This window comes from Oncorhynchus nerka, linkage group LG4 (assembly GCF_034236695.1).
Source record: "Oncorhynchus nerka isolate Pitt River linkage group LG4, Oner_Uvic_2.0, whole genome shotgun sequence".
Classification (NCBI taxonomy): domain Eukaryota; kingdom Metazoa; phylum Chordata; class Actinopteri; order Salmoniformes; family Salmonidae; genus Oncorhynchus; species Oncorhynchus nerka.
This window is the reverse complement of record NC_088399.1, coordinates 19686116-19830294: the sequence shown is the minus strand read 5'-3', so window position 1 is coordinate 19830294 and position 144179 is coordinate 19686116. Positions and strand designations below refer to the sequence as shown.

The following is a 144179-nucleotide window of genomic DNA, read 5'->3' as shown; positions in this document are numbered from 1 at the left end:
TTCCCATTAGGCTCATGCACAATCTGAAAAACCACAACGCATTATATAAATCTGAACCACATGTTTATGGTTAAGGGGTTACATAGAGAACAGACAAACTGAAAGATACTTAACGGTTTACAGACAAAAGTGGCATTTAGACCAACATTGAAAGGTGCATAGCACCTGTACCCTCCCAGGCCACAACGCTGACCCCTACTAGACTAGACAAATCTCCTCCCTGAGTAACATGGGTGGACTGAACAGATTTGGTCAAAATCGCATAAGGCAAATCCAAATATCCAAACCCGTAAGAAATCAAAATGATTTAATTCAAAGACTAACTGTTTTGCGTAAAAGGGACATGTTTGATTTAATTCATCATATGCGTAGAGTAAAATGACCCATCTCACTAAGAAAAAAAAAACATGAATCTAAATAAAAACCATTTGAGCATTCATGCCATTGTGCATTTAATCCTTTGTTTCTGGTCCATTAAGGCCTGGTGGACAGCACAGTGTAGCATCACAGTGTACTGGCAAATAATCTTACACATAAAGCCTATCTGTAAGCACATTATGTGATCAAATTAACACTGCTTTTTGGGCCGCATGTCATTATTGCAGGAGCCACTTAAAAACCTCAATTGACACCCCCCCATGGCTGTTGCAGTCAGGGTGGAGTGCACTAAAACAGGACATGGATTTTTGGGCTCTGGATCTTCTATGTGATGCTCCTAAATTAAAGAAACCATGCAGCGGGTGCAGACATTGCACACCTGCAGACCATCAACTATCTACAGTAGAGCAGTAGAGGCTGGTGGGAGGAGCTATAGGAGGACGGGTCATTGTAATAGCTGGAATGGAATAAATGGAACGGTATACAACCACGTTTGATGCTCCTCCCACCAGCCACTGCTTCAGAGGGATGCAGTGTCTCTAAAAAGGCGCCCATGCTCTGTCGTAACCGGCCGCGAGGTCCGTGGGGCGACGCACAATTGGCCTAGCGTTGTCCAGGTTAGGTAGCGGTTGGCCAGTAGGGATATCCTTGTCTTATCACCAGCGACTCCTGTGGCGGGCCGGGCATAGTGCGCGCTAACCAAGGTTGCCAGGTGCACAGTGCTTCCTCCGACACATTGGTGCGGCTGGCTTCCGGGTTGGATGCGCGCTGTGTTAAAAAGCAGTGCGGCTTGGTTGGGTTGTGTATCGGAGGACGTATGACTTTCAACCTTCGTCTCTCCCGAGCCCGTACGGGAGTTGTAGTGATGAGACAAGATAGTAGCTACTAAACAATTGGATACCATGAAATTGGGGAGAAAAACAGGCTAAAAATTCAACTAAAAAACTAAAAACAAACAAAAATATATTGGTGAAGTCATTCTTATAGACATTAAAGAGCTATTGCTCCCATCCTGTTGACTCTATCAATTTTTCTTCCTGTCCGTTGAGCTAAGCGTCTTATTATCAGCCTGTCAATTTTAATATTATATTAGGCGTACCCAAATCATTGAGGGTAAAACAAAGTCTGCAAAATTAAAAAGATCAAAATGGCTTAATTCTGTCTACAGCTGCAAAAATATTAAATAGTCTTGGAGTAATGGAGGACTTTGCTGCTGGTTTTCTCACATAGTGCTCTCTGCAACTGTCATTATTGCATTGAAGCTTAAGTGTCTATAGTATTATCTTTTCCAGACCCACAGAATTTGGCCAATTGCAAAGATGGTTTACTGAGATCCTGGGGCATGAGAGAAACCCATGAGATTGAGACCCATGTACTCAGGCATCGTTTGGCTGGGCTACGTGTTGGGAGGGGTTGGACCTGTTGCAACGACTTTAGCTTGTTGTCATCGTTTCAGCATGGGGGGGGCGAGAATATCTCACAGTGACATAATTTTCAAGACTTTCTCTCTCTCTCTGTGTTACTGTGTAGCAAAATGGCTGCCGTTATCGCCCACTGGCTGGGTCCGTTGTGACTGTAGCCCCATTCCCCTCTGTTCCAGTCGGTGTGCTAGGAGTGCGGTGCAGGAAGGCAGATAGATAGGTAGATAGAGATATTGCTGGGGCTGGATTCATGCCATCTCAGCCATAGTGTCAGGATGCCATGAATCCATAGGATGTCATCAGAGTAGTCCGCGCAGGACACACACACACAGGTGAGGGGGCTTTGGGCAGGGGGGCACAGTTAGAATGCAGCACATGTATGTTTGTTGTAAGGCAAAGTCATAATGCACTGTCTGGGGGGGGTTAGTGTGACAATTGTTCTTATTTTCTTATTTTGGGAGGGGGGGGTAATTATCTGAAGATGAAAATATCTCTGCTTCTCAGCATCTGCTCGTCTCACAATGAAAAACATCCCAGAGGATAATGCAGAAGTCAATGCTTTCCAGTGATTAATAATAACATATTTCACTATGGGTGCTACTAGCTAAAATAGATTGCATAAGAAAAGGTCTAATCGCTATTAGAAAAGATATTGCTGTTGCTAAGGTGTTACAAAACATCTTAGGAATGCATTGCAGCAACAGTGCATGGCTATGTGTGCATTGAAGCCCACAGGGTAGTAACTAATATTAAATATGACAATAACCCTGTGACATAACATGTAGAAATTATCAACATTTAGTGAAAATACTGATCAATAAACTGCATCAAGAGATAATTTTTGGTTTTTACTGTGATATCAGCAGATATCCAAGCCTTATGTAAGAAGATGCATGACCAGTACAGCTGAAAATCAAAGACAAAATCAAATAAAAGGGAGTACACTGCCATAAACAGCTGTGTATGGCATGAATGTGATGCTTCATTTTCAGAAAAATATCAAACAGAAATATCATGAGAATAGTGTCAATATGCTCGTGGAAAATGGAAGGCTGATTGCTATTGTTCTTTTCAGCCATTTAGCTTATTTTCCCCTTCATGCAGCAAATACTACAACCACTAGGCTACTCCCACATTTACACTGAATTACAACAATGACAGTATTAATAGGCCTACAATTATAACAATAACAGAGACATTTGCTTCACAAAATTGAAAAATATCAGGCTGTCCCTTACATTTCAACATTATGCAATTGTTAACAATTGAGTCTTGCAACCTCCTCTTCAGATGAATGGCACATTATTTGACTTGGGCCTATAGGCTACATGTAGAATATATTTCACAGCGCTTACCTTTTAATGTAGTTTTTGCCATAAAGAATCTGTTGTAAAAGTGTAACCAGTCCAAATGCGCAAATGAATATAAAACAAAGCGACCTATTGCCGAGTAAATCTCTACCCGACGTAGGGTCGGAGTATCCCATTCTTCGGCGCAGCATCCACTGTTGCCCAAAACTCCAGAATTAGCCTTCTCTCGGCGCAGCATTCAGAATCAATCACACAGGTTTATCGTGAAAGCATTCGTGAGGACATTGTCCAAATGTCTTTATGATATGTTTACTAACCTATCCTTCGCTGCGGTCACAGCATTGATCTCATTGGCCTATATAAATCATAGAAATATAGGCTACGATTCCGGACGGAAAGTGATTTGGTTAGAAATTGTAGAATACAAATATTCTGGTATTTTGCAAGGCTGATGGTACACAAAACATGAAATGTTTCGTCAAAAATGCCTGACATTTCTTTGAGATCAGGGCGATAACCTCTCGAGTGGGAGGTGCGCTCGATCGAGAGGCTGGACAGACAATGGCAGGCAATGCAGATGGATGGAATTCTTTCTTTTGCCCAACGCAGTTAAGCAAAAACCACGCCCGGTTATTCAAAGGGGCGTTCTACAACGCTGTGAGCTCTCTCCAGGTTCGGAAGTGAATATCACGTACCGCAAAATTCAGTCACTGATTAATATTAATAACGTGGACCGAGCTAGCCATTACCGTCCCTCAACGCTCAAATACATATTCAATGGCTATAACATAGCGTATTCAACTGAATGAGTTGTATTTGATTTAACCAGGCAAGTCAGTTAAGAACAAATTCTCTTATTTACAATGACGGCCAACGCTGGATCAATTGTGCGCAGCCCTATGGGACTTCCAATCACGGCCAGATATGATGCAACCTTAGTCCACTGCACCACTCGGGAGCCCATGATTAGCTAATAAATATTTGAGAAATTATGAATAATAAGCATATGCTTTTACCTGATAATAGAATATTAATGATAATATAACAACTTCCAATAACGTTAAGTAGCCTAGGTTCATTTAGCGGACCTTCAATTGAAGGAATTCAGCAGAGTTCTCAGACATTTTTACAACTTGAAACTCTGAAAATAAATACATGGGCAAATGTTACCAAATGTAACAGTATAGCTTCCGTCCCTCTCCTGGACTCGAACCAGGGACCCTCTGCGCACATCAACAACTGCCTCCCACGAAGCATCGTTACCCATCACTTCACAAAAGCCGTGGCCCTTGCAGAGCAAGAGGAACAACTACTTCAAGGTCTCAGCGAATGACGTCACCGATTGAAACGCTATTTGCGCGCACCGCTAACTAGCTAGCCATTTCGGTTACACAAACATAATAATAACAGGCCTGCTAATTGTTAAATTACACTTTCCATCCTTAACTTGTTAACTTGGAAGGTCACTGTCTCTGCGCTGAACGCCTGTGATTGAGACAACGCTAGCTAGCCAATGGGAGCGTAGTGGAACGTCCCTCTGAATAACGGGGTTTGGTTTTGGCTTAATTGCGTTGGGAAAAAGACGCAGATATTCCAGTCTCATTTACCAGTGTTCCTTCCACCGTGAGCATGGGCTAGCTCAGTTAAATACTTAAGACAACATGATCGAAAATAATGAAGTAGCCTAGCCTATATACGAAAGAGCTCTCCTCAAAATCAGGACAAACAAGAATGGCGTGAACTGAAGCACAGTTTGGTGATGCTGATAATTGCAGCTTCTTTCCATTACAGCAGACTGGTCCAGAGATGCTGATGCTGATACTCTCTCTTTCTCTCTTGCTCTCTCTTTATTTCCAAACAGACAATCATTAGCTACTCCTAGGCCTTTGACCTTTCACTCACTTCCGGTTGAACGCGGAACGAGGAAGAGCTTGGTTTTGTTGTTTAAAAAAAAAAGTTTGTTGTTTTGAAAGTGTATTGGAAAGTTCTTAGTAGCTAGCTAACCTTTTAGTTTGGATCTCGCGACGCAGTTGGCATCAGTTGCTGGGACTGCTAGGCTCTGTCCAGTGATCCTGCCAACCAAGGAAAGGGTCCGAGGAGCTATTTGGGCTTGCTAGCTGCATATCAAGCAAGCAGGTTTTCTTGAGTGCTTGAACGCAGCCCGTGACGCGGTTAGCCATTGTGACTGGGACCATGGATTGTCTCTGGTTTATGGCTGTGTAGATCCCTGCAGTTTGTTGTTTTCAATCTTCCCTGTAACCTGCCCTGTCATGTACTAAACTGACACACATTTCTGATGATTGGTTGAAATAATTGGAAAATAGGAAGATTGTGAGAGCTGTACTGTTAGATTTCAGTCCAGCCTTTGACATTATTGACCGTAACCTGTTGTTGAAAAAACATATGTGTTATGGCTTTTCGACCTCAGCTCTGAATCCACAAAAAGGCAATCTATCTAATAGAAATGAAAGGTTTTACTTTAATGGAAGCTTCTCTAATGTCAAACATTTAAAGTGTGGTGTACCGCAGGGCAGCTCTCTAGGCCCTCTACTCTTTTCTATTTTTACCATTGACCTGCCACTGGCATTAAACAAAGCATGTGTGTCCATGTGTGCTTATAATTCAACCATATATGCATCAACAACCACAGCTAATGAAGTCACTGAAACCCTTACCAAAGAGTGGCAGTCTGTTTTGGAATGAGTGGCCAGTAATAAACTGGTCCTGAACATCTCTAAAACTAAGAGCATTGTATTTAGTACAAATCATTCCCTTAGTTCTAGACCTCAGCTGAATCTGGTAATGAATGGTGTGGCTTTAAGGAAGTGGATGGCTGCAAATGTTCTACTTTTAAACTCGGACAAAACAGAGATGCTTGTTCTAGGGCCCAAGAAACAAAGAGATATTCTGTTGAATCTGACAATTTTATTTATTTCACCTTTATATAACCAGGTAGGCAAGTTGAGAACAAGTTCTCATTTACAATTGCGACCTGGCCAAGATAAAGCAAAGCAGTTCGACAGATACAACGACACAGAGTTACACATGGAGTAAAACAAACATACAGTCAATAATACAGTATAAACAAGTCTATATACAATGTGAGCAAATGAGGTGAGAAGGGAGGTAAAGGCAAAAAAGGCCATGGTGGCAAAGTAAATACAATATAGCAAGTAAAACACTGGAATGGTAGTTTTGCAATGGAAGAATGTGCAAAGTAGAAATAAAAATAATGGGGTGCAAAGGAGCAAAATAAATTAATTAATTAAATACAGTTGGGAAAAAGGTAGTTGTTTGGGCTAAATTATAGGTGGGCTATGTACAGGTGCAGTAATCTGTAAGATGCTCTGACAGTTGGTGCTTAAAGCTAGTGAGGGAGATAAGTGTTTCCAGTTTCAGAGATTTTTGTAGTTCGTTCCAGTCATTGGCAGCAGAGAACTGGAAGGAGAGGCGGCCAAAGAAAGAATTGGTTTTGGGGGTGACTAGAGAGATATACCTGCTGATATACAATGAATCTTGATGGTTGTACAGTCATCTCAAATAAAACTGTGAAGGACCTCGGCGTTACTCTGGACACTGATCTCTCTTTTGATGAACATATCAAGAATGTTTCAAGGACAGCTTTTTTCCATCTACGTAACATTGCAAAATTCAGAAACGTTCTGTCCAAAAATGATGCAGAAAAATGTATCCATGCTTTTGTCACTTCTAGGTTAGACTACTGCAATGCTCTACTTTCTGTCTACCCGGATAAAGCACTAAATAAACTTCAGTTAGTACTAAACACGGCTGCTAGTATCTTGACTAGAACCAAAAAAATGGATCATATTACTCCAGTGTTAGCCTCACTACACTGGCTTCCTGTTAAGGCAAGGGCTGATTTCCAGGTTTTACTGCTAACCTACAAAGCATTACATGGGCTTGCTCCTACTTATCTTTCTGATTTGGTCCTGCCGTACATACCTACACGTACGCTACGGTCACAAGACGCAGGCCTCCTAACTGTCCCTAGAATTTCTAAGCAAACAGCTGGAGGCAGGGCTTTCTCCTATAGAGCTCCATTTTTATGGAATGGTCTGCCTACCCATGTGAGAGACGCAGACTCGGTCTCAAGGTGAATGGAAAGGCACTGGAGCAACGAACCGCCCTTGCTGTCTCTGCCTGGCCAGTTCCCCTCTCTCCACTGGGATTCTCTGCCTCTAACACTATTACAGGGGCTGAGTTACTGGTGCTCTTCCATGCCGTCCCTAGGAGGGGTGTGTCACTACAGTGGATTGAGTCACTGACGTGATCTTCCTGTCTGGGTTGGTGCCCCCCTTTGGGTTGTGCCGTGGTGGAGATCTTTGTGGGCTATACTCTGCCTTGTCTCAGGATGGTAAGTTGGTGGTTGAAGATATCCCTCTAGTGGTGTGGGGCTGTGCTTTGGCAAAGTGGTTGGAGTTATATCCTGCCTGTTTGGCCCTGTCCGGGGGTATCGTCGGATGGGGCCACAGTGTCTCCCGACCCCTCCTGTCTCAGCCTCCAGTATTTATGCTGCAGTAGTTTATGTGTCGGGGGGGCTAGGGTCAGTCTGTTATATCTGGAGTATTTCTCCTGTCTTATCCGGTGTCCTGTGTGAATTTAAGTATGCTCTCTCTAATTCTCTCTTTCTTTCTTTCTTTCTCTCGCTTGGAGGACCTGTTCCCTAGGACCATTCCTCAGGACTACCTGGTCTGATGACTCCTTGCTATCCCCAGTACACCTGGCCGTGCTGCTGCTCCAGTTTCAACTGTTCTGCCTGCGGCTGTGGAACCCTGACCTGTTCACCGGACGCGCTACCTGTCCCAGACCTGCTGTTTTCAACTCTCTAGAGACAGCAGGAGCGGTAGAGCTACTCTAAATGATCGGCTATGAAAAGCCAACTGACATTTACTCCTGAGGTGCTGACCTGTTGCACCCTCGACAACCACTGTGATTATTATTATTTGACCCTGCTGGTCATCTATGAACATTTTAACATCTTGGCCATGTTCTGTTATAATCTCCACCCGGCACAGCCAGAAGAGGACTGGCCACCCCTCATAGCCTGGTTCCTCTCTAGGTTTCTTTCTAGATTCTGGCCTTTCTAGGGAGTTTTTCCTAGCCACCGTGCTTCTACACCTGCATTGCTTGCTGTTTGGGGTTTTAGGCTGGGTTTCTGTACAGCACTTTGAGATATCAGCTGATGTACGAAGGGCTATATAAATAAATTTGATTTGAAATTTGATTTGATTTGAACAAGTTGAGGAGACTAAATTACTTGGCCTTACCTTAGATTGTAAACTGTCATGGTCAAAACATGTAGATTCAATGGTTGTAAAGATGGGGACAGGTCTGTCCGTAATAAAGAGATGACACCACACTCCAAAAGACAAGTTCTGCAGGCTCTAGTTTTGTCTAATTTTGATTATTGTCTAGCCATGTGGTCCAGTGCTGCAAGGAAAGACCTAGTTAAGCCCAGAACCGAGCAGCACGTCTTGCTCTTCATCGTAATCAGCCTCTCTTGGCTAAAAGTTGAGGAGAGACTGATTGCATCACTTCTTCATTTTCTAAGAAACATTAATGTGTTAAATTCAAAATTGTTTGCATAGTCAACTTACACACAGCTCTGACACACACTTTCCCCATCAGACATTCCACCAAGGGTCTTTTCACTGTCCCCAAATCCAAATCAAATTCAAGAAAGCGTACGGTATAATGTGTGGAACTCCGTTCCATCTCATATTGCTCAAATAAATGTAGTTCTGTCCTTGAGCTGTTCTTTTCTCCTAATGTTCTGTATTATGCCATGCTTCCTGCTTTGTGTGGACCCCAGGAAGAGTAGCTGCTGCTTTTGCAACAGTTAATGGGGATCGGTATAGGTGAGGACGGGTGTTTACTGGGAACTATGGGCACACAAGTAAATCAGTGCCCAGTAAAAACCCGTCTTCACCTATATGTCTAATAGATCCTATTAACCTTACAAAGGGAAAATCTAGCTTTTGACAAGGAATTACATTCTAATTTCCAAATGTCTATATTTTATAAAAACAAACAAGAAACATTTAAAAAGCTTATAGAAAGACTATAGCCTCCTTAATGACAAAAAAGCATCCTGCAAAATCCACACTTGCATCATTCTTTTGATTAGACTAGGTTGTGTTTGGTTGTAGGTTGAAGTTTTGGTGTTTTGGGCCCGAATCATTTTCCTTCAACACTTCTATCCCATGTGTTTTTTACTCTGTGTGTAGGCTCACCCCATATAAATGTCATACCACTAGGTCTACGTGTATTTCCTCTTTGTGAATTGGCATATTCCTAAATATCAATGATGAATATTCTCAGTAGGCTATTCAAGGACTATTTGGGAGCATAGGCCTACTTAAAAAGGCTATAGGGAGGGAGAGAAATTGAGCTAGGGTAGACCGGGGCTAAATGTAACATAGTTACAGTGAGTAATGGTAGCTAAGACACATATATTGTTTGTATAAAATGTTTTTAATTGAACAAAAAAAATTGTACTCAAACAACATACATATCTCAGCTACCATTACTCACTGTAACTACGTTTCTGGGACATGCCAGTCGTTTACAATTCAAACCAAAAGTGTCAGAGGTGAAATGTTACAATTAACCCAGTAGGTGTGGTTAAATGTAACAGTCTTTGATCCTAAAAATACGGGGTAATAAAACAACAAAATTATTTGAAACAAATATTTGGATGAAAACACAAAATTGATAAACAAATTATTATATTTTTTTTACCAACTTTTTCTCCCCAATTTCGTGATTACCATCTCGTATCATCGGTGCAACTCCATAACGGGCTCGGGAGAGGCGAAAGTCAAGTCATGCTTCCTCCGAAACATGACATGCCAAACCACACTTCTTAACACGCGCTCACTTAACCAGGAAGCCAGCTGCACCAATGTGTCGGAGGAAACTGTTCAACTGATGTTCGAAATCCGCCTGCAGGTGCCCGGCTCACCACAAGGAGTTGCTAGAGCGCGATGAGCCAAGTGAAGCCCCCCCCAGCCAAACCCTCCCCTAACCCAGAGGAGACTGGGCGAATTTTGCGACACCCTATAGGACTCCCGATCACGGCCAGTAATGCCACAGGATCAAACCCCAGCCCCCCACACTGCGATGCAGTGCCTTAGACCCCTGCGCCACTCGGGAGGCCCCAAACAAAATATTTTAATTTGACCAAATATTTCACCAAATATATTTTTTATTTATAATTATCATTCAAAGGAATTAATTTGACTTTTTATATTTTTCAAAGTTATTAACTTGGTTGTACTGGGATAATTTATAGGAAGAAGTTACATTTTATATCACTATGTGAATGTGTCTAAAAACAATATAAAATACCATAGTATTTGTTGTAGGTGCACTAACCCCGATACAACTAATCTGAGTTTTGTGCGAAAATACAACAATAATTACTGTCAACTATACCACTCAAAATACCTTTTCTTACTGATAAAAATGATTGAAGTGATAATGCCAGAGAAGCCAGTGTTTGGAGGATATATTGACACTGGTGTTGTTAGGCCCGACACGAAGTCCAAGGCTGGCTAACCATGCAAATATATCCTCCAAAGGCGGTCTTCGACTGCATTATCGTTCTTATAGAATGGGTTACCAACATGTGATTTCTATATTTTAATTTTAAAAAATTATCTTGATTCATTCATACTATTTCATTCTTCCACAAGATATAGTACCGACACAAACCTAGGGTTGCTACCCAAGCCGGCTGGTCGTTTGTTCTATTGGTTTGGTTGTTAGACATTCTACGGCCAACTTAGAGCCAGAATAAGAGCAAAGTAGCTTCCTTTGCATTAGTTTAAGCTGTTTTCTAGTGACATTTGGATACATCCATAACAGGACAATGACTGTTAGCACACAGCCAAGACAATGCAGCAGTGGCTTCGGGACGAGTCTCTGAATGTCCGAGTGGCCCAGCAAGAGCCCGGACTTGAATCTGAGCAAACAGCTCTGGAGAGACCTGAATCGTGCTGACTTTGTTATGTCTGGGAGCCTTGCTTGTGGCACCTTGCTTAAAGCAACAATGTAGTTGATGCACCGTCTCTGAATTACCTTTTTGTCCTCTGGCGCAAGACTGAGTTGGTACACCGTGCTCTCGAAAAGGTACCGAAGGTATGGTGATGGACTGAGATGTCCATCAATGGCATCCTTCAGGACATCAATTTTTGCCATAGAGTTGACTACTCTGCTGCAAATTGATGTTAAGAGGTGTCCAAAAGCTTGACAGGATCAGTTTGCTCTCCCTCAAATGACTTCACTGCAACTTGTACGTCAGACAGGATTGATTTCAAGAATGTCAGGTAGACACATAGTTGGTCTTGTCCATGTACATGGTGAGGAGCACATCCACCATGTAGCAATGCTCACTGGCCTTGGTCACCTCAAAGTGGAGTTTCAGTTCTTCCCACCGGCTCAATATATGAGTTACCGCAGGCTCAATCGATAGCCAACGTGTGGCACACACTTTGGTGATATACAAGGGTTTCTGGCCTCAATTAATGGTGGCATACACTGCTTTGTACGCCTCGCGCCATTTTGGGGAAATCGAAAACCATTTGTAGGTTTCCCTGATTAAGTACTCAACACTCCTAGGGACGGTTTCTTTGGATGCTGCACTGACAGCCAATTGTAAAGAATGGCACACACAGCTGATGAGTACTGAATTGGGCAATGCACATTCTTCCTTTAAAATCTTGTGCACCTCAGTCATCACAGACGCATTATCAGTGCCAATTCCCTGAAGATTCTCTTTTTTAAGGTTACACTTCTCAAGAAACTCAACTGCCGCCTTTGCTATTGATCTGGCATTCGCTCCCTCCAATTCATTCAGACCAAGAAAGGTGGACACAACGGTTATTTCTTTAGCACTGAAATACCGAATCACCACACCCAGGTATTTCGAGACACTGACATCAGTGGACTCATCCAAAAGGAGACTGAACTTCTCATTCCCCACATCTGATGTTACTCTTTTGAGAAAATAAGGAGCCAATACTCCCCTAATCATTTCTGTGCAGTGCATTTGGAAGTTTGTTGCTGTCACGGAATCTGAAAATGCAGCTTTGCAAGCCATACATAAATGTTCGCATGCTAGCAGTGAACAATGCTCCGTAATGGCCATTGGCATTGTAGCTTCTGCTCTTTTGCAGTTATCCACTTTCTTAACCAACTGTGGTAATGTAGACTGCGTTGTGGGGTTGTACAGTTTTGATTGATTTATATGCTTTGCTGTAAAAACAATGTTTTTTTGATGTCATACATTTTTGCAAGCATATCTGATTTGCAGTACTCACAGTATGCCCAACAATCATCCCCAATTACTGACTTCAGCTACAGACTCCTACTCTTTTCTGTACTTCTGGCTGTACAGTTTTGATTGAGACATGTTGATTGATGTTGTAAGTTCTGTTCAAGATCAAACATTTGTGACCAAATATATTCATTGGGTTTGTCTCCTCGAACGCACACTACTGCTGCTACAGTCAGCAAACAATGATTTACAATTTGCTGAAATTGCTGCTGGCCTGCTGCTGCCTGTGCACGAGCTAAACGTCTGCTGCTGACGTCACTCACAATGCACTTTTGCAGCCAGGCACGTGTGTTGTGACTGAGTGTGTGACAGAGAAAAATCGTTTTTGTGTCATTTAGAGGGAAAATGCATTTTAGTGTTTGAGTAACTTTTCAAAAGTTGCTAAAAGTTCCAAATACATTTTTAAAAGTAGCTAAATGTGTTGCTAGGTGCTGTTTGAAACAAAGTTGCCAGGGTACTCTGAAAAGTTGCTAAATCTAGCAACAAAATTGCTAAATTGTCATCACTGGTCTCATCCCTGACTCTCGATATGTTCATTACTATGGGACAGCTGGAGATCGAATTTGAATATTTAAACATTGTTTTTAATGTCAGAGAGACAGACAGCAATGTTTACACAATTCTCGGGAGCATAATGTCACAATATACACGTTAGAAATATACATAATTCTGTTTGTGCCATTGAAAAACTAAATGCACAACATAAACTCAACTGAAAGTCAGTCCACATCACATGCTCATTCAGTGAGTCCATGTCCATTTATCCAGAATGGATCCCTGTCATTTTCCTCTCCTTCCGCTTTACAAATCTGTGAATAGCAATGTGGCGGATACCCAGCAGGAATGCACTTAAACTTTACAGTCAAATTGGTTTCAGATGAGGGAAAGCATACAGGAGATGAAGCTGCTTTTAGGTCATTGTCCCTCCTAGCCACCAGCAGCTGAATGGCAACATCTGGTGGCAAAAATATATATTACACTCAAAAGCATTTGACGTTGCAAACACATCAGTTATTAATATTTATTTTATTTTTTTTAATTTAACTTTTACATTACCTATGATGACCACAATATGACATTGATTGACATATTGAAATTTATTATTTGCGTTGTATGCTACTGCACTTTTGTAGTCTTTCAAAGCAGGACTTCTGTATTGACGAACATTGTGGACTCCTTATCTTGATAGGCTAAGGAAGAAATCTGTGAATTCATATCAATTTCAGAAGCAAACTATAGAAGTGGCCCAGATAGAATACTTTAAAAAAGTATATCCTTCCCTCTTCCTCTTTCCTTCCTTGGAGTAATCACTGATTCAACATGATTGGATGTGTGTAACAGTGAAGAAGGAAGTATGCATTTTAAAGTATTTAAACATGGCCCGTACCTGACATGAACAACAAAACAAATTGATCGGATTTGCCATGAGTAGTGTATTAAAATCAATGTTTACATCCTTAGTACTCTGTCGGCTATTTGTTGAAATAAACGCTTATCCTAATTAAGGGGGCTTATTTTACTGTTACACCGGAACAACCTCGATTGGGATTTAATGCAACACCAAACGCTTTTCCGGTCTCTTTTCACCCACCCATAAGAAGAAAATGGTGAGTGGAAAAATAGTCAGAGATGTATCGTACAACATCTATTTCTGTATCTGTTTATTTTACCATACATTGTTGCGATTTGCGACTTGTAATCACAAATAATGGTTTCTCATCGATATTGTTTTTGATGCAACGTTAGATGGTGTATAAAAACCTTGAATGTTTGCTTGCCTAAAAGCTTGCTGGCTATCTTGCCTATTCAGCTAGTTAGCTTGCTACCGGAAAAGTAATGTGCTCTTTCAACTAAAGCACACTTTATTTCGGGTGTGAAGAATTTACTATGCATTATTCACGAGACTTAAATAAATGTGAACATGTATATATCTAGCTAGCTCAATGCCTATCTACCGGTAGTTAACATGGCTAACGTCAACTTTCTAGCAAAGGAAGCATTGTTAACGTTAGCTACCTTGCCTCAAGCAAACACTGAATTAAGTTGCCAGGAATTTGACTAGAAACGTTCGTAGTCCATCTGGATTATTTTAGCATGCAGTCGGCAGTGCGGCAAATGACACTCTGCAAATAATTACTAGTCTTGTCAATTATGTTTTCAATACAAATGTCTTTACACATGAATTTCAGTGATTTATTTATTGTTGGCTGAGACATGATCCCGACTTCTCCGTGTATGCTCACTGGATGACAAAGATCTTTGGCTAAATTATGGACCTTATGTGTTTCAGACGAAGGGTACATCGTCCTTTGGAAAGCGGCGTAATAAGACGCACGCTCTGTGCCGTCGCTGTGGCTCCAAGGCTTACCACCTGCAGAAGTCGTCCTGCGGGAAGTGTGGGTATCCCGAGAAACGCAAGAGAAGGTGTAAGTGCCATTCCTTGAACAATCAATTGATTCATTGTAAAAACTGCTATATTGTAAACAAGATGTCAGACCTGTGGGCATTCTTAACTTGTTCTTAACTTGTTGAATAATGAGGGTTGTTACTGCATTGTCTTTTACTTTTTACCTTGTTGACTTGTTAGAATATTTGACACGTGCATGCAGCATCACTCAATTAATGTTTACTGCCCAGTGTCTTGTCAATGATGTTTTCAATACAAATGTCTGAACATATGAATTTCAGTGATTCTTTTTTTGTGACTGAGACGAGACCCCAACCTCTTCAAGTATGCACATTGGTTGACAGCTCTTTCCATAATGTGTGCCCCCACATCTGTTGACAGGAGTGAGGATGTTTGGGAATGTTTGCCTTAAACCTTTGATCCTGCTTTGTGACAATTTTTGTTTACTTTTTTGTGTCTTTCTGTAGACAACTGGAGCGCTAAGGCCAAGAGGAGGAACACCACTGGGTCTGGCCGCCTGAGACACCTGCGAGTCGTCTACCGCAGATTCAGGTGAGCACTCATATAAAGCCAGCGGTACACCGTACTGCTGAGATTATTTTCCTTTTTCTTCATTTCCTGGAAAACGAAGGTCGTAGGGCACATGGTAAAATGTTTGGATCTGAAAATTGCATTCTTACTGGACAAGTTCAAGTTGGCCGCTATTCCCCTTTCAAAGTGTTTACTCCTGTTTCCTGTACTCTCACTGCGACCCTGGTTTGTGTGGACTCCAGCCAACCGTTAGTGCAGGGGTGTCAAACTCATTCCACGGAGGGCAGTGTCTGCAGTTTTTTTTTTTATGAGTTTCTTTACTAATTGGTGACCTTGAATGATTAATTAGTTAGGGTGGGGGGAGAACCAGACACTCGACCCTCTGTGGAGAAATGAAAACCTGCAGGACTGGCTCTTAAGGGCCTTAGTTGATCACATGCTAAAGACATGCAGGTCATTCTACAATGTGAGTTCAATTGTGGTTGTTGATGCTCTGTTATATGTGAATCGATCCGAGTATGGTTGTGGCCAATAAGCCACTGCTATCCCCCTGTTTGCGCTGTTACAACTGTTGCTTTGAAATAATGCTAGCGGAAATGAGCTTGCCAATTATGTCACAAAATAAATGTCTGAACTGATGATGCCGGATTATTAAATAAAAAATTAAAAAATATCTTTACTAAAGCAAGCTTCACTGCCCCATCAGTTGTGACATAGGGGTCCCTGAGAGGAGTTCTGAAAACCACTGACCTAGGAGCCATGTAGAACTACGTATTCTGCCACATCTGTTTATGGCCATCTGTTACGTAGTTGGATCAGCACTAGCATATGCATCCAACAGACTTCCACAAACTGTGAAGACTACCTTAGTGACTGTTAGAAATGTTGCTTATTACCTTAGGTGATCCATAAGGTTACAATTAAAGTCTTCTACATAATGTACACATGTTTTCTTTCCCCATCCTTTTCAGGAATGGGTTCCGGGAAGGGACCACCCCAAAGCCTAAGCGTGCTGCAGTGGCTGCCTCCAGCTCGTCCTAGACACACTTTGAATTTACTTGTTTAAATAAATGTGCTGTTAGTTGAGAGTCGTCTGGGTTTTTTCTCAGTATAACATGAATCATCCATTAATTCTTTCCACAACAGATAAGCGTGAACTGTGCAGTGCACTGGGGTTCACCAATCCCAATTGAAAAAATATTTTCTTATCCTACCTTTTTTTATTTTTTAAAAACAGGTTTTTCTGTCTACTTGCACTTTTGCTCCAATTTAGTGCAAGCAGTCATTACCATGCCACTGCTTTAATCATTGGTTGACAGCCTCTTATGGAAATGGTATGGATAAGAACTTTTTTATAGTTCTGTGGTGAGATTATAAAATATGCCCTTTAGCAGACTTCTTAACCAAATTGACTTAGTCATGCATACATGTAAGTATGGGTGGTCCTGGTAATCAAACCCACAATCCTGGCATTTCAAGTGCAAAAGCTTTAGGTTCCAAGTCAAATCCAATTTTATTGTTTGTGTTCAGATATGTGATTATCAAGCTGTATTTATACAGCACATTTCAGACATGGACTGCAACAGGATATGCTTTACTGGGAAAAACAAACGCTCCCCAGTGGTGCAGTGGCCTAAGGCACTGCATCTCTGTGCAAGAGGTGTCACTACAGTCCCTGGTTCAAATCCAGGCTGTATCACATCCGGCTGTGGTTGGGAGGCCCATAGGGTGGTGCACAATTGGCCCGGGGTAGGCTGTCATTGTAAATAACAATTTGTTCTTGAATGACTTGTCTAATTAAAAATGACACTGAATGACTAAACCGCTGAAATTACGTTAGATCTCATGTCCACAGTTTTTGCCCCCCTCGGGAACTCTTGACAGGCTGTTCCAGAGCCTGGGGGCATAACTGAAGGCTGCCTATTGGTCCTAGGCTTTGGGATAGTTAAAAGGCCCGTGCCTGAGGGAACTACTGGGTACATGTACTTTTAAATTGTCTTGACATGTTTTGGGGTGCAAAATTGTGGATTGGTTTTAAGAATCTTAATGTATTCTAGAACTCACAGGCAGCCAGTGCAGAGACCTTGAAACCGGTGTAATGTGTGCTCTCCGTATGGCCTTGATCAGTACCTGTGCTCCACATTCTCTGTTTTGCACTTGACCAATAGCTTTCGTGGGTAGACCAAACAGGAGAGCATTGCAGTCAAGCCTGCTTGTAATAAAAGCATGGATGAGAATATCTGCCTGAGAAATTGCCGCAATGTTCCTCACGTGGTAAAAAGCTATTTTGGTCACGTTCCTAATGTGTGATTTGATTTGAAATTAAGTTCAGAATCTAAAATAACAGCTAGATTTTTTTACCTGGTATCTTCATTGCCCGTGAATGAAAATGTGCAGCTAGATTCTCAGCGGTTTGGCCCCCACAATAAGTACCATGGTCTTGTCTTGATTTATCTGGAGGAAGTTGTGAGCCATCCAAGTATTTAAATCACAAGAACAGTCATTTCTTTGTGACGCTAAAATCCTAACACTGCCAAAGGGTTAACATGTAAACTGACCCATACCATGTTAACCATACCAGACCCAAAATCAAACCTTGTGGAATGCCACATATGATTTCTTGTGAGTTATGTTCAACAAGGGTGACAACTCGACCGGTTAAATGGGTCCTAAACCCAAAGTCGCCAAACAGAATGTCCATACAGCTGAGAGCATTAGTAAAAAATATAGGCTGTCCCACCCCTTTTCTGATAGAGTATGAATAGCTGTAGTGTGGGGTGGGGGGGCTTCAGTAAGAGCGGCAATAGGTTCTGATGACAGCCATGTTTCAGTGAGAAACATGCAGTCAACTTTGCACTCAGTAATAAGGTCATTCACGGGAAAGGTTTTACTAGTGATTGCGCTAACATTTAAAAGTGCCATATTCAATGAGTGTGATGCCTGGGGCATCTGCCTCGAGGTAACCAATGGAATAACAACCACATTTATTAAGGTTACAACCATGTTTTCTATCAGAATTGTAGATGACCGTTTGTATAAACTTACTAGAAAGCGGAGTTAAAGGAACATAAATTAGGCTATTCACAATAACCATAGTGCCATTTCTACAGGAGTTGATATGCTTTCTAAGTCCTCTGTTGCTTATTCTGACAGGGAGAACTGGACCACTACCAGACCCTGTCCCTCAGTCTCTAAACTATTTGCAATGTTGCTGGAAATAATCCTGGAAACCCTGTCACTGTACTAGGTGCCACTTTCCCTTTTACACTCTAGATGCGTCATCACTTCAACCATGCACACATTATCTAGGTTCATTCTAACCATGTTTGATTTGGTATACTAAGCCAAATGCTGATCCCTCTGTATGGTGTCTGTGTGTGCTTGCTTGCACAAATGTGCATTGTGTATAGGAGTGTGTGTGCGTTTGTGTACATACATGCACACATGGAAGTGTTTGTGTATCGGTCTGTGTGCGTGTCTATGTTTGGCTGACTGTTAGTTCTCAGGTACTTAACGCACAATAAACCCCAAATAAACTGACTAATTTTCTTAATAGTGCGCAACAGTTTAGCCGACTCAAAGGAGACGAGACAGGAAATTGGACCGGCCCTGTTAATTTCTCGGATGATGGATCTCTGAAGCCTGCCAGAAATGGGAAGAAAAGGTACATTTCCAACGTGATTGACTGACTGTACAACACCCCTGTGAGAAAAAGAAAGGAAAAAAGAGAGATAGAGAGAGAACATGCCATTTCCTGCTGATGTCCCAGCCCCCTGCATGTGTGGCCTGGGCCTTAGAAGCCTCCACTCGTAATGCATAACCAGTATAACCAACCAATCTGCTGTACTAACTAACCAGTAGAGAGACAAAGTCAGCAACACATACTTTACTCTTTTTTTGCTTCTGCTTGTTTTGCATTTCTGAGGAATCCTGGTAGAGATGTTTGCAAGGGTGATGATGACACAGGACCCATTCACACTGACGTTTAACTAACTTACCTGTCTGCATGTTGACAGATGTTTCCGCCAGAATTTTCAGCCAGATTCACAGAGCTCCTTAAAGTAACTGTCCAGTGAAAATATCACTTTTAAAAGTTCATATTCTGTTAACTCATACCCAAATAATGTTGTTCCAAGGATAATTTAGCTATTGGATTTTGAATTTTAAGACCCCTTAAGATATACAAAAAATAACATTTATTGGATGAAACATTGAATTTGGCATTACTGCTATTAGCCAATAGAAACACAATGAATAACATATTCACTACATAGAACAACAGATAGACCCCCCAAAAAATCTAAAGGAAGTTTGTTCTTAAGTGTCTCTTCTGTGAGAAATATAAGAAAGATCAGGAAACTATTTTTATTTATATTTACATGAATTTATCCCTTATTTTAGTTTTAAATACAGTGCCTTCAGAACGTATTCATGCCCCTTGACTTATTCCACATTTTGTAGTGTTACAGCCTGAATAAAATAAAATGAATCATCCATCCCAATAATGACAAAGTGAAAACATGTTTTTAGAAATGTTTTCAAATGTATTTAAAATGAAATACAGAAATATCTCATTTACATAAGTATTCACACCCCTGAGTCCATACATGTTAGAATCGCCTTGGCAGCGATTACAGCTGTGAGTCTTTCTGGCTAAGTCTCTAAGAGCTTTGCACTTCTGGATTGTACAATATCTGCACATTATTCTTTTTCTATTCTTCAAGATCTGTAAAGTTGGTTGTTGATCATTGCTGGACAGCCATTTTCAAGACTTGCCATAGATTTTCAAGACGATTGAAGTCAAAACTGAAACTAGGCAACATTTAATGACGTCTTGGTAACCAACTCCAGTGTATATTTGGCCTTGTGTTTTAGGTTATTGTCGTACTGAAAGGTGAATTTGTCTCCCAGTGTCTGTTGGAAAGCAGACTGAACCAGGTTTTCCTCTATGATTTTGCCTGTTGTAAGGACCGACGCTGGAGATGAGAAGCAGGCACGGGAGTTGAACATTTAATGAGGAACAGACAAGTAACAGGAACAGCGTCTGCACATGGGCAAACAAGGACATATGACAATCAATGCAGAAGCAGGGAACATAGCGGTGAACCAGACAAATATAGGGAACGTAATGACAGAGGTGACTGAGTCCAGGTGAGTCCAATAATCGCTGATGCGCATGACGGGGGGGGCTGGTGTGCGTAATGATGATGGCAGGAGTGTGGAATGCTGGGGAAGAGCATTTATTTAAACAATAAAATCCCTTATCCTTGCCGATGAAAGCATACCCATAGCATGATGCCGCCACCATCATACTTGAAAATATGTAGAGTGGCACTCAGTGATGTGTTGTGTTGGATTTGCCCCAAACATAAAGCTTTGTATTCAGGATATAAAAGTTCATTTCTTTGCCAAATTTGTGTTATTTTAGCGCCTTGTTGCAAAATAGGATGCAAAGTTTGGAATATTTTTGGTTCTGTACAGTGTTATAACATCCTCAGTTTTCTCCTGTCACAGCCATTAAACTCTAACTGTTTTAAAGTCACCATTGACCTCGTAGTGAAATCCCTGAGCAGTTTCCTTCCACTCCGGCAAACGAGTTAGGAAGGACGGCTGCATCTTTGTAGTGACTGGGTGTATTGATACACCATCCAAATTGTAATGAATAACTTCACAATGCAACGTCTGTTTTTTAACTCTTTTTTATGTGACTTGTTAACCAAATTATTACTCCTGAACTTATTTAGGCTTGCCATAACAAAGGGGTTGAATCATATTTTAATAAAAACACTTCCGCTTTTAATTTTTTTAATTAATTTGTAAACATTTAGGCCAGTAACACACAATCTCAATTTAATACATTTTAAATTCATGGTTTGACACAACAAAATTTGAAAAAAGTCAAGGGGTGTGAATACTTTCTAAAGGCACTGTATATCTTTACAGCTTCAATATAATCTAAACATAACTCACAGGGAATAGTTATCATAAATGAACACCTTCCTTCATGTCACCAGCGTTGATGATGCGATGACGTCCTACTTCATGCTGAAATCCCAACGGGGACCCACTTCGTGTTTATGGGTAGTGTGTGCGCTCACCACGCAGGCAATGGAATAAGGATTATGGCATTGGATCGCTGAAGTTACAGTATTTTAATGGTAAATGATTTATCTTACACTTCACACAACCTGTCATCCACTCTAAATGTTTCACTAAGCTCTCATTGAGTACACAGAATGTGAGGGTTGAACTCTAGCCATAGTGTTAAGCGCTTTCTGTCATTGAGTACACAGAATGTGAGGGTTGAACTCTAGCCATAGTGTTAAGCGCTTTCTGTCATTGAGTACACAGAATGTGAGGGTTGAACTCTAGCCATAGTGTTAAGCGCTTTCTGTCATTGAGTACACAGAATGTGAGGGTTGAACTCTAGCCATAGTGTTAAGCGCTTTCTGTCATTGAGTACACAGAATGTGAGGGTTGAACTCTAGCCATAGTGTTAAGCGCTTTCTGTCATTGAGTAGCTAAATCATCATGGACTGTCATCGAGTATATGATTGTATGCAGAATTTTGGCAGTGGCATTTTGGCAGAGAGGGACTCGATCCAGAAAGAATGATTGATGTTGCAAAGTAGTTCTACCACAACTGTCATCATGAGTGTGCTCTTATTTGCATTTGGTGGTGGCATGATTCAAACCATTAACATGAAAGATTTATTTGGAATGTGAGATGTCATAGAGTAGTCATAGAGTAGTATGAATGTTAACTAAATACATTAATAGGCTATATTTGATTTACAAGTAAAACACATTACTTTAAATCAAAGTACAGTGGATTTTTTAAATATATATTTTTTCATTTAACTAGGCAGTTCAGTTAAGAACAATTCTTATTTACAATGACGGCCTAGGAACAGTGGGTTAACTGCCTTGTTCAGGGGCAGAACAGATTTTTACCTTGTCAGCTTGGGGATTTTATCTATCAACCTTTAGTTTACTGGCCCAACACTAACCACTAGGCTACCTGCCGCCCCAATGTTACATGGATAACGTGTAACATTGCTTGAATAATGTGAAGTGCTCCTGTACGACCATGAATTAGCCTAGTTGTTAAGCAGCAGGGATGGGCACTTAGTTTGGAAGCTGCTGTATTGGCTTGATCACTGGGGAGCTGCTGGTGCCTGTGAGACTGGATACCAAGGCTTTCCCTAAAGGAGTGAAGGTAACAGCCTCTAACAGGCTATTTAGATCTGCAATCCATCACAACAGACCCATAGAACTATACCCCGAGGGGCTTTAACATCTGTCATAATAACACTCTGAACAACAGAGACATTTCCTGTCGAGTCAGAAAATGTTCTATGCCAGGCGAAATCGCGCCTCATTAGCTCATTGTTACGGATTTATCCAAATAAATGTCACTAGAAAACAGCTTAAACAAATGCAAATGTGGCTACTTTGCTGTTATTCTGGCTGTATGTTTTGACATGACTGTAAGTTAGCAGTAGTTGGATAGCTATCAAGCAAGGGATAATGACGTTACCAGCCAGTATGGAACATTTAGAACGAACGACTGGGTCGCGTCTATAGATACAGAACAAAAAGACTGAACGACTGGGTCGCGTCTGTAGCAACTGAACCCATAGAACGAACGACCAGCCAGCTTGGGTAGCAACCCTAGATTTGTGTCGGGACTATATCTTGTAGAAGGATGTAATAGTATGAATAAATTCATCAAAATAACTTTGTCTGGGGCCCAACAACACCCTTGCCAATATATCCTCCAAACTCCGGCATTACCACTTAAATATTATACTTATAATGTGCCTTCGGGACAGTGTGGAGTCAGTGGTTGAATCTAATCTAATTGTTACATCACAGCTTTCGGATAATATTGAATTTCTTTATAGGCCTACATTTATAAGATGTTTCCTAGTTGTGTAAAATGTTAATTTAACAGTTTTTTTATAATGTAAAGTGAATTCACGAAGTCACCAAAGGTACAGTACATATGTTTTTACATTTCAAATATGTTTTATTAAGGAGCATACAACAGTGTAAACAAGTTCCCAAAACAATTTGTGGGCTACCCCTTTTACACACAAGACAACCACAACAACACGCATCAAAACAAAATGGACAACAAAACACAAAAACCAAATGACAAGGAGAAAAAATAATGAAAAACCAGTACCCCCACTGACCACCCAGCCCCTGGCCTGGTTTCTCTGCCTTGTAGTAGCTAGAATAATGTAAGGCTGTCTTAAGAATGGTTCAGTCCAAGTTCTCTATTTAAAATAAAATAGGTTTACTCTTCTTTGGCCTGTAAGAGAAAGTAATAGATATTAATGAGTATATCCAGTTCTGGGCTCAAGATCAACAATAACTAAAATTGTGGTTACATGAAAATTTACTTGGAATGAAATGCCTCTGATCTTTTAAAATTAAGATTAAAGGAACATTAACCTTAAATTCAATTTCTTCATGTTTTTTTAAGAACATTGCTTAGAAACGCCTAGCACGGCTTAGTACTTCTTCTCCATGGTCATAATCCTCAAAACGTCAGTTGCAGAGCCGTTAAGAAGTTTGTACTGCTAATTTTTTTGCTGTTGTGAACGTCTCAAACGATAACCAATCATAATTCGGGAAGTTGTACACAAAAGCCGGACCAGCTAGTCACAGTAAAAATGCTAATTAGCTGTAAAAGTGATATGCGGCCTTCTAAAAGGTATGTTTTGCTCTTGTGGATTTATATTGTAATTGACAGGTGGAATTGTTGCATATAGCTACTTTAATTGTGTCCAATAATAATTTTGGCCATGTTAATGCAGCCAAACTATTATTTGTTTTGAATTAGGTTTAATCGGAGTCTGTGACAGCCTTTATTGATGATGATGAAGTCTTACTTGAACATTATTCAGATGTAGGTTTAAAAGCAGATCTTTACCTTTCCAGAGTCACGGCTCTTGACTCTGAGCTTGTTGACCTGGGACTCTGCAATGTCAGCGCGTTCCTCAGCCTCCTCCAGCTCATGCTGAACCTTACGGAACTTAGACATGTGCTGGTTGGCTTGTTCCTCCTGGGAGGAGGGACAAAGAACAACATCAGTGGTTTATTCAGGATGGCATATTTGTTTCTTGCTTTGCTTACTATGGCCAAGTTCACTACACAACTTAATACAGGCTAAAACCATTATACTTGCTATACATTTTTGGCCTAACTCACCGCTTCCTCAGCCTGCCTCTTGTAGGCCTTCACTTTAAGCTGCAGCTTTTCTACTAGATCCTGAAGTCTGATAATATTCTTGTTGTCCTCCTCAGTCTGTGGGCGGAAGTAGATGTATCAGTGTCCATCCTTTCATACACATCTGTCTGTATTACTGTGTGTTAAGGTGCTTTTCTTACTTGGTATGTGAGCTCCTTGACTCTGCGCTCGTACTTGCGGACTCCCTTAACTGAGTCTACACCTCTTCTCTGCTCGGACTCCACCTCAGCCTCCAGCTCACGTACCTTCACAGATGAAATGGTCATGTTATTTTACGAGGAGGAATCAGTTTCAAATCACTGCAAATAAATAGAGGTAGTTCCTCCAGGCTAACGTCAAGACATGGTGTTGACGAAAGTTACAGACTTTGTTCAGATACTCAACTATCACAAAGTCTTTGTCTCTTCCTATGTCCTTTTTGCAAATTTAATGGGAGAGTTTCTAATGATAATGACAGTATCATTATCCACATGGGTTATTGAAAGCAAATTGTTTACCCCATCTTCTAAATGCCTGCATAACTCACCCTGGACTCCAGTTTCTGGAGCTGCTTCTTGCCTCCTTTCATGGCCAGATTCTCAGCCTCATCCAGACGGTGCTGCAGGTCCTTGACTGTGACCTCCAGGTTCTTCTTCATCCTCTCCAGGTGAGAACTGGTGTCCTGCTCCTTCTTCAGCTCCTCAGCCATCATGGCCGCCTGAAATATCATTAAATAGGTTTAATGAAGGTTAGACCTTATGGCAACACAGACAGGTTTTCCTGTAATGATCTGATAACTGCATGTCTTGACTTAGTTATTCTGCTGTTATTAACTGTTGCACTCATAAAATCTTATGAAAAAAACTGATTGTTAGAATTTGGTACAGATCAAACACTTTCATGTGGTTAGCCTGGAGACCTTGTACTGTGTTTTGGCCAAACATATGGACTCACATCAGTGATGGCCTTCTTGGCCTTCTCTTCTGCGTTTCTGGCCTCGTGGATGATGTCGTCCACCTCTCCTTGCACCTGCACCAGGTCAGACTCCAGCTTCTTCTTAGTGTTCAGAAGGTTGGTGTTCTGGAGGAGGAAATAAAGATCAATCAATGACTGGCTGAAACGCCTTCTCAAGACAATATATCAGTCACACCATGGAAACTATGGAAATCAATCTCCCATATATCAATCTCTTCAATGCTAAGATTGTGAAAAGAAAAAATATTTAAGGGGCTTTTAATCAAGTATTTAGGTAATTAATTTCCTTTGATGTACTTTATAAAGTATGCTATAGTATCTGAAATGGCATGGATGTACGGCGCATACGGAAAGTATTCAGACCCCTTGATGTTTTCCACATTTTGTTACAATTACAACCATGTTCTAAAATTGCCCCCCCCCCCCTCAAACTACACACAATTCTCCATAATGACAAAGTAAAAACTGTTAAGAATTTTTTGCTAATTTATTTTAAATTAAACTGAAATATCACATTTACATAAGTGTTCAGACCCTTTACTAAGTCCTTTGTTGAAGCACCTTTGGCAGCGATTACAGTCTCGAGTCTTCTTGGGTATAACGCTACAAGGTTGGCACACCTGTATCTGGGGAGTTTCTCCACTCAAGTACATTCAAGGACTTGTCCTGAAGCCACTCCTGCAATGTCTTGGCTGTGTGCTCAGGGTTGTTGTCCTGTTAGAATGTGAACCTTTGACCCGGTCCTGAGTGCTCTGGAGCATATTTTTATCAAGGATCTCTCCTTGATTCTGACTAGTCTCCCAGTCCCTGCAGCCACCACCATTCACCGTAGGGAGGGAGCCAGGTTTCCTCCAGACGTGATGCTTGGCATTCAGGCCAAAGAGTTCAATATTGGTTTCATCAGACCAGATAGACCATGAGAAACAAGACTGAGTGTCTTTAGGTGCCTTTTGGCAAACTCCAAGTGGGCTGTCATGTGCCTTTCACTGAGGAGAGGCTTCCGTCTGCAGCACTCCACCAATCAGGCCTTCATGGTGGAGTGCTGCAGAGATGGTTGTCTTTCTGGAATGTTCTCCCATCTCCACAGAGGAACTCTGGAGCTCTGTCAGAGTGACCATCAGGTTCTTGGTCACTCACTGACCTAGGCCCTTCTCCCCCGATTGCTCAGGTAGGCTGGGTGGCCAGCTCTAGGAAGAGTCTTGGTGGTTTCAAACTTCTTCCATTTAAGAATGATGAAGGCCACTGTGTTCTTGGGGGTCTTCAATGCTGCAAAAATGTTTTGATACCCTTCCCTAGATCTGTGCCTCGACACAATCCTGTTTCGGAGCTCTACAGACAATTCCTTTGACCTCATGGCTTGGTTTTTTCCCTGACATGTACTGTCAACTGTGGGACCTTATATAGACAGGTGTGTGCCTTTTCAAATCATGCCCAATCAATTGAATTTACCACAGGTTGACTCCAATCAAGTCGTAAAAACATCAAGGATGATCAATGGAAACAGGATGTACCTGAGCTCAATTTCAAGTCTCATAGCAAAGGGTCTGAATGCTTATGTAAATAATGTTTTTCTATTATTTATACATTTCTAAAAACCTGTTTTCGCTTTGTCATTATGGGGTATTGTTAATTATTCTCAAATCCATTTGCACTGTGTGTCTAGAATGAGCTAAAATAGGACATGACAAAGATTGTCATGAAAGGCACGTCGGAGACAACTGTTTAATTTGGTTCCATTAAGTGGAAGTTCCATTTGTCTCCCCATGTGCAGATATACTCCCTGAAACATCTTTAGATTTATGAAACCACTGTCTAGTCCCTTTTTACCTTATCCCCAAATAATGTTGTCACATACACTGGATAGGTGCTGTGAAATGTATTGTTTTACAGGGTCAGCCATAGTAGTACGGCTTCTAGGCATATTCCTCATATCATCACACTGCCAATGAGTGACCAGACCCGTACCTGAGAGTGGAGCAGTCCCACACGCTCACTGGCGTCCACCAGCTCTTGCTCAGCCACTTTGCGGCCTCTCTCAGTCTGCTCCAGAGCAGCCCTCAGCTCCTCAATCTCTGTCATCATCAGACCGTTCCTGCGTTCCACCATGGCGGCCTGCTCCTTCATGTCTTCTGACTCACGGACAGCATCATCAAGGAGAATTTGGGCATCCTGGAATTCAAAACGACAGAGTATTAGGACGTGTGAATGTTGTCTTTATGACAGAGTATTAGGACGTGTGAATGTTGTCTTTATGACAGAGTATTAGGACGTGTGAATGTTGTCTTTATGACAGAGTATTAGGACGTGTGAATGTTGTCTTTATGACAGAGTATTAGGACGTGTGAATGTTGTCTTTATGAAAAATGTGACTGCTTTTCTACTTTATTACATTGCTGGATTAATCTGAGACCAAAACAAATCAGTCACAAGTTTTGACATTCTTTACCTTAAGTTGTCCCTGGACATTTCTCAGCTGTTTCGTGGCATCAGTGGCCTGTCTATTGGCGTGGCTCAGCTGCATCTCCATCTCATTCAGGTCTCCATCCATCTTCTTCTTCACCCTCAGGGCGTCGCTCCTGCTGCGGACCTCAGAGTCCAGTGTGTTCTGCATGGATTCTATAATCCGCTGGCTGTTCTTCTTGATCTGCTCCATCTCCTCGTCCTTCTCTGCCAGCTTCCTGTCCACCTCACCCTTGATCTGGTTCAGCTCCAGCTGCACATGCAGAATCTTGGATTCCTCATGCTCCAGTGTTCCCTGGACAAATACAAGTGAATTGTCACAGAATTCTTGACATCGGAGGTTTTCCCAGCAATTAAAACATTATAAGACTTGGAGACAGCTAAAAGTAACAATTGTCTCTCACTTGTGTTTATAAGACCTAAAGCAGTTGCATAAATCAAAGTGCCCACTCTTCACAATGTGCATAAAGATAGCAGAACACAGATATGATGTCATTGTTCTAACACTACAATCCTAGTTTTTAAAACTATGGGGCACAACATGGTTCAATGTGCCAATAAATCAACACAATCTACTATCATATATATATATATGCCGATGTCTGGGAGCTAGAATCAGGATCATGTATACTGTGCTAATGTTTCAAGTTTTAAAGTCACATGCACAAGTACAGTGAAATGCCTTTCTTGCAAACTCAAAACCCAACAATGCAATAATCAGTAGCTATGTATTACTAGAAAAAAACACATGAGAAAAAAGAATAGGAAATATGAATACACAATAAAGTAAGTAAACATACTATATACAGGAAATATAAATTCAATAATATATTTTCATGTGCAGGGATCCTGTGGTGATGGAGGTAGATATGTATAGGGGTAAGGTGACAGGGATACTGGAGTGATGGAGGTGGATATGTATAGGGGTAAGGTGACAGGGATACTGGAGTGATGGAGGTGGATAGGTATAGGGGTAAGGTGACAGGGATACTGGAGTGATGGAGGTAGATATGTATAGGGGTAAGGTGACAGGGGTACTGGAGTGATGGAGGTAGATATGTATAGGGGTAAGGTGACAGGGATACTGGGGTGATGGAGGTAGATATGTATAGGGGTAAGGTGACAGGGATACTGGAGTGATGGAGGTAGATATGTATACGGGTAAGGTGACAGGATACTGGAGTGATGGAGGTAGATATGTATAGGGGGGGTAAGGTGACAGGGATACTGGGGTGATGGAGGTAGATATGTATAGGGGTAAGGTGACAGGGATACTGGAGTGATGGAGGTAGATATGTATAGGGGTAAGGTGACAGGATACTGGAGTGATGGAGGTAGATATGTATAGGGGTAAGGTGACAGGGATACTGGGGTGATGGAGGTAGATATGTATAGGGGTAAGGTGACAGGGATACTGGGGTGATGGAGGTAGATATGTATAGGGGTAAGGGGACAGGGATACTGGGGTGATGGAGGTAGATATGTATAGGGGTAAGGTGACAGGGGTACTGGAGTGATGGAGGTAGATATGTATAGGGGTAAGGGGACAGGGATACTGGGGTGATGGAGGTAGATATGTATAGGGGTAAGGTGATTAGGCAACAGGATATAAGATAAACAGAGTATCAGCAGCTTGTATGCTCCCGAGTGGTGCAGTGGTCTGAGGCACTGCATCTCAGTGCTTGATGCCTCACTACAGACACCCTGGTTTGAGTTCAGGCTGTATCCCAACCGGGCGTGATTAGTAGTCCCATAGGGCGGCGCACAATTGGACCAGCGCCGTGGGGTTTTGGCCGGTGTAGGCCGTCATTGTAAATAAGAATTTGTTCACTGACTTGCCTAGTTAAATAAAGGTTAAATAAAAATATATATAATAAAGTATGTGAGTGGGTGTGTAGAGTCAGTATAATGATTGAGCAGATGATGGAGTGAGTGTGTGTGTGTGTGAGAGTGGGTAGGGTCCTGTGAGTGTGTGTGTGAGAGTGGGTAGGGTCCTGTGAGTGTGTGTGTGAGAGTGGGTAGGGTCCTGTGAGTGTGTGTGTGAGAGTGGGTAGGGTCCTGTGAGTGTGTGTGTGAGAGTGGGTAGGGTCCTGTGAGTGTGTGTGAGAGTGGGTAGGGTCCTGTGAGTGTGTGTGTGAGAGTGGGTAGGGTCCTGTGAGTGTGTGTGTGAGAGTGGGTAGGGTCCTGTGAGTGTGTGTGTGAGAGTGGGTAGGGTCCTGTGAGTGTGTGTGTGAGAGTGGGTAGGGTCCTGTGAGTGTGTGTGTGAGAGTGGGTAGGGTCCTGTGAGTGTGTGTGTGAGAGTGGGTAGGGTCCTGTGAGTGTGTGTGTGAGAGTGGGTAGGGTCCTGTGTGTGTGAGAGTGGGTAGGGTCCTGTGAGTGTGTGTGAGAGTGGGTAGGGTCCTGTGAGTGTGTGTGTGAGAGTGGGTAGGGTCCTGTGTGTGTGAGAGTGGGTAGGGTCCTGTGAGTGTGTGTGTGAGAGTGGGTAGGGTCCTGTGAGTGTGTGTGTGAGAGTGGGTAGGGTCCTGTGAGTGTGTGTGTGAGAGTGGGTAGGGTCCTGTGAGTGTGTGTGTGAGAGTGGGTAGGGTCCTGTGAGTGTGCAAAGATTGAAATAAAAGGTAAATAAAGATAAATGGTAAACTCAGATAGTCTGTGTAGCTATTTATCAGTCGTATTGCTTGGGGATAGAAGCTGTTCAAGAGCCTGTTGGTGTCAGACTTGATGCACCGGTAATGCAGATACAAAAAAGAGTGACGGAGGGTAATTTGTGGTAACTACATGGAGACTGCCATCTTTATGCACGTCTGCTATTCCGAGGAGCGCACCACCTAGTGAAGAACTGGAAGCTATATTACTACAACAAGTACCAATACAGGAGTACTGAACAGCACTGTAGCTCTCATTCTGTTACATCCTTATGTAGTCGAATAATGTATCATATCTGCTCACTTCAGCCTCCTCCAGAGCGGTCTGGATCTCAGAATTCTCCATCTCCACAGTCTTCTTGGCCTTTTCCAGCTCATGGATGCTCTTGCTTGTCTCTCCGATCTGTTCAGTCAGGTCAGAGATCTCCTCTGCACAAACACCGAGAAATGGTTTAGAACAGGGAGATTTTCGTGAATGTTGCCAAATATCATACAGCTTTGCATAAAAGTATTTTGGTACCATAGATGTTTCAAAAAAATACATCTATAACTGATAACAATAAAAAAGTGATTGTAAACTGTACACTCCAAATGGGCCAAATAAACAACTCCTGTTGTTTACTCACGTTGGAGGTTCTTGTTCTCTCTCTTCAGAGTCTCCAGCTGATCCAGAGCCTCCTCATAGGAGTTCTTCATCTTGAAGAGCTCTGTGCTCATAGAACGAGCCTCCTTCTGAGCTCCTTCCAGTTCAGCCTGGCCCACCTCATACTTCTGCTTCCACTCAGCCAGAACCTATTGGATTTTATGGGATTTATTCTTGATGCATCTTTCCTTCTAGTCAGAAATAAGCCATGATACCTTATGATCACTGGAGACACATCAATCAAATGTATTTATATAGCCCTTCTTACATCAGCTGATGTCACAATGTGCTGTACAGAAACCCAGGCTAAAACCCCAAACAACAAGCAATGCAGGTGTAGAAGCACGGTGGCTAGGAAAAACTCCTAGAAAGGCCAAAACCTAGGAAGAAACCTAGAGAGGAACCAGGCTATGAGGGGTGGCCAGTCCTCTTCTGGCTGTGCCGAGTGGAGATTATAACAGAACATGGCCAAGATGTTCATAGATGCCTATCAGAATTGTTGTTGTTGCTATTTATTTTTCCAGTCCATTTAATAGCACATTTCAAAAGTCAGTATAGTGTGTGAAGTGTACTTTTTCACCTTGTCGAAGTTCCTCTGCTTCTTATCAAGGTTGCCAGCTATAGCGTTGGCCCTCTCTACATCAATCATGATGTCCTCCACCTCTCCCAGCAGCCTTTGCTTGGTCTTCTCCAGCGAAGCACACTTTGAGTTGGTTGCCTCAATCATTTCCTCAGCGTCCTGCAGACGCTGTGCCAGCTTCTTCCTGTTAGACAGGAAAGAGTTAATCTTGTAATGCTTCCACAGGTAATCAGATAAATGTATCATATAAACATGATGCCTCATAACTAAGTGAAATTAGGAAGGTGGGAAGACGCGCACATTTAGGATCCTAGTTATAATAAAAGGTTGTTTTAAGTGTAACTGCTTACTTGGCCTCCTCAAGCTCCTCTGTGCGCTGGATGGCATCCGTCTCATACTTGGTCCTCCACTGAGCCACCTCGCTGTTGGCCTTAGACATGCAGCGTTGCAGTTCTGCCTTGGCCTCTTGCTCCAACTCAAACTGCTCCCTCAGAAGGTCACAGTCATGGCGGGCAGACTGGACACCATGGGCCAGGGAATTCTTAGCCTGAGTGAGAGATAGCAAAACAGGTTACAGTAATACATTGCTGAGGATGGTTTAGTTATTATAAACATGACAAGAGGCATTTGACTCTATACTCTGTGCTTGGTAGAGCATTTAGATTCCCTTACTTTGACCTCCTCCTCAATCTGCCTCTTTAGCTCCTCCACCTGCTGTGTGAAGGCCTGCTTGCCTCTGGTCAGCTGAAACACCAGAGCTCCCTTCTCTTCCAGCTGGCGTCCAAACTCACCTGCAAGGGATGAGACTACACATTGTAAATTCTTCTGTTCTTAAAAATACTGTAGCCTTGTACAATAGCCCCTAACACATGTTGTTGGGTACTGATTTAGATTATGTATGGAAAATGCGTTGGTCATTGTTGTGGGTACCGTTCTCAGTCAGGAGTCTGGCCCTATGTCCACTGATGTCGTTGATCTGGCGAAGGTTCTCATCGTTCCCAGTCTTGAGCTCACTCAGCTGATCCTCAATAGTACGGCACATCTTCTCCAGATTGCCCTGTTAGTGAAATATAGATATGTCATTTTACATTCTTATGGTGTACAGCTTGTATACATTTCTGTCTTGCAGTAGGGTTTTGTAGATAGTAATTTGGGAGCGATGCTACTCCAGCCCTGCACCTTCCAGGTCATTGCACTACCCTATGTGCCTATAGGATTAACTCACTAAGTTGAAGCTGTGGTGTGCTTACAAATGTGTCCAACTTTAGAGCTGGACGCAATTCTGCTGTCTGGCAGCATTCCATTCATCCATTCATCTAGAGTATTTGGGGTTTCAAATACTCACCTTAGTCTTGGTGACAGCCTCCATGTTGCTGGAGAGGTCATCGATCTCCATCTTGTACTCGCTCTTCTCCTTCTCCAGTTTCTGCTTAACGCGCTGCAGGTTGTCAATCTGCTCTCCGAGCTCCGCCACACTGTCAGCCTGCTTCTTCCTCAGGACTGCGGCTGTGGCCTCGTGCTGCAGGGTCGACTCCTCGAGGTCGCGTCTCAGTTTCTGGAACTCAGCCTCACGCTTCTTGTTCATCTCGATCTGAGCAGCAGTGGCTCCTCCAGCTTCCTCCAGCCTATCACTGATCTCCTCAAGTTCCCTGGAGAGATCGGCCCTCTGCTTCTCAACCTTTGCCCTGGCAGAATGCTCAGCCTCAATATCCTCCTCCATCTCCTCAATACGAGCCTAAAACAAGGGAGGATGGGGAAATTTAAAATAACCTTGCAAAAAAAAAAAAAATAGGCTGGATAGTTGTGTATTTATACTGTTTTATTGCAACAACAGAAAGTTGCTAAATACACAAGACTGACATCTAGTATCTAGAATATGTAGACTCTAGAACATGTAGTATTTTGAACATTAGTATCTAGAACATCTAGTAATATATGGAATACTATACTAAAGCCGGGGTTAGATACTCTACTGTACCTGGAGTTCCTTGATTTTCTTCTGCAGCTGACCACCCAGAGACTGCTCATCCTCAATCATGCTTAGGAGCTGGCTGGTCTCAAAGTCCTTCCTATGGTAAGATAAATGCATCACTACTCAGTCATTTTTTCATTTAAAAGAGTCTTTCAAACTCCTAACTACAGAAAACTATTTTTTTAATGTACTTTTTGATCTTTTCTTCAGACTGCTGCTTATCATTCTCCAGGTCCATTATGGATTCCTGGGCTAGTTTCAGGTCTCCCTCCAGCTTTCTCTTGGCTCTCTCAAAGTCCATACGGAGCCTCTTCTCTTGCTCCAGAGAAGCCTCGAGCTACATGTTAAGATACTTGTGTCAGTTCATTTTAAACAATCAATGATTATGCCACTGCCTAGCTAAATGTATAATCTAACAATATATAAATCCATGACTCAATAAAGTGTGACTCCACTCACGTCATCAACTTGCTGTTCCAGCTTGGCCTTGGCCTTGGTCAGAGTGTTGACTTTGTCCTCCTCTGCCTGCAGGTCGTCCAGTGTCTGCTGTTGGGCCTCTTGGAGGGCTTTTTTCTCCTTGGTCAGCTTGGCAACGCTCTCATCTTGAGAGGCCATCTCCTCAGTCAGATTTTTGACCTGAACATTTGTATGTAAGTTGTGTGGTTAGTTTCAGTCATTGTTTAGGTTTGGTTTGATTCTACTATTGTTCAGCTATGTCAAAATTTTAGACCTTGTTTTCAGTGGCGTGTTTCTCCTTCTCCACTTTGGCCAGGGTGAGCTCCAGGTCATCAATGTCCTTCTTCAACTCCAAACACTCATCCTCCAGCTTCCTCTTCTTGGAGGTCAGCTCAGCATTCATCTCCTCCTCATCCTCCAGCCTTTCGGTCGTCTCTTTGAGTTTGGCCTCCAGCTGGATCTTGCTCTTGATCAGCCCCTCGCACCTCTCCTCAGCATCAGTCAGATTCTCTGATTCCTGGTTACACAATGATAGAAAAATAGGCAGACATTCATTTAATCAGTGCACACCTCCTGTCCATCGTCTTCTATAAAATATGGGCAATCAAGCCAGGCACTTGACAGATGCTCACAGATGCAACTTGGAGCGTCAGGTCATTCCTCTCCTGCAGAACGGTCACCATCTTCTCCTCAAGCTCTGTCTTGCGGGCCTCAGCCTTGGTCAGGGCGATTTTGCACTTCTCAATGTCCTCCTTCATGTTGGCTAGCTCCTTCTCAGTCTCAGCACTCTTCAGCAGTGGCTTGATCTTGTAATACACCTTCATCCATGGCCAGTGTTTAACATTCATGAATGAGCGAATGTTGTATTTGATGGTGAAGACAGCCTCTCTGAACAACAGGAAACAGGGGTCTTGGTGAGTATTATGGCTAAATAATAGTCATATGTTATTTACAGGACAACGCTCCAGCTCCTCAGAGAAAATAAAGTGAAATTAATTAATTTTAAAAAAGTATAGGATTTGTAAATTTAAGGTGAATATAACATGTTCAATTTGATCCCTGGAATCATTGGAGATTAAATGGAAACCACTGCAACCCTGTTAGATGAATTTGGATGAGCCTTTATCTTGAGATATCTTCTATCCCTCACCTCCGCTCCATCATCTTCACAAACTCCTTCCTCATGGCGAACCCACGACACAGAGACTGTATCATGCAGACCAGAGAGGCCAGTCTCTCGTCTCGCATCTCCTCCAGGACACCCAGCAGACCAGCTTTGAAGAACACCTGAGAGCATGTAACAGGAAGGTAAATGCCCGAGACACCGGTAAGAACTAAGAACACCTGAGAATAAGTCAACATTATCAATGGATGTCATCAGAAGTCAGAAAGCAGGATTGAATTTAAATGAGGGATCAACACGGCAAGATTTATTGTAAAAAGGCATTGAGTGGTTAGCATTTACATTGTTGTTTTACGTTTGCTTTCCTGAGTGTATTTGAACCCTGACCTTGGTGTGTCCAAACTTGTACTGCTCGTGCGCCACATTCATTGACCCAAGCAGATTCTCAGAAGCCTTCTTGTTGTCCATAAATGTTCCTTCTGGGATAACACTGGGATTCAGTACTTTGTACCTGGATTAGGAGAGACTAGCAACTGTTAGTTTTTAAGTTGTGGGCAAACAAAGCTATTCTGTTGCTGTGTCACAGTTCTACCACGGTTTATGAAATCAGCGGAACATTCTAGCCATTCTTCTTTTACATTTTTTTATGAACTCTAGCATAGGCCAATTGATGCCAAACATTGTTTTGGTCTGTATTTATTAAATCTCAGAATGTAATCTTTTAAGATTTCAGAATGTAATATTTTAAGCTCTCAGAATGAAAGAGTTTCTGAGTTTCTTCTTATTTTGTCAAATTCAGTTATATTCAAAAGTTAACATGGAGCCATGTTAGATAGATGACATTTCTAAAGGGTACCTCTGCTTGAAGTCACCGTAGGAGATTCTGCTGGGGAACCCCTTTCTACAGATCCTGATACCCTCCAGTACACCGTTACACCTTAGCTGGTGGATAACCAGGAAGTTCTCCATCAGACCTGAAAAACACAAAATATCATTAAAGCTAAGAAACACTGAAACATTGTAAGGGCTACAAATAGATTGTGGTGATGTAAGTGCCATTATTTCTGGTTAAATATATGGGAATAACTTAAACAGCTATCTTGTACCACATGTAAGTACAGGTAGTTACTTAGTACTTATTTTGTTTTAAGGTACTGAATCTCACTAGCTGCTAAACCATTGGGTTACAATTTTGTATTTCACTCGATGTTTCTTGTACCTGGAGTCTTTGACTCATTGGGGATCAGACAGCGCACAAAGTGAGGGTGAGTGCTCCTCAAGTTGGTCATCAGCTTGCCCAAGTTCTCCTGCAGGGCGGGGACACACCAAACAGCCGTCTCAGAAATCGTTCATACAAATGAACTTATCTGGTCAATAAGATGCGTTAAAAATGTTGACCAGATAACTTTGAATGCAGGTTTGAAAAGCTCACCCTGAACTGGGAAGACACTGTCTGCATGGAGCCTCCCTTTTTCTTGCCTCCCTTCTTGGATGCTCTGTCTGTAAAAAATAATTCAAATCATGAGTGATTTGGTAAACACCATATTTTATTTCGGAGATAATCTATTTGAAACTGCTACCAAATAGTTTGTGTAATGTAATGTTGATATCGGGAATATTGGCAAAAACGATTATTTAACAATGTTAAATGACCTTCAGCTGGAGAATCAACGTAGATAAGAACCAGCAGTTTGACTGAAGACTTCTGGTAGAGCTGCACCACTGACTCATTCAGGGGGTCCTTATTCTTGTCCAGCCAGCCACAGATGTTGTAGTCCACAATACCAGCGTAGTGCACCAACGAGAAGTGGGCCTCAGCCTTTCCCTTGGCAGGCTTGGGCTTCTGGAAAGTCTTTTTCTTGCCCATATGCTGGTCATACAGCTTGTTCTTGAAGGAAGTGTCTGAAGCCTTGGGGAACATGCACTCCTCTTCAAGGATGGAGAAGATGCCCATTGGCTGATGAAAAAATTTAACATTAATAGCAGCCATCTTGTATCAAAGGGATAATAATTCACTCTCAACTCCAACATCCGTCCCTGTCAACTCTGTTGTAGGCCATTCTAAAGTACATTATTTTTTAAGTAGAATTCTCAGTCTGCGTACCTTCTCAATAAGCTCAATGCAGGCAGCCAAGTCCATGCCGAAATCAATGAACTCCCAGATGATTCCCTCCTTCTTGTACTCCTCTTGCTCCAGGACAAACATGTGATGGTTGAAGAACTGTTGCAGTTTCTCATTGGTGAAGTTGATACACAGCTGCTCCATGGTGTTGAACTGTTAGTGAAGTTCAAAGAAGATTAGTTCAATCACCTTCTGTCATAAGACCTTAAAGCCATAAACTGTTTATTCTGTAATAATCACATACTTACATCAAAGATCTCAAACCCAGCAATGTCGAGCACACCGATGTAGAAGTTCCTTTGTTGCTTGGTGTCCAACATCTGGTTGATACGGATCACCATCCACAAGAACATCCGCTCATAGATGGACTTGGCCAGAGCCGAGACTGAGTTATACACCTGTGCAAAAACAGGTGAGACAATGCTCATGTCTTGCTGGTATAGAGCTTGACTTTTTAAAAATCGGACATAAAATGAATCGTGGTGTTGTAGCAATTATGTCATCTTGGATGTAAAGACCTCACCTGAGGCACGGTCTGTCCCTTGGTCACAAACTCATTGCCAACCTTCACTCTGGGGTAGCACAGAAGTTTCAGCATGTCAGCTGAGTTCAGACCCAAGAGGTAACCGATTTTATCAGCTACTGTAGAGAGAAAGAGCATCAGACTCATATACAGGGACAAATGTAGTGTTACTCTGACAGAGAAACCAGTTTCATTCTGTCTATTCCGGTGTTTGGAGAAAGGACTCACCCTCTGTGCCGTCTGGCTCGGCCTGCTCCTCACGCTGCTTCTGCTTGAAACGTAAGTTGCCGTGGTGCATGACAGCGCCGGTCAGCTTGTAGATGCCTATCTTCTCATCATTGGTGAAGCCCAGGATGTCAATGGCGGCCTGAGTGACGGGAACTCCATAGTTAAACTTAGTGTACGCACATACAGGAGATATCACAAGTGCAGGGAGTTTCAAACTGGACAAAAGTGTCATGGGGCTGCACTGCTTGGAGTTAAGTAACAACATAATTGTGCATTGCATTCAGAGGAGATAGAGACATTATTCATTCTTGTATATAGTTTGAGAGACTCACATCTGTGGCATCCAGCTCCTCTTTGTCATCGATAGAGGCCACTTTTATCTGCCCTTGGCTGATCATGGGGAAGTCGTAGGGGTTGGTGGTGATGAGCGTCATTTCTGTGGGGACAGAGAACCGGACAGAGTTAGTTCAACCAGATGGAATTTGCTTTCCCCTCCCTTTTCCTCTTTTGCATGAGATGAAGATTAAGGTTAGAAAGTGCGGACATAAAGGACGTACTGGATCTGCATTGAAGAGCCAAATGCAACTCAAAATACAAATGTAATGCAATGCAAAATAGAGTGGTCAAATGAAACCGTATGGATTTGATCATTTCCCCTCCCTATTCCTTCTAGGAGTCTATACCACAGGAATACGAAGCTGACTTTATGACTCACAGACACATTAAACTACAGGAAGAACCTTTATTGGTTTGCGCGACTCCAACTCACTGAGGCTGGAAATGTCATCTTTCACAATACCATTTAACTTGTCATCAAATGAGGGCAACATTTGAGTGGTGAATTGTCACTTTGTCGTGGATTGTTTGATTGATTTTACCCCATAATTTCCACTGGAGTACAGTCGTTCTCCATGCAGTCGTTCTCCATGCAATAGTTTGCCATGCAGTAGCCTAGTGGTTAAGAGCCAGTAACCGAAAGGTCGCAGGTACAAATCCCGGAGCCAGCAAGGTGGATAAATCTGCCACTCTGTCCTTGAGCAAAGCAGTTAACCCCCCAACAACAACTGCTCCCCGGGCGCTGATGATGTGGATGCCGATTAAGGCATCCCCCCCCCCACATACCTCTCTGATTCAGAGGGGTAGGGCTAAATTCGAAAGACACACTTCGGTTGAATGCATTCAGTTTTGCAACTGACTAGGTATCCCCTTTCCCTGTTTATTGAACTCTATCTCAATTAGAAATATTACAATAATCATGAGTAATACAACCCTGAACTTTATAACTCACTGTAGCACTTACACATTGATATGAGAAAACTGATAAGTTGATTCAGGTGCAATTTCCCTGTCAACTAAACGAGAAAAATAGTCAAACAGCTTTCTACTTTGTCGTACCAATCAGCTCAGGCTTGTGGTTGGTCATCATCTGGTAGAATATGTGGTAGCTTCTCTCATCGGGCAGCTGGAAGGTCACTCTGGACTTCTCCAGCAGGTCTGAAAGAGAAGAAGTGATCAAGTTCAGTGCTTGGTCTCCTTAAAACATAATCTCTGTGAATTTAGGTCATTGTGCATTCATGACAAACAATCCAACAAACAATCCACCCAACTTACAGGTCTCAATGTCAGCACTAGACAGCTTGCCATTACTGTGGAAGTGAATCCTGATGAATTTACCCTAAAGTAGAGCATGGGGGTTAGAAATGAGGGAATGAGTCAACAAAAGGAAACTGCCATGGTGTCCATCTCAGTACTCTGAAAATAGGGCTTTCCTTTATTTCTAAACCGTTGTTTAACACGGACATTTGGAAATACTGGATATGTCTCAATCGTACAGCCTTTCATTGTCATGTCATTCTAGATCAATAAGGAATATTTAAGTATGGCAAGTGTGTCCCTCATACTTACAAAACGAGAAGAGTTGTCGTTCCGAACTGTCTTGGCATTACCGTAAGCCTCCAGCAGAGGGTTGGCAGCAATAATCTGATCTTCAAGAGACCCCTGAAGGAGACGAACACAAGTTGGTCAGAAACAGCATGACATACAGTACTATAGAACACCCTTTTCAACAGTGGTGGAACTGTCTTAAAATAAGCAGTGATATATATATATATATATATATGGCTGGCCTACAGATGTAGGATCTTAATTTGAGCCAGTTTGACACTGCAGCAAAATAATGCTGCAGCAACAGGAAATGTGAATTATTATGTGGATTATACACTGAACAAAAATATACACACACCATGTAAAGTGTTGGTCCCATGTTTCATGAGCTGAAATAAAAAATCCCAGAAATGTTCCATATACACAAAAAACGTACTCCTCTCAAATGCTGTGCACAAATTTGTTTACATCTGTTAGTTTTTCTCCTTTGCAGAGATAATCCATCCACCTGACAGGTTTGGCATATCAAGAAGATAATTAAACAGCATGATCATTACACAAGTGCACCTTGTGCTGGGGACAATAAAAGGCCACTCTAAAATGTGCAGTCTTGTCACACAACACAATGCTACAGGTGTCTCATGTTTAAATAGAATATAATTTTATCGATGGAAATTTGAATGCACATAGATTCCGTGATGAGATCCTTTGGCCCATTGTCATGCCATGTTTGGGATGCTCTGGATCGACATGTACGACAGCTTGTTCCAGTTCACACCAATATCCAGCAACTTCGCACAACCATTGAAGAGGAGTGGAACAACATTCCACAGGCCACAATAAACAGCTTGATCAGCTCTATGCAAGGAGATGTGTTGCACTGCATAAGGAGAATGGTGGTCACCAGATACTGACTAGTTTACTTTTTTTTTTTAAAGGTACAGGATCTGTAAACAACAGATGCATATCTGTATTCCCAGTAATGTGAAATAGATTAGGGACTAATGAATTTATTTCAATTGACTGATTTCCTTATATGAAATGTAATTCAGTAAGATATTTGAAATGGTTTCATATTGCGTTTATATTTGTGTTTAGTACAATTAATGGACATTTTGTAGGGGTTGATACATTTTTCTTAAGGCGAAATCAAGTCTGAAATGTCAAAGTGGAAACTTCAAAAGGCTTTTTAAACCTAAAACACACAAGTTTTACATTTCCTGCATTGCATGGTAAGTTGTCCTGCAACAGGGTCATCAAATTAAGATCCTACACCTGTACCTGCATTTTGCCGGGTTCTGCCGCCCTCTTTCTTTCTCCTCCAGACACAGCAATGGTAGCAAAGTATTGGATGACACGCTTGGTGTTGACAGTCTTTCCTGCACCAGATTCTCCGCTGGTTTATATGACAGAGAATAAGAGGTTCATGTTTCAGTGTCAGACATTCAAAACATAATCACTAAAAAGTACACTTTGAGATCTTTCCTCATTTACTATAGTTCACGTATACGCTTAATAATTGTTATGATATCCAACTAACTATAATGTTAGATGTTAGTTGAGAACTTACGTAATCAGGATAGATTGGTTCTCCCTATCTGCAGGCAAAAAACAACAAAGAATATGAATATAAACCGTTTTGATACATTATGGCATTTGCCAATTATCTTAAAGTAGTAGATAGTGTTGCACACGCTTTTCACTAGATGTAAATAAAAAAGATATTATTGCATTGACGTTTCCAGCTAGTACCTTGGCTGCCCATATCTGCTTGTGTGAGCTTCTATCTATTTATCCATCAATCTATCCGTTCATCCACATGTATAAGATCATACCCGTCAACATGAACTGATAGGCCCTGTCAGAGACAGAGAAGATATGGGGTGGAGCCTCCATGCGCTTCTTTCCTCTGTAAGCGTTAACAACCTCTTCGTCATACACAGGGAGCCACTTGTAGGGATTCACCGTGGCACAGAAGAGCCCAGAGTAGGTCTGGATGAAGGGAAGGAAGTTAGGGGATTAACTAAATCAGCTTTTCTCTTAAACTGTATAGAGCTTCTATGGAACACTTACAAGTGTTTCTTGTATTCAGTTACATTATTTTTGCAAAGGTGTTTTTAATTTACAAACAGCATGTGTATTTTGGAGTTTGGGCATTTTACATTTCCCTTATATGGTGGTGTCCTATGTTCACTTATGAGTGTGTGTATATACAGTAATTTATATGTAGAATAGGTTTCTTACGTAGATCATCCATGCTGCATAACGCTCTTTGAGGTTATACAGGACAGTGGCTTCATTGAGGTAGGTCATCATGGCCATGTCCTCAATCATGTCAAACTTTGGAGGGTTCATTTCGAAGACATCGGCTTCTTTGAAGTCATTAGTCTGAAAATCAGTCGGTAATCTACATTACACTTGGATCAATTGGAAGAACTGTTACTGAATCTGTCGACACTGCTTTAATTTAGTAATTATCAAGACAGTCATATATTTTACTGTACAGATGTAGGATCTTAATTTGAGCCAGTTTACTACAGCAGTAAAATAATCCTGCAGCAACAGGAAATGTTCATTCTTATGTGTGAAATTACAATATTCAGAAGCCTTTTTAAACCTCAAATACACTACAAGTTTTAAGTTCTCCTGCAACATCTGAAGTTATTTTGCTTTGAGATATAATTGTGAATAAACAAACTTCAACTTGAAACTGAATTCTGTCCTATGTTGTAGGCTTACCTCCCCAGTGTCAAGGACTTTCACTTGGACCTTTCCCCCTTCTCTGCCAACAATGGTACCCTTGAGGTACAGCTCCTTAACATCGGTCACATAGCAGGCATTCTTTGCATCAAAGGGCTGGCTTTGGGCCTCAATCCTCTCCTTCTCAGGCTTACGGAGGTATACACCGGCTTTGCCATAAGAAGCCATCTCTGCGTCGGTACTCATGGTGGCGACTCACTGAGAAACATAAACAAAGCAAACAAATTATTGACTTTATTTTGAATTAAACTGTTTTTTTAAAATTCACTGTAATTTATTCAGGATAACCCAATTGAGACCAAGGTCTCATTCCCAATGTTGCCCTGAGTACAAACATTTTCTCACAACAGGAAGAATAATTTACATTACAATTAAAATAATAAGAATAAATATAACCATAAGGCACAACCTCAACACCACAATTTCAACAAATAAATTCTACAATCAATTGAAACAACTGCAATCCTCAATGAATTGATTCAACACCACAGTCCTAAACTGCCGTGACGGCACCAGGGAATTCATGTCCTCATGTTATTCCAACAACGGGGGGCAATAAAAGGATACCTCTTATTTACCTAAATTGGTCGAGACCAGACAGACCTCAAGAGTTAACCAATCCTGTGAGCGGGTTTGGTAGCTCATTCTTTTATACATTAGCAACAAAGTTAGGTAAGTAGTAAGCTTGTGTAGTTAATAAAACACTGTCTCTCATAGAATACTCTCCAATAGAAAAAATGTGAGTGAAAAACTCTAACAATTTCTCACCTTGTCTTCCTCTCCCAGATTAAATTGTGTGTTAGAGGGTTCTGTAAGACATTGAGGTGTCATGATTAAACACACATTACCAGTACTTAGTCTCATCCCACCTGAAGAGTTGTAAGAAAAGTTGAATGGCATCCCAGATTAATCCACTTAAAAACACATTCCATGCACAAAACACATTTCATACCCTGTCACAACAGACAAATAGCATTTAGAACAGATTGCAACTTTACAATACAACTACATTATCAGGTGCCGAGACATTAGAATAAACAGAGTTAAAGGAGTTAGTCTTACCACAGAGGTAGAAGCTGTCTGTCACTGATGCTGCTCTGAGGCTCTATTTATCTGGTTGAGAGTTTGGAGTGCTAACCAAGCAGAAGTTAATTATGGCTCCCCTAATCAAGGATGTGGATTGGAGGAGAGAATTGGGGGCCGACTCCTCTTGCCACTATGTATTTCTGTGATATTTGTCTTTGAATTGGATTTTGCTAACTTCATATAAAGGTAATGTGTTATAATAAGGTATCTTATTAAATCATTGCTTATAGTTGTTTGTCATTTACAAATCATTATCCATACATTTGTAGATGTTACTGTAGTAAGCTAATTACTACCAAACACAACCACAAACAGACAAATATAAGAATGAGTTAAATATATGTATATTTGTTTATCAACATTGCGCCAAAGCCTTACGAACAACTGTTTGCTGTCATTGAGTAAGAAGGTAAACCATCCCTTGCGGTAAGGATTATTGAAATGATATTGGGGTAGAACATTTTTGAGATCATAACTGCCAGCATGAGTTTATTGCCTCTTAGCATTTTATAATAACAAGATTTACATCATTCATGTCCCTGCAGTGAAAGTCAAACTTGGGATTTGCAACTCATAACACGGGGACCTGGGAGAGGCCTGAGTATGTTCCTGACAACATATCTGAGTGGCAAGTTTATTGCAGTACTGATTTCAGTATCGTGAAGGTTGGGATGACTAATATGGACAATTGACTGTGCTTCCCAGCACCGGATCTCTGTGTTACATAGTAGATCATGGGGCTTCAATAGTGTGTAGTCTACAGAAGACCAGTGTCGGATGTTCACTTTAAAGGGGCAATCTGCAGTTCAAACAATAACAAAGTGGACACCAGTAAACTGCTGAAGTATGGGCCTGGAGAAATGCAACAATTTTGTATATGTTGTCTTAACCAACAAATGCATAGACAGGGCTATGGATGCAAGGACTGACGATCTATGATATTAAAATGATAGTTTTAACCATGTATTGAGCCTATACAGTGTTTGTTTGCAATTGCATTGTTTACAAACAAAGCCATAAAACAAGCTTACATTTTGGGTTCTGATGGGTTAGACAGTTGAACAAAGCTCATGAGGCATTTATACAATGTGTTCTTCCAGAATCAATGGCTATATATTATGAACTTAAGTGTCCAACTAATAAATATACCCCTTTTGGTTTAGAAGAATATACAGTTGATGTAGGAAGTTGACATACACCTTAGCCAAATACGTTTGAACTGAGTTTTTCACCATTTCTGACATATAATCCTAGTAAATATTCCCTGTTTTAGGTCAGTTAGGATCACCACTTTATTTTAAGAATATGAAATGTCAGAATAATAGTAGAGAGAATGATTTATTTCAGCTGTTATTTCTTTCATCACATTCACAGCGGGTCAGAAGTTAACATACACTCAATTAGTATTTGGTAGCATTGCCTTTACATTGTTTAACTTGGGTCAAACGTTTCAGGTAGCCTTCCACAAGCTTCCCACAATAAGTTGGGTGAATTTTGGCTCATTCCTCCTGACGGAGCTGGTGCAACTGAGTCAGGTTTGTAGGCCTCCTTGCTTGCACATGCTTTTTCAGTTCTGGCCACAAATTTTCTATGGGGAAGAGGTCAGGGCTTTGTGATGGCCACTCCAATACCTTGACCTTGTTGTCCTTAAGACATTTCGCCACAACTTTGGAAGTATGCTTGGGGTCATTGTCCATTTGGAAGACCCATTTGTGACCAAGCTTTAACTTCCTGACTGATGTCTTGAGATATATCCACAAAATGTTCCCCCCTCATGATGCCATCTATTTTGTGAAATGCACCAGTCCCTCCTGCAGCAGAGCACCCCCACAACATGATGCTGCCACCCCCGTGCTTCACGGTTGGGATGGTGTTCTCCGGCTTGCAAGCCTCCCCCTTTTTCCTCAAAACATAACAATGGTCATTATGGCCAAACAGTTATATTTGTGTTTCATCAGACCAGAGGACATTTCTCCAAAAAGTACAATCTTTGTCCCCATGTGCAGTTGCAAACCGTTGTCTGGATTTTTTAATGTTGGTTTTGGAGCAGTGGCTTCTTCCTTGCTGAGCGGCCTTTCAGGTTAGATAGATATCGGACTCATTTTACTGTGGATATAAATACTTTTGTACCTGTTTCCTCCCGCATCTTCACAAGGTCCTTTGCTGTTGTTCTGAGATTGATTTGCACTTTTTGCACCAAAGTACATTCATCTCTAGGAGACAGAACGCATCTCCTTCTTGAGCGGTATGACGCTGCGTGGTCCCATGGTGTTTATACTTGCGAACTATTGTTTGTACAGATGAATGTGGTACCTTCAGATGTTTGGAAATTGCTCCCAAGGATGAACCAGACTTGTGGAGGTCTACAATTTTTTTATGAGGTCTTGGCTGATTTCTTTTCATTTTCAAGCAAAGAGGCACTGAGTTTGAAGGTAGGCCTTGAAATACACCCACAGGTACACCTACAATTAGCCAATCAGAAGCTTCTAAAGCCATGACATCATTTTCTGGAATTTTCCAAGCTGTTTAATGGCACAGTCAACTTAGTGTATGTAAACTTCTGACCCAATGGAATTGTGATACAGTGAATTATAAGTGAAATAATCTGTCTGTAAACAATTGTTAGAAAAATGACTTGTGTCATGCTCAAAGTAGATGTCCTAACCTGACAAAACTATAGTTTGTTAACAAGAAATTTGTGGAGTGGTTGAAAAACAAGTTTTAATGACTCCAACCTAAGTGTATGTAAACTTCTGACTTAAACAGTAACTTACTTGTACCTTCATGTACCACTCTCTTACCTTATCACAATTGAAAAACCTAATACGCCATGTTTTTGTTGTCATAGGTCACTTTAGACAACAATTATGTTTATTTTAAAATCATCTTTTAAAATGTAATCTTTCTAATTCATTAGGCACTACAGATATACAGTATCATTGATTGAAAAAGCTATTTGCATGTGAAAATAACCTGGGATGCATTTGTTTCCATGTAATTTCAACCAAAAAATGATACTGTATGTGATGATGTTGAATCAATGTGGAAAACTGATTGGATTTTAAAAAGTAATTAACGTAAGTGAATGTAGTCTTTTTTTCAACCAACTTTGAACCTAAATCGTTGAACTGACGTTTGTGCCCAGTGGGATGCTACTTGATGAAGTACAAGATGTAAACAATAACAACATAATTTACAAGCCCAACAGCAACTTCCTTAATGGTCATGGAAGTACTGGGTGTCAGAAATACATACAGCATCACAGCACAATCTGGAGACTGGGGATTGCTTTAGAACCCACCCTAATAGAGAATATTGAACGTGATCAGCTGCCATTTGAGCTGTATGCTAGAGGATATGGCCTTATATAGACACAGGTTACAACAGGTTAACAGGTTTTAAGTTGTTTGAGTAGCAGCTGCCCGGGTAACTGGGGTCAGAGAGGAGATTCCTCCAGTTCAGCCCTGAAAGGAAGTGAATGCAAGTGACAGCAAAGGAGTCCAAAATACACTGAGAAACACAAAGGAGTCCAAAAGTATTTCTGAATGTGTGTTATGTAGATTATTTGATAGAAGGCCATTTGTTTGAGGAAAGATGGTCCTGTCTGTCCATGAAAGAGTTAAAAATAAGACTAAGAATAATAGACCTAACTGATTGGATTTATATAGTGCTTTTCCAGAGCTCAAGGATCTTTACATAGTAAAACTTGAGGTAGTCTCCTGAGTTTGGCAGCTGTTGTAGTAATAGCCTTGAATACTGGGCAGCAGCTGTTTTCTCTGGGACACTGAATTCAACGGCTTTCACACCACGGCTGTTTAGTCCTGCAATCCACCCCACAAACAGGACTATATCTTGAGGGAACATGGCAATGGACATTAGACAGCCATAAAGGTAAACTGAATATTTAATGTCGTAAGAAATATGATTGTGAAATTAAAGTGATGCTTCTTTGTTGTTTCCAAACAAGATGTGGCAGCATTAGCTTACTTTGGCCTGGTTTTTCTGTATCATGGCTGTCTCTAAGCTACATTGTATAGCAATTGTAATATCCCAGACAGAGTAGAGGGTGCCATAAACAGCCACTTGAGCTCCCCATGACCCCAGACACTCCACGCAAAAGCCATCTTAGTCCGACTCTCTGGGGCCCATAAAAGTGACCATCACCTGTCTCACATCAGTATGTAGTGAATTTACAACCAGACACATTCTGGCTGTCACCTCCCACTCTGGGATTAAGGCGGGGATAAGGAGGCCAACGGATGCAGAGATGCAACCTCAAGTCAAAACCTGCAGTGGAGACAGCCTATAGTATAAACACATTTAAAAATAAACCCACATCTCACTCCAATACCATCTGGTCAAACAAACCACGCCAAATGTAACCCAGTGATGCTAATCTGAGATATATTGGCAATAAAGTTAAAATAGCAGTGGCTTGTGAGGTCCAGCAGTTGGTGCCGCTGCTGACCCATGTATACCAGGGGGGTCGATGTGGGTTTGAATCTGACCCACTGCCCTTGTGAGTTGCATTCCTGTCTTTTCTCCACTGTCCTATCTGTTAAATAAAATGACAATTTCCACTCCTTAAAAAAAGGAATAGTACAAGCCAAGTGGTTAACTTTGTGGCTAACATTCCATCTAATTGAGCAGTTCTCAATTAATCTTCTTTTAGATTCTTTAACACTCTTTTCATTCTTCAACTGATTATGATAAACACTGGTAGCTGAATCTAAAACTATGAAACAGTACATTTCAAAAATACATTTAAATAACATTAATAGTACGGACCAATGTGTCTGCTTAATTAGTCTTAGGATCACTTTAGAGAGAGTGTAATATAATGCTTGTTAGGAAGTCACAATGATTTCACATTCGTTTGGACCACAAACTCCTCCACAGTTAATCCCTTCCCTTCCTGCTTCCTCTGGCAAAAAAGGATGGGCGGCCAATGGTTGCGTCCTACGTAATCAACTGTGTGACTGTTTCATCGACTGCACTGAGTCTTAATGGAATGTTGGTGCGTTCAAGACAACTGGGAACTCAGAAATATACGAGGTCAAATCATGACGTTAGTGATCTTCAGGTCGGGAAGTCGGAGCTCTAGCAAGAGGCCCGAGTTACTGAGTTGGAATTCCAAGTTGGATGGCTGTTCAAAACGATTTTTCCCAGTTGGAGCTATTTTTTCCAGAGTTCCCAGTAGTCTTGAACGCACTGAAGTCAGAGATTTCCGAGTTCCAAGTTGTTATGAATGCAGGCATATTTCATCAACTGACAGATTGCTATAACGTATGATGTTGTTAGTTGATAGGTAAAGTACCTATCCAGGCGTTGTAAGATCTGGCAAGGTCTAAGCAGTAACCCTTGATTTGATTAGTCAGATGAGGTAGTTCAGGGCGACGACAACATTGTGACTGCCTTAACCTCTACCTACAGCCCCTTGATCACGTATCTGACAGGGCTAAATAGATGGAAGTAGTAAGTTGGAAACACTACCTCCAACATAAAGTGAGTTTATGTGTATCAATAGTGCTGGCTTCACGCGCTTGTTGGAATTGGGCAACTGGGAAGTCGTAAATGCGACATGATTGTGTTCATGCGTTATTAAACTCCGAACAATTATTCAACCAATAGCCTAAGACTTTAGCTAACAAAATGATTTACTAATAAAGTTAACTAGCTTGCTTAACATTGACAATGGCCATACTAGCTAAATTATACATATTGATAGGTTAGTAATTGTCCAAAACGGATTTGCAGTCATATTTTGGTTGAAAATGTAAAAAATCAGTGGTGAAACTTCACAACTCGGCTTGATTTTCTCACTTCCCCACTTTTAATTCTCACTAAAAGGGTCATTCAAGTGAAATTTCCCATTGGGAACTCATTCCGACAGCATGTAAACTCGGCATAGGTCTGGGCTCCTTCAGCCAGGTAATGTGCTTGCCTAGTCACCCACTACCAAAGGTGACCGACTGCTTTGCCCCAAGTAAACAAAGCAAAATAGGTGCGCTCACTTTAATTAAGGAAGGTTGCGATTTCACCGGTCGTCACTAGTTACCACAGCCACAAACCCCGCCTATTCCTACAATTTCGCTTCTTAAAATGTGAACCATAACGAAACTACTAACATTATGCCTAACCTTAACTTCAAATTAAGACCAAAATCTAATTTTAGTTTCAATCAATTTTTACGATAGCCAATGTTGACTTTGTGGCTATGGTAACCGATTCCACCGGTGGATAGATCCAAAATGGACGCCGGAGTAAAAACTGCACTGAGCTTTAAAAACTTCAGGAATAACAAAAGGGCAAAGAGGATGCAATCAAGAGTAGACACACCTTCTTCGTTATAACCAGAAGAATCGTAAAACGGTTGGAAGGCTAAATGATGAATCTTCCGGTAATGACACAGAAAATTGATTGTTGACTGTAAATATAGACAAATTGCATTGGCTATCCGGCTAGTGTTAACTAAGCTAATGTAACCTGTCTGCCCTCCGCTTTATGATATTCACGGATGATGATGCACGATAGTGATGACTTGATAACAGTGATGTGTGTTTCAGGTAATGTCAGTAGGTAATGTCAAACTGTTTAGCTAGCTCGCTAACATTAGCTAGTTAATTTATAGCTAACGGACTAGTTAACTAACGTTATCGGACTAGCCAGCTAACATTACCTGGCGTTCTAGTTAACAACTGGGAGATGAATTGCTAGCTAATTGAGCAAAGCCATACCACCTCTAGATATAACCTAGGTTCTGGTCCAAACACTTAAAAGACACACCCTCAAATTAAGTGGACACTTCTGATGACGTCTGACGAGTATACACTTTCAGGGCGAGGTATGAATGATTTTTAAATGGACCACACTTGGCCGGAAACTCGTCACTCGTTCATCCCGCGATGATTGTGTTCTCAGCCACCCGTAGCTTGTGGGTGTTTTTATATGCGCTACAGTCAATTATGAGTGTATGTCTACTTATATTAAATATATCATTATTAATATACGCCTAAAAACGAGGACTGAGGGGCTGACATTGCAAACTTCCCTTGCTTAGCTAATCATTTGCACCACCCTCCAAGATGGCGACGGGGATTCCCCCAAGGGCATAAGTGGATGAGGGTGTCTTTTGGATTGTAGCCCTAGTATTACTATTTACCCATTGTCATGATTAGGACATTTTGGTCACCATGGATACTAGCAGCATAAATAGATGGCTAATAGTAAGCTAGCTAGCTGATCGTTAGTCATGATATAGCCCAAAGACCAGCAGATGGCGATATTGAGTCGTTTCATCATACGTCCAATCACATTAGCTGTGTTCAACCACACTACCCATACGATTTGTGATGTAAATTGAGTATGTAGTATACTTATTGGTCATAGTATGGATAGTTAGTATACCAAAAGTTCCCAGCTGTACTACATTCTACAAAATACGAAGAATTCACTCAGAGGACACTTTCTGTACTTTTAAGGCCCATAATGAAATTCTTCAGAAAATGTGCGTGGCTTCACACTGTTTTCAGATTTGAGGAGGAAAATATACAGTCCGACAAGAGCAGATACAAATTCATTGCTTTTAATTTTGACAAATGTTAAGAAAATGTCGAGCAATGTAATAAACTAATGACTTTTCAAATAAATTACACAACACGTTTTGTTGGCTCACAATGTGTTGGCTACGCTATCTTTACGAACCGCATATCATTACAGCAGTAGATATGTTAGTTAGCTACCTCATTAGTTGGCTACTAATATATTGAACTTGCCAGTGTATTAACCAAATGCTAACTAACTGCCCAACGTTTATTGATTTGATTATTCACGTCATCCTAAGCTAAGTGGTATAGTCAAATCAAATTTTATTTGTCACATACACATGGTTAGCAGATGTTAATGCGAGTGTTGCGAAATGCTTGTGCTTATAGTTCCGGCAATGCAGTAATAACCAACGAGTAATCTAACCTAACAATTCCACAACTACTACCTTATACACACAAGTGTAAAGAGATAAAGAATATGTACATAAAGATATATGAATGAGTGATGGTACAGAACGGCATAGGCAAGATACAGTAGATGGTATAGATTACAGTACATATGAGATGAGTAATGTAGGGTATGTAAACATTATATTAAGTGGTATTGTTTAAAGTGGCTAGTGATACATTTTTACATCAATTTACATCAATTTCCATTATTAAAGTGGCTGGAGTTGAGTCAGTATGTTGGCAGCAGCCACTCAATGTTAGTGATGGCTGTTTAACAGTCTGATGGCGTTGAGATAGAAGCTGTTTTTGAGTCTCTCGGTCCCTGCTTTGATGCACCTGTACTGACCTCGCCTTCTGGATGATTGCGGGGTGAACAGGCAGTGGCTCGGGTGGTTGTTGTCCTTGATGATCTTTATGTCCTTCCTGTGACATCTGGTGGTGTAGGTGTCCTGGAGGGCAGGTAGTTTGCCCCCGGTGATGCGTTGTGCAGACCTCACTACCCTCTGGAGAGCCTTACGGTTGTGGGCGGAGCAGTTGCCGTACCAGGGGTGATACAGCCCGACAGGATGCTCTCGATTGTGCATCTGTAGAATTCTGTGAGTGCTTTTGATGACAAGCCAAATTTATTCAGCCTCCTGAGGTTGAAGAGGCGCTGCTGTGCCTTCTTCACGACGCTGTCTGTGTGGGTGGACCAATTCAGTTTGTCCGTGATATGTACGCCGAGGAACTTAAAACTTACCAATCTCTCCACTACTGTCCCTTCGATGTGGATAGGGGGGTGCTCCCTCTGCAGTTTCCTGAAATCCACAATCATCTCCTTTGTTTTGTTGACGTTGTGTGTGAGGTTATTTTCCTGACACCACACTCCAAGGGCCCTCACCTCCTCCCTGTAGGCCGTCTCGTCGTTGTTGGTAATCAAGCCTACCACTGGTCTTGAGCTTGATGACGAGCTTGGAGGGTACTATGGTGTTAAATGCTGAGCTGTAGTCGATGAACAGCATTCTCACATAGGTATTCTTCTTGTCCAGATGGGTTAGGGCAGTGTGCAGTGTGGTTGCGATTGCGTAATCGGTGGACCTATTGGGGCGGTAAGCAAATTGGAGTGGGTCTAGGGTGTCAGGTAGGGTGAAGGTGATATGGTCCTTGACTAGTCTCTCAAAGCACTTCATGATGACGGAAGTGAGTGCTACGGGGCGGTAGTCGTTTAGCTCAGTTACCTTAGCTTTCTTGGGAACAGGAACAATGGTGGCCCCCTTGAAGCATGTGGGAACAACAGACTGGGATAAGTATTGATTGAATATGTCCATAAACACACCAGCCAGCTGGTCTGTGCATGCTCTGAGGACGCGGCTGGGGATGCCGTCTGGGCCTGCAGCCTTGCGAGGGTTAATACGTTTAAATGTTTTACTCATGTCGGCTGCAGTGAAGGAGAGCCCGAAGGTTTTGGTAGTGGGCCGTGGCACTGTATTGTCCTCAAAGCGAGTAAAAAAGTTATTTAGTCTGTCTGGGAGCAAGACATCCTGGTCGCGATGGGGCTGGTTTCTTTTTGTAATCCGTGATTGACTGTAGACCCTGCCACATACCTCTTGTGTCTGAGCCGTTGAATTGCGACTACTTTGTCTCTATACTGACACTTGTTTGTTTGATTGCCTTGCAGAGGGAATAGCTACACTGTTTGTATTTGGTCAAGTTTCCGGTCACCTTGCCCTGGTTAAAAGCAGTGGTTTGCGCTTTCAGTTTCGCGTGAATGCTGCCATCAATCCACGGTTTCTGGTTTGGGAATGTTTTAATCGTTGCTGTGGGTATAGCATCGCCGATGCACCTTCTAATGAACTCCTGTCTGTAGGCTGGAAGCAACAAAATGGAGTCGTGGTCAGCTTTTCCAAAAGGAGGGCAGGAGAGGGCCTTATATGCGTCGCGGAAGTTAGAATAACAATGATCCAGGGTTTTACCAGCCCTGGTAGCACAATCGATATGCTGATAGAATTTAGGGAGTCATGTTTTCAGATTAGCCTAGAGTCAAATAAAGTTAGTTCAGGGCCATCGATGTGTCTGCTTGGGGGGGAATATATACGGCTGTGATTATAATCGAAGAGAATTCCCTTGGTACATAATGAGGTCGACATTTGATTGTGAGGAATTCTAAGTCAGGTGAACAGAAGGACTTGAGTTCCGTGAAGCAAAGAACATTACAGTCTCTGATGTCCCTCTGGAATGCTACCCTTGCTCGGATTTCATCAACCTTGTTGTCAAGAGACTGGACATTGGCGAGTAGTATGCTAGGGAGTGGTGCGCGATGTGCCCGTCTCCGGAGCCTGACCAGAAGAACGCTTTGTTTGCCCCTTTTACGGCATCGTTGTTTAGTGTTGCCGGCTGTGCTGCAGACGTTTACGGACACCGGCCATATTAAACGGAAGTTGAGCGTTGGTAAATTCATCAGTTATTCTGCGCTCTGGCACACTCAGACGAGAGTGCTCTGAAATCGGAGTAGATAGCCAGAGTGAATTTATGTCCATTATGTCCATATTTCCGACAGAGATGGCCGCCTCGCTTCGCGTTCCTAGGAAACTATGCAGTATTTAGTTTTTTTACATGTTATTTCTTACATTGGTACCCCAGGTAATCTTAGGTTTCATTACATACAGTCGGGAGGAACTACTGAATATAAGAGCAACGTCAACTCACCATCATTTCGACCAGGAATACGACTTTCCCAAAGCGGATTCTGTGTTTTGCCTTAACTGTGCTTCTGTCAGCAGCACAGTTAGTCACCAATGCTGTAGATAACATGAAAACAGCCTAACCAGCTCTGCTATGGCGAGTAAAATGGTCAGAGTGAGGTGTTCTCTCATTTGTGTCTGGAAGTAGCTTGCCAGTTAGCTTGTGTGCTTGACTGCCTTGTGATTGTCAGAACGCTCGGATCAACCCTACTCCTCCGCCAGTGTACGCTCTGAACGCTCTGAGAGGGGAAACGCTCAGAATTTACAAATGTACAATCTGACAACGCTCTGAATGTAAGAATTTACAATCACAAAAAAATGTCTATCTAGTCATTTGTTATGCTAACAAGCTAGCAAGTGGTTGCATAGCAAGATAATCAACTTCCGGTAGACAGGCGTAGCGCTAGTATGCTCAACTGAAAGGATACCATTCATTTACAGTACACTAATATGAACTAATTTTTAGTATGGGTATTCGAACACAGCTATTGTCTTCAGCTGACAATACACTTGTATCCCCCATGAACCGGTTTGTACCTAAAACATTCTCCATTCATGCTGCAAATGTGATGATTTCCTCCTTACAGTGGTAAGAAAAAGTATGTGAACCCTTTGGAAATACCTGGATTTCTGCATAAATTGGTCATAACATTTGATCTGATCTTCATCTAGGTCACAACAATAGACAAACACTGAACGTTTGACATCCCTAGTAGTATTCATAGTAGTACAACATATGTACACAATAGGTAGTGGTGGAAAAAGTACACAATTGTCATACTTGGGTAAAAGTAAAGATACATAATAGAAAATGACTCAAGTGAAAGTCACCCAGTAAAATACTATACTGAACAAAAATATAAACGCATCATCTAAAGTGTTGATCCCATGTTTCAGGAACTGAAATAAAAGATCCCAGAAATGTTCCATACGCACAGATGCACCTTGTGCTGGGGACAATAAAAGACCACCCTAAAATGTGCAGTTTTGTGAAACAATGTCACAGATGTCTCATGTTTTAAATGGGGGTTATGGTATGGGCAGGCGTAAGTGTGCAATTGGCATGACTGCAAGAATGTCCACCAGAGCTGTTGCCAGAGAATGTTATGTTTATTTCTTTACCATAAGCCCTCGTTTTAGAGACATGGTACGTCCAACCGGCATCTTTAGCGCAGACCACATGTAACCATACCAGCCCAGGACCTCCACATCCAGCTTCTTCACCTGCAGGATCGTCTGAGACCAGCCACCCGGACAGCTGATGAAACTGATGCATATTTTTGTCTGTAATAAAGCCCTTTTGTGTGGAAATACTCATTCTGGTTGGCTGGGCTGACTATCCAGTGGGTGGGCCTATGGCCTCGCAGGCCCACCCATGGCTGCATCCCTGCCCAGTCATGTGAAATCCATAGATTAGGGCCTAATTAATGTATTTAAATTGACTGATTTCCTTTTATAAACTGTAAAATCATTTAAATTGTCACATGTTGCATTTATATTTGTTCAATATATATATATATATCTTCTTTTTTTATTAAGACAATTTATTAATTTAAAAAATGTTTATCCCCTTTTCTCCCCAATTTGGTGGTATCCAATTGTTAGTAGTTACTATCTTGTCTCATCGCTACAACTCCCGTACGGTCTCAGGAGAGACGAAGGTCGAAAGCCATGCGTCCTCCGAAACACAACACAACCAAGCCGCACTGCTTCTTAACACAGCGCGCATCCAACCCGGAAGCCAGCCGCACCAATGTGTTGGAGGAACACCGTGCACCTGGCGACCTGGTTAGCGTGCACTGCACCCGGCCCGCCACAGGAGTCGCTAGTGCGTGATGAGACAAGGATATCCCTACCGGCCAAACCCTCCCTAAAACGGATGACGCTAGGCCAATTGTGCGTCGCCCCATGGACCTCCCGGTCACGGCCGGCTGCGACAGAGCCTGGGCGCGAACCCAGAGTCTGGTGGCACAGCTAGCAATGCGAAGCAGTGGCCCTAGACCACTGTTGTTCAATATATTTGAGTGAGTCTAAAAGTATCTGCTTTTAAATATCAAAAGTAATAGTAAAGGCTCAAATATACTTAAGTATCAAAATTATAAATATAAAAATAATAAATCATTTCGAATTCTTTATATTAAGCAAACCAGAAAGCATGATTTTCTTGTTCTTATTGGTGATATTTTATTATGATCCTCATGAGCTGTTGCAAAAGCAGATTAGAGATTACCTGGGGTACCAATGTAAGAAATAGCATGTAAAAAAACTAAATACTGCATAGTTTCCTAGGAACGCGAAGTGAGGCGGCCACATCTGTCGGAAATATGGACATAATGGACATAAATTCACTCTGGCTATCTACTCCGATTTCAGAGCAGTCTCGTCTGAGTGTGCCAGAGCGCAGAATAACTGATGAAAAGCAGTAGCTACTCTTTCTGGGGTCCAACACAAAACATGAAACATGACATAATACAGAACATTAATAGAACATAAATGTTATTTGAATTTACAGATAACCATGGGCACACTCCAACACTCCGACATCATTTACAAACAAAGCATTTGTGTTTAGTAAGTCCTCCAGATCAGACGCAGTAGATGACCAGGGATGTTCTCTTGATAAGTGCGTAAAATTGTACCATTTTCCTGTCCTGCTAAGCATTTGAAAAGTATATATTTTCTTTGGAATGTAGTGGAGTAAAGGTTGCCAAAAATGTCAAAAGTACAGAAACCACCAAAAAACTCCTTCAAATTATGTAGAAATATAAAGTGGATAGTGTCTTTGTCACGTAGTTGAATAAATGGTGTATAATTCATGATTGGTATCCATTTGTTGCTACGATTTCAACATTTGTATACATCTACAATGACTAGCTGGCTGTTTTCTCACATTAAGGGTTGCCCTAGTCACATTTCCACACCAAATAGTTGGTGCAATACACATAAAGCATTGTAAAATTCCTTTGTGTCCTTAAACTGATGAGGCTGCTGTAAACTTGTGACAGACTTGTTTATTGTGACACCCTATGGGGCTATTCTTTCCCTTGGTATCTTCCCTAATAGTAGATCTTGAATTAGATTTCTCCATAAACATGGAGAGCAGGGGTCAGAGTCTGAAGTACACAATAACACATAGCTGGAGAACGTTGAGATGCTGTTTGGTCAACAATTGATATGTTATTAATTCATCAACCTGTCTGAGGAGTGGAAACTGTGGATGAAGGCTTCGGTTTATACCTAAGCTATACCTAACTAATTACAACATTTGTACACTGACTTGGAAACTGAAATGGAAACCGAAATGTTGATTGAAATGCATTCGCCCAGTCCACATAAGACCAATAGATAACAGATAACAATACTTTATTTTGTTCTACTTTCAGGAGGTGAAGTAGTGAGTGGAGTCTCTCTCCCGCCAACAGCCTAGCATGGACAACTTCTTCAAGGCTGCTGTATGTGACCTGGACAAGCTTCTGGATGACTTTGAGCTCAATACAGGTTAGATGTGGTTACTATGAAAAACCCCATTGATAGCATATATTTATTTTTATTTTCTCTATGTGGGTTGGGAGGGTGTGGTGTTAAAGCTGCAAAATGTAACTTTTTGGATGACCTGACCAACTTTACATAGAAATGTGAGTTATAGATATGTCATTCGCATTGAAAGCAAGTCTAAGACGCAGTAGATATGTTCTATGTGCCCTATTTCTATGCTTCCCATTCTAAAGTTTTGTTTTTGCGTCTTTTACTTTGGGTTTGTACACCAGCTTCAAACAGCTAAAAATACAATATTTCTGGGTATTGAAAATATATTTCACAGCGGTTTAGATGGTACAATGATTCTCTACGCTAAACATTGCTTGTTTTGTCACATGAACTCAAATAAGGCAAACTATTCGAATTTTAACAACCAGGAAATGGTGGAGCGAATTCTGCATATTGCACCTTGAACTGAAAAATGAATATTGTTTTTAAACTAGTTGATACTTGTACATGTGGTGCACATTCTACTTTGTAGTTGCTAACTTAAAACATGTTGCTCACATGTTCTGCTGAGATATTAACGACAGAATTGTTTAACGGATAAATCTCTCTTTCCCTTCCGACCAGATGAGCACAACTACAGATCAGTCTCTCTGTCACCTCCCGCGTATCCCGGCCACTCTCTGGGCCCCCAGGGTTTCCTTCCGGAAACCTCCACAGTTCCAGTTCCGCACTCTCTCCTTGACCTAAACTCCCTGCACTATGGCACTGCCCCCAGCTGCCCCGACTGTCCCAGCCCCAGTCCTGGAGATTGCGAGGCCAAGGGACAGCCTCTCATGGGGGTTGACCTGCTCTCCTCTGTGGACGGCCGGGGGGCTGCTAAGAGCTGTGCGCCACCCTTCCCCAAGCGGGCCCTGAAGCCTGTGTGTGACCTGGTCAGTGACACAGGCTCAGCCCACCTCCTCCTCCGGGCCAACAGCCACGACGCCTTCAGTGAGCTGGATGTGGTGGAGAGACGGTTGGAGGAGGAGCTTCTGGTGGACTTCACCTGCCCCTTGGTGGCACTGCCTGAGGACTCCTCAGCAGGTCTTTGTCCCGGCCTTGGGAGGACTGAGGGGAGGGAGGCTGCCGGGGGAGGGGAGGGGCTGCTGGGGCTGGACTCTGGTGGTTACTCTGCCACTCTCAGTCTGCTGGATGTGATTCTCCCTGCTGCTGTGGAGAGGCCCCCCTCACTGAGGAACTCTGAGTCTGGAGAGACGGAGGAAGAGAGAGACAGAGAGGGAGAAGCGACAGAGGTGGCCTTCGTCAACCAACACCTGAAAATCACACCAGCCCACCAGGACCAGGCTAGTGTCCCACCTGTTGCCATAGACACCAAAAAAGAGGACACTCCCACGTGTGATATCGACACAGAGGCCAGGGAGGAGGGTGAGGGGTCTTTGGAGCCCTCTGAGCTGACTGAAGCAGAGAGCTCTGGGAGCTGCACTGGACAGGAACCTAACCCTGAGGACGGCAGTGGTGGTGTGGCCGAGAGCCCATCAGCAGAGACAGAGCTTTCGCTGTCCTGCCTGCCCATGGGCGTGTCCATGTGTGGGGCCCTGGTGGCCTCCAAGAACCCTGAGGAAGCCATGGGGGGGGAGGGAGGGGAGGCTGGCCTAACTGAGACCTTAGAGGCAGAGTCCCTGTCTGCTTTCGAAGTCCAGGAGGAAGTTACTCTCCCAGAGAACCCTGAGACTGTGGGGGACTGTACCAACCCTGATGATGCCCCTGAAAACAAACCTGTCCAGTCACCTAGCACACAGAGCCCAGAGACAACCACCATGCCTTTCCACCTGGCAGCCTCGGCTCCCACCGTCTCCCAGCGGCCACTGAAGGTCAGCTTCTCCCTAGTGGAACAGCAGCCAGTCACAGGGGCTCCACAGCGCCCAGCCTCCCCTACCTCAGAGCCCAGCCCCAACCCAATGGACCCACCTGCGTTTGGGTTTGAGTACCTGCCGGAGAGCGACCAGGCCGGGCTGCTTGTGACAGATGAGGAGCTGGACGCCTTCCTCCGGGGGGAGACCCAGGGCCAGGAGGACAATGGGGTCCCTGACTGCGGGAGGCCCAGGGAGAACCTCCAGGATGAGGGCTTCTCCGAGCTCAACGGGAACCTGGAGGAGCGGCTAGTGGAGGAGGAGCTGCGGAGCTGCAGCCGGAGCCTAGGGGAAGGGCTGGAGAGGCTGGCCTCCCGGGAGAGTGACAGGACCTTGTCTGCAGAGGGGAACGTGAGTCGAGCTCTCTCCGCTCCCTCCCAGGACCCCCCCAGCCACAAAGACTCCAGCCCCTGTAGTCCCAGTAACCTCCCACCACCCTACTATGGAGGGGCCCGACCCAAACAGCTGCACTGTCAAGCACCCAGAGCACCTCCAGCAGCGGGGGAGAACCAAGGGCCCAGTAGCCCCACAGAACGCACCGACACTGGGGAAGAGGTGGACCAAAGCCCCTCTCCTCCCAGCCCCAACCCTGCCGAGGACCCCTCTAACCAAGGTGTACCCTGTCCAAGTTACTCCCCGCCTGAGCTCTATGTGAGCAGTGCGGGGTACGACGAACTGTCTGAGCCCCCACCCTACCCTGGCAAACCTGCTGGAGAGGGGAGCGGGTCCTCAGAGGGGAGGGAGGCGGAGGATGAAGATGGGCTGGGGTGCAAGCAGCCCCCCTGGGTGCCGGATTCGGAGGCACCCAACTGTATGAACTGCTGGCAGAAGTTCACCTTCACCAGGAGGAGGCACCACTGCCGGGCCTGTGGGAAGGTACGTACCCAAATCTGGCCATGAAGGGACTTTCTTTACCTTCATTTCTAGGGTCATCTTTTGCACTGTTGTTGATAACATATTTGGTGTTTTGAAGATATACATTTTTATTGACATTAGGTGTTAGTAGCTAAATATACTTTTACATAGTAACACATAATAAAGAGCTCTAACATACACTGAACAAAAATATAAATGCAACATGCAGTTCCACACTCTCTCCCTGACCTAAACTCCCTGTATTATGACACTGCCCCCAGCTGCCCAACTGCCCCAGCCCCAGTCCTGGTCCCATGTTTCTTGAGATTAAATCAAATATCCCAGAAATGTTTTATACACACAAAAATCTTGGTGCACAAATTTGTTTGCATATTACCTTTGCAAGATAATCCATCCACCTGACAGGCATGGCATATCAAGAAGCTGATTAAACAGCATGATCATTACACAGGTGCACCTTGTGCTGGGGGCAATGAAAGTCCACTCTAAAATATGCAGTTTTGTCAAACAACACAATGCCACAGATGTCTCAAGTTTTGAGTGGGGGTTATGGCATGGGCAGGCATAAGCTACGGACAATGAACACAATTGCATTTTATCAATGGCAATTTGATTGCACATAGATACCATGACAAGTTCCTGAGGCCCATTGTCGTGCCATTCATCCGCCGCCATCACCTCAAATTTCAGCATGATAATGCAAAGCCCCATGTCGCAAGGATCTGTACACAATTCCTGGGAGCTGAAAATGTCACTGTTCTTCCATGGCCTGCATAGTCACCAGACATGTCACCCATTGAGCACGTTTGGGATGCTCTGGATCGACGTGTACAACAGTGTGTTCCAGGTCCCGCCAATATCCAGCAACTTCGCACAGCCATTGAAGAGGAGTGGGACAACGCATTTCCACTGTTCCGGAGTCCAATGGTGGCGAGCTTTACACCACTCCAGCCGACGCTTGCCATTGAAGAGGAGTGGGACAACGCATTTCCACTGTTCCGGAGTCCAATGGTGGCAAGCTTTACACCACTCCAGCTGACGCTTGCCATTGAAGAGGAGTGGGACAACGCATTTCCACTGTTCCGGAGTCCAATGGTGGCGAGCTTTACACCACTCCAGCCGACGCTTGCCATTGAAGAGGAGTGGGACAACGCATTTCCACTGTTCCGGAGTCCAATGGTGGCGAGCTTTACACCACTCCAGTCGACGCTTGCCATTGCGCATAGTCATCTTAGGCTTGTGTGGCTGCTTGGCCATTGAAACCCATTTCATGAAGCTCCCGACGAACAGTTTTTGTGCTGATGTTGCTTCCAGAGGCAGTTTGGAACTCGGTAGTGAGTGTTGCAACCGAGGACAGACAATTTTACACGCTTCAGCACTCTGCGGTCCCGTTCTGTGAGCTTGTGTGGCCTACCACTTCGCGGCTGAGCCATCGTTGCTCCTAGGCATTCCACTTCAAAATAACAGCACTTACAGTTGACCGGGGGCAGAAATTGGAGGAACTGACTTGTTGGAAAGGTGGCATCTTATGACAGGACCACGTTGAAAGTCACTGCGCTCTTCAGTAAGGCCATTCTTCTGCCAATGTTTATCTATGGAGATTGCATGGTTGTGTGCTCGTTTTTATACACCTGTCAGCAACAGGTGTGGCTGAAATAGCCGAATCCATTCATTTGAAGTGGTGTCCACCATCATGTGAAATTCATGGACTAGGGTCTAATGAATGTATTTCAATTGACTGATTTCCTTATATGAACTGTAACTCTGTAAAATCTTAGAAATTGTGGCATGTTGAGATTATATTTTTGTTGAGTATAAGTGTGTGACCCAGTCACAAAGATCCTGAATATGAATGGAAGCTGAAGAAAATAATAAATAGGGAAATCTCTTCCTCTCATAATGAAACAATGAAACATAATGAAACAATCAGTTAACGTCAATACAGCAGCGATACTGCCAATTCCAATGAAGCACATTTCTGTATTTACTGAGTCAGAGGATTCAAGTGTAAATGTGGGTTACAATGTGGAGCAGTGACCTACCTATGATTCAGTTCATCTAGACTGTTACCTATCTTCTCTTTGTAGAGAGAACACTTCCAGTCTCGTGTTTACAAAGCAACACGGAGTTCCCTGCTTCCATACGTCACACTGGATCACACAGTATGGCACGATATCGCCTATATACCACACCCCCATCCTCTGCTGCTACAGTGGGGCAAAAAAGTATTTAGTCAGCCACCAATTGTGCAAGTTCTCCCACTTAAAAAGATGAGAGGCCTGTAATTTTCATCATAGGTACACTTCAACCATGACAGACAAAATGAGAAAAAAAATCCAGAAAATCACATTGTAGGATTTTTAATGAATTTATTTGCAAATTATGGTGGAAAATAAGTATTTGGTCACCTACAAACAAGCAAGATTTCTGGCTCTCACAGACCTGTAACTTCTTCTTTAAGGGGCTCCTCTGTCCTCCACTTGATACCTGTATTAATGGCACCTGTTTGAACTTGTTATCAGTATAAAAGACACCTGTCCACAACCTCAAACAGTCACACTCTAAACTCCACTATGGCCAAGACCAAAGAGCTGTCAAAGGACACCAGAAACAAAAGTGTAGACCTGCACCAGGCTGGGAAGATTGAATCTGCAATAGGTAAGCAGCTTGGTTTGAAGAAATCAACTGTGGGAGCAATTATTAGGAAATGGAAGACATACAAGACCACTAATAATCTCCCTCGATCTGGGGCTCCACGCAAGATCTCACCCCGTGGGGTCAAAATGATCACAAGAACGGTGAGCAAAAATCCCAGAACCACACGGTGGGACCTAGTGAATGACCTGCAGAGAGCTGGGACCAAAGTAACAAAGCCTACCATCAGCAAGGGCATTGAAGATGAAACGTGGCTGGGTCTTTCAGCATGACAATGATCCCAAACACACCGCCCGGGCAACAAAGGAGTGGCTTCGTAAGAAGCATTTCAAGGTCCTGGAGTGGCCTAGCCAGTCTCCAGATCTCAACCCCATAGAAAATCTTTGGAGGGAGTTGAAAGTCCGTGTTGCCCAGCAACAGCCCCAAAACATCACTGCTCTAGAGGAGATCTGCATGGAGGAATGGACCAAAATGCCAGCAACAGTGTGTTGTGAAGACTCACAGAAATGTTTGACCTCTGTCATTGCCAACAAAGGGTATATAATAAAGTAATAATAATAATAATCATCCCTTGATTCTCTATGTCCCCTATCCTCCAGGCCGGCTCGGTCCTCCCCTCCTGCTCCGTGGCTCAACGACTCATTGCGAGCTCACAGAACAGGGCTCCGGGCAGCCGAGCGGAAATGGAGGAAAACTCGCCTCCCTGCGGACCTGGCATCCTTTCACTCCCTCCTCTCTACATTTTCCTCTTCTGTCTCTGCTGCTAAAGCCACTTTCTACCACTCTAAATTCCAAGCATCTGCCTCTAACCCTAGGAAGCTCTTTGCCACCTTCTCCTCCCTCCTGAATCCTCCTCCCCCTCCCCCCCCCCTCCTCCCTCTCTGCAGATGACTTCGTCAACCATTTTGAAAAGAAGGTCGACGACATCCGATCCTCGTTTGCTAAGTCAAACGACACCGCTGGTTCTGCTCACACTGCCCTACCCTGTGCTCTGACCTCTTTCTCCCTCTCTCTCCAGATGAAATCTCGCGTCTTGTGACGGCCGGCCGCCCAACAACCTGCCCGCTTGACCCTATTCCCTCCTCTCTTCTCCAGACCATTTCCGGAGACCTTCTCCCTTACCTCACCTCGCTCATCAACTCATCCCTGACCGCTGGCTACGTCCCTTCTGTCTTCAAGAGAGCGAGAGTTGCACCCCTTCTGAAAAAACCTACACTCGATCCCTCCGATGTCAACAACTACAGACCAGTATCCCTTCTTTCTTTTCTCTCCAAAACTCTTGAACGTGCCGTCCTTGGCCAGCTCTCCCGCTATCTCTCTCAGAATGACCTTCTTGATCCAAATCAGTCAGGTTTCAAGACTAGTCATTCAACTGAGACTGCTCTTCTCTGTATCACGGAGGCACTCCGCACTGCTAAAGCTAACTCTCTCTCCTCTGCTCTCATCCTTCTAGACCTATCGGCTGCCTTCGATACTGTGAACCATCAGATCCTCCTCTCCACCCTCTCCGAGTTGGGCATCTCCGGCGCGGCCCACGCTTGGATTGCGTCCTACCTGACAGGTCGCTCCTACCAGGTGGCGTGGCGAGAATCTGTCTCCTCACCACGCGCTCTCACCACTGGCGTCCCCCAGGGCTCTGTTCTAGGCCCTCTCCTATTCTCGCTATACACCAAGTCACTTGGCTCTGTCATAACCTCACATGGTCTCTCCTATCATTGCTATGCAGACGACACACAATTAATCTTCTCCTTTCCCCCTTCTGATGACCAGGTGGCGAATCGCATCTCTGCATGTCTGGCAGACATATCAGTGTGGATGACGGATCACCACCTCAAGCTGAACCTCGGCAAGACGGAGCTGCTCTTCCTCCCGGGAAGGACTGCCCATTCCATGATCTCGCCATCACGGTTGACAACTCCATTGTGTCCTCCTCCCAGAGCGCTAAGAACCTTGGCGTGATCCTGGACAACACCCTGTCGTTCTCAACTAACATCAAGGCGGTGGCCCGTTCTTGTAGGTTCATGCTCTACAACATCCGCAGAGTACGACCCTGCCTCACACAGGAAGCAGCGCAGGTCCTAATCCAGGCACTTGTCATCTCCCGTCTGGATTACTGCAACTCGCTGTTGGCTGGGCTCCCTGCCTGTGCCATTAAACCCCTACAACTCATCCAGAACGCCGCAGCCCGTCTGGTGTTCAACCTTCCCAAGTTCTCTCACGTCACCCCGCTCCTCCGCTCTCTCCACTGGCTTCCAGTTGAAGCTCGCATCCGCTACAAGACCATGGTGCTTGCCTACGGAGCTGTGAGGGGAACGGCACCTCAGTACCTCCAGGCTCTGATCAGGCCCTACACCCAAACAAGGGCACTGCGTTCATCCACCTCTGGCCTGCTCGCCTCCCTACCACTGAGGAAGTACAGTTCCCGCGCAGCCCAGTCAAAACTGTTCGCTGCTCTGGCCCCCCAATGGTGGAACAAACTCCCTCACGACGCCAGGACAGCGGAGTCAATCACCACCTTCCGGAGACACCTGAAACCCCACCTCTTTCAGGAATACCTAGGATAGGATAAAGTAATCCTTCTCACCCCCCTTAAAAGATTTAGATGCACTATTGTAAAGTGGCTGTTCCACTGGATGTCTTAAGGTGAACGCACCAATTTGTAAGTCGCTCTGGATAAGAGCGTCTGCTAAATGACTTAAATGTAAATGTAAATGTAAAGTATTGAGGTAAACTTTTGTTATTGACCAAATACTTATTTTCCACCATAATTTGCAAATAAATTCATTAAAAATCCTACAATGGGATTTTCTGGATTTTCTTTCTCTGTCATAGTAGTTTTGTCTGTCATAGTTGCAGTGTACCTATGATAAAAATTACAGGCCTCTCTCATCTTTTTAAGTGGGAGAACTTGCACAATTGGTGGCTGACTAAATACTTTTTTGCCCCACTGTATATATAGCTTACTCAGATAGAGGCATGTCAATTATTCTTATTCCATGTTCTCTATATATCTCCTCTTCTCTGAGGTCTGAGAAGCCAGGTCTAACAGCCCAGTGACTAAAGCCAGAGCTAAGGCCCTAACAGCCCAGTGACTAAAGCCAGAGCTAAGGCCCTAACAGCCCAGTGACTAAAACCAGAGCTAAGGCCCTAACAGCCCAGTGACTAAAGCCAGAGCTAAGGCCCTAACAGCCCAGTGACTAAAACCAGAGCTAAGGCCCTAACAGCCCAGTGACTAAAGCCAGAGCTAAGGCCCTAACAGCCCAGTGACTAAAGCCAGAGCTAAGGCCCTAACAGCCCAGTGACTAAAGCCAGAGCTAAGGCCCTAACAGCCCAGTGACTAAAGCCAGAGCTAAGGCCCTAACAGCCCAGTGACTAAAGCCAGAGCTAAGGCCCTAACAGCCCAGTGACTAAAGCCAGAGCTAAGGCCCTAACAACCCAGTGACTAAAGCCAGAGCTAAGGCCCTAACAGCCCATTGACTAAAGCCAGAGCTAAGGCCCTAACAGCCCAGTGACTAAAGCCAGAGCTAAGGCCCTAACAACCCAGTGACTAAAGCCAGAGCTAAGGCCCTAACAGCCCAGTGACTAAAGCCAGAGCTAAGGCCCTAACAGCCCAGTGACTAAAGCCAGAGCTAAGGCCCTAACAGCCCAGTGACTAAAGCCAGAGCTAAGGCCCTAACAGCCCAGTGACTAAAGCCAGAGCTAAGGCCCTAACAGCCCAGTGACTAAAGCCAGAGCTAAGGCCCTAACAACCCAGTGACTAAAGCCAGAGCTAAGGCCCTAACAACCCAGTGACTAAAGCCAGAGGTAAGGCCCTAACAGCCCAGTGACTAAAGCCAGAGCTAAGGCCCTAACAGCCCAGTGACTAAAGCCAGAGCTAAGGCCCTAACAGCCCAGTGACTAAAGCCAGAGCTAAGGCCCTAACAACCCAGTGACTAAAGCCAGAGCTAAGGCCCTAACAGCCCAGTGACTAAAGCCAGAGCTAAGGCCCTAACAACCCAGTGACTAAAGCCAGAGCTAAGGCCCTAACAACCCAGTGACTAAAGCCAGAGCTAAGGCCCTAACAACCCAGTGACTAAAACCAGAGCTAAGGCCCTAACAGCCCAGTGACTAAAGCCAGAGCTAAGGCCCTAACAACCCAGTGACTAAAGCCAGAGCTAAGGCCCTAACAGCCCAGTGACTAAGCCCACACTGATTTAAAGCAGCATTACACAGGAGTCCCAGGGGCATTAACACTATAAGCTACTTACTGCAGTACTACAGGATATGGAAGGGATGATCAGCGAGGGGGCTACGTGTTCTGTGGAAAATAATGAACGACGTGGAACTAACCTTCCACAGAGTTGCATTACTTTCAGGAGAATGTGTAGAGCCCCAAATTGATTATCCCTTTTTATACCATGTCTATAATTTAACGCATTTGCCTCTAGAAATGTGTTTATTTTTCAGTAGAAATGTGTTCAACATCCACTGAAGTAGCTAGCAAGTTTACCAGTTGCCTTTTTAACCAAACAAACTGACTTGCTAGTTTAGCTAACCAAACCTGTAATGGCCTGGGTGTAGCTGGTACAGAGGAGTCAGGTGCAGGACAGCAGAGATTATTAATAAAAGTAACTTCACTCAAAATGACCAAATACATGTAGTAATACCAAGCCCTGCTGCACAATCAATTATGTCAATTATTATAATTTACTGCTTTTCTTTATGCTAGGGCAAGACATGGGTCACACACTTAACATTGTATGAATAACTTCATGTAGATTGTGTGTACGTATAGTGGTGTGTTGCAGTAGTGTTTGTCTCCTGCCTGATGTTTGTCCTCCCAACCGTGATGCAGGTGTACTGTGCCATCTGCTGCAACAGGAGATGCAAGCTAAAGTACCTGGACAAGGAGGCCCGGGTGTGTGTCGTCTGCTTCGAGACCGTACACAGAAGTAAGACCCAAGGTTTGAGTGTGTTTTCGTCTAGAGGATCATACACATGTTTAAGAAGGGAGCTCTGTTGTCAGTGAATGATGCAGGGAAAGGAACCCAGTTTATGTTGACTCTGAACTGCTAGCCCTATAAGGTGACTCATTCATCTTTAAACTGTTTCAACTTGGAGTTGTCATTAACAGACCATGTCTGGAGTTGTCATTAACAGACCATGTCTGGAGTTGTCATTAACAGATCATGTCTGGAGTTGTCATTAACAGACCATGTCTGGAGTTGTCATTAACAGACCATGTCTGGAGTTGTCATTAACAGACCATGTCTGGAGTTGTCATTAACAGACCATGTTTAGAGTTGTCATTAACAGACCATGTTTAGAGTTGTCATTAACAGATCATGTCTGGAGTTGTCATTAACATGTCTGGAGTTGTCATTAACAGACATGGTCTGTTATATGCTGCCCACACCACTCGCGTCACAAAAATATATTTAAGCATACATGTTATTGCACCCACACTCACGCCAACCTTGCCAAGTGCTGAAATAGAAGTCAGTTCTATTTGTGACACTGAACTCGGTGCGGGTCATCTCACCATTTTTTATTTTTTTTAACCTTGATTTAACTAGGCGAGTCAGTTAAGAACATATTCTTACTTCCAATGACGGCCTTGGAACAGTGGGTTAACTGCCTGTTCAGGGGCAGAACGACAGATTTGTACCTTGTCAGCTCGGGGATTTGAACTTGCAACCTTCCGGTTACTAGTCCAACGCTCTAACCACTAGGCTACCCTGCCGCCCTCATTAGTTAATAGAAGCAGATAGCCATGTGTCATCTCCTCATTGGCTATACCCACGTGGGTGATTGAAAGATGAACTGAGTTTGGTCAGTCGTCGTGATAACTACGAAAGTTAAATGCCAATCGTCATATAAAGTCCAAAGAAGAAAAAGCCTGGAAGGAGGAGAGATGACTACAAACGATCTGGCTAACAGTTTTATGTGTAAATTAATTGTTGGCGTAGAGGACCTTGTGCATTTCAGGTAAAATAACAGCTCCACGTTTATATCCCAGGACAAATTAGCTAGCAACTGCAAGCTAGCTAGCTAAATTGCCATAAATGTTTAATGCTTTCAATGTGTACCCAAAATAATATAATTGGAGTTTGTTTTGATATTTCAGCCTGCGTGTTGTGATGGTGTTTGGTGTGGGGGGACAAACTCAATTTGCGCCCGTGTGGTTGGTTTGGGTACGGTGTTAGAAGAGTCGCTTTATAAAGGTTCATCATATCTAGAGCAATACATGATACAATAGCCCTGTTTTTTAGATGGAAGTTGTTGTGCTTGTTTGTGGCATGGTCACAGTGTAGCAAACGTCACTAGCCATGAAATGCTTGCTTCCTCCGTCCTTGTTTCCTCAATTTATCTCAAAGCTCATTGGAGGAGAGGACCCAATGTCCCTCTCTTGGACCTCCTCTAATTGGCTTTCTGAGGAATTGAGGAAGCAAGGACTTAACAGCAAGTGAAGTTTTCAGACGCAGCCTAAGAATGATCAGTGAAGTTACATGTGCATTGTAATCTCAAGGCTAAAATGGCTACCTTGTATCAGAGAGCCTAGTGCCTAAAAAGTGCTTTCTTACACAGCCTGTGTGAAAGTGTTTACTTTGTTTGAGTGTGTCTGTGTGGGACTGCGTAAAAACTTAAGATCAGGTTGTGTAAGAGTATGTGTCATTGTGTTTTTGTGTGTGTGTGTGTGTATATGTACGTGTGTGTGTGCGCCCCTGTCTCTCTGTGTGTCTGCTTTCTCCAATCTCCTGTCGTCTCCTGCCCTCCTGCTCTACTGAACAACGACTCTAGCCTTCACTGGGAGACTGAGCTGCTATAGAAACAAAATGGCTAGAACCTCCATCCCCATTGAAAACATTGCTTTTCTATGTGCTCGCAGATCACTACTAACCAGTGATTTACGTTGCTCTATGCTGTTATTGGTGAGTGGAGATAAATAATGTGGAATTAAAACGTGTTTTTGTTCTATGCATCCCTTCTCTATGGTTCTGCTTCCCCAGTCAGGTGATGAAGGACTTTATCCTCTCCAGAGACTGAGCTGAGGTTAGAGTCAGGACATTATGACTGGTGCAGAGAGGATGGGGAGAGAGAGAGGATGGGGAGAGAGAGAGAGGATGGGGAGAGAGAGAGGGTGGGGGGAGAGAGGATGGGGAGAGAGAGAGGATGGGGAGAGAGAGAGGATGGGGAGAGAGAGAGGATGGGGAGAGAGAGAGGGTGGGGGAGAGAGGATGGGGGAGAGAGAGGATGGGGGGAGAGAGGGGGAGAGAGAGCTAAGTAGTTATGGCTGAGAGGAGTCAGGACGTTGGTGTGTGTCCTTGACTGTGAGTGTGGGACTGGAGCCACCTGACGCAGTGAGAGTGTGATACACACACACACACACACACAGCACCTTGACTCCCTTTCTGGCACAGACACACATACTCCGAGCTTCTCTGCGGTCCAGGGACAGGCTGGTGTGACTATTCTATTCTCGGCTCCTTGTCTGCTGTGTGAGTGTGGTAGAGATTGCGTGTGAAGGAGAGAGGGGGCCGTCTACTTTGCTTGGGCCTGTGAGTGCTGGGACAGAGTGATGCGATGCTCCCTCCCTCCCTCCACCCCCCCTCATTGCTCTCATCAGTATGGGGAGCAGCCTGTGAGGTTCTCAGTACACCCCCCTGCCTGCCTGGAGTCTGCGGCTAACGCAGCTAACGGCCCAGTGGGGCTAACAGAGCTAGCTTCAGTCACTAGCATCTACTGTAACAAGGCTAATATAGTTAGCTTCAGCTAATACAGACAATTTACATTCAGCTAACTGGGGCTAGCATCAGTAAGGCTAAGTAGGTTAGCGTGACCAAGGGGACTGTCTTACCTGGGAGTTTGGAGGAGTGAAGACGAGGAAAAGGTAAGATGGGAACGGACTTTTGTAAAAAGAGAAGGAGAAGCTTGATGCTCTAGCTCATACTGGTTTATCTGTTACCATCTCATTCTCTCTCATACTGGTTTATCTGTCACCATCTCATTCTCTCTCATACTGGTTTATGGGAACGGACTTTTGTCAAAATACTGATTTAGTTACCATCTCATTCTCTCTCAACTGGTTTATCTGAATTCTGCTCTGGTTTAGCTCATACTGGTTTATCTGTTACCATCTCATTCTCTCTCATACTGGTTTATCTGTCACCATCTCATTCTCTCTCATACTGGTTTATCTGTTACTATCTCATTTTCTCTCATACTGATTTATCTGTTACCATCTCATTCTCTCTCATACTGGTTTATCTGTCTGGTTTACCATCTCATTCATACTGGTTTCATTCTCTCTCATACTGGTTTATCTGTCACCATTCATTCTCTCTCCTGGTTTATCTGTTACCATCTCATTCTCTCTCATACTGGTTTATCTGTTACTATCTCATTCTCTCTCATACTGGTTTATCTGTTACTATCTTATTCTCTCTCATACTGGTTTATCTGTTACCATCTCATTCTCTCTCATACTGGTTTATCTGTCACCATCTCATTCTCTCTCATACTGGTTTATCTGTCACCATCTCATTCTCTCTCATACTGGTTTATCTGTTACCATCTCATTCTCTCTCATACTGGTTTATCTGTTACTATCTCATTCTCTCTCATACTGGTTTATCTGTTACTATCTTATTTCTCTCTCATAGAACTCTCATTCTCTCTCATACTGGTTTATCTGTATTCTCTCTCATACATCTGTTACTATCATTCTCTCTCATACTGGTTTATCTGTTACATCTCATTCTCTCTCATACACACACTTGACACACACACACACACACACACACACACACACACACACACACACACACACACACACACACACACACACACACAGCATGCATGCTGCTTACATACACACGCACTGAATGTATTTCAGGTCATGTCTGTGTTTATCTGTATGGGCTTGTTGAGTCTGCTCCCAGCTTGGTGAAGGACACTGACTGCTGGCGTAGTTATGCTGTGTCATTCTGTCAGTCCGAGATCAAGGTGAAACTCTTCAACTGTCTGAAACTCTTCAACTGTCTGTAGGTGTACGTGTGAATTCGTGTTCCAGTGTTTGTGTATGTGTTCCAGTGTATGTGTGTGTCCCTGTGTGTTTGTGTGTTGTACAGGTAGCCTGACAGACTGTTAGCTCGGGCCAGTCCAACCGGGTTGATAAAGATCATATGACGTTACATCGCTATAATGCAGTCCAGAGCCCAGTCAGCACTTCTCTCCTCCCCCCATTAGGTCATCACTCACTTTCCTTGAATCACCTACTCTCTTTCTCTCTCTCTCTCTCTTTCTCTCTTTCTCTCTTTCTCTCTCTCTCTCTCTCTCTCTCTCTCATATATATATAATATATATATATCTCACCCTCTCTCTATATTTCACACCCTCTCTCTCTATATCTCACCCTCTTTATCTCTATATCTCACCCTCTCAAAATCTCACCCTCTCTCTCTATATATCTCACCCTCTCTATATCTCACCCTCTCTCTCTATATATCTCACCCTCTCTCTCTCTATATCTCACCCTCTCTCTCTCTCTATATCTCACCCTCTCTCTCTATATATCTCACCCTCTCTATATCTCACCCTCTCTCTCTCTATATCTCACCCTCTCTCTCTATATATCTCACCCTCTCTCTCTCTATATCTCACCCTCTCTATATTTCACCCTCTCTCTCTATATACACTGCTCAAAAAATAAAGGGAACACTTAAACAACACAATGTAACTCCAAGTCAATCACACTTCTGTGAAATCTAACTGTCCACTTAGGAAGCAACACTGATTGAAAATACATTTCACATGCTGTTGTGCAAATGGAATAGACAACAGGTGGAAATTATAGGCAATTAGCAAGACACCCCCAATAAAGGAGTGGTTCTGCAGGTGGTGACCACAGACCACTTCTCAGTTCCTATGCTTCCTGGCTGATGTTTTGGTCACTTTTGAATGCTGGCGGTGCTTTCACTCTAGTGGTAGCATGAGACGGAGTCTACAACCCACACAAGTGGCTCAGGTAGTGCAGCTCATCCAGGATGGCACATCAATGCGAGCTGTGGCAAGAAGGTTTGCTGTGTCTGTCAGCGTATTGTCCAGAGCATGGAGGCGCTACCAGGAGACAGGCCAGTAAGAATATTTCATTCATTCAGATCTAGGAAGTGTTATTTTAGTGTTCCCTTTATATTTTTGAGCGGTGTACACCCTCTCTATATATCTCACCCTCTTTCTCTATATATCTCACCCTCTTTCTCTCTATATCTCACCCTCTCTATATAGCTCACCTTCTCTCTATATATATCTCACCCTCTCTATATAGCTCACCCTCTCTCTATATATATCTCACCCTCTCTATATCTCACCTTCTCTCTATATATATATCTCACCCTCTCTATATATATATATCTCACCCTCTCTCTCTATACAGTGGGGCAAAAAAGTGTTTAGTCAGCCACCAATTGTGCAAGTTCTTCCACTTAAAAAGATGCGAGAGGCCTGTAATTTTCATCATAGGTACACTTCAACTATGACAGACAAAATGAGAAAAAAAATCCAGAAAATCACATTGTAGGATTTTTAATGAATTTATTTGCAAATTATGGTGGAAAATAAGTATTGCAGGTAACCATCGTTGACAGAGGAAGAACAATGATTCCAAGCACCACCCTTCTTTTGAAGCTTCCAGTCTGTTATTCGAACTCTATCAGCATGACAGAGTGATCTCCAGCCTTGTCCTCGTCAACACTCACACTTGGTCCTTTTGTGGCAGGGCTGAAATGCAGTGGAAATGTTTTTTGGGGATTCAGTTCATTTTCATGGCAAAGAGGGACTTTGCAATTAATTTGATCACTCTTCATAACATTCTGGTGTATATGTAAATTGCCATCATACAAACTGAGGCAGCAGACTTTGAAAATTGATATTTGTGTCATTCTCAAAACTTATGGCCACGACTGTACCTACCTGTCTCTCCCCTCCCTCTCCCCTCTAGCACAGGCGCTGGAGCGTATGAGGAGTCCGCCAGGTCCGAGCCCCAACCCCAACGTCCCGTCAGAGTACTGCAGCACCATCCCCCCCCTGCAGCAGGCCCGGGCTGCAGGCACCCTCAACTCCCCTCCGCCCACCGTCATGGTGCCTGTCTCCGTGCTCAAAAACCCTGGCAGCGACGGTACGTATGCAACCCTACATGGGCCGTTGTAGTCGCTAGTTGTGTAACAGTAGTCCCAAAAGCGCAAACATCCGGGTACTCTCCATAGAATAGCTTATACAGCCACAGTTTGGTTATGATTACATTTTTTTTTTTATTATTCTGATTTTCTATTTTCTGTTTGTTTCACATTTATATTAATTTTGACACTCTAATCTAAACAACAGTTTAAATGAAAGGGAAAGTGACAGAAGTTCCTGTCCCTGTGTGGTGCATGTGTCAGGTTGTCCTCGTGAGCAGAAGCGTGTGTGGTTTGCAGATGGCATCCTGCCCAATGGAGAGGTGGCCAACACCACCAGGCTCTCTGTGACTGGCAGGAGGGGCTCCCAGGAGTCCAGCCCTGTCACACCTGACCCACCTACGGTAAGAGGCATCATACACACACACTGAGACACACGTATGTGGCTAGACCCCACACAGAAACACACATAAAGAGCACATACACATGTAACCTGGACACATACATACATTTATCTCTCTTTCTGTCTGTTAATACGTCTATTCATCCATATCTTATCCGTCTGTGTCCTCCAGGCTGGCAGCAGAGTGTCCCCTGGCTCTGCAGCGGTGTCGGAGGGTGGTGTGTCGGCCTCAGTCGAGGTGGTGCGCCCCCCAGTGTCAGGACCCTGGGACTACAGCCTGCTGTGTGGGGTGGGGGGCTGTGTAGAGAGGAGCCCCAGTCTGCTGCCAGAGGATGAGGAGGGCTTGCCACCTCTACTCATCACCACCGGAGAGGAGGAAGGAGGAGGGGATCTATTGGTGGAGGAGCGCCCCGCCCCCTGCCAGATCCTTCTCCTATTGGAGGAGGGAGGGCCGCGACCTTTGACCTTTGTCCTCAACGCAAACCTGCTGGTCAACATCAAACTGGTCACCTGTGAGTTGAACACCCATCTCTACTCTCCTATTCTTCCTGGGGTACATCTCAATAATGTGAAGTGTCTTCCTCTTGTCTCCTTTCCTTCATCTGCACTGATCTGTAAAGACGGGACAAGTGAAACAATGTAGCCTACCCGATGCCTACTGGGGGCTAGCTTTCACCTGTCCAATTCTTTCAGATCAGTTCTTATTAAAGGAAAGGTGACAAGGAGAGAGTATTGAGATGTACCCCTAGGCCCATTCTAAAAACGAATGTGTATCCTGTGTGTATCTCTGTTATTTTTATCAGATTGTGGTTATAGGTGTTTTGCAGGCAATGTGTGTCTGTATTTGTCTGTGTATCCTCACTGTGTGTATGTCTACTGTGCTGTAGACTGCTGTAGGAAGTGCTGGTGTCTGGGCTCCAGTGGTCTACAGACTGTGGGACAGAGGGAGGTGGTGTTCATCCTGGAGGTTCTGCCAGAGGAGAGGGCTCTGCCCAAAGACCTGTTCACACTCTACCTCTCCATCTACCAGGACGCACAGAGAGGTAACACACATACCAGGACACCCACACACACACACACACACATACGCACTCTGTCACGCCTCTCCATCTACCAGGACGCACAGAGAGGTAACACACATACCAGGACACACACACACACACAAACACACGCACTCTGTCATGCCTCTCCATCTACCAGGACGCACAGAGAGGTAACACACATACCAGGACACCCACACACACACGCACACACACATACACACACACGCACTCTGTCACACCACTCCATCTACCAGGACACCTAGAAAGCCACACACACACACTGCCCACTATGTGTCTCTCCCTCCTCACCTCCAGGGAAGTATGTAGAGGAGCTGGGCAACGTGGCATTCACAGGTAGTTTCCTGGGGAGTAAGGAGCACGGCGGCGTGCTGTTTTACTCCCCTACCTTCCAGCCCCTGGAGGGCCTCTGTCTGCCCCCACAGCCCTTCCTCTGTGGTCTGCTCATCCAGAGGCTGGAGGTGCCCTGGGCCAAGGTGTTCCCCCTCAGACTGCTGCTACGGCTGGGAGCAGAACACAGTGGTGAGCCCCCAACAGTTACTAGCCTGTCTAAGTTCAGTGGAAATAAATACACTCAGTATACAAAACATTATGAACACCTGCTCTTTCCAACACTTAGACTGATCAGGTGAATCCAGGTGAAAGCTATTGATGTCACTTGTTAAATCCACTTCAATCAGTGTAGATGAAGGGGAGTAGACAGGTGAAAGAAGGATTTTTAAGCCTTGAGACAACTGAGACATGGATTGTGTATGTGTTCCATTCAAAGACAAAAGATTTAAGTGCCTTTGAACAGGGTATGGTATTAGGTGCCAGGCGCACTTGTTAGTATCAAGAATTGCAACGCTGCTGGGTTTTCAATAATGGTCCACACCCAAAGGACATCCAGCCAACTTGACACAACTGTTGGAAGCATTGGAGTCAACAGGCGCCAGCATCCCTGTAGAACGCTTTCAACACCTTGTAGAGTCCATGCCCAGACACATTGAATCTGTTGTGAATGCAAAAGGGGGGTGCAATTAAATATTAGGAAGGTATCCTTAATGTTTTGTACACTCAGTGTACACTATATATACAAAAGTATGTGGACGCCCCTTCAAATTAGTGGATTTGGCTATTTCAGCCACACCCATTGCTGACAGGTGTATAAAATCGAGCACACAGCCATGCAATCTCCATTGACATTAGAATGGCCTTACCGAAGAGCTCAGTGAATTTGAACGTGGCACCGTCATAGGATGCCACCTTTCCAACAAGTCAGTTGGTCAAATTTCTGCCCTGCTAGAGCTTCCCCGGTCAACTGTAAGTGCTGTTATGGTGATGTGGAAATGTCTAGGAGCAACAGCGGCTCAGCCGCGAAGTTGTAGGCCACACAAGCTCACAGAACGGGACCGCCGAGTGCTGAAGCGCGTAGCATGTAAAAATCCTCTGTCCTCGGTTGCAACATTCACTACTGAGTTCCAAACGGCCTCTGGAAGCAACGTCAGCACAAGAAGCAACGTCAGCCGAAGAACTGTTCGTCGGGAGCTTCATGAAATTTGTTTTCCGTGGCCGAGCAGCCGTACACAAGCCTAAAATCACCAAACATCGGCTGGAGTGGTGTAAAGCTCGCCGCCATTGGACTCTGGAGCAGTGGAAATGCGTTCTCTGGAGTGATGAATCACGCTTCACCATCTGGCAGTCCGAAGAACGAATCTGGGTTTGGTGGATGCCAGGAGAATGCTACCTGCCCCAACGCATAGTGCCAATTGTAAAGTTTGGTGGAGGAGGAATAATGGTCTGGGGCTGTTTTTCATGGTTTGGGCTAGGCCCCTTAGTTCCAGTGAAGGGAAATCTTAATGCTACTGCTTAGCATAACATTCTAGACAATTCTGTGATTTCAACATTGTTGCAACAGTTTAGGTAAGGCCCGTTCCTGTTTCAGCATGACAATGCCCCCGTGCACAAAGCGAGGTCCATACAGAAAAGGTTTGTCGAGATCTGTGTGGAAGAACTTGACAGAGCCCTGACCTCGACACAATCAAACACATTTGGGATTAATTGGAACACCGACTGTGAGCCAGGCCTAATCGCCCAACATCAGTGCCTGACCACACTAATGCTCTTGTTGCTGAATGGAAGCAAGTCCCCGCAGCAATATTCCAACATCTAGTAGAAAGCCTTCCCAGAAGAGTGGAGGCTGTTATAGCAGCAAAGGGGGACCAACTCCATATTAATGCCCATGATTTTGGAATGAGATGTTCGACAAGCAGGTGTCCACATTTGGTCATGTACATTTACATTTAAGTCATTTAGCAGACGCTCTTATCCAGAGCGACTTACAAATTGGTGCATTCACCTTATGACCTCCAGTGGAACAGTAGTGCATCTAAATCTTTTCAGGGGGGGGGGTGAGAGGGATTACTTTATCCTATCCTAGGTATTCCTTAAAGAGGTGGGGTTTCAGGTGTCTCCGGAAGGTGGTGATTGACTCCGCTGTCCTGGCGTCGTGAGGGAGTTTGTTCCACCATTGGGGGGCCAGAGCAGCGAACAGTTTTGACTGGGCTGAGCGGGAACTGTACTTCCTCAGTGGTAGGGAGGCGAGCAGGCCAGAGGTGGATGAACGCAGTGCCCTTGTTTGGGTGTAGGGCCTGATCAGAGCCTGGAGGTACTGAGGTGCCGTTCCCCTCACAGCTCCGTAGGCAAGCACCATGGTCTTGTAGCGGATGCGAGCTTCAACTGGAAGCCAGTGGAGGGAGCGGAGGAGCGGGGTGACGTGAGAGAACTTGGGAAGGTTGAACACCAGACGGGCTGCGGCGTTCTGGATGAGTTGTAGGGGTTTAATGGCACAGGCAGGGAGCCCAGCCAACAGCGAGTTGCAGTAATCCAGACGGGAGATGACAAGTGCCTGGATTAGGACCTGCGCCGCTTCCTGTGTGAGGCAGGGTCGTACTCTGCGGATGTTGTAGAGCATGAACCTACAGGAACGGGCCACCGCCTTGATGTTAGTTGAGAACGACAGGGTGTTGTCCAGGATCACGCCAAGGTTCTTAGCGCTCTGGGAGGAGGACACAATGGAGTTGTCAACCGTGATGGCGAGATCATGGAACGGGCAGTCCTTCCCCGGGAGGAAGAGCAGCTCCGTCTTGCCGAGGTTCAGCTTGAGGTGGTGATCCGTCATCCACACGGATATGTCTGCCAGACATGCAGAGATGCGATTCGCCACCTGGTCATCAGAAGGGGGAAAGGAGAAGATTAATTGTGTGTCGTCTGCATAGCAATGATAGGAGAGACCATGTGAGGTTATGACAGAGCCAAGTGACTTGGTGTATAGCGAGAATAGGAGAGGGCCTAGAACAGAGCCCTGGGGGACACCAGTGGTGAGAGCACGTGGTGTGGAGACGGATTCTCGCCACGCCACCTGGTAGGAGCGACCTGTCAGGTAGGACGCAATCCAAGCGTGGGCCGCGCCGGGAGATGCCCAACTCGGAGAGGGTGGAGAGGAGGATCTGATGGTTCACAGTATCGAAGGCAGCCGATAGGTCTAGAAGGATGAGAGCAGAGGAGAGAGAGTTAGCTTTAGCAGTGCGGAGCGCCTCCGTGATACAGAGAAGAGCAGTCTCAGTTGAATGACTAGTCTTGAAACCTGACTGATTTGGATCAAGAAGGTCATTCTGAGAGAGATAGCGGGAGAGCTGGCCAAGGACGGCACGTTCAAGAGTTTTGGAGAGAAAAGAAAGAAGGGATACTGGTCTGTAGTTGTTGACATCGGAGGGATCGAGTGTAGGTTTTTTCAGAAGGGGTGCAACTCTCGCTCTCTTGAAGACGGAAGGGACGTAGCCAGCGGTCAGGGATGAGTTGATGAGCGAGGTGAGGTAAGGGAGGAGGTCTCCGGAAATGGTCTGGAGAAGAGAGGAGGGGATAGGGTCAAGCGGGCAGGTTGTAGGGCGGCCGGCCGTCACAAGACGCGAGATTTCATCTGGAGAGAGAGGGGAGAAAGAGGTCAGAGCACAGGGTAGGGCAGTGTGAGCAGAACCAGCGGTGTCGTTTGACTTAGCAAACGAGGATCGGATGTCGTCGACCTTCTTTTCAAAATGGTTGACGAAGTCATCTGCAGAGAGGGAGGAGGGGGAGGGGGAGGAGGATTCAGGAGGGAGGAGAAGGTTGCAAAGAGCTTCCTAGGGTTAGAGGCAGATGCTTGGAATTTAGAGTGGTAGAAAGTGGCTTTAGCAGCAGAGAGAGAAGAGGAAAATGTAGAGAGGAGGGAGTGAAAGGATGTCAGGTCCGCAGGGAGGCGAGTTTTCCTCCATTTCCGCTCGGCTGCCCGGAGCCCTGTTCTGTGAGCTCGCAATGAGTCGTCGAGCCACGGAGCGGGAGGGGAGGACCGAGCCGGCCTGGAGGATAGGGGACATAGAGAGTCAAAGGATGCAGAAAGGGAGGAGAGGAGGGTTGAGGAGGCAGAATCAGGAGATAGGTTGGAGAAGGTTTGAGCAGAGGGAAGAGATGATAGGATGGAAGAGGAGAGAGTAGCGGGGAGAGAGAGCGAAGGTTGGGACGGCGCGATACCATCCGAGTAGGGGCAGTGTGGGAAGTGTTGGATGAGAGCGAGAGGGAAAAGGATACAAGGTAGTGGTCGGAGACTTGGAGGGGAGTTGCAACGAGGTTAGTGGAAGAACAGCATCTAGTAAAGATGAGGTCGAGCGTATTTCCTGCCTTGTGAGTAGGGGGAAGGTGAGAGGGTGAGGTCAAAAGAGGAGAGGAGTGGAAAGAAGGAGGCAGAGAGGAATGAGTCAAAGGTAGGCGTGGGGAGGTTAAAGTCGCCCAGAACTGTGAGAGGTGAGCCGTCCTCAGGAAAGGAGCTTATCAAGGCATCAAGCTCATTGATGAACTCTCAGAGGGAACCTGGAGGCGATAAATGATAAGGATGTTAAGCTTGAAAGGGCTGGTAACTGTGACAGCATGGAATTCAAAGGAGGCGATAGACAGATGGGTAAGGGGAAAGAGAGAATGACCACTTGGGAGAGATGAGGATCCCGGTGCCACCACCCCGCTGACCAGAAGCTCTCGGGGTGTGCGAGAACACGTGGGCAGACGAAGAGAGAGCAGTAGGAGTAGCAGTGTTGTCTGTGGTGATCCATGTTTCCGTCAGTGCCAGAAGTCGAGGGACTGGAGGGAGACATAGGCGGAGATGAACTCTGCCTTGTTGGCCGCAGATCGGCAGTTCCAGAGGCTACCGGAGACCTGGAACTCCACGTGGGTCGTGCGCGCTGGGACCACCAGATTAGGGTGGCCGCGGCCACGCGGTGTGGAGCGTTTGTATGGTCTGTGCAGAGAGGAGAGAACAGGGATAGACAGACACATAGTTGACAGGCTACACAAGAGGCTACGCTAATGCAAAGGAGATTGGAATGACAAGTGGACTACACGTCACGAGTGTTCAGAGAGTTAAGCTTACGTAGCAAGAATCTTATTGACTAAAATGATTAAAATGATACAGTACTGCTGAAGTAGGCTAGCTGGCAGAGGCTGCGTTGTTGACTAAGTAGGCTAGTTGGCATTGGCTGCGTTGTTGACACTACACTAATCAAGTCGTTCCGTTGAGTGTAATAGTTTCTACTGTGCTGCTATTCGGGGCTAGCTGGCTAGCTAGCAGTGTTGATTACGTTACGTTGCGTTAAAGAACGACAATAGCTGGCTAACTAACCTAGGAAATCGCTCTAGACTACACAATTATCTTTGATACAAAGACGGCTGTGTAGCTAGCTATGTAGCTAGCTACGATCAAACAAATCAAGCCGTTGTACTGTAATGAAATGAAATGAAAAATGTGATACTACCTGTGGAGCGAAGCGAAAATGCGACCGGATTGTTGAGTGCAGAAGTTCTGTTCGGTAGACGTTGGCTAGCTGTTGGCTAGCTAGCAGAGTCTCCTATGTTAAGGACGACATAAAACTACACACTCTAAACTACACAATTATCTTGGGTACGAAGACAGCAAAGACAACTATGTAGCTAGCTAACACTACACTAATCAAGTCGTTCAGTTGAGTGTAATAGTTGTGCTGCTAATCGGTAACGAGGTTATATACAGGGGCACCGGTACCGAGTCAGTGTGCTCTGGAGTGTTCATGGTAATTCGTTTTAGAAGGCTATTCACTTTGACTGGTTTTCAAAGTCAAATCTGTTTTGATAGCTGTTTCAAACTTTTGAACTTGATATCTGCTGTAGACTGGAGGCTACTGCGATCACCACTGCTTTCACTTTACACACGTGCCCATAACTTACAATAATGACATGGTGAAATAATAATGAAATTATTATAACAAGTGTTTAGATGAATGTGGAGCCTGATTCTAATGACCTTTGTTTTTTTTGCAGTGTACCCCAGCACTCTGGTCAGCGTCCGCTTCAGAGAAACTGTGTTCAGAGAGACAGGACACACCATCATGAACCTGTTGGCTGTAAGTACTGAAAACACACACACACAAACACACACACACACACACACACACATGGTTATAAAGAATAGCTGGAGTCTTTTATTGTAAATCTCATGTATTTTAGAGTATTTCCTTTTCTTTTAGCAATTTGATCACTATAAAACATTGATAATAACCATTCACATCACACTGAAGCCAGGCAGTAAATGTAGGTCTCTAGCCCTGATGTAAAGTTGAGACCCGTCTCGCTGATCGTCTGTGATGATCACTGAGCCGCATGCTGTGCAGTGTGTTTTCCCGCAGGAGGCCAGCCAATATTGCTATAATGTCATTATTTCACCACTATGGCCTATTTATTGCCTTACCTCCCTTATCCTACCTCATTAGCACACACTGTATATAGACTTTTTCTACTGTATTATTGACTGTATGTTTGTTTATTCCATGTGTAACTCTGTTGTTGTTTGTGTCGCACTGCTTTGCTTTATCTTGGCCAGGTTCCAGTTGTAAATGACAACTTGTTCTCGACTAACCTACCTGGTTAAATAAAGGTGAAATAAATAAATAAAATAAAATTAGAGACAGAGGACCGAAATGACACACAGAGCTAGATCAGGTCTCCGATGGGAGAACATACTGCAGTACTTTGGTTCCCTGCCAGCTGTTGTCTGGCGGAAGGAGAGGGGAGCCTTTTGGTACAGCAGTTAGGTTTGCTGCCTTCAGAACACATGAACGAACGTCTCTCTCTCTCTCTCTCTCTCTCTCTCTCTCTCTCTCTCTCATACTCAGTGTGTAATTTCTGTCCAATAAGGACTTTAAAGAGTAGTGTAGGCCACATACTATTAATGTCCCCAAAATAAACTGGTGACGTGTGTGTTTTGATCATTCACAGGACCTGAGGAACTACCAGTACAGTCTGCCTGCTGTGGAGGGTCTGAGGATCCACATGGAGATGGGCCACAGCTACATCGACATTCCCAAGAGCAGCTTCCCTGAGGTTAGACCAATGTGTGTGTGTGTGTGTGTCTCAGGGTTCCCAGGAAAACACCATTCTAAACAGTGCACATGATGCGAGCAGTTCCATAGCATATGTGACAGAGATGAACATCTCTTTTAGAAATGTTGAGAGGGAAGATCTAAAGATGCAACAACTAGCATGGGTTGTGAATATGACAAGAGTTGTGAATATGACAAGGGTTGTGAATATGACAAGGGTTGTGAATATGACAAGGGTTGTGAATATGACAAGGGTTGTGCCTTTAGATGCTGGAGAAAGTTGATTTAAAAACCAATAGAACATGATAAATACTGTTTTGAATGTCATTTGAGGAAGTATATATCAAATAATTCCATAATTCTTATGGTCAGAATTTGGATAGGCTACTTTGAAACAAAAAAAGTCCTTGTTTTAAACAATTATGTTTAAATAGTTTCAGAAAAGCTGACTGCCTCCACTCGGGGGGGGGGGGATACAGAAGATAGCCCTATTTGGTAAAGGACAAAGTGCATATTATGGCAAGAACAGCTCAAATAAGCAAAGAGAAATGACAGTCCAACATTACTTTAAGTCATGAAGGTCAGTCAAAATGGAAAATGGCAAGAACTTTGAAAGTTTCTTAAAGTGCAGTTGCAAAAACCATCAAGGGCTATGATGAAACTGGGTCTTATGAGGACTGCCACAGGAATGGAAGACCCAGTTACCTCTGGTGCAGAGGATACGTTCATTAGAGTTACCAGCCTCAGAAATTGATGCCCAAATAAATGCTTCACAGAGTTCATGTAACAGACACATCTCAACATCAGCTGTTCAGAGGCGACTGTGTGAATCAGGCCTTCATGGTCGAATTTCTGCAAAGAAACCACTACTAAAGGACACCAAAAAGAAGAAGAGGCTTACTTGGGACAAGAAAGACAAGCAATGGACATTAGACCGGTGGAAATCTGTCCTTTGATCTTGAGTCCAAATTGGAGATTTTTGGTTCCAACTGCCGTGTCTTTGTGAGATGAGGTGTGAGTGGACAGATGTTTTCCACGTGTATTTCCCACCGCAAAGCATGGAGGAGGAGTTGTTATGGTGTGTGGGTACTTTGCTGGGGACACTGTCTGTGATTTATTTATAATTCAAGGCACACTTAACCAGTATGGCTTCCACAGAATTCTGCAGGGATACGCCATCCCATTTGGTTTGAGCTTGGTCCCACTATCATTTGTTTTTCAACAGGGTAATGACCCAACACTGACCCAGGTTGTGTAAGGGCTATTTTACCAAGAAGGAGAGCGATGGCGGCAGGTAGCCTAGTGGTTGAGTGTTGGACTACTAACCAAAAGGTTGCAAGATTGAATCCCCGAGCTTACAAAGTAAAAATCTGTCATTCTGCCCCTGAACAAGGCAGTTATTAAGCCACTGTTCCTAGGCCGTCATTGAAAATAAGAATTTGTACTTAACTGACTTGCCTAGTTAAATAAAGATAAAATAAATATTTGTTTTAAATGGAGTGCTGCAATAGATGACCTGGCCTCCACAATCCCCCCGACCTCAACCAAATTTGGGATGAGTCGGACCGCAGAGTTAAAGAAAAGCAGCCAACAAGTGCTCAGCATATGTGGGAACTTCTTCAAGACTAGTGGAAATGCATTCCAGGTGAAGCTGGTTGACAGAATGCTGATATCAAGGCAAAGGGTGGCTATTTGAAGAATCTCAAATATAAAATATTTAAAATATATTTTGAATTATTTAAAACTTTTTTGGTTACTACATGGTTCTATTTCTGTTATTTAATAGTTTTGATGTCTTCACCTATACATTGTAGAATAACAGTGTTTTTATAACTTTTGACCGGTAGTGTATATGTGCGTGTTTTCCAGATGTTGAAGGTTGTGAATGCGTCTAACGAGCATGTGATCAGTGTGGGTGCCGGGTTCAGCTCAGAGGCTGACTCCCACCTGGTCTGTTTCCAGAACAACGAGGGCACCTATCAGACCCAGGCCAACAGCCAGCCTGGCAAGACACGCACAGGTCAGTAACAACCCAGATTGCCCACTAGAGGTCAGAATAAACTGTTTGTTTCTTTTGCTTCAGAAACCAGGGTTGTGTTCATTATAGCAAAATCTAAAATGTTTTGCAACAGAAAATGATAAAGAATGTTTCTTATTGGACAACGACATGTAGCCCACCCCTGTTTCAGTCAGTGTTTTTTTTCTGTTTGGTGGATAATGAATACGTCCCACATATGAAGCAGGTGTTTCTTTTGGAGTTGTGGTCTTGACTAGTTGAAACATTAAGTAGTCCTTGCTTGTCATTCTGTTTGTTAAAACATATTATTTGTAATTAAATGAAAGAATATACTTGATTTGTGTCTTTGTCTTTTATCAGTACCAAACCAGAATTCAAACGAAATGGGTAAATCTGCTGGGATTTTATCTGTGATATTCTGTTATTCTAACCAGTGTATTATTGTGTTATTCTATAGTGACGGGGGCCAGCTTCGTGGTGTTCAACGGGGCCCTGAAGGCCTCGTCAGGCTTCATCGCCAAGTCGAGCATCGTGGAGGACGGCTTGATGGTTCAGATCCCCCCAGAGACCATGGAGGCCCTGCGTGCCGCCCTGAGGGGGCAGACTGACTTCCACATCCCCTGTGGCAAGGCTGACGGAGGGGAGCTCCGGGACAATGTCACCGTCCGCTGGATTGACTGGAGTTCCCCCGTCAACGCTGGGTAAGGGATATGATACACACCAAAACATACAGACTCATATACACATCATGGGGATCTTCTCCCTGGTGCATGATTGGTCAATACATGAATTTATGTGTGTATGTCCCTGTAGTGTGACCAGTGGTGTAGACAGGAAACCTCTGGAGGGGGTCCACAGTGTGAGGATGCAGCAGGACACAGAATTTGAGTCGGACGGACGCACCATAAGGTGTACTGAGGTAGGACACAAACACACAGATCATACATACAGACATGGAGTTCTGTTCACCTTCTGAGTCACATCTCTCTGGAACACACACTTGTAAACACACACATTCAGTCACTCAAACCTGTCTGTCTGTACCTGTCGAACGCCATCCTTCTGTCTGTCTCTCCATCCAGGTGTTCTACTGGCTGAAGAGTCCAGACATGTCCCTGTCTGCGGTGCTGCCGTCCTGTAGTGTGTTCCACAGGGAGATGGCTGTGGCCAGCTGTAGTGCTCTGACCCCTCACCTCTCTGTCCTCTCAGCCAGCGGCATCAACTCCCTCGCCCTCAGAGTCTCTACACACACTGACATGGTAACTAATGTACTAACACACTGTAATGCTATGAAAGGGTATCACTTTGTGACAAATGTAGAGAGCTATAAAAACATTTGGTTGATTTAATATTCTAGAAACGAGACCCACTGGAGCCAAACAAAACTGTAAGGATCTTAACTGAAGTGTGTGTGTGTGTGTGTGTGTGTGTGTGTGTCAGGTGGAGTACCAGGCCGGTTCAGGAGGCAGGCTCCTACCCCAGCGCTATATGAACGAGCTAGACAGCGCTCTGATCCCCGTCATCCACGGAGGTTCAGCAAGAGTGCCACAGACAGCCATGGACATGGAGTTTATCTTCTACATCACACACACTGTCTAACACACACAGTCTCGCACATGGAAACACAAAAACTGTTAAACACTGTACGTGCCATTACACACACACACACACACACACACACACACACACACACAGCCTGGATGTCTTTTCTCAAAGTAAAAGGCTGGAGCTCAGAGGACCTTGGACAAACTGACAGAACCTGAGAACACAAACAGCCAATCAGGCGTGGCTAATAACTGAACTGAAGTCACACGCCGCCAATGGCAGGACATTCCCACAGAGTCTCTCTCTGAAGGCCTTAGAGAATAGAGATGTAGGTCTTTGTTCCAGGATGGACAGTGGAGAAACTGGAACAGTGAAATGGCTTTAAGTCTGAGAAACATTATGAATGCTGCTTTAACCCACGAGGCCAAACACTTAGCACAAATAACAACAACAATCCCAAAAAGAATGAACTCTCCTGAAACAGACTTTTCTCATCTCTTCCTGCTCTGCCTTGACTTCTTACTGGCATCTGTCTGTCAGCCAGCCAAGGAACACCTTGTTGAATGTTTCCAACCGACACTGTCAACAAACTGCTTTCTTTTCTCTACTCTTCTTTTCATATATTTACTGTATATTTAGAATGACCACATGGTAAAACAGTGACGAATTATATTGAAGTTACTTGATTGACAGCTGTATGCCAAGCTTGAGAAGAGCAGCATGACATGAGACACTGATGTGCTTTGTAGAAGTTTCTAGATAAACTGTTATTTGAGGATGTGAGCGCCATTTTCGAATGAGTAAATTCTAGAATGGCGTTTTGAACTTCTTCTCTCTTCATCGGCAGAGTGCAGAGTCTTGTTTAGCAGTGGTCTCTCCAGTGTTATATGTGGGGATTTCTCGGACATCCCTCACTGTCTAGTCCAAATCTATAGAAATTATATCAAGCTTTTTTAAGCTTAAAGTACTATTTTTTTTGGAACCGTTACGTAAATGGAATTGATGTTCGTATTTTTGATAGGACGTTAGCTAGCTGAGTCACTTTCGCAGGTGTCGTGCAAATGAGGCCTGAGGAGCACAGAGAAAAACGATGGACAAGAGTTTCCCCTGATGAGGAACACTGTAAAGGTCTTAAAAGTTCCCTTCACATTTTGTCTGTTATTAGCTGCCCTAGAAAGCCTTGAACCAGCCAGACACATTATTCAACAATATCACCGATACTGACTGATGTTATTGACATGGTCCAATCTTACTGATGAAGGTTAGTGTTAATGTAACATTGATCTATATAAATTCCTATTGATGCATATGATTGACGTTGATTGACCATATCTTCATTTCTCATCCTGTTGTGTTGCGGCGCTCTTAAAACCCTCTAGAGTCGACATAATAAGTAACATAAACATCCTTCAATTTAAACTAGAGATATCTGATATCTCATTCCACCGCATCCGCCTATGTCAGCCTTCCGCGTCTACGGTGGAAGGTGGCAGAGCTACAGCGGTGTTTGTCAGACCATGAGACATCCCAAAAATCAGTCTCACGAAAACGTCTGTAACGTCCAAACGGTTTGCCCACTATGGAAAAGGGAGACTCACAAACACCATGGTGTTCTCTGTATTGCTCTACGGGAGTCATCTGAAGGTTTGCAATCAATGTGTGTATATATATATAACTTTACATGTCTATATTTCCAAGATTAAGTGTATTTCGGTTAGTGTATGTAGGGCAGACAACTGACTACTTGTATTTCGAATTTTAGAAATATCAGAGCTTGTAATATTGGGTTACATGAACTCCTGTGGCCCATCCCCCCTCCAGCCAGGCTTGGTTCTGCACCTTTTGACATAAGGGGGTGTGTCACAATGTATATACATTTAACCACTTTTGCAGTAGAATATTTTTACACAGCCATCCATTTCATAAATGGGAGACATTAGAGATATGGAAAAGCATGGTTGTACCTTCGGTAGGCGTATCTCAAAAACGAAAGCCCTTTTTGACGATTGACCACTAGCCTATGTATCACTAGCACAGGTGGCCGGTGGCACCTTAATTGGGGAGGATGGGCTCATAGTAACGGCTGGAATGGAATTAATAGAATGGTATCGAACACATCAAACACGTTTTCTATGCGTTTGATACCAATCCATTAACTCCATTCCAGACATTATTATGAGCCGTCATCCTCTCAGAACCCTCCTGTGGTCACTAGAATGTTTACCTATAACCCACTGCTGGTTCTGTCCGTGATAATCAACTGCCTGGATATCATGAAAACGGACTTATTTTTTTAATTTAAATTCTTAGGTCCACCTGGTCCTGTTGTGTTAGCGGGGAATTATGTCATTTTGCCCTGTAACCTTCAACCCAGCATCAGTGCTGTGGGCATGAAGGTACAGTGGCCCAGACCAGCTATGGCCTTCGCTACTGTCCATCTTTATGAAAACCAGAGAGACATAGATGAGGGGCCGAGTGACTCCTACAGAGGAAGAACAGCTATGTTCAAAGAGGACCTTCAGAGAGGCAACATGTCATTAAAACTGATCAAAGTGAAACTCTGCCGAGGGGAAATTGAAATGCTTGGTTCAGACGCCGACCTGGTTTGAGGAGGCTGATCTTGAAGTTTCTGTTAAAGGCATGAGTAATTCAGATGCACAACATCATAAATTGTTTGTCAAATTGACTTCCATCTATTGATTACATATTTAAGCAGGGATGCAATCAGTCCTTAACACTGACAATATTTAAATGAGTCCTGTGACTTATGATGCACTTTAAGTGATGTTATTAGTTAGAATTTAGAAGAAGGATTCTTGGTCAAACATCAGAAATTGTGATTGTTTATTGATAGTAAATTTACAATACAGGAATTTGATTTTCCCCAATGTAAGTTTAACTGCCTGTCACATAAGTCAAAATTATATTGTGATCCATATTTACTTCTGTGTAGGTGCAGGATCTATACCACTGGTCTCCATTGGGGAAACTTTGTGTTTTAGAATAACAATAAAATTACAATACTGTTGTGTGACAAATGCAAACAAGATTGATAAGGTACCAGTACAATACTACTGTGTGCCTGGATCTGATATGTAAATCTACAGGCTGGCACCCTGAGCCAGAAGTGGTGTGGCTGGACAGTGAAGGAGGTATCCTCACTTCTGAACCTGCAGAGACACACAGGGACGCTGATGACAGGACATGTGGTTGTTTACAGCAGTGACACCAACAGGTTCATCTGCAGAGTTCAACAGAAGCTGATCGATCACACAACACAATATTAATATTCCAGGTAAGAACTGTTATTTCAGTCTGGAGTCAGTCCTTTGTCATAGGCACTGCCCATCCGAACAATAAAGGAATAATATGCCACAGAACAAGGACTTTTTTTAAATGTACTTATGAACAATGCCTACATTTCATATCTATAGAGGTGGAGGATTTGTTACCACAGGATCTGATATAAGTTAAGCTTTCTATCTGGAACAGGAAATTCTGAATTATTTTATTATTAAGTTAGCTTGTTAACACATCAATCCCTCTTCCTGGAACAAACCCTTGATGCTTTTGTTCCAAGCCTCCAAAACCCAAACAGGATAACATCATCAATATACCTGACCCCCCTGACTGTATTCCTGCAGAACATGAACCCTTCTTCCCATAGTCAAAGAAACAAGTTGGCATTATTTAGGGGCAAAGCAGGGCCTTATGCAGGGCCTTAAAAGGGCCTTAAAAGTTAAGTCACTATAAAGTCACTTAGTCTTGGTCACAGGTAATGCCGACTAGAACAAGAGGTTTTTGATGGAAGCATACAGTAAACCAAGTAACATTTCTTGGTTAATGTTTCATAACCAGCTCATATACAATACATTAGAATTAAGTACCTAACCTGCTTTTCTTTCATTTTCAGGTAATGCGTGGAGTCGGGGTAAGTTACTATGATACTTACAGCTGTTTTTGGTCATTTATACCCATTGACTCATGAAGAATGTCATTAATAAATGACTCATGAGCTTAGTTCAACTGTCTTACTGTCTTACTCTAATCCACAACCAAATCTTCCATGAACTCTGGCCTTTGACTGTCTAAATCTGTCTCAAGAAATTATTGAAAACAACCTGTTAGGTTCTAAATGAACCTAGTAAAACTCACGGACGATTAGTAAAGCTTAAACCAAGTGTATTCACCCATACAGCTGCATAAGACAAAAGACATGTTCACACAAACACTGATGTTTAACCCATTCTCCTATACTCTGTCTCCTCCTAAACATCTGAACAGCCACTGCATCTCTGTTGCTAGACAGAACCTTACTGATATCTGTTCTTCCTCACTTCATCTGACCTGAATTCGGCCCCAAATTGCTCACTCCTCCCCAACTCACGGCTGTCATGGTGATTGTACAAGACTGTGTCTCTTCTCCTCCCATAGGACCCCTGATGGCTAACAATAACATATCCGGACAGAATGTAAACATTATACATTCCCCTCTCTCCCTCAGTGACATGAAAAAGGTTATTTCATATTTTGAAGTTTAAAAGTCAGTTCCCAACAAACCCATAGCTTTAAATTGTGGTTAAAATGATCATGTTGACCTCATGCATTCATACAGCTGTAGGTCCATCTATGAACTTCAGAGTGGTTACTGTACATTTCTCAAGCCCCATCCCTCAGCTTTATAACAAACCAAGTGGCGGGGCTACCTATTGGTTCTTTAAGGAATGGCTGACCATATCTTTTTTTTAACCAAGTTTCCACTTACTAAGACTGTTTGTTCTCAATCAATCCTGACAGGTTTAAGTTGATATTTTTTTTATTTTTTTTTATTTCACCTTTATTTAACCAGGTAGGCTAGTTGAGAATAAGTTCTCATTTGCAACTGCGACCTGGCCAAGATAAAGCATAGCAGTGTGAACAGACAACACAGAGTTACACATGGAGTAAACAATTAACAAGTCAATAACACAGTAGAAAAAAAGGGGCAGTCTATATACAATGTGTGCAAAAGGCATGAGGAGGTAGGCGAATAATTACAATTTTGCAGATTAACACTGGAGTGATAAATGATCAGATGGTCATGTACAGGTAGAGATATTGGTGTGCAAAAGAGCAGAAAAGTAAATAAATAAAAAAAACAGTATAAAAACAGTATGGGAATGAGGTAGGTGAAAATGGGTGGGCTATTTACCAATAGACTATGTACAGTTGCAGCGATCGGTTAGCTGCTCAGATAGCTGATGTTTGAAGTTGGTGAGGGAGATAAAAGTCTCCAACTTCAGCGATTTTTGCATTTCGTTCCAGTCACAGGCAGCAGAGAACTGGAACGAAAGGCGGCCAAATGAGGTGTTGGCTTTAGGGATGATCAGTGAGATACACCTGCTGGAGCGCATGCTACGGATGGGTGTTGCCATCGTGACCAGTGAACTGAGATAAGGCGGAGCTTTACCTAGCATGGACTTGTAGATGACCTGGAGCCAGTGGGTCTGGCGACGAATATGTAGCGAGGGCCAGCCGACTAGAGCATACAAGTCGCAGTGGTGGGTGGTATAAGGTGCTTTAGTGACAAAACGGATGGCACTGTGATAGACTGCATCCAGTTTGCTGAGTAGAGTGTTGGAAGCAATTTTGTAGATGACGTCGCCGAAGTCGAGGATCGGTAGGATAGTCAGTTTTACTAGGGTAAGCTTGGCGGCGTGAGTGAAGGAGGCTTTGTTGCGGAATAGAAAGCCGACTCTTGATTTGATTTTCGATTGGAGATGTTTGATATGAGTCTGGAAGGAGAGTTTGCAGTCTAGCCAGACACCTAGGTACTTATAGATGTCCACATATTCAAGGTCGGAACCATCCAGGGTGGTGATGCTAGTCGGGCATGCGGGTGCAGGCAGCGATCGGTTGAAAAGCATGCATTTGGTTTTACTAGCGTTTAAGAGCAGTTGGAGGCCACGGAAGGAGTGCTGTATGGCATTGAAGCTCGTTTGGAGGTTAGATAGCACAGTGTCCAATGACGGGCCGAAAGTATATAGAATGGTGTCGTCTGCGTAGAGGTGGATCAGGGAATCGCCCGCAGCAAGAGCAACATCATTGTCAGGTCAGGTCGTCAGGTCTGGAGTGAACCAAGGGCTGTATCTGTTCTTGGTTCTGCATTTTTTGAACGGAGCATGCTTATCTAAAATGGTGAGGAAGTTACTTTTAAAGAATGACCAGGCATCCTCAACTGACGGGATGAGGTCAATGTCCTTCCAGGATACCCGGGCCAGGTCGATTAGAAAGGCCTGCTCACAGAAGTGTTTTAGGGAGCGTTTGACAGTGATGAGGGGTGGTCGTTTGACTGCGGCTCCGTGGCGGATACAGGCAATGAGGCAGTGATCGCTGAGATCCTGGTTGAAGACAGCGGAGGTGTATTTGGAGGGCCAGTTGGTCAGGATGACGTCTATGAGGGTGCCCTTGTTTACAGAGTTAGGGTTGTACCTGGTGGGTTCCTTGATGATTTGAGTGAGATTGAGGGCATCTAGCTTAGATTGTAGGACTGCCGGGGTGTTAAGCATATCCCAGTTTAGGTCACCTAACAGAACAAACTCTGAAGCTAGATGGGGGGTGATCAATTCACAAATGGTGTCCAGGGCACAGCTGGGAGCTGAGGGTGGTCGGTAGCAGGCGGCAACAGTGAGAGACTTATTTCTGGAGAGAGTAATTTTCAAAATTAGTAGTTCGAACTGTTTGGGTATGGACCTGGAAAGTATGACATTACTTTGCAGGCTATCTCTGCAGTAGACTGCAACTCCTCCCCCTTTGGCAGTTCTATCTTGACGGAAGATGTTATAGTTGGGTATGGAAATCTCTGAATTTTTGGTGGCCTTCCTGCAGTAGACTGCAACTCCTCCCCCTTTGGCAGTTCTATCTTGACGGAAGATGTTATAGTTGGGTATGGAAATCTCTGAATTTTTGGTGGCCTTCCTGAGCCAGGATTCAGACACGGCAAGGACATCAGGGTTAGCAGAGTGTGCTAAAGCAGTGAGTAAAACAAACTTAGGGAGGAGGCTTCTGATGTTGACATGCATAAAACCAAGGCTTTTTCGATCACAGAAGTCAACAAATGAGGGTACCTGGGGACATGCAGGGCCTGGGTTTACCTCTACATCACCCGCGGAACAGAGAAGGAGTAGTATGAGGGTGCGGCTAAAGGCTATCAAAACTGGTCGCCTAGAGCGTTGGGGGCAGAGAATAAGAGGAGCAGGTTTCTGGGCATGGTAGAATATATTCAGGGCATAATGCGCAGACAGGGGTATGGTGGGGTGCGGGTACAGCGGAGGTAAGCCCAGGCACTGGGTGATGATGAGAGAGGTTGTATCTCTGGACGTGCTGGTTGTAATGGGTGAGGTCACCGCATGTGTGGGAGGTGGGACAAAGGAGGTAACAGGGGTATGAAGAGTGAATCTAGGGGCTCCATTGTGAACTAAAACAATGATAACTAACCTGAACAACAGTATACAAGGCATATTGACATTTGAGAGAGACATACAGCGAGGCATACAGTAATCACAGGTGTTGAATTGGGAAAGCTAGCTAAAACAGTAGGCGAGGCTAATCAGCTAGCACAACAAACAGCAGGTAAAATGGCGTTGACTAGGCAACGGGGCCGACAGATAAAACAAACAAGCAGAATGGAGTACCGTGATTAATGGACAGTCCAGCGTGCGTCAGCTATGTAGCCAAGAGATCAGTGTCCAGGGGGCAGCGGTGGATGGGCAGGGAAGCTGGACTGGCGAGTGTTATCCAGGTTTAAAAAAACTAACAATGACTAAATAGCTTGTAGCTAGTTAGCTGGTTAGCGTCTGGAGGTTCTTGAGTGTGTCATAAAAAATTAAAAATAATAGCAATTCCGTATCACATTGGGTGAGGCAGGTTTCCGGAAGGTATAAACAAATTAAAAATCAAAAAGAGATAGAAAGTAAATGGGTCCAGAGAGTGTTTGGGACGCGGTGATTCAGACGGTTAGCAGGCCTGTGCTAACAAGCTAACAGTTCGTAGGCCCGGGCTAGACAAGGTAGCAGTTAGCGGACCGGAGCTAGACAAGCTAGCAGTTAGCAGGCCGAATTAGCAAGCAGGGAGATAGCGAGGGCTAGAGAGTTAGCCTTTGGGGGACGTCGCGATGGGGTGAGTCTGTTTATTCCTCTTCATGCGGTGACATCGACAGACCGGTCGTGGGCCCGGGTAATTGTAGCCCAGGAGTATGCTACAGGTGCTCTGGCCGGGCTAGCTTCAGGCTAAGTGGGTGGAAACGCTAGCCAGGGGTAATCATCCGGGGTTGCAGTTTAGCTAGATAGCTAGTTGTGAAGATCCAGCTGAAAAATGTTCCGTTTGCGGTGGGAATCCGGGGATGAAAAATAAATAGGTCCGTTGTGCTCTGGTTAGGGTCGCGTTGTTCGAACTGGCGAGAGCTTTCCGGGCTAAAGGTTAGCTGATGACCGGTTAGCTGAAGACCGCTAGCATAGCTGGTGGATTAGCTGGCTAGCTTCAGTTGAGGGGTTCCGGTTCCAGGGTAAATATAAATACTTTAGGAAAAATAGCTACATTGGGTGAGGCGGGTTGCAGGAGAGTATTTGGAAGCTTAGGTTTAGCAAAATGTTTTTAAAGAGGTATATGCGAAGAAAAATATGTAAAAAAAAACGAAAAAGAAGCGATATATACAGGGACGGGACGACAGGACGACTTACTGCTACGCCATCTTGGATTCAGCGATTTAGTTACTTTTAGCAGTCCAGTCTCAAAAGTACCCCAAATGACTCCAATAGCCTCACTCTGTGCAAGAACATGATAGCTGCAAGTTGCTAAATAACACAAATATAGGGCCTCCTGAGAGGCACAGCGGTCTAATGCACTGCAGTGCTTGAAGCGTCACTACAGATCCGGATTCGATCCCGAGCTGTGTCGCAGCCGGCCGCGACCGGGAGACCCATGAGGCGACGTTAGAGGAGGGTTTGGCCGGCCAGGTTGTCCCATCGAAGCTCTAGCGACTCCTGTGGCTGGCCGGGCACATGCACACGGTCGCCAGTTGTACGGTGTTCCCTCCGACACATTAGTGCGGCTGGGTTCCGGGTTAAGTGAGTAGAACGGCTTGGCAGGGTCGTGTTTTGGACGATGCCTGGCTCTCGACCTTCGCCTCTCCCAAGTCCGTAGGGGAGTTGCAACGATGGAATAAGACTGTAACTACCAATTGGATATCACGAAATTGGGGAGAAAAAGGGGTACATGTTTTAAAAAATAAGAAAAAAACAGTTATGCACTTAAAAAACTGTCTGGGTGGATCGTCAATAGTATTGCTAAGCAAATAATCGAATTGTGTCTAGCCTGAACCATCCCTGTGTGTGTAGTCTATGTCTGTGTGTGGATGAATTGACTCTTTTGGCAAAGTTATTCTATGTAAAGGTAAAAGGAATCACAAGGTGTCATACCAGGTGTGACTGATGATATTAAAGACTCAGATGTTACTGGTGCTGCAGATGTTACTGAGCTCCCAAGTGGTGCAGCGGTCTAAGGCACTGCATCTCGGTGCTAGAGGTGTTACTACATACCCTGGTTCTATTCCAGGCTGTATCACAACTGGCTGTGATTGTGAGTCCCATGGGCCGGCGTACAATTGGCCCAGCATCGTCCAGGTTTGGCTGGTGTAGGCTGTCATTGTAAATAAGAATGTGTTCTTAACTGACTTGCCTAGTTAAATAAAATAAAATAAATAAAAAATGCATGAGCAGCACAGATCAAAAAGTGAGTTTGATTGTTCAATTCTCCAATCAAGAAATAACACTACACTCTTGGGGAAAAAGGGTGCTATCTACAACCTGAAAGGGTTCTTCAGCTGTCCCCATAGGGGAACCCGTTGAATAACAATTTTTTGGTTCCAGGTAGAACCCTATCCACAGAGAGTTCTACGTAGAACCTGAAAGGATTCTACTTGAAAAGAAAAAGGGTTCTACCTGGAACAAAAAAAGGGTTATCCTATCCAAATGTTGTATTTTTTTTATTTCACCTTTATTTAGCCAGGTTCTCATTTAGCCAGGTTTTCACGAGTTGGCCAAGATAAAGCAAAGCAGTGTGACAGAAACAAGAACACAGAGTTACACATGGAATAAGCAAGCTCACAGTCAATAACACAATAGAAAAAAGTATAATCTTTTTGGAATCCTTTTTTCTACTGTGTTATCTTTTGTGTTATGCCAAACATATTTCCTGTATGTTTCGGATTATGTTTTGACCAATAGAAATGAATTGTAAATAAGAATATAATATGTTTCTAAACACCTTTACATTAATGTGGATGCTATTATGATTATGGATAATCATGAGTTAATCATGATGCGTGAGAAACACATACATATCATACATAACCAAAACAAACTGCAAATGCATCCAACAAGTTTGTAAAGTCACAAACTTGATGTAGTCAGTTGTGCTAGGAATATGGGACCAAACACTAAACTTTTTACAAAATTGAATACACTATAAGTGAATTTGTCCAAATACGTATGGCACCTTCAAATGGGGGGAGACTAGATACATAAAGTGCATTCATTTCTAAACGGTAAAACGGATATGTACAAAAATTCCCTCAGATAAAAGGTGACATTCTGTCCTGTAAAACATTTGATCTCAAAATCCAAAATGCTGGAGTATAGAGACAAAGGAAAAGTTTTAGCTTCCCTGTCCAAATAAATACGAAGGGGATCGTATATATCGTTGGTAATCTCGTTTTTGCTTAGTTTTGAATCCATTATAATATCTAAAGTCCTACAGATTAGAATAGACCATGACATTCAGAATCCCTGGTTCTGTTATTGCAAAATGTCATTGTAAAGTGATAAGTTTAAATTGATCAGTTATATTCAAAAAGTATGTCTGTGATATGCACACAGACTCTGATCTTAGTATTTGTCTCTTGTCTCAGTCCAAAGGGTTGTTATGGTCCCCAGGATACAACTGCTGAAACATTGTGAGTTGGATTCTTCACATAAACATATTTTATACCCTATGTATGTATTCAACACAAGCTACTGTGACACTTCATTTAATAGCCTGGCCGTTTATTTGTCTAAACTACGAAGCTGTCCGGCTTCTGTTGGAGACGTACAATACTGGAGGTTGGGGTTTCATGCTGTTTAGGGTGTGAAAAGCCGAACTCTACAAGTTGGTAAAAATAGCTACTGTCGTGAATAAATTCTGTCATTGATAGCCCTGTTTGATATTTAAAACATGAATTGCAAAAGTGGTGAAGTGATCTTTCTTGCTTGTTGCACAGATCAAACATTCCCTATTATTCTGCGTGAGGTACAGATGGGCTATGAAATTCCAAAGGAGCATACCAGCGAAATGCTTGTCTGTGTATTTAAACATTTTTGGCATGGCGTCTGTTAGAGACCTCCTTTATTTGCTAAAGTTTGAAACGATGCTCGGCCATTATAAGAGACCTGCGCTTTTTGACAACTCTTACGTTTTGTAGAAGTTGTACGGTATGCAAACGTGTGCATCAACGTAATAATTAAATGCAAGATCACCATTCTGCCCAGCTAATTGCGTTATTGTGTTCAAATCAAATGTGTTGGTCACATACACGTGTTTAGCAGATGTTATTGTGGGTGTATCGAAATGCTTTTACTTCTAGCTCCGACAGTGCAGTAATATCGAACAAGTAATATCTAACAATTTCACAACATATACCCCAAATACACGTAAATCTAAGTAAGGAATATATTAAGAATATATATACATATATGTCAGAGCGGGCATTGGACTAAGATACAGTGGCATAGTATAGAGTAGAGTATATACATGTGAGATGGGTGACGCAATATTTACACACAATTAAAGTGATTAAGATAACATGGAATAGTATTGTAATGAAACAGCATGGAGCTGGCCTCGAACCCTCGACCTTCTAGACCGAAGTCCAGCGCGCTAGAAGACTGTGCCGCAAAAGCATGCTCGTGCTGCAGAGTCGATATCTGCGTTTATAAACCAAGGGTCGTTACAGTATAGAGTACAGTTTACACAAAAGAGATGAGTAATGCAAGATACGGAGACATTATTAAAGTGGCTAGTGTTTAATTTCCTTAAAGTGGCCAGTGATTTCTAATCTATGTCTATAGGCAGCAGCCTCTGATGTGCTGGAGATGGCTGTGGAACAGTCAGTGGTGTAGTATAGAATACAACACAGTATATACATATGAAATGGGTGATGCAATATGTAAACACAATTTAAAAGTGACTAAGATACTGAAGAATAGTGTGGATTGCAGTTTATACATATGAGATGAGTAATGCTAGATACGGAACATTGTTAAAGTGGATAGTGATCCATTTCTAAAAGTGGCCAGTGATTCCTAATCTATGTCTATAGGCAGCCGCCTCTGATGTGTTAGTGATGGCTGATTAGCAGTCTGATGGCCTTGAGATAGAAGCTGTTTTTCAGTCTCTCGGTCCCAGCTTTGATCCACCTGTACTGACCTTGCCTTCTGGATGATATTGGAATGAACAGGCAGTGGCTTGGGTGGTTGATGTCCTTGATGATATTTTTGGCCTTCCTATGGCATCAGGTGCTGTAGGTGTCCAGGAGGGGGGGGGGGGGGGGGTTTGCCCGGGAAATTTGTTGGCCAGACTGCACCACCCTCTGGAGAGCTTTGCAGTTGTCATACCAGACGGTGATACAGCCCGACAGGATGCTCTCAATCTGTAAAAGTGTGTGAGGGTTTTAGGTGATAAGTTAAATTTCTTTAGCCTCCTGATGTTGAAGAGGCACTGTTGCGCCTTCTTCATAACACTGTCTGTGTTGGTGAACCATTGTGATGTGTACGCCGAGGAACTTGAAGCTTTCCACCTTCTCCACTGCAGTTCCATCGATATGGATAGGGGGGTGCCCCCTCTGCTGTTTCCTGAAGTCCGCAATCATCTCCTTGGTTTTGTTGACATTGAGTGAGAAGGTATTTTCCTGGCACCACACTCCCAGAGCCCTCCCCTCCTCCCTGTAGGCTGTCTCATCGTTGTTGGTAATCAAGCCTACTACTGTTGTGTCGTCTGCAAACTTGATGATTGAGTTGGAGGCGTGCATGGCCACACAGTCATGGGTGAACAGGGAGTACAGGAGGGGGCTGAGCACACACCCTTGTGGGGCCCCAGTGTTGAGGATCAGCAAAGAGGAGGTGTTGTTTCCTACCTTCATCACCTGGGGGGTGACCTGTCAGGAAGTCCAGGACCCAGTTGCACAGGGTGGGTTTCAGACCCAAGGCCCCAAGCTTAATGATGAGCTTGGAGGGTACTATGGTGTTGAATGCTGAGCTATAGTCAATGAACAGCACTCTTACATAGGTATGCCTCTTGTCCAGATGGGACAGGGCAGTGTGCAGTGTGGTGGCGATTGCATCGTCTGTGGATCTATTGGGGCAGTAAGCAAATTGGAGTGGGTCTAGGGTGGAAGGTAATGTGGAGGTGATATGATCCTTGACTAGTCTTTCAAAGCACTTCATGATGACAGAGGTGAGTGCTGCGGGACGATAGTCATTTAGTTCAATTATCTTTGCTTTCAATTATCTGGCCTTCTTTATTGTTATTGACATCAACCTCACTTCTGTTTTTAAGAGAGAAAGGGAGTGGAATGTGGAGAAATTTATCCATTAAGTAAGTTTACCATTTGACAGATTTCAAGCGGCAATCAGTTATTGGTCCATCCATTTTATTTGTTTTGAATTAATGATATATGCCCATTGATTCATCAAGAGTATAACAATTCTCAACTGTATTGATTTTATTGCAGAGCCCTACAACTATCCTCAGGCCTCAGGACAATGTTATTTTTTTGTGTTTGCTATTACAGTTGGTAAACATGTCATGTCATTTGGTAAGTAGTGAGTGTGTGTGTGTTCTTGTAAATGTGTATCAGGCTATGTTATTAACAGTTTGTCATAGTTATACATGCCATGCCATAGTTGTTAATATCCATGACAAGTTGACTTGTTCCTGACTGAAACCAACGTGTTTGTTTCAACACCATATAGATCTGAATGTACACCTACATGTAGTTTCTGCCCTCAAACTGGAATATTATTACATATTTTTGTCTTTATTGGAGATAGAGACAGTAACAAGGTTCCCGTCCAACCTTTTTATGTGAGTAAAGTAAATGTTCGGATATAGAACACTTCATGACAGCCCCGATGGAAACCGCTAATTTGTCGGTTAACTTTCCAAATGTCGATAAAACAAAATACTCTAAACAAGGTGTGATGTTTTTGTGTCTGTAAAGTTAATAATGCGAGAAATGGTGGTGGAAACACATTTTTCTGCAAATATTGATATAGTAACCATCATCATATCTAAGTTAACTTGGGAGTCACGCAATGACATGTGTGGTCCTCCCACTACGACTCAGGAAACCATGCAGTTTATTAGGCTACAGATGAAATAAGTTATGATGAACTTCACAGTGTGGTGAAAGAGCTTGATGCTCTTTTATATATCGAAGGTCTTATTCTGGTGACATGATGAATAATGTTTGGCTGTATTTAATACATAGAATAAGGCTGTACGGTAACAATATGTGGAAAAGTCAAGGGGTCTGAATACTTTCCGAATGCACTGTAAATACTATATTTGAGTTATTTAACTATTCATTAATTGGTCCACAAGTCAAACTGACAGATAGTTGAGAATGTCAGTGTGAACTTCACCTGCAACATCACTGATAATGTAGAAAGTTTAAACTTTTTCACTTTGCACTGCCCGCCAGAATCATATCACCTATGCATGGTTACATCGCTTACGTTACCACAAGTTGCTCTCTGTTGATAATGAATGACTTCTGCCATTTTATCATCTCGCCTTTTCTCGCTGATATCATATCAAATGATAGTGGGACATTGTCGGTCAGCATTGATAATCATTAACTGTATGTCCTCTTCCTGACTAAAATCTGTTTCTTTATAGTTAATGTACATGCCAAGAAACGTTGTTAGTAATATTTGTATGTGATCATTTAAAGCTTCTGTTTGCTCATGTTTCATGTCCAAAATTGGAAGAACTTCAGTTTCTAATGGAATAATCTTCTTTCTTATGTCTGCAGAATGTCTCAAGCAATACCTAGGTAAGCATTGTGTGTGTGTGTGTGTGTGTGTTTGCTTCATGGCGTTATGGACTATAACACAAGCTGTTTTTGTCAAGGGTCGATGTGCAGAAGGTGGGACGGAGTCAGATGCAGGACACAGAGGATGAGTAATAACGGACTTTACTCAATATGACAACAAAATAATTTCCACGCAGGGAAACCAATCCAGCTCACAAAATGTAGCGACAGCTTAAAACAGAGCAAACACGCACAAAACCATGGGGGGGCAGAGGGTTAAATAAGGAACATAATTATGGGAATGGAAACCAGGTGTGTACAATGAAGACAAAACAAATGGAAAATTAAAAGTGGATCAGTGGCTGCTAGAAAACCGGTGACGTCGACCGCCGAACGCCGTCCGAACAAGGAGAGGGACCAACTTCAGCGGGAGTCGTGACATTTTTAATGTTACGTGTTACCATTACGAAATGCTGTATGTTTATCCCCTTAGATTCTGTGAATAAAAATAAGTATCATGGTGAGTACAAAATAAATCTATCAGACAGCGGGAAAGTGTTTGTGTGTGTGTGGGTGGTTTTTGGTTGTAATGCTGAGAATTTCTGTAATTGACTGTCACGACTTCTGCCAAAGTCGATGCCTCTCCTTGTTCGGGCGGTGCTCGGCGGTCGACGTCGTCGGTCTTCGATCCATCGCCGATCCATTTTTTCATTTTCCATTTGTCTTGTCTTGTTTTTCCACACACCTGGTTCACATTTCCCTCATTATGTGTTGTGTATTTAACCCTCTGTTTCCCCCATGTCTTTGTGTGGTATTGTTTATTCTGTTTCATGTTATGCGCACGTTAGTCTGGTGCGCTGGGTTATGTTAACCCGAATTGTTATTTCGTGTTTATTTTGCCGTGTGCTTTTGGTTCTCCTAAATAAAAGATATTGAAAAGATAAAAGATATTGGCTACCCAATATCTGCTCTCCTGCACCTGACTCCCTTACAGCCATTTGACACATACCTGACATTGACAGATACTTGTTGTAATCCCTTTTGATGTTTGATACTTGAAATTATAGTCGACTAGATGTTTTATAACTGTATTATAACTGATTATATAACCAAAACAGTCTAATTTACAATCCCTGAATACTATTTGAACCATCATTTGTTCCATTCCAGTTCCTATCACCCTAATCCCTGAAACAGCACATTATTCTCTAAATGTGAAAGACAAACACTTACAAAAGAGAAGGAAGAACAGAGATTAAAAGGTCATGCTGTCCTGGGAAATCTGCAAATAACAGGGACATCTTACTTTGTTGTGGATGTGGAACAATCATGGATTGTACGAGTGGTCAAGATGTCCATCAACAAGGAGAAGAAAATAAGGTTTGGACCTAAAGATGGTGCCTGGACTCTGAGGTGTGTGGAGGGTAAAGTAAGAGTTTATGATGGGACTTTTGTTTCTCTCTTCCGCACTGACAAAGAGAATGAGTTGAGGGTTGGGGTAGTTCAAATCCCCCAGCTGACAAGGTACAAATCTGTCGTTCTGCCTGAACAGGCAGTTAACCCACTGTTCCTAGGCCGTCATTGAAAATAAGAATTTGTTCTTAACTGACTTGCCTAGTTAAATAAAGGTAACATAAAATACATTTGTAGATTATGAGAAAAATATAGTCTCCTTTACAACATGACCAACAGCAATAATACTCATATCTACTCTTATGTAGAATGCAACTTCAGAGATGAACCCCTTCATCCAATCTTTAGTGCAAGCTCAACCCTCAGGATCATTCATCATTAAGGTGCTAATGTTCAGAGTGGAGAATGTCAAGCGGTTCAGAGGGAGAATGTCAAGGGGTTCAGAGTGGAGAATGTCAAGAGGTTCAGAGTGGAGAACGTCAAGGGGTTCAGAGTGGAGAATGTCAAGAGGTTCAGAGTGGAGAACGTCAAGGGGTTCAGAGTGGAGAATGTCAAGGGGTTCATAGACCTAGAAGTGACTCAATATGATAGATGATAGCAATGTTATCAACCTAGTGTTTCCACCAATCCAACCAGATCAGATCACTTTAAGAAAGAGAGAGGAAAGAAGAATTCAAAGTAGTTCAAACAGGACCCAGGTGTGAATCAATCCCTGTCTGACTGGAAGGGAAAGATGGAAACCAGCAGTACCTAGAGGGACATATTTAAGTATCCCTGGTCTAATGCATTGGCCAATGATATGATCACTATTGATTGTATTGGTGGTCACAGAGCTCTGCTGTGAATCTCTGAAATCTTATTTCTGTTAGTAATTGACATTTGGTCAATTGTTAGGGTGCTTTGCCTTTTGAAGTGGTTGTCCAGGCCCTTCTATGTATCCACTTCATCTGTTCCTTTGTTAACTCTTTATACCTGTTTTGTAAAGGACCGTTGTAATGCAAGGGCACATTTCTGCCAAAGCAGACTATAAAGTATCTTCAAAGCCCCTAACTAGACCATCATATCTTTACAGTAAGCTATGTGCTAAAATGCATGGGAATGATGTTAGATGTGCTAAATTTCCCTGTAAAATATGCCAAATATGCGTATATTATATCATAATAAAATATAATAGTATTCATTGCATTCTTTGATTGTTGGAGAGTTATTACTATTCTATATCACTAACGTTACTGTACTGTTTTCGGGGTTTATCTGGGATGGAGTTGTTCCTAGAAGCTGAGCTGAGGTCAATTTAGCATTTCCCCAGTGTAGTTAAAGGTGAGGATTTGGGAAGGATAGGCTGGTCCTGGTTCAGTGTGCCTCGGCGTCATGCGTGACCGCATGACTACCTGGAGGAAGGGGAGGGGAATGGCATGGGAGGTGTGTGTGTGACAGTGAAGACCACTTAATTCCACCGGAGGTCATTCACAGAAAGTGATTTACTGGAGCGCCTGCGCGGCAAATCGTAACAGAGAGAATGAGCAGACGAGTGGGCGACCTCAGCCCGAAGCAGGTGGACATTTTAGCCGAGGTAATTAAACTTTCCACTATAACATTTTATGTTCTTTGTAGCCTATATTCTAGCCTCTGTTTATTCAAGTTACTGTCTAAAATGTTTTTGTTATATAGCCTATTCAGTGTATTCATTAATCCCCCCCCCCAACAATTGTTTATTTAGTTCGTTGTGTCAGTATTGTGTTGTCTCGTGCTGCTAGTTTCGGGAGCGGCTTGAGGACGTTCTCCCAGACCTTCCCGCGCAGCATGACCACTACCTGCTCCGCTGGCTCCGAGGTAAAATCTAAACGACTTCTTTGTTCCCATAGCAACATGAGATAGTCCTACCCTGCATTTCTGCAGGTTATGTTTATATGTATTTGTTTTACCCGCAACATGAATTTCATATATTACAATATGATGGTAGGATGGTCATGTGTAAATCTCCTTTTTCTGAGATCAAATTAAAATAGGGTAGGACTATCTAAAGTGCTTTTCAACATCTCTATTCCTACTTAAGCAGGCCTATGTTCCTCGTGAATAGAAAGAGGATGACACATTTGTGCTGATGCAGTAGTCTATGTCTGAGTAAAAGTAGACCTAAAGGCTTCATTATCTCACTGATGTAGTGGACATGGGCTTAGCAAACAGCACATGCTCTCAGTTTCTCTGATCCCTAGAGAATGAACCCTACAATGAAACTTGTTGTCCAAGAATATGAGAACAGGTTATGTTGTGACAACCACATAGAACAAATGTAGACTAATAACTTTTCCACTCTCTGACCCCATAGGGAGCTAAATCACACAGGTAGCCTAGGCATTTGAGGCATTTTGACAAGGTGTTGTGTTTTGACTAACCGTCAATCCACAACCCTGTATTCAAATGATATTTGACTCCTATTCATGGTGGTGACATTTTTTGTAAATGTACAGTATTTTGTACATATGTTACCTGTTGCAGAGAGACACTAGTTCTCCTATCAGATTGGGTGTAAGGTGTTGAGGTATTGTTAACCCACACTCAGCAATGGAACTGTTACAATCGCCCAAAAATGTACATATTGCCACTTTAACAAATACTTAGTAGGCAAGTTTTGGAGCATGTCTTTAATTAAGGAAGGGAGATTTGTTTAACAATATATATATTTTTTCATTTTAAAATGTTCACAAGCATCCCCCACAAAAAAACATTAAGATAATGCCCCTTCTACAATCCCCTGTGTCTCCAGCATCAGCTGATATCCTACAAAAAGTGTTCATTAATTGAAGTAATGTTGTTGTAAGATTGCAAACAGACTTGGCAGTTTTACTGTTATGGAGTCCAACTTTAGAGAGATTATTTTGTATACCTTTTAGCAAGTAGTTCTGAAAGTAGTGTTCACTTTTACACTACGTCACATACGTGCAGATATGTGCACCACATCATTGTTCTCTCTCTCTCTCGCTCTGCTGTGTGTACATGATGTGCATCTTGCTTGCTGTCACTCATATGGCGAGGGGTTGAAGCTCATTGGTTGAACTCAAATTGCTAGGGGGCTGGCCCACGTAGTGGAAAATGTAGGGAAAATGGCACAACACAGCTTCCAGAAAGACAGACGCTTTCAAACTATGGATTTTGTAGATAATTGAGGCAAGACCATAATTCTGCTCATATATTATGTACAGTGGGGCGAAAAAGTATTTAGTCAGCCACCAATTGTGCAAGTTCTCCCACTTAAAAAGATAAGAGAGGCCTGTAATTTTCATCATAGGTACACTTCAACTATGACAGACAAAATGAGATTTTTTTTCTCCAGAAAATCACATTGTAGGATTTTTAATGAATTTATTTGCAAATTATGGTGGAAAATAAGTATTTACTGTATTTATGAACTACACATCCAGTCCAAAGTGGGAGATTTTAGTAGTAGGTGAGGTGAAGGTGAGGTGAAGATGAGGTGAAGAGAGAGAGAACCACCTGTGTGATACAAGATGCACCACTACATAATCAGAAACATGGATTGTTCCAAAACTTGTGTATAGGTAGGTGAAGACTCTTGTAAGATTTGGGGACTGCATCCATGTCTGTGTATCTAGAGACGGGTCTCTAGCGTTTCTGGCTGCCAGTGTGGCTTCTGCCCTGGTGACCTCTGACATTCGGTCACTTTGTTTCTGATAAGGTTTTGGAAGTAAACATCAGCTTATGGGGCACCTCGCTGGCCTGACCAATAGGGATGAACTGTGCGCCCTCTCCTCCTCTTGCCCTATGCCCACAAGAGCATATTTACTCAGCCAGTAGACCGGGTTTGGACAAACAAACATAAGATGACTTCCCTAACCTGATCTTTATAAACGCTGGTGTACATTTACATAATTTAGCAGAGTGACTTACAGGAGCAATTAGGGTTAAGTATCTTGCTCAAAGGCACATCAACAGATTTTTCACCTAGTCGGCTCAGGAATTCAAACTAGCGACCTTTCAGTTACTGGCCCAACGCTCTTAAACATTAGGCTACCTATATTCCAGAACAGTGGTCACCGACCGATCGATCGCGATCGACTTGTCGATTTCCAAGGCATTTCAAGTCGATCGCCAAACATTTCAGTAAAAAACCCAACGATAAAGCCTTGTTTTTTGTATTAGTCTCAGGCAGCCTACGGCTGGCAAAACGTTTAAAGCCATGACAAGAGAGAGGCTGTCAACGCATCCACCAAAGATCTGATGTTTTTATGACTGAGTTCTTACTCAGCACTGTCAACACTTTATATCCAACACTTTTATAACCCATAAAATGCACCTTCTTCCTATTTCCACTCAGCGCTTCAACAAGCAGTGCAGCAGTAATGAATGAATAGGAAAGTGTATCTATAGGCTTGTGTTGTTGTTATTATTAGTCGCTTGGGTCTTTTTTAATATCAAGGAATATTTCACTTTCTCTGTTCATATGAGTAACAACATGAATTTGTGCAGAAATAATAATGAGTTTCGCCATCAGCTGGAAGACAGTGTCCCTTTTTGGTCAGTGTCAGTGGAGGAAAGGGAGAGCGGAGGGATGTTGAGAGACGGACCTTCAGTCTGCTGTCTCCGCTGAGACTGACCATCAGATGCAGCCACCATCAGCCCAGTAAAATAAAAAGTAAATCATTTAAATGTATGTTCACTCAGCTGTGCCTCACAAGTAATACAACAATGAATCTATTACCGGTGTGATCATATAGCCTACCTCAAATTTTGAAATATAATTTTTTTAAATGTCCCGAACAACAATGCATTGGCAGGTAAATTCAAGCAAAGCCCGTATGCAGTGATAATGTAATGAGCCTTAGCTTACTGCACAAACCTCATTGCTACAGTACTGTTTTTAATTGGTTCATGTTACATAGGCTTACATAATAAAAATCAGAGCGGTAGATCTCGGCATGCATTTTGATTAAAATGATCTTGACTCAGAAAAGGTTGGCGACCACTGTTCTAGAAAATCATGTTTTAAGCAGCAAACAGTGAACTGTTCTGTCTATGACTGTATTTCATTGTCCAGCTTCTGTGCCACATTGTGAATGTGTGTGATTATTTAATTTTCTGTGGTTGGACAAAGGCTCTGATCAATTCAGTACACTCAATTTCCTATTAGTCTCTTAGGGAAGTGTATTGACCTGTTGATGGAGGTAGGTGGACAGGTAGGGGAACAGGTCCAGTATCTTTAGCCCATAGACAACCAGGCAGGCAACTGGACACCTATCCTGTAATAGTCATTAGATAACACAGGGACCAGATTACTGCAACTTGGATGATGGTAGTGTACTCACTGTCTGTACACACAGGTGTGTGAGAACAATGTCAACAATTAGACACACATAGCAGTGTTGTAGTAGCTACTAGGTGCCATGCATTGGGCTTTGGGCTTTTATAACGTAGAAGATTAAAACTCATTCTGCAAATAATGTATCAGCATTCACTACAGGCAAGGTATGCCATTAAATATTAGCTATTAAATCATGTGTGTGTGCACATTTGTGTCCACATGAGTTGACTCTTCCACGTAGTGGGCATTACTTCAAGGCAGATGGAATAGATCAATATTTGCGTTATCCCTCATCCTGTGTTTTAGCCTTACAAAAGAACGTTTATCCAGCTCATTCAACTGTGTCAGATTCGCTGTCTCACTGTCATTGGATGGTGTTACTATGTACCCTGTACACTATTTGCACTTAATTAAATGAATAGCATCGGCCAACCTAAATTCAAGGCCATGACAGTTCTATGGTCCATACTGTATGCTTAAGGAATATTTGCATAACCAAATTTCCATAGGTGAGTTTTTTCACTCAAGCATAATAATAATTTATTATGTCTCCCTTTCGTGAAATATGTCTTGCATTTCAATCTCAACAGCACAACATGAACATCACCAGGTATAGTGGCGCAGTGGATCTAAGGCACTGTATCTCAGGGCTAGAGGTGTCACAACAGACACCCTGGTTCAAATCCATGCTGTATAACAACCGGCCGTGATTGGGAGTCCCATAGGGCGGTGCACAATTGGCCCAGCATCGTCCGGGATTGGCTGGTGTAGGCCATCATTGTAAATAACAATTTGTTCTAAACTGACTTAAATAAAGGTTAAAAAAAAGGTTCCCACCAAAATTACATCAACATCACACAAAAAAAGAGATGACAATGCTTTGTAATGTTTCGCTAACAAGAAAGTAGTATTAGTAAGAAGGTATTGTATTCGCCTATATTGCTCAATTTCATTTCATTTTAACCAAAATATCAGATGGACAAAATGTTCAGCTGCCACTTTAAGGGCGGGAGGTGACCCTGGTAACGTGGCCACTCGAGCCCTTTCTCTTGACCGAGATAAAGACAGTTTCAGGTTGGATATTCAACAGATATTCACACTTTCAAGCCTCAATAGCTTTCAAACCACTTGAGCCACAGACTCCAAATAAGTGTCATCATATTGGAAAAATTGTGCACAACATTGCACAGGTCTGATTTTCACGATATGGACATTAATTTGCTTTGCAAAGCTAATAAACATGTGGAAATGGGAGCAGCATTTTGTATTCCAAGTTGAATTAGTTAGGGAGCACTTTTTTGTAAACTTTTTTTACATTCAAATTTCAATAGCTCCTTGGTTCACAATGTACACTCAGTGGGCCTACACATTGCACAACCTTTCATTTGTCCATTTTCATCTCATACAATTTTACATGAATTTTTCAAATGTTCAAATTTCAGTAGCTCCTTGCTCATGTGACCTACTGACTTCAAACAAGGTTCAGAATGTACACGTGTTCAGACTTAACTTTTGACTTTCTATTCGCAAATGCAAATGTAATGCACTGTAGAGCCCTGCAAATTGACCACCCGCCTACGTGTCTGGCCAAAAAGACGCTCTTACCTGCCAATACATACATCTACCTGCATTTGGCAGGTGTTAATGTTATGCCTGGTAATGAGAGTACATGCTTGGATGGCCAATATGATTGTCTATGTTACATCTTGTTTTGTCTTATTCTGTATCATGACAAGAGTGTTGTTTTTCTTCTTTTCCAGCCCGAAGCTTCAATGTTCAGAAAGCAGAGGCGATGCTTAGAAAGGTGAGACCCTGTTTCAAGTGTTTGTTGATCTAACAAGGTCCTCCTGTACTCTCTGATATCTAAACACTGGCTACTTTCCTCAGGTTGATTTGTAATTATTGACTGGACATAATAATGTCTACATATCCAATTTACCATGTGTATGTTAATATACACTGTGTATCCATGATGCATTACCCTGTAATTAAAGAGTATCATGTGTTGTATTGATAAGAGAGACTAGAATGTAATAATAAAGATGGTGACATAACAAGGTGACTGTCTGGTGTCTGTAAGTTCTCCATGGTGATTGTTTAATAGAAACTAGTTCTATGGAAATGTTTTCTTCTACATCAGCGGATTATAATATGGAACCCTGCGAGCTGCATCTTCAAGCTACTTATTACACACACACACACACACACACACACACACACACACACACACACACACACACACACACACACACACACACACACACACACACACACACACACACACACACACACAGGAGATACTAAAGTATCAGTATAAGCCTCCTGATCCCTTCCCAGAGTGCACTGCTTCCAAAATGCTCCATTATATGTGTGTTCCCTTTTGTTCAAAGTTCAAAGCCTTGAGGTTGTGTTTATCCAGAACTCCACATTATCCCACATTAAAAACACACACTTGAATCTTTTCAAAGCCAACTTTTATTCAACATAACTGTCACTGCTAAAAGACTGTCCTGAACAAGAAACTGAACTGAACAAGTTTCTATCTCCTCTGTAGCATCTGGAGTTCAGGAAACACATGAAAGCAGACAGCATCATCGCTGACTGGAGGCCTCCTGAGGTGCCTGCCTGCCTGCCTGCTGCCTGCCTGTCTGCCTGCCTGTGTGTGTGCCTGCCTTTCTGTTTGTCTGCATGCCTGCCTGCCTGTCTGCCTGCCTGTCTGCCTGCCTGTGTGTGTGCCTGCCTTTCTGTTTGTCTGCATGCCTGTGTGTGTGCCTGTGTGTGTGCCTTTGTGTGTGTGCCCGCCTGCCTGTGTGTGTGCCTGCCTTTCTGTTTGTCTGCCTGCCTGTGTGTGTGCCTGTGTGTGTGCCTTTGTGTGTGTGTGCCTGCCTGCCTGCCTGCCTGCCTGCCTTTGTGTTTGTCTGTCTGGTGAAAAGGTACAGCTCCGCCTGTGACAGAGTACAGCTACACCATTAGGACTAGCAGGGTTATTACACAGTGTAATAACACCTCACAGATGTTGATACAAACTACCATCTTACACAACGCACATTATGATCATTTGTGTGGCTTTCCTCCTTTCTAGCATGGTCAGATAGAGATTGGTATGGTCACAGAATTAAATAGAACAACTATAATATATCTGGGTTGTAAAATCCTCTTGATTCTCAAGCTGTATGAGTTCTACTAATTCTTATCGAGCTGTATGAGTTCTACTAATTCTTATCGAGCTGTATGAGTTCTACTAATTCTTATCGAGCTGTATGTTGGTCCCATGTTTCATGAGCTGAAATAAAAGTTCCCAGACATTTTCTTATACAAAAAGCTTATTTCTCTAAAATGTTGTGCACAATTTAGTTTACATTCCTGTTAATGAGCATTTCTCATTTGCCAAGATAATTAATCCATCTAACAGGTGTGGCATATCAAGAAGCTAATTAAACAGCATGATCATTACACAGGTCCAGCTTGTGCTGGGGACAACAAAAAGCCACTCTAAAATGTGCAGTTTTGTCACACAACACAATGCCACAGATGTCTCAAGTTTTGAGGGAACATGCAATTGGCATGCTGACTGCAGGAATCTCCACCAGAGCTGTTGCCAGATAATTGAATGTTCATTTCTCAACCATAAACCGCCTATAACGTTGTTCTAGAGAATTTGGCAGTACATCCAACTGGCCTCACAACCACATATCACGTGTATGGCGTTGTGTGGGCGAGCTGTTTGCTGATGTCAACGTTGTGAACAGAGTGCCCCATGGTGGCGGTGGGGTTATGGTATGGGCAGGCATAAGCTACGGCCAGCGAACACATTTGCTTTCATCGATGGCAATTTGAATGCACAGAGATACCGTGACGAGATCCTGAGGCCCATTGTCGTGCCATTCATCCGCCGCCTTCACCTCATGTTTCAGCATATGATGATGCACGGCCCCATGTCACAAGGATCTGTAATCTGTAAATTCCCAGTTCTTCCATGGCCTGCATACTCACCAGACATGTCACCCATTGAGCACGTTTGGGATGCTCTGGATTGACGTGTACAACAGCGTGGTCCAGTTCCCGCCGATATCCAGCAACTTCGCACAGCCATTGAAGAGGAGTGGGACAACTTTCCACAAGCCACAATCAACAGCCTGATCAACTCTATGCGAAGGAGATGTCGTCCTGTATGAGGCAAATGGTGCTCACACCAGATACTAACAGGTTTTCTAATCCACACCCCTACCTTTTTCCTTAAAGATTCTGTGACTAACAGATGCATATCTGTATTACCAGTCATGTGAAATCCACAAATTTATTTATTTAATTTGACTGATTTCCTTATATGAACTGTAAGTCAAATATTTGAAATTCTTGCATGTTGCGTTTACATTTTTGTTCAGTATAATTAGTCCTGTCTAAATAAAATAATTCAAAATATTTCACCAGGAAGCATGACTTAGCCACAAAAGAAAACTGCTGTGGATTGTTTCAAATCACAAGTGTGTTTGGGAAGCCGCAATTTGGGTTGTGTGCTTGGCAATAGGTCTAGCTGATTGAATTCTGGCTGTCAGTGAAAACGGTCTAAAAAATGTGATAAGATAATGTGTTGTGAGTATAATTTAAAATGTTGCATGAAGGAAAGGGGAAGGGGGATGTGGTGAAGATATCTCCAGAATGCATATTTAGGAAAGTGCCCATTTGGCAATGTCTTATTTCTGTCTTAACTCTCCACATATACAACACATTTTTTCTTCGCCTCACAAAGTCAACAAAGTCTGTTTTTTGTATCTGTTGCCACTGATAATTCCTCAGTATTTAAAAAATCTTGTCAACACTCCCGGCCTCGATAATCACCAAGCCTGAGTGTGAATTAGTCAAATATCATGATCTGATGATCCCATATATCCAGTGAAAACATCCTAAAACACAGCTTTCTGTTCCAAACTCATTGGCGCAGGAAATTTTGAGGGCCGGGAATAGGCTAGTTGATACATTGTTGCAAATTTGTTAGGACAGCTTCAGGCCAGACCCTGTGATAATTTGATACAATGCTGAATTTCACTAGCAATAGCTCAAGTTAAGACATATAGAATGGGAGGCAGACAGGTGAAGAGAGCTGAATGTGATTCAAAGGATATTTTCTTCTGATTTTATTGGTCCAGTTTAGGTCTATTTGTTTTACTTAGTTGATGAAGGATGTTATAGGACTACTGCTGCATTGATCTATAGGCTATCTCTGAGTTCCATGCTCATTTCTTTAGCGGCCAATGTATCAATATGTCCATATTGCAGAGGCTAGTGCTCTCGCCATAGTTGAATTTTACTTAAGAGTGTTATGATTATCCACGTGACAATGATTTTCAGAAACTAAAATGTTATTATTGACATGAAACTGTTCCATGAAAATGTGCATGCAGTTGAAGTCGGAAGTGTACATACACTTAGATTGGAGTCATTAAACCTTGTTTTTCAACCACTCCACAAATTTCTTGTAAACAAACTATAATCTTTGCAAGTCGGTTAGAACATCTACTTTGTTCATGACACAAGTCATTTTTCCAACAATTGTTTACAGAGATTATTTCACGTATAATTCACTGTATCACAATTCCAGTGGGCCAGAAGTTTACATACACTAATTTGACTGTGCCTTTAAACAGCTTGGAAAATTCCAGAAAATTATGTAATGGCTTTAGAAGCTTCTGATAGGCTAATTGACATCATTTGAGTCAATTGGAGGTGTACCTGTGGATGTATTTCAAGGCCTACCTTCAAACTCAGTGCCTCTTTGCTTGACATCATGGTAAATCAAAATAAGTCAGCCAAGACCTCAGAAAAAAAATGTGTAGACCTCCACAAGTCTGGTTCATCCTTGGGAGCAATTTCCAAATGCCTGAAGGTACCATGTTCATCTGTACAAACAATAGTACGCAAGTATAAACACCATGGGACCACGCAGCCGTCATACCGCTCAGGAAGGAGATGCGTTCTGTCTCCTAGAGATGAACGTACTTTGGTGTGAAAGTGCAAATCAATCACAGAACAACAGCAAAGGACCTTGTGAAGATGCTGGAGGAAACCGGTACAAAAGTATCGATATCCACAGTAAAACGAGTCCTATATCGACATAACCTGAAAGGCCGCTCAGCAAGGAAGAAGCCACTGTTCTAAAACCGCCATAAAAAAGCCAGACTACGGTTTGCAACTGCACATGGGGATAAAGATTGTGTTTTTTTTTGGAGAAATGTCCTCTGGTTTGATGAAACAAAATGGCCATAATGACCATCGTTATGTTTGGAAGAAAAAGGGGGAGGCTTGCAAGCTGCAGCATCATGTTGTGTGGGTGCTTTGCTGCAGGAGGGACTGGTGCACTTCACAAAATAAATGGCATCATGAGGCAGGAAAATGACGTGGATATATTGAAGCAACATCTCAAGACATCAGTCAGGAAGTTAAAGCTTGGTCGCAAATGGGTCTTCCAAATGGACAATGACCCCAAGCATACTTCCAAAGTTGTGGCAAAATGGCTTAGGGACATCAAAGTCAAGGTATTGGAGTGGCTATCACAAAGCCCTGACCTCAATCTATAGAACATTTGTGGGCAGAACTGAAAAGGCATGTGCGAGCAAGGAGACCTACAAACCTGACTACGTTACACCAGCTCTGTCAGGAGGAATGGGCCAAAATTCACCCGACTTATTGTGGGAAGCTTGTGGAAGGCTACCCGAAACGTTTGACCCAAGTTAAACTATTTAAAGGCAATGCTACCAAATACTAATTGAGTGTATGTTTTCTTTTGACCCACTGGGAATGTGATGAAAGAAATAAAAGCTGAAATAAATAATTCTCTCTACAATTATTCTGACATTTCACATTCTTAAAATGTGAAACTGACCTAAGACACGGAATTTTTACTAAGATTAAATGTCAGGAATTGTTAACAATGGAGTTTAAATGTATTTGGCTAAGGTGTATATAAATTTCCTACTTCAACTCTATGTACATATTCATAACTGGCACGCAGATCGGTAAAAAAGGTAGGATAAATTGTAAGCTTCCCCAAACTTTAAAAAAACGGGCCCGCCTATGGTAATCAAAAGGCCTGTCCAACTGATTCGTTCTGGCGCCGGGTCTGACTGTATGATGTGGTTCCCCAGGTGATCGAACGGTATGTGTCCGGGGGGATGTGTGGGTACGACCTCGAGGGAAGTCCCATCTGGTACGATGTCATTGGGCCCCTGGACCCCAAAGGTCTGCTGCTGTCCTGCACCAAACAGGACTTCATGAGGACCAAGATCAGAGACACAGAGATGCTCCGCAGAGAGTGTCAAAAACAGACAGAGAAGGTACACTTTGAACTACCATGCTTTTATATGCATGACAATATTAACAGAATTGAGCACAAACAGTGCCTTCAGAAAGCATTCACACTCCTGGACTTTTTCCACATTTATTTGTTTTACAGCCTGAATATAAAATGGATTACATTTTGATTCTTTGTCACTGGCCTACACACAATACCCCACAATGTCAAAGTGGAATTACGTTTTTTTCTTTTTCATTTTGACAAATTAATTACAAATGAAAAGCTCAAATGTCTCGAGTCAAAAATTATTCAACCCCTTTGTTATGGCAAGCCTATATACAATCAGGAGTAAAAATGTGCTTAACAAGTCACATTATAAGTTGCATGGACTCACTTTGTGTGCAGTAATAGTGTTTAACATGATTTCTGAATGACTACCTCATCTCTACACCCCACACATACAGTTTATCTGTAAGGTCCTTCAGACAAACAGTGCATTTTAAATACCAGTTCAACCACAAAGACAAGGGAGGTTTTCCAGTGCCTCGCAAAGAAGGGCACCTATTTGTAGTTGGGTACAAATAAAAAGTAGACATTGAATATCCCATTGAGCATGGTGAAGTTATTAATTGCACTTTGGATGGTGTATCAATACACCCAATCACTACAAAGAAACAGGAGTCCTTCCTTGCTCAGTTGCCTGAGAGGAAAGAAACTGCTCAGGGATTTCGGCCATTGAGATCAGTGGTGACTTTAAAACAGTTTAATGGCTATGATAGGAGAAAACTGAAGATGGATCAACAACATTGTAGTTACTTGACAATACTAACCTAATTGACAGATTGAAAAGAAAGAAGCATGTACAGAATAAAAATATTCCAAAACATGCATCCTGTTTGCAACTAGGCACTAAAGTACTGCAAAGAAATGTGGTAAAGCAATGAACGTTTGGTCCTGAATACAAAGCATTATACAGTATTTGGGACAAATCGAACACAATACATAACTGAATACCACTCTTCATATTTTCAAGCATGGCGGTGGCTGCATCATGTTATGGGTATGCTTGTCATCGGCAAGGACAAGGGAGTATTTAGGTTAAAATGAAACTGAATAGAGCTAAGCACAGGCAGAATCCTAGAGAAAAACCTGGTTCAGTCTGCTTTCCAACAGACAGTGGGAGACAAATTCACCTTTCAGCAGGACAATAACCTAAAATACAATGCAGACACCTGCTCGTCGAACATCTCATTACAAAATCATGGGCATTAATACAGAGTTGGTCCCCCCTTTGCTGCTATAACAGCCTCCACTCTTCTGGGAAGGCTTTCCACTAGATGTTGGAACGTTGCTGAGGGGACTTGCTTCCATTCAGCCAAAAGAGCGTTAGTGAGGTTGGGCACTGATGTTGGGCGATTAGGCCTGGCTCGCAGTCGGCGTTCCAATTCATCCCAAAGTTGAGGTCAGGGCACTTTGTAGGCTAGTCAAGTTCTTCCACACAGATCTCGACAAACCATTTCTGTATGGACCTCGCTTTGTGCACGGGGGCATTGTCATGCTGAAACAGGAAAGGGCCTTACCCAAACTGTTGCCACAAAGTTGGAAGCACAGAATCGTCTAAAATGTGATTGTATCCTGTAGGTGTTAAGATTTCCATTCAGTTCAACTAACGGGCTGCTAACTTTACATCACTCCAGCCGACACTTGGCATTGCGCATGGTGATCTTAGGCTTGTGTGTGGCTGCTTTCCCATGGAAACCCATTTCAGCTCCTAACGAACAGTTCTTGTGCTGACACTGCTTCCAGAGGCAGTTTGGAACTCGGTAGTGAGTGTTGTAACTGAGGACAGATGATTTTTATGCACCTAGCGCTTCAGCACTCGGCAGTCCAGTTCTGTGAGCTTGTGTGGCCTATCACTTCGCGGCTGAGTCGTTGTTGCTCCTAGACGTTTCCACTTCACAATAACAGCACTTACAGTTGACCATGGCAGCTATAGCAGGGCAGAAATTTGACAAACTGACTTGTTGGAAATGTGGCATCCTATGATGATGCCACATTGATTAGGCCATTCTACTGCAAATGTTTGTCTATGGAGATAGCATGGCTGTGTGCTCGGTTTTATACACCTGTAAGCAATAGATGTGGCTAAAATTGCCAAATTTCCTCATTTGAAGCGATGTCCACATACTTTTGGCCTTGTAGTGTATGTAGATGAGATTCTTTCAATACGTTTTCAAACATTTCTAAAAACATGTTTTCACTTTGTCATGATGGAGTATTGTGTGCAGATGAGGGAGAAAATATATATATTTAATCGATTTTGAATGTATCACACAAAATGTGGAATATGTATTACAGTATGACAGGCCTTTATTCTAATCTCAGAGTGCCAGAAGCAGACAGAGAAGCTTTGACTGAGTATGATTTATTACATATATATTCAATAAGATAAGGCTTTATTTATTACAGTGCCAGAGACAGTACAGACAGACATTCATTAAAGAGATTTTTGCAACACCAAGAGTTGTGGGTTTGATTCCCGCTGGAGCCACCCATACATAAAATGTATGCACCCATGACTGTAAGACGCTTTGGATAAAAGTGTCTGCTAAATGGTGTATAATATTGTTATTATTATTATTATTATATAGAAGAACGAGAGGTTTGACCTAAAACGCTCTTAAAATATCCCCCACAGCTTTTTCACTCTCTCTCGCTCTCTCTCTCCCCTCCCCATCCCTCCCCACCTCCTCTCCTTCTCCCTCTCTCAGTTGGGCGTTAATGTGGAGACGATAACCCTGATCTATGACTGTGAGGGACTGGGCCTGAAGCACCTGTGGAAGCCTGCTTTAGAGGCCTATGGAGAGGTGAGCCCACTGAATTAAATAGATTAGAACATAATATATACACATAATGGTTCTAAATAGTACCAGATATGGGTTCTTTGGCTTGTAACCATAGCAGCACCCTTTTTGGTGCTATATACAACCCTTTTTTTGAAGGTTTAATAAAGAACCATGTTCTAAATGGAACCTGTATGGTGTTATAAAGAACCCTTTCCCAAGGTTCTATAAAGAATCATTGAAAAAGGTTCTATATAGCACCAAAAATGGATTCTGCTATGGTTACAACCCTTTTGGGGTTATATAGAACCCTGTTTTATGGTTCTTTATGGAAACGTTATGTAGTAGGGTTCTAAACTTAGCAAAAAAAGAAACATCCTCTCACTGTCAACTGCATTTATTTAAAGAAAACTTAACACGTGTAAATATTTGTTTGAACATAACAAGATTCAACAACTGAGACATAAACTGAACAAGTTCCACAGACATGTGACTAACAGAAATTGAATAATGTGTCCCTGAACAAAGGGGGGGTCAAAATCAAAAGTAACAGTCAGTATGTGGTGTGGCCACCAGCTGCACTAAGTACTGCAGTGCATCTCCTCCTCATGGACTGCACCAGATTTGCCAGCTCTTGCTGTGAGATGATACCCCGCTCTTCCACCAAGGCACCTGCAAGTTCCCAGACATTTCTGGGGGGGAAATAGTCCTAGCCCTCACCCTCCGAACCAACAGGTCCCAGACGTACTCAATGGGATTTAGATCCAGGCTCTTCGCTGGCAGAACACTGACATTCCTGTCTTGCAGGAAATCACACACAGAACAAGCAGTATGGCTGGTGGCATTGTCATGCTGGAGGGTCATGTCAGGATGAGCCAGCAGGAAGGATACCACATGAGGGAGGAGGTCTTCCCTGTAACGCACAGCATTGAGATTGCCTGCAATGACAACAAGCTCAATCCAATGATGCTGTGACACACCGCCCCAGGCCATGACGGACCCTCCACCTCCAAATCGATCCCGCTCCAGAGTACAGGCGCCGGTGTAACGCTCATTCCATCGTCGGTAAACGCGAATCCGACCATCACCCCTGGTGAGACAGTGAAGAGCCCCTTTTGACAGTCCTGTCTGGTCCAGCGACAGTGGGTTTGTGCCCATAGGCGACGTTATTGCCAGTGTTGTCTGGTGAGGACCTGCCTTACAACAGGTCTACAAGCCCTCAATCCAGCTTCTCTCAGGCTATTGAGGACAGTCTGAGCACTGATGGAGGGATTGTGTGTTCCTGGTGTAAATTGGGCAGATGTTGTTGCCAGCCTGTACCTGTTCCGGTGTGATGTTCGGATGTACAGATCCTGTGCAGGTGTTGTTACACGTGGTCTGCCACGGCGAGGATGATCAGCTGTCCGTCCTGTCTCTCTGTAGCGCTGTCTTAGGCGTCGCACAGTACGGACATTGCAATTTATTGCCCTGGCCACATCTGCAGTTCTCATTCCTCCTTACAGCATGCCTAAGGCACGTTCACGCAGATGAGCAGGGACCCTGGGCATCTTTCATTTGGTGTTTTTCAGAGTCAGTAGAAAGTCCTCTTTAGTGTCCTAAGTTTTCATAACTGTGACCTTAATTGCCTACCATCTGTAAGCTGTTAAGTGTCTTGACTACCGTTCCACAGGTGCATGTTCATTAATTGTTTATGGTTCATTGAACACGCATGGGAAACAGTGTTTAAACCCTTTACAATAAAGATGTGGGAAGTTATTTGGATTTTTATGAATTATATTTGAAAGTCAGGGTCCTGAAAAAGGGACGTTTCTTTTTTTGCTGAGTTTATAAAAAACCTTTCTCAATCTGAAAGGTTCTTTGTAGATCCTGTAGAAGAACCATACAGGTTTTTATTCTGGTCAGTCATATTATATTATATATATTCTAATGAGCCACCTCGCCTACATTTAATTATCACTAAAAGAGCAAAGAACCCTTTTGTGAACTTTAAAGAACCATTGAAGAACAGAACTCAAAGGGTTATTTGAGTAATTATGGCTCCACATAGAACCATCACCCTTCCTAAAGATCCCTTGGGGAACCCTCATCTTTTAGTGTTTATGCATCTCTATGGGTGAGACCACCATGAATAGAAATGTCTGAAAAACAAAGTGTCTGTCTGGCTGGCTGTTGTCTGTCTTGCTGGCTGTCTGTCTGTGTGGCTGTTGTCTGTCTGTTGCTGGCTGGCTGTCCCTCGCTAATACTGTTGCAGATTCTTACCATGTTTGAGGAGAACTATCCTGAAGGACTCAAGAGGGTGTTTCTCATCAAGAGTGAGTCATCTAGATTCTGCATGTTTGTATGTGTGTATGAGTGCGTGTGTGTGTGTGTGTGTGTGTGTGTGTGTGTGTGTGTGTGTGTGTGTGTGTGTGTGTGTGTGTGTGTGGTACCTATGTCTTACAATATCTATCAATAAAATGTCACGGGAGGTTGGTGGCACCTTAATTGGGGAGGACGGGCTTGTGGTAATGGCTGGAGCAGAATTATTTTGAGCCGTCCTCCCCTCAGCAGCCTCCTGTGTTGTGCGTGCGTCCGGGTGTGTATTTATAGTGCCTCTCTCTCCCTGCAGCTCCTAAGCTATTCCCGATGGCCTACAACCTGGTCAAACACTTCCTGAGTGAAGAGACACGTCACAAGATCATCATTCTGGGATGTGAGTACTGTGTTCCTATATATACTACACACTAGGGAGCAGTTACAGTATATGTGAGGTATTTTTCTTATCAATATGGACTATTGGAATATGGTTTCTGTAAATGAGAAAATATCACCTAATATTGCTCTTTGACATGGTATGTGTCTGTCCAGGGCTCTCCTGTCTAGTCCACGGCTCTCCTACCCTGTTCCTGGAGAGCTACCGTCCTGTAGATTTGTACTCCAACCCTAATCTAATTGGTTGATAAGCTGAATCAGGTTAGTTACAACAGGTAGTAACAACAGTTGGAGCAAAAACCTACAGGAGGGTAGCTGTCCAGGAACAGGGTTGGAGAGTCCTGGTCTGTATCGTTTTGAGATGTCACTTCTCGCCATTAGGGGGCAATCTCACATCAGGTGGTGGTGGGCCAAGTGTACAGCTGTAACAAACATTTGAACCTCCCCTGTCTTTCTCTCCCCCTCTCTTTTCCCCCTCTCTCCGTCTCTAGCTAACTGGCAGGAGGTGTTACTTAAGCACATTGACCCGGAGCAACTCCCGGTGGCGTACGGAGGAACCCTTACTGACCCTGATGGTGACCCTCGCTGTCGAACCATGGTGAGAAAGAGGGAGGGAGGGAGCGAGGTAACTTCCACAAAGCTGTGCACGATCTGAGAGACAAGGCAAGAAGGGATTCTATACCATCAAAAGGAACATCAAGTTCGACATCCAATTAAGATTTGGCTAAAAATAATTGAATCAGTTAAAGAACCCATTGCCCTTTATGGTTGTGAGGTCTGGGGTCCATTCACCAACCAAGAATTCACAAAATGGGGCAAACACCAAATTAAGACTGCATGCATTATTTTGATAATAAAATATCCTCCTTGTACAACGTAAAACACCAAATGCAGAGCAGAACTAGGCTGAGACCAGAAAATAGCTTTTCAATTCTACAACCACCTAAAAGGAAGTGATTCCCAAACCTTCCATAACAAAGCCATCACCTACAGAGAGATGAACCTGGAGAAGAGTCCCCTAAGCAAGCTGGTCCTGGGGCTCTGTTCACAAAGAGACCCCACAGAGCCCCAGGACAGCAACACAATTAGACCCAACCAAATCATGAGAAAACAAAAAGATAATTACTTGACACATTGGAAAGAATTTACCAAAACACAGAGCGAACTAGAATGCTATTTGGCCCTAAACAGAGAGTACACAGTGGCAGAATACCTGTCCACTGTGACTGGCCCTAAACAGAGAGTACACAGTGGCAGAATACCTGTCCACTGTGACTGGCCCTAAACAGAGAGTACACAGTGGCAGAATACCTGTCCACTGTGACTGGCCCTAAACAGAGAGTACACAGTGGCAGAATACCTGTCCCTGTCCTAAACTACACAGTGGCAGACCTGACCACTGTGAAACTAAAGAGAGTACACAGTGGCAGAATACCTGACCAGTGGCAGAATACCTGACCACTGTGACTGACCCTAAACAGAGAGTACACAGTGGCAGAATACCTGTCCACTGTGACTGGCCCTAAACAGAGAGTACACAGAGGCAGAATACCTGACCACTGTGACTGACCCTAAACAGAGAGTACACAGAGGCAGAATACCTGACCACTGTGACTGGCCCTAAACAGAGAGTACACAGTGGCAGAATACCTGTCCACTGTGACTGGCCCTAAACAGAGAGTACACAGAGGCAGAATACCTGACCACTGTGACTGACCCTAAACAGAGAGTACACAGAGGCAGAATACCTGACCACTGTGACTGGCCCTAAACAGAGAGTACACAGTGGCAGAATACCTGACCACTGTGACTGACCTTAAACAGAGAGTACACAGTGGCAGAATACCTAATCACTGTGACTGACCCTAAACAGAGAGTACACAGAGGCAGAATACCTGTCCACTGTGACTGACCCTAAACAGAGAGTACACAGTGCCAGAATACCTGTCCACTGTGACTGACCCTAAACAGAGAGTACACAGTGGCAGAATACCTGTCCACTGTGACTGACCCTAAACAGAGAGTACACAGAGGCAGAATACCTGTCCACTGTGACTGACCCTAAACAGAGAGTACACAGTGGCAGAATACCTGACCACCGTGACTGACCCTAAACAGAGAGTACACAGAGGCAGAATACCTGACCACCGTGACTGGCCCTAAACAGAGAGTACACAGAGGCAGAATACCTGTCCACTGTGACTGGCCCTAAACAGAGAGTACACAGTGGCAGAATACCTGTCCACTGTGACTGACCCTAAACAGAGAGTACACAGAGGCAGAATACCTGTCCACTGTGACTGACCCTAAACAGAGAGTACACAGTGGCAGAATACCTGACCACTGTGACTGACCCTAAACAGAGAGTACACAGAGGCAGAATACCTGACCACTGTGACTGGCCCTAAACAGAGAGTACACAGAGGCAGAATACCTGTCCACTGTGACTGGCCCTAAACAGAGAGTACACAGTGGCAGAATACCTGTCCACTGTGACTGACCCAGAATTAAGGAAAGCAATAAGTGTTTTTTGTTGTTGTTTTATTTAACCCTTATTTTACCAGGTAAGTTGACTGGGAACACATTCTCATTTACAGCAACGACCTGAGGAATAGTTACAGGGGAGAGGAGGGGGATGAATGAGCCAATTGGAAGCTGGGGATGATTAGGTGACCTTGATGGTCAGATTGGGAATTTAGCCAGGACACCGGGGTTAACACCCCTACTCTTACGATAAGTGCCATGGGATCTTTAGTGACCACAGACTCTTGCTATAGCCTTGCTATTGAGAGAAGCCGTCGTAGGCAGACCTGGCTCTCAAGAGAAGACCGGCTATGTGCACACTGCCCACAAGATGAGGTGGAAACTGAGCTGCACTTCTAACCTCCTGCCAAATGTATGACCATATTAGAGACACATATTTCCCTCAGATTACACAGACCCACAAAGAATTCGAAAAACATATCCAATTTTGATAAACTCCCATATCTATTGGGTGAAATACTTTAGTTTGCCATCACAGCAGCAAGATTTGTGACCTGTTGCCACAAGAAAAGGGCAGCCAGTGAAGAACAAACACCATTGTAAATACAACCCATATTAATGTTGATTTTATTATTTATTCTTTACACATAGAGAGAGAGAGAGAGGTGTTTGTGCATGAATTGATGTGTGTGTTGTGGTGGTAGATAAACTATGGCGGTACGGTGCCCAGGTCGTACTATGTTCAGGACAATATGGTCAAGGTCCAGTACGACAACAGTGTGACCATCAGCCGAGGCTCCGCCTTCACACTGGAGTATAACATCACCACCCCCAGCAGCATCCTCAGGTAACCAACCTTTAACCCTGACAACTGACTTACCTTACTTCCCAAACCTGGCTGTAATCTTTGACCTTAAAGCTGAAATCCGCATTAAGGTGAAACCGTGTTACTGTTCGCCTTTGTTGTTTTTGTTGCTGAAACAAACAAAAAATCTGCAGTACTTATTGTGTTCTATCTCTCATGCAATGATGCCTGAGGGAAAACAACAGTGTTTGTTGTTTGCAGTAACTTCTTAGTTGTTGTAATATCCCAAACGGACTTGGCAGTTTCACCATTAAGGATTCCAGATTTAAGTCTGACCAAACACACTAGAGTTAAACCATGACCCCAAACTGACATGGGTGTCTTCCATATTGATTTCTCCTACCCAGTGGTGATTTCAGATCAGTGCAGATGAAGGAGAGGAAGCCACTTTACACTATTGAGATGCAGCCCTGGTAAAGATGTCACGTAGAATAACACCTCCCCTCCTCTCTTCTCGTCCATCTTCCTTCCTCCTTCCCTCTATCTCCCCACATCCCTCCATTCCTCTCTCCCTCTCCTCCCCCTTCTCCCTCCATCTCCTCCTCCCCCTTCTCCCTCCATCTCCTCCTCCACCCTCTCCTCTCTAGGTGGCAGTTTGCCAGTGATGGGGCAGACATAGGCTTTGGGGTGTTCATGCGGACCCAGGAGGGGGGTGGGGCTCAGAAGGTGGGGGACATGCTGCAGGTGGTGCCTAGTGAACGCTACAACTCACACATGGTCCCAGAGGACCGCTCACTCACCTGCCCCGAGCCTGGAACTTGTGAGTACACACCAATGGAGGCTGCTGAGCGGAGGACGGCTCATAATAATGGCTGGAACAGAGCGAATGGAATGGTATCAAACTATGTGTTTGATGTATTTGATACTATCCCACTCATTCCGCTCCAGACATTACCACGAGTAATCGGGGAGGACTCCATCCTCCCCAATTAAGGTGCCACCAACCTCCTGTGGTACACACACACACACATTGGTAGAGACACACACAGATACACACACACACACACATAGATGAACACATACAAACAAAGATGTTTAGACCCCTTTTTTTTTTCTACATTTTGTTACGTTACAGCCTTATACTAAAATGCATTAAATAAATTAAAATCCTCATCAATCTGCACACAATACCACATAATACCACACAAGTTTTTAGACATTTTTGCTCATTTATAAAAATAAAAAACAGAAATACCTCATTTAAATAAGTATTCAGACCCTTTGTTATTAGACTTGAGATTGAGCTCAGGTGCATCCTGTTTCCATTGATCATCCTTGAGAGTCCACCTGTGATCATCCTTGAGAGTTCACCTGTGGTAAAATCCATTGATTGGACATGATTTGTAAAGGCACACACCTGTCTATATAAGGTCCCACAGTTGACAGTTGCATGTCAGCAAAAACCAAGCCATGAGGTCGAAGGAATTGTCCGTTGAGACAGGATTGTGTCGAGGCACAGATCTGGGGAAGGGTACCAAAAAATATCATCAGTATTGAAGGTCCCCAAGAACACAGTGGCCTCCATCATTCTTAAATGGAAGAAGTTTAGAGCCACCAAGACCACCATTCCTAGAGCTGTCCGCACGGCCAAACTGAGCAATCGGGGAAGAATGGCCTTGGTCAGGTAGGTGACCAAGAACCCGATTTTCACTCTGACTCCAGCGTTCCTCTGTGGAGATGGGAGAACCTTCCAGAAGGAATTCATCTCTGCCGCACTCCACCAATCAGTCCTTTATGGTAGAGTGGCCAGACGGAAGCCACTCCTCAGTAAAATGCACACAACAGCCCGCTTGAAGTCTGCCCAAAAGGCACCTAAAGGACTCTCGGACTATGTGAAACAAGATTCTCTGGTCTGATGAAACCAAGATTGAATTCCAAGTGCCACATCTGGAGGAAACCAGGCACCGCTCATCACCTGGCCAATACCATCCCTATGGTGAAGCATAGTGGGGCTGAATCATGCTGAGGGGATATTTTTCAGTGACAGGGACTGGGAGACTAGTCAGGATCGAGGCAAAGATGAATGGAGCAAAGTACAGAGAGATCCTTGATGAAGACCTGCTTCAGAGCTCTCAGGACCTCAGACTGGGGCGAAGGTTCACCTTCCAACAGGACAACGACCAAAAGCACACAGCCTAGACAACGCAGGAGTGGCTTCGGGACAAGTCTCTGAATGTCCTTGCATGGCCCAGCCAAAGGCCGGACTTGAACCCGATCAAACATCTCTGGAGAGACCTGAAAATAGCTGTGCAGCGACGCTCCCCGTCCAACCTGACAGAGCTTGAGAGGATCTGCAGAGAAAAATGGGAGAAATTCCCCAAATACAGGTGTGCCAAGCTGGTAGCATCATACCCAAGAAGACTCAATGCTGTAATCGCTGCCAAAGGTGCTTCAACAAAGTACTGAGTAAAGGGTCTGAATACTTATGTAAATGTGATATTTCAGTTATATGAAAAAATGTTTTTTGCATTGTCATTATGGGGTGTAGATTGATGAGGGGGAAAAACTATTTAATACATTTTAGAATACGGCTGTAATACAACAAAATGTGGAAAAAGTGAAGGGGTCTGAATACTTTCCTGAATGCACTGTATACACATGCACAAACAAATAGACACTCACACTAACAGATACAGCTATACAGATACACACATACAGCCAGACAGATACACACATACAGCCAGACAGATACACACATACAGCCAGACCGATACACACATACAGCCAGACCGATACACACATACAGCCAGACAAATACACACATACAGCCAGACAGATACACACATACAGCCAGACAGATACACACATACAGCCAGACAGATACACACATACAGCCAGATATATACACACATACAGCCAGACAGATACACATATACAGCCAGACAGATACACACATAAAGCCAGACATATACATACATAAAGCCAGACATATACACACATACAGCCAGACAGATACACATATACAGCCAGACAGATACACACATACAGCCAGATATATACACACATACAGCCAGACAGATACACATATACAGCCAGACAGATACACACATAAAGCCAGATATATACACACATACAGCCAGACAGATACACATATACAGCCAGACAGATACACATATACAGCCAGACAGATACACACATAAAGCCAGACATATACACACATACAGCCAGACATATACATACATACAACCAGACAGATACACATATACAGCCAGACAGATACACACATACAGCCAGACCGATACACACATACAGCCAGACAAATACACACATACAGCCAGACAGATACACACATACAGCCAGACAGATACACACATACAGCCAGACAGATACACACATACACCCAGATATATACACACATACAGCCAGACAGATACACATATACAGCCAGACAGATACACACATAAAGCCAGACATATACATACATAAAGCCAGACATATACACACATACAGCCAGACAGATACACATATACAGCCAGACAGATACACACATAAAGCCAGACAGATACACACATAAAGCCAGACATATACATACATAAAGCCAGACAGATACACACATACAGCCAGACAGATACACACATACAGCCAGATATATACACACATACAGCCAGACAGATACACATATACAGCCAGACAGATACACACATAAAGCCAGACATATACATACATAAAGCCAGACATATACACACATACAGCCAGACAGATACACATATACAGCCAGACAGATACACACATAAAGCCAGACAGATACACACATAAAGCCAGACATATACATACATAAAGCCAGACAGATACACACATACAGCCAGACAGATACACACATACAGCCAGATATATACACACATACAGCCAGACAGATACACATATACAGCCAGACAGATACACATATACAGCCAGACAGATACACACATAAAGCCAGACATATACACACATACAGCCAGACATATACATACATACAACCAGACAGATACACATATACAGCCAGACAGATACACACATACAGCCAGACCGATACACACATACAGCCAGACAAATACACACATACAGCCAGACAGATACACACATACAGCCAGACAGATACACACATACAGCCAGACAGATACACACATACACCCAGATATATACACACATACAGCCAGACAGATACACATATACAGCCAGACAGATACACACATAAAGCCAGACATATACATACATAAAGCCAGACATATACACACATACAGCCAGACAGATACACATATACAGCCAGACAGATACACACATAAAGCCAGACAGATACACACATAAAGCCAGACATATACATACATAAAGCCAGACAGATACACACATACAGCCAGACAGATACACACATACAGCCAGATATATACACACATACAGCCAGACAGATACACATATACAGCCAGACAGATACACACATAAAGCCAGACATATACACACATACAGCCAGACATATACATACATACAACCAGACAGATACACATATACAGCCAGACAGATACACACATACAGCCAGACATATACACACATACAGCCAGACATATACACACATACAGCCAGACATATACACACATACAGCCAGACAGATACACAGTAGTAATTCTGTATTGTGTCCTGTGTGTAGACGTGCTGCGTTTTGACAACACCTACAGCGTGCTGCAGTCGAAGAAGATCAGCTACACTGTCAATGTTCTACTGCCAGACGGACAGACACAGAGCCCTAGGAGTATCAGAGGGGGTGGACGGCTGGAGTAACACACACACACACACACAAAACACAGGTACTGACAGACAGACACAGAGCCCTAGGAGTATCAGAGGGGGTGGACGGCTGGAGTACACACACACACACACACACACACACACACACACACACACACACACACAAACCACATGTACTGACAGACAGACACAGAGCCCTAGGAGTATCAGAGGGGGTGGACGGCTGGAGTAACACACACACACACACACAAAACACTGACGTGCTGCGTTTTGACAACACCTACAGCGTGCTGCAGTCGAAGAAGATCAGCTACACTGTCAATGTTCTACTGCCAGACGGACAGACACAGAGCCCTAGGAGTATCAGAGGGGGTGGACGACTGGAGTAACACACACACACAAAACACACGTACTGACAGACAGACACAGAGCCCTAGGAGTATCAGAGGGGGTGGACGGCTGGAGTAACACACACACACACACAAAACACATGTACTGACAGACAGACACAGAGCCCTAGGAGTGTCAGAGGGGGTGGACGGCTGGAGTAACACACACACACACACACACACACACACACACACGTACTGACAGACAGACACAGAGCCCTAGGAGTGTCAGAGGGGGTGGACGGCTGGAGTAACACACACACACACACACACACACACAAAACACACGTACTGACAGACAGACACAGAGCCCTAGGAGTGTCAGAGGGGGTGGACGGCTGGAGTAACACACACACACACACACACACACACACACACACACACGTACTGACAGACAGACACAGAGCCCTAGGAGTATCAGAGGGGATGGAAAGCTGGAGTAACACACACACACAAAACACACGTACTGACAGACAGACACAGAGCCCTAGGAGTATCAGAGGGGGTGGACGGCTGGAGTAACACACACACACAAAACACACGTACTGACAGACAGACACAGAGCCCCAGGAGAGAGGGGCCAGACATCTGGCATCACACACATGCCCACACACAAACACAGGAATATGAGATCTGGGGGAGTGAAGATAGCAACGTAGAGTATACAGTGCAGTTTAAACACCACTGTTCTCAGTTATGAGCATTAGCTATTATGACAGGACATTTTCCAATGCTTTTCTAGAAAAAAGGATCTGTACAAGCATTTTGTACAAGAGTCATGTTAGGTTTGAGTTAGGACTATACGTCTTTGTTTTATAGTATTGTGTGAATGGAATAGCGACAGTTTTCAGCACAGAAAAGATACTTTGTTATATAGGATACATTAGTTCAATGTAAAAAGACAAACGGTGCATGTGGAAGGAATGAAGGAATGATTATGAAGTGGAGCAATGAATATAGTTTAGTGTTTTCACTAACGATGCCTCTCATTAACAGTTTCATTAACAATTGTATTAATTGACAGCTGATAGATAGGCTACATATATAGGTTGTTTTACTATTATAGCAACCCTAAAGAGATGATTCTTACACAATGTTAAGATGCACTCATTGTCAATAGATCAGTCATTCTAGAAAGGCTATCTCTCATAATCGTAAAATCTTTATTTTCAAAATGCAAGTTGAATCCTGAAAATGTTTAAGATGTTTCTTGATCAGAATTATATTCATAATATTCAAATTTTTGTAGAATCATGACATTTGAAATGTTCTTGTACCATGATTATTTTTTTGAAGAATAAATGTTATTTGACTGCTCTATTTTAAAAGCGCTTCACAATCAGGGATATTCCGTTTTTGTCCACTAGATAGCAATATAAGATCGCATAAAAACTTTGGTTTGGTTGAGTGGTCTTCAACTCTGAATCCCATCTAAAAAACAACAACTTTTAGACAGGGTCTTTTGGTTGAAACTTAAATTGAACTGAGACCCACTGTTGCCCACACTGCGGTGCCTGGCCGCCAGAGCCAGAGAGATGCAGTGTGTCGACCCTTTACATAACAGCTGGGTCTTTGACTGTCTATAAACCGCAGGATTCACTCTGCCACATTGCCTTGGTCCTTTATGGCAAAATGTAATGATGCAATTTAATTAGGGATAATATGCCTTGGGCTGATATCAAGACGCAAGACATGGATCATTGATTAGGCGCAATGTTATAATGTTCTTTCTTGTAGACCATTTGAGGGGACTATAAAGCCTATGTATGGGCTATAAACACAATCATAACGGTTAGCCTAATAAATGATAAGATACAGAATGAAATGAGCAAACTGCCTGCTCATTGCTGCCCTGCTAGAGCTGCCCTGGTCAACTGTAAGTGCTTAAAACATGTTTTCACTTTGTGTGTAGATGGGTGTGAGAGAAAAATCCATTTTCAATTCAGACTGTAACACAACAACATGTGAACGTCAAGGGGTAGGGAGGATGGTTCGTAATAATGGCTGGAACGGAGTCCACGGGAAACCATGTGTTTAATGTTTTTGATACTATCCCACCAATTCCACGCCAGCCATTACCATGAGCCCGTCCTCCCCAATGAAGGTGCCACCAACCTCCTGTGCTGAACCCCAACAGTATGTTACACACGTGTACGTGTGTATGGCTATACCTGCCGTGTCCGATAGGCGGTGCTTTAGGGTTATTATGGTAATAGTAGAGGGGCTGGAGGGAGATGAGTAGTGACGTCAGCACCCAGGTCGCCAGTACAGTGAAACAAACATGGCGACAGAATGGAGCGGGCAGCAAGGCTACGTTCTGACTCTAATCGTTTTCTTTTGGAGTGCTGTGGGGGGACGCACCGAGACAGCCACTTCGAGTGTCCGCAGTAGTGGGAGCCAGGTGCTCGGTATGCGGCTGGAGAGGAGCGACAAACCGGCCTCGACCACTGACGATGGGGTCATCCAATTAACGGAGGAGAGCACAGTGCAGCTCCGGTTCTACGGAGTGCAGCTCAACTCGGGCACCTGGGCTCAGATACGCTTCACAGAACGAGGGGATGGGAGCGAGGATGGGGGAAACAATAACATTATTGACGACACACCTAACAGCACTTGTGTTGATTTCACAAAAGACTTCAGCATCGCAAACTACATGAACATCAGTAGCCGGGGGACCACGGGGGTACTCAGCATAAACATTAAACCGCTTCGTAAGAGCGAGCCGCACAAGGAGTATGGGCTGTGCATCAGGAGTTTGGCAGATGGCAGGTGGGCTCTGCTCGGGGATAGCGACGGGAGACTGCGGGTGGTGGAGGGGGAAAAAACTCTCCTCCCCCTGTGGTTCCAGATCATCCTCATCTGCTGTCTGTTGGTGCTGTCTGGCATGTTCAGCGGGCTGAACCTGGGGCTCATGGCTCTGGACCCCATGGAGCTCCGTATAGTCCAGAGCTGTGGCTCAGAGAAGGAGAAGAAATATGCCCGCAAAATTGAGCCCATCCGCAGCAAGGGGAACTACCTTCTCTGTTCTCTGTTGCTTGGTAACGTCTTGGTCAATACCACACTCACCATCCTCCTGGATGACCTGATAGGCTCTGGGCTGGGCGCCGTGGTCGCCTCCACAGTGGGTATTGTGATTTTCGGTGAGATAGTCCCCCAGGCGCTGTGTTCTCGCCACGGGCTGGCGGTGGGCGCCAACACCATCCAGGTGACCAAGTTCTTCATGTTGCTCACCTTCCCCCTCTCCTTCCCCGTCAGCAAGCTCCTAGACGTGCTCCTAGGCCAGGAGATTGGCACTGTGTATAACCGCGAGAAGCTGGTGGAGATGCTCAGGGTGACGGAACCGTACAACGACCTGGTCAAAGAGGAGCTCAACATGATCCAAGGAGCGCTGGAACTCCGGAATAAGACGGTGGAGAGCGTGATGACTCCTCTGGCCCACTGCTTCATGATCCAGAACGACGCGGTCCTCGACTTCAACACCATGTCAGAGATCATGGAGAGCGGCTACACGCGTATCCCTGTGTTCGACGACGAGCGCTCCAACATCGTGGACATCCTCTATGTGAAGGACCTGGCGTTCGTGGACCCTGACGACTGCACCACCCTGAAGACCATCACCAAGTTCTACAACCACCCGGTCCACTTTGTGTTCCACGACACACGGCTGGACTCCATGCTGGAGGAGTTCAAGAAAGGTGTGTATATCTGGAGGGTCGGGGGAAGCATGTGTCATACATCATATTTACATACATGGTTGATGTATGGAAAAGTATTTATAATGCATCCGTCACTCCCCATAATCAATACACTCATATACACACACACACAGACACACACACACAGACACACACACACAGACACACACACACAGACACACACACACAGACACACACACACACACACACACACACACACACACTGACACAGAGACAGATGTGCCCCTGGCTGTATTGATGAGTGGAATATCTCAACCCAGTTGTCATGGCAGGAAACAACTGTGACACATCACAATCTAGGGGTCATCGACTCTGTCTCTGGATAGCTACAGGGAATAGGTTTTTGTTCTAGACCTGCACTATTCACACCTGGTTGATTAGTTGAATCAGCTGTGTTAGTGCTGGCCTGGAACAGAAGTCTATACCTATAACTCTCCAGGAACTTTGCCATAATTAGTTCTTGGTCCATTCTGTTGTCATTTCAGTTCTGTTGTCATTTAGGAAAGTAGGGCCACACGGGGGGAGAGCATTGGGCTAGGGCTGCTATCGTCACTCACTCTCAGGGCTGCTATCGTCACTCACTCTCAGGGCTGCTATCGTCACTCACTCTCAGGGCTGCTATCGTCTCTCACTCTCAGGGCTGCTATCGTCTCTCACTCTCAGGGCTGCTATCGTCACTCACTCTCAGGGCTGCTATTCGTCTCTCCCTCTTAGGGCTGCTATCGTCTCTCACTCTCAGGGCTGCTATCGTCACTCACTCTCAGGGCTGCTATCGTCACTCGCTCTCAGGGCTGCTATCGTCACTCGCTCTCAGGGCTGCTATTGTCACTCGCTCTCAGGGCTGCTATCGTCACTCACTCTCAGGGCTGCTATCGTCACTCGCTCTCAGGGCTGCTATCGTCACTCGCTCCCAGGGCTGCTATCGTCACTCGCTCCCAGGGCTGTTATCGTCACTCGCTCTCAGGGCTGCTATCGTCACTCGCTCTCAGGGCTGCTATCGTCACTCGCTCTCAGGGCTGCTATCGTCACTCGCTCTCAGGGCTGCTATCGTCACTCGCTCTCAGGGCTGCTATCGTCACTCGCTCTCAGGGCTGCTATCGTCTCTCGCTCTCAGGGCTGCTATCGTCTCTCGCTCTCAGGGCTGCTATCGTCTCTCGCTCTCAGGGCTGCTATCGTCTCTCGCTCTCAGGGCTGCTATCGTCTCTCGCTCTCAGGGCTGCTATCGTCTCTCGCTCTCAGGGCTGCTATCGTCTCTCGCTCTCAGGGCTGCTATCGTCTCTCGCTCTCAGGGCTGCTATCGTCTCTCGCTCTCAGGGCTGCTATCGTCTCTCGCTCTCAGGGCTGCTATCGTCTCTCGCTCTCAGGGCTGCTATCGTCTCTCGCTCTCAGGGCTGCTATCGTCTCTCACTCTCAGGGCTGCTATCGTCACTCACTCTCAGGGCTGCTATCGTCACTCACTCTCAGGGCTGCTATCGTCACTCACTCTCAGGGCTGCTATCGTCACTCACTCTCAGGGCTGCTATCGTCACTCACTCTTAGGGCTGCTATCGTCACTCACTCTTAGGGCTGCTATCGTCACTCACTCTTAGGGCTGCTATCGTCTCTCAGTCTTAGGGCTGCTATCGTCACTCACTCTTAGGGCTGCAATTGTCTCTCAGTCTTAGGGCTGCTATTGTCTCACTCTTAGGGCTGCTATCATCTCTTACTCTTAGGGCTGCTATCGTCTCTTACTCTTAGGGCTGCTATCGTCTCTCAGTCTTAGGGCTGCTATCGTCACTCACTCTCAGGGCTGCTATCGTCACTCACTCTCAGGGCTGCTATCGTCACTCACTCTCAGGGCTGCTATCGTCACTCACTCTTAGGGCTGCTATCGTCACTCACTCTTAGGGCTGCTATCGTCTCTCAGTCTTAGGGCTGCTATCGTCACTCACTCTTAGGGCTGCTATCGTCTCTCAGTCTTAGGGCTGCTATCGTCTCACTCTTAGGGCTGCTATCGTCTCTTACTCTTAGGGCTGCTATCGTCTCTCACTCTTAGGGCTGCTATCGTCTCTCACTCTCAGGGCTGCTATCGTCTCTCACTCTCAGGGCTGCTATCGTCTCTCACTCTTAGGGCTGCTATCGTCTCTCACTCTTAGGGCTGCTATCGTCTCTTACTCTTAGGGCTGCTATCGTCACTCACTCTTAGGAGGGCTGCTATCGTCACTCACTCTCAGTCAGGGCTGCTATCGTCACTCACTCTCAGGGCTGCTATCGTCACTCACTCCTAGGTCTGCTATCGTCACTCACTCTCAGGGCTGCTATCGTCACTCACTCTCAGGGCTGCTATCGTCACTCACTCTCAGGGCTGCTATCGTCACTCACTCTCAGGGCTGCTATCGTCACTCACTCTCAGGGCTGCTATCGTCACTCACTCTCAGGGCTGCTATCGTCTCTCAGTCTTAGGGCTGCTATCGTCACTCACTCTCAGGGCTGCTATCGTCACTCAGTCTTAGGGCTGCTATCGTCACTCAGTCTTAGGGCTGCTATCGTCACTCAGTCTTAGGGCTGCTATCGTCACTCAGTCTTAGGGCTGCTATCGTCACTCAGTCTTAGGGCTGCTATTGTCTCACTCTTAGGGCTGCTATCATCTCTTACTCTTAGGGTAGCTATCGTCTCTCACTCTTAGGGTAGCTATCGTCTCTCACTCTTAGGGCTGCTATCGTCTCTCACTCTTAGGGCTGCTATCGTCTCTTACTCTTAGGGCTGCTATCGTCTCTCAGTCTTAGGGCTGCTATAGTCTCACTCTTAGGGCTGCTATCATCTCTTACTCTTAGGGCTGCTATCGTCTCTCACTCTTAGGGCTGCTATCGTCTCTTACTCTTAGGGCTGCTATCGTCTCTCAGTCTTAGGGCTGCTATCGTCTCTTACTCTTAGCGCTGCTATCGTCTCTCAGTCTCAGGGCTGCTATCGTCTCTCAGTCTCAGGGCTGCTATCGACACTCACTCTCAGGGCTGCTATCGTCACTCACTCTCAGGGCTGCTATCGTCACTCACTCTCAGGGCTGCTATCGTCACTCACTCTTAGGGCTGCTATCGTCACTCACTCTTAGGGCTGCTATCGTCACTCACTCTTAGGGCTGCTATCGTCTCTCAGTCTTAGGGCTGCTATCGTCACTCACTCTTAGGGCTGCTATCGTCACTCACTCTTAGGGCTGCTATCGTCACTCACTCTCAGGGCTGCTATCGTCACTCACTCTCAGGGCTGCTATCGTCACTCACTCTCAGGGCTGCTATCGTCTCTCAGTCTTAGGGCTGCTATCGTCACTCACTCTCAGGGCTGCTATCGTCACTCACTCTCAGGGCTGCTATCGTCACTCACTCTCAGGGCTGCTATCGTCACTCACTCTCAGTCAGGGCTGCTATCGTCACTCACTCTCAGTCAGGGCTGCTATCGTCACTCACTCTCAGTCAGGGCTGCTATCGTCACTCACTCTCAGGGCTGCTATCGTCACTCACTCTTAGGGCTGCTATCGTCACTCACTCTTAGGGTTGCTATCGTCACTCACTCTCAGGGCTGCTATCGTCACTCACTCTCAGGGCTGCTATCGTCACTCACTCTCAGGGCTGCTATCGTCACTCACTCTCAGGGCTGCTATCGTCACTCACTCTCAGGGCTGCTATCGTCACTCACTCTCAGGGCTGCTATCGTCACTCACTCTCAGGGCTGCTATCGTCACTCACTCTCAGGGCTGCTATCGTCACTCACTCTCAGGGCTGCTATCGTCACTCACTCTCAGGGCTGCTATCGTCACTCACTCTCAGGGCTGCTATCGTCACTCACTCTCAGGGCTGCTATCGTCACTCAGTCTCAGGGCTGCTATCGTCACTCAGTCTTAGGGCTGCTATCGTCACTCAGTCTTAGGGCTGCTATTGTCTCACTCTTAGGGCTGCTATTGTCTCACTCTTAGGGCTGCTATCATCTCTTACTCTTAGGGTAGCTATCGTCTCTCACTCTTAGGGTAGCTATCGTCTCTCACTCTTAGGGCTGCTATCGTCTCTTACTCTTAGGGCTGCTATCGTCTCTTACTCTTAGGGCTGCTATCGTCTCTCAGTCTTAGGGCTGCTATAGTCTCACTCTTAGGGCTGCTATCATCTCTTACTCTTAGGGCTGCTATCGTCTCTCACTCTTAGGGCTGCTATCGTCTCTTACTCTTAGGGCTGCTATCGTCTCTCAGTCTTAGGGCTGCTATCGTCTCTCAGTCTTAGGGCTGCTATCGTCTCTCACTCTTAGGGCTGCTATCGTCTCTTACTCTTAGGGCTGCTATCGTCTCTCAGTCTTAGGGCTGCTATCGTCTCTCACTCTTAGGGCTGCTATCGTCTCTCACTCTTAGGGCTGCTATCGTCTCTCACTCTTAGGGCTGCTATCGTCTCTCACTCTTAGGGCTGCTATCGTCACTCACTCTCAGTCAGGGCTGCTATTGTCACTCACTCTCAGGGCTGCTATCGTCACTCACTCTCAGGGCTGCTATCGTCACTCACTCTCAGGGCTGCTATCGTCACTCACTCTCAGGGCTGCTATCGTCACTCACTCTCAGGGCTGCTATCGTCACTCACTCTTAGGTCTGCTATCGTCACTCACTCTCAGGGCTGCTATCGTCACTCACTCTTAGGGCTGCTATCGTCACTCACTCTCAGGGCTGCTATCGTCACTCACTCTCAGGGCTGCTATCGTCACTCACTCTTAGGGCTGCTATCGTCTCTTACTCTTAGGGCTGCTATCGTCTCTCAGTCTTAGGGCTGCTATCGTCTCTCAGTCTTAGGGCTGCTATCGTCTCTCACTCTTAGGGCTGCTATCGTCTCTCACTCTTAGGGCTGCTATCGTCTCTCACTCTTAGGGCTGCTATCGTCACTCACTCTCAGTCAGGGCTGCTATTGTCACTCACTCTCAGGGCTGCTATCGTCACTCACTCTCAGGGCTGCTATCGTCACTCACTCTCAGGGCTGCTATCGTCACTCACTCTCAGGGCTGCTATCGTCACTCACTCTCAGGGCTGCTATCGTCACTCACTCTCAGGGCTGCTATCGTCACTCACTCTCAGGGCTGCTATCGTCACTCACTCTTAGGTCTGCTATCGTCACTCACTCTCAGGGCTGCTATCGTCACTCACTCTTAGGGCTGCTATCGTCACTCACTCTCAGGGCTGCTATCGTCACTCACTCTCAGGGCTGCTATCGTCACTCACTCTCAGGGCTGCTATCGTCACTCACTCTCAGGGCTGCTATTGTCACTCACTCTCAGGGCTGCTATCGTCACTCACTCTCAGGGCTGCTATCGTCACTCACTCTCAGGGCTGCTATCGTCTCTCAGTCTCAGGGCTGCTATCGTCTCTCAGTCTCAGGGCTGCTATCGTCTCTCAGTCTCAGGGCTGCTATCGTCTCTCAGTCTCAGGGCTGCTATCGTCTCTCAGTCTCAGGGCTGCTATCGTCTCTCACTCTTAGGGCTGCTATCGTCACTCACTCTTAGGGCTGCTATCGTCTCTTACTCTTAGGGCTGCTATCGTCTCTCACTCTTAGGGCTGCTATCGTCACTCACTCTTAGGGCTGCTATCGTCTCTTACTCTTAGGGCTGCTATCGTCTCTCACTCTCAGGGCTGCTATCGTCACTCACTCTCAGGGCTGCTATCGTCACTCACTCTCAGGGCTGCTATCGTCACTCACTCTCAGGGCTGCTATCGTCACTCACTCTCAGGGCTGCTATCGTCACTCACTCTCAGGGCTGCTGTCACTCACTCTCAGGGCTGCTATCGTCTCTCAGTCTTAGGGCTGCTATCGTCACTCACTCAGGGCTGCTATCGTCACTCACTCTCAGGGCTGCTATCGTCACTCAGTCTTAGGGCTGCTATCGTCACTCAGTCTTAGGGCTGCTATCGTCACTCACTCTTAGGGCTGCTATCGTCTCTCTCACTCTTAGGGCTGCTATCGTCTCTCACTCTTAGGAGGGCTGCTATCGTCACTCACTCTCTCAGTCAGGGCTGCTATCGTCACTCACTCTCAGGGCTGCTCATCAGGGTCTCTCACTCTCAGGGCTGCTATCGTCTCTTACTCTTAGGGCTGCTATCGTCTCTCAGTCTCAGGGCTGCTATCGTCTCTCAGTCTCAGGGCTGCTATCGTCTCTCAGTCTCAGGGCTGCTATCGTCTCTCAGTCTCAGGGCTGCTATCGTCTCTCAGTCTCAGGGCTGCTATCGTCTCTCAGTCTCAGGGCTGCTATCGTCTCTCAGTCTTAGGGCTGCTATCGTCACTCACTCTCAGGGCTGCTATCGTCTCTCAGTCTTAGGGCTGCTATCGTCACTCACTCTCAGGGCTGCTATCGTCACTCACTCTAGCTATCGTCTCTCACTCTTAGGGCTGCTATCGTCTCTTACTCTTAGGGCTGCTATCGTCTCTCAGTCTTAGGGCTGCTATCGTCTCTTACTCTCAGGGCTGCTATCGTCTCTCACTCTCAGGGCTGCTATCGTCACTCACTCTCAGGGCTGCTATCGTCACTCACTCTCAGGGCTGCTATCGTCACTCACTCTCAGGGCTGCTATCGTCACTCACTCTCAGGGCTGCTATCGTCACTCACTCTTAGGGCTGCTATCGTCTCTCAGTCTTAGGGCTGCTATCGTCACTCAGTCTTAGGGCTGCTAATCGTCACTCACTCTTAGGGCTGCTATCGTCTCTCAGTCTTAGGGCTGCTATCGTCTCACTCTTAGGGCTGCTATCGTGTCTCACTCTTAGGGCTGCTATCGTCTCTCACTCTTAGGGCTGCTATCGTCTCTCACTCTCAGGGCTGCTATCGTCTCTCACTCTTAGGGCTGCTATCGTCTCTCACTCTTAGGGCTGCTATCGTCACTCACTCTTAGGGCTGCTATCGTCTCTTACTCTTAGGGCTGCTATCGTCTCTCACTCTTAGGGCTGCTATCGTCACTCACTCTTAGGGCTGCTATCGTCTCTTACTCTTAGGGCTGCTATCGTCTCTCACTCTCAGGGCTGCTATCGTCACTCACTCTCAGGGCTGCTATCGTCACTCACTCTCAGGGCTGCTATCGTCACTCACTCTCAGGGCTGCTATCGTCACTCACTCTCAGGGCTGCTATCGTCTCTCAGTCTTAGGGCTGCTATCGTCACTCACTCTCAGGGCTGCTATCGTCACTCACTCTCAGGGCTGCTATCGTCACTCAGTCTTAGGGCTGCTATCGTCACTCAGTCTTAGGGCTGCTATCGTCACTCACTCTTAGGGCTGCTATCGTCTCTTACTCTTAGGGCTGCTATCGTCTCTCACTCTTAGGAGGGCTGCTATCGTCACTCACTCTCAGGGCTGCTATCGTCTCTTACTCTTAGGGCTGCTATCGTCTCTCACTCTTAGGAGGGCTGCTATCGTCACTCACTCTCAGTCAGGGCTGCTATCGTCACTCACTCTCAGGGCTGCTATCGTCTCTTACTCTTAGGGCTGCTATCGTCTCTCACTCTTAGGAGGGCTGCTATCGTCACTCACTCTCAGTCAGGGCTGCTATCGTCACTCACTCTCAGGGCTGCTATCGTCTCTTACTCTTAGGGCTGCTATCGTCTCTCACTCTTAGGAGGGCTGCTATCGTCACTCACTCTCAGGGCTGCTATCGTCACTCACTCTCAGGGCTGCTATCGTCACTCACTCTCAGGGCTGCTATCGTCACTCACTCTCAGGGCTGCTATCGTCACTCACTCTCAGGGCTGCTATCGTCACTCACTCTCAGGGCTGCTATCGTCACTCACTCTCAGGGCTGCTATCGTCACTCACTCTCAGTCAGGGCTGCTATCGTCACTCACTCTCAGTCAGGGCTGCTATCGTCACTCACTCTCAGTCAGGGCTGCTATCGTCACTCACTCTCAGTCAGGGCTGCTATCGTCACTCACTCTTAGGGTTGCTATCGTCACTCACTCTCAGGGCTGCTATCGTCACTCACTCTCAGGGCTGCTATCGTCACTCACTCTCAGGGCTGCTATCGTCACTCACTCTCAGGGCTGCTATCGTCACTCACTCTCAGGGCTGCTATCGTCACTCACTCTCAGGGCTGCTATCGTCACTCACTCTCAGGGCTGCTATCGTCACTCACTCTCAGGGCTGCTATCGTCACTCACTCTCAGGGCTGCTATCGTCTCTCAGTCTTAGGGCTGCTATCGTCACTCACTCTCAGGGCTGCTATCGTCACTCACTCTCAGGGCTGCTATCGTCACTCACTCTTAGGGCTGCTATCGTCACTCAGTCTTAGGGCTGCTATCGTCACTCAGTCTTAGGGCTGCTATCGTCACTCAGTCTTAGGGCTGCTATTGTCTCACTCTTAGGGCTGCTATCATCTCTTACTCTTAGGGTAGCTATCGTCTCTCACTCTTAGGGTAGCTATCGTCTCTCACTCTTAGGGCTGCTATCGTCTCTTACTCTTAGGGCTGCTATCGTCTCTTACTCTTAGGGCTGCTATCGTCTCTTACTCTTAGGGCTGCTATCGTCTCTCAGTCTTAGGGCTGCTATAGTCTCACTCTTAGGGCTGCTATCATCTCTTACTCTTAGGGCTGCTATCGTCTCTCACTCTTAGGGCTGCTATCGTCTCTTACTCTTAGGGCTGCTATCGTCTCTCAGTCTTAGGGCTGCTATCGTCTCTTACTCTTAGCGCTGCTATCGTCTCTCAGTCTCAGGGCTGCTATCGTCTCTCAGTCTCAGGGCTGCTATCGTCACTCACTCTCAGGGCTGCTATCGTCACTCACTCTCAGGGCTGCTATCGTCACTCACTCTCAGGGCTGCTATCGTCACTCACTCTCAGGGCTGCTATCGTCACTCACTCTTAGGGCTGCTATCGTCACTCACTCTTAGGGCTGCTATCGTCTCTCAGTCTTAGGGCTGCTATCGTCACTCACTCTTAGGGCTGCTATCGTCTCTCAGTCTTAGGGCTGCTATCGTCACTCACTCTTAGGGCTGCTATCGTCTCTCAGTCTTAGGGCTGCTATCGTCTCTCACTCTTAGGGCTGCTATCGTCTCTCACTCTTAGGGCTGCTATCGTCTCTCACTCTTAGGGCTGCTATCGTCACTCACTCTCAGTCAGGGCTGCTATTGTCACTCACTCTCAGGGCTGCTATCGTCACTCACTCTCAGGGCTGCTATCGTCACTCACTCTCAGGGCTGCTATCGTCACTCACTCTCAGGGCTGCTATCGTCACTCACTCTTAGGTCTGCTATCGTCACTCACTCTCAGGGCTGCTATCGTCACTCACTCTTAGGGCTGCTATCGTCACTCACTCTCAGGGCTGCTATCGTCACTCACTCTCAGGGCTGCTATCGTCACTCACTCTCAGGGCTGCTATCGTCACTCACTCTCAGGGCTGCTATCGTCACTCACTCTCAGGGCTGCTATCGTCACTCACTCTCAGGGCTGCTATCGTCACTCACTCTCAGGGCTGCTATCGTCTCTCAGTCTCAGGGCTGCTATCGTCTCTCAGTCTCAGGGCTGCTATCGTCTCTCAGTCTCAGGGCTGCTATCGTCTCTCAGTCTCAGGGCTGCTATCGTCACTCACTCTCAGGGCTGCTATCGTCTCTCAGTCTTAGGGCTGCTATCGTCACTGTCTTAGGGCTGCTATCGTCACTCAGTCTCAGGGCTGCTATCGTCACTCACTCTCAGGGCTGCTATCGTCACTCACTCTCAGGGCTGCTATCGTCACTCACTCTCAGGGCTGCTATTGTCACTCACTCTCAGGGCTGCTATCGTCACTCACTCTTAGGGCTGCTATCGTCACTCACTCTTAGGGCTGCTATCGTCTCTCAGTCTTAGGGCTGCTATCGTCACTCACTCTTAGGGCTGCAATTGTCTCTCAGTCTTAGGGCTGCTATTGTCTCACTCTTAGGGCTGCTATCATCTCTTACTCTTAGAGCTGCTATCGTCACTCACTCTTAGGGCTGCTATCGTCACTCACTCTTAGGGCTGCTATCGTCTCTCAGTCTTAGGGCTGCTATCGTCAC

At 44.1% G+C, this 144179-nt stretch overlaps 5 protein-coding genes, 2 non-coding genes and 1 pseudogene across 12 annotated transcripts in view; 6 read left to right on the top strand and 2 right to left on the bottom strand.

The window, feature by feature from the left end:
- Window positions 1-3712, bottom strand: part of st8sia5 (ST8 alpha-N-acetyl-neuraminide alpha-2,8-sialyltransferase 5) — a 16480-nt gene extending 12768 nt beyond the window's left edge. The window contains exon 1 of one of the 3 annotated variants that reach the window (XM_029649083.2): window positions 3155-3712. In XM_029649083.2, the coding sequence (XP_029504943.1) occupies window positions 3155-3300 (146 nt within the window). In that variant the 5' untranslated portion in view covers window positions 3301-3712. The remainder of the gene's footprint in view (window positions 1-3154) is intronic. The other 2 variants (XM_029649091.2, XM_029649101.2) reach the window with 2 other exon arrangements.
- A 10276-nt stretch (window positions 3713-13988) lies between these two features.
- On the top strand, window positions 13989-16494 carry LOC115120174 (large ribosomal subunit protein eL37). The gene is made up of 4 exons (XM_029649076.2): window positions 13989-14077; window positions 14761-14896; window positions 15345-15429; window positions 16380-16494. The coding sequence occupies exons 1-4, from the start codon at window positions 14075-14077 to the stop codon at window positions 16447-16449; spliced, it is 294 nt and encodes a 97-aa protein (XP_029504936.1). The 5' UTR covers window positions 13989-14074; the 3' UTR covers window positions 16450-16494.
- LOC115129105 (small nucleolar RNA SNORD72) lies at window positions 14610-14689 on the top strand. The gene has a single exon (XR_003863627.1). It is a non-coding gene; the product is annotated as a small nucleolar RNA SNORD72 (small nucleolar RNA).
- LOC115129104 (small nucleolar RNA SNORD72) lies at window positions 15109-15187 on the top strand. Its single transcript, XR_003863626.1, has one exon. It is a non-coding gene; the product is annotated as a small nucleolar RNA SNORD72 (small nucleolar RNA).
- A 6989-nt stretch (window positions 16495-23483) lies between the features above and the next one.
- On the bottom strand, window positions 23484-43202 carry LOC115120163 (myosin heavy chain, fast skeletal muscle-like). The gene is made up of 39 exons (XM_029649067.2): window positions 42996-43202; window positions 42501-42644; window positions 42092-42248; window positions 41827-41854; window positions 41538-41652; window positions 40278-40370; window positions 39984-40047; window positions 39768-39866; window positions 38705-38808; window positions 38373-38511; window positions 38145-38263; window positions 37870-38019; window positions 37604-37774; window positions 37153-37456; window positions 36932-36999; window positions 36719-36806; window positions 36356-36473; window positions 35887-36010; window positions 35527-35663; window positions 35009-35264; window positions 34651-34893; window positions 34380-34556; window positions 34112-34257; window positions 33927-34017; window positions 33294-33683; window positions 32879-33005; window positions 32621-32739; window positions 32299-32495; window positions 31949-32132; window positions 31352-31517; window positions 31030-31154; window positions 28070-28378; window positions 27589-27792; window positions 25603-25728; window positions 25196-25366; window positions 24810-24914; window positions 24631-24726; window positions 24353-24484; window positions 23484-23728 (listed from the first exon to the last, which is right to left on the bottom strand). Exons 1-39 carry the CDS (start codon window positions 43200-43202, stop codon window positions 23714-23716), a joined length of 5808 nt encoding a protein of 1935 aa, XP_029504927.2. The 3' UTR covers window positions 23484-23713.
- A 7001-nt stretch (window positions 43203-50203) lies between these two features.
- On the top strand, window positions 50204-88647 carry LOC115120146 (zinc finger FYVE domain-containing protein 16-like). 3 transcript variants are annotated; one of them, XM_029649056.2, is made up of 16 exons: window positions 50204-50502; window positions 58203-58317; window positions 58930-61091; window positions 68581-68689; window positions 74725-74901; window positions 75200-75303; window positions 75475-75814; window positions 76190-76345; window positions 76661-76885; window positions 82721-82803; window positions 83675-83779; window positions 85648-85798; window positions 86253-86496; window positions 86609-86714; window positions 86878-87054; window positions 87236-88647. In XM_029649056.2, the coding sequence occupies exons 2-16, from the start codon at window positions 58248-58250 to the stop codon at window positions 87392-87394; spliced, it is 4368 nt and encodes a 1455-aa protein (XP_029504916.1). In that variant the 5' UTR covers window positions 50204-50502; window positions 58203-58247; the 3' UTR covers window positions 87395-88647. The 3 variants fall into 3 exon arrangements, with proteins under 3 accessions (XP_029504916.1, XP_029504908.1, XP_029504899.1); XM_029649048.2 differs by having other exon boundaries at window positions 50205-50502; window positions 68581-68677; window positions 75164-75303; XM_029649039.2 differs by having other exon boundaries at window positions 50205-50502; window positions 75164-75303.
- Window positions 88648-105320: 16673 nt separating this feature from the next.
- Window positions 105321-130998, top strand: sec14l7 (SEC14-like lipid binding 7). Of its 2 annotated transcripts, XM_065017332.1 has the most exons (13): window positions 105321-105435; window positions 105620-105695; window positions 108376-108516; window positions 110943-110986; window positions 111737-111799; window positions 116325-116513; window positions 119245-119340; window positions 121568-121628; window positions 121925-122008; window positions 122499-122605; window positions 125196-125338; window positions 125944-126116; window positions 129975-130998. In XM_065017332.1, the coding sequence occupies exons 1-13, from the start codon at window positions 105382-105384 to the stop codon at window positions 130103-130105; spliced, it is 1362 nt and encodes a 453-aa protein (XP_064873404.1). In that variant the 5' UTR covers window positions 105321-105381; the 3' UTR covers window positions 130106-130998. The 2 variants fall into 2 exon arrangements, with proteins under 2 accessions (XP_064873404.1, XP_029504881.2); XM_029649021.2 differs by lacking the exon at window positions 108376-108516 and having other exon boundaries at window positions 105324-105435.
- A 1710-nt stretch (window positions 130999-132708) lies between these two features.
- Window positions 132709-144179, top strand: part of LOC115117184 (metal transporter CNNM4-like) — a 92303-nt pseudogene continuing 80832 nt past the window's right edge.

Coding starts and splice junctions, on each gene's coding strand:
- LOC115120174 (XM_029649076.2), top strand. Junction 14,897..15,344: donor CGAGAAACGCAAGAGAAGGT/GTAAGTGCCATT, acceptor GTCTTTCTGTAG/ACAACTGGAGCGCTAAGGCC. Junction 15,430..16,379: donor GTCGTCTACCGCAGATTCAG/GTGAGCACTCAT, acceptor CATCCTTTTCAG/GAATGGGTTCCGGGAAGGGA.
- LOC115120163 (XM_029649067.2), bottom strand. CDS start 43,202: ATGAGTACCGACGCAGAGATGGCTTCTTATGGCAAAGCCGGTGTATAC. Junction 34,894..35,008: donor TGACGCTCCAAGTTGCATCT/GTGAGCATCTGT, acceptor TTGTGTAACCAG/GAATCAGAGAATCTGACTGA. Junction 24,485..24,630: donor AGAGGCAGGCTGAGGAAGCG/GTGAGTTAGGCC, acceptor CCCTCCTCCCAG/GAGGAACAAGCCAACCAGCA.
- LOC115120146 (XM_029649039.2), top strand. CDS start 58,248: ATGGACAACTTCTTCAAGGCTGCTGTATGTGACCTGGACAAGCTTCTG. Junction 61,092..68,580: donor ACTGCCGGGCCTGTGGGAAG/GTACGTACCCAA, acceptor ACCGTGATGCAG/GTGTACTGTGCCATCTGCTG. Junction 82,804..83,674: donor CCATCATGAACCTGTTGGCT/GTAAGTACTGAA, acceptor GATCATTCACAG/GACCTGAGGAACTACCAGTA.
- sec14l7 (XM_065017332.1), top strand. CDS start 105,382: ATGAGCAGACGAGTGGGCGACCTCAGCCCGAAGCAGGTGGACATTTTA. Junction 122,606..125,195: donor ACCCTCGCTGTCGAACCATG/GTGAGAAAGAGG, acceptor TTGTGGTGGTAG/ATAAACTATGGCGGTACGGT. Junction 126,117..129,974: donor CTGCCCCGAGCCTGGAACTT/GTGAGTACACAC, acceptor TCCTGTGTGTAG/ACGTGCTGCGTTTTGACAAC.